The sequence below is a fragment of the Triticum aestivum genome, chromosome 2D (assembly GCF_018294505.1).
Source record: "Triticum aestivum cultivar Chinese Spring chromosome 2D, IWGSC CS RefSeq v2.1, whole genome shotgun sequence".
Taxonomy (NCBI): domain Eukaryota; kingdom Viridiplantae; phylum Streptophyta; class Magnoliopsida; order Poales; family Poaceae; genus Triticum; species Triticum aestivum.
In genome coordinates, this window is record NC_057799.1 from 329,269,974 (window position 1) to 329,414,152 (window position 144,179).

At 45.0% G+C, this 144,179-nt stretch overlaps 1 protein-coding gene across 1 annotated transcript; it reads right to left on the reverse strand.

Annotated features, from left to right (window-relative positions):
* Positions 1 to 30,934: 30,934 nt before the first annotated feature.
* LOC123052997 (uncharacterized) lies at positions 30,935 to 32,483 on the reverse strand. The gene has a single exon (XM_044476367.1). The coding sequence runs from the start codon at positions 32,159 to 32,161 to the stop codon at positions 31,190 to 31,192; it is 972 nt and encodes a 323-aa protein (XP_044332302.1). The 5' UTR covers positions 32,162 to 32,483; the 3' UTR covers positions 30,935 to 31,189.
* Between the last annotated feature and the right edge of the window lie 111,696 nt (positions 32,484 to 144,179).

Here is a 144,179-nt window from a genome sequence, read left to right on the forward strand (position 1 = left end):
GGAGAAAGAGTTTCTCTCGAAAGAATTGAGTGGGAGGAAAGTGGAACTTGATGAGGTGATAGTCACCCCTTCCGAACCGGAAAGTAGCGCAGCGCGGGAAGATGTTCCTGTGGTGCCTACACCGACTGGGGAGGAAGTTAATGATGATGATCATGAAGCTTCAGATCAAGTTAGTAAGGGCATATTTATCACTAAGATGTTTTGGTGATTGATGACAATGCTTTTGCGGACTAATCGTGTGCATTGAGTGTTTTTCAGAGATTCATCCTTTTGGCACAAGACGATTCCCTCCCCTCGGAGCTTGAAGCGAAGACGGTGTAGTCCTTTCGGATTAGTTTGGTGGACTAGTTTCATAGGGATCACCGTACTATCAAGAGGGGGTCCGTTGTGGAAAGGCTAGGGCGGAATCATCACGTACACTTCCTTTGCCCCTCCCTCCGAGCCTTTCCGTTTTGATGATGGACTCGTTTCTCTTCTCTGTGTGCCCTCTCTGGTCCCAGCGGTAGTACCGCGGGCTGGAGCGGTAGTACCGCTTGGGTGCTACAAGCGGTAGTACCGCTCTGGAGCGGTAGTACCGCCCAGAGCAGTAGTACCGCTGGTAGCCCCCAACTGTGTGCTCACTCTGGTCCCAGCGGTAGTACCGCGGGACGGAGCGGTAGTACCGCTTGGGTGCCACAAGCGGTAGTACCGCTCTGGGAGCGGTAGTACCGCTTGTAGCCCCCAGCCGTAGTACCGCGGTGGTCTCGTGCTAGTACCGCCTCGATTCGAGGGCTCTTTTTTCGTGTCGGGTTTTACGGTACTGGCCGCGGCTGGGGGGGCCGTAGTACCGCTCGTATGCGGTAGTACCGCCTTCCCACCGCGGTAGTACCGCTGTGGGCCAAGCGGTAGTACCGCGATGAGGAGCGGTAGTACCGCTTATAGTGGCAAGCGGTAGTACCGCTGGCACAACGGTAGTACCACTCTCTGCGGGGCAGAAGTGGGGTAACGGTTGGTTTGTTCCCCCCACTATATAAGGGGGTCTTCTTCCCCAAAGTTGACCTACCTCTTTCCCCTAAAAGCTCCATTGTTGCTCCAAGCTCCATTTTTGCCCGATCTCTCTCCCTAGCCAATCAAACTTGTTGATTTGCTCGGGATTGGTTGAGAAGGCCACGATCTACACTTCCACCAAGAGAAATTTGATTCCCCCCACTTATCCCTAGCGGATCTTGTTACTCTTGGGTGTTTGAGCACCCTAGACGGTGAGGTCACCGCGGAGCCATAGTCCATTGTGGTGAAGCTTTGTGGTGTCGTTGGGAGCCTCCAATTAAGTTGTGGAGATTGCCCCAACCTTGTTTGTAAAGGTCCGGTCGCCGCCGTCAAGGGCACCAATAATGGAATCACGGCATCTCGCATTGTGTGAGGGCGTGAGGAGAATACGGTGGCCCTAGTGGCTTCTTGGGGAGCATTGTGCCTCCACACCGCTCCAACGGAGACGTACTTCCCTTCAAAAGGAAGGAACTTCGGTAACACATCCTCGTCTTCACCGGCTCCACTCTTGGTTATCTCGTTCCTTTACTTTCGCAAGTTTACTCGGGTTATATCTCTTACTTGCTTGCGTGCTTGTTGTCATTGCATCATATAGGTTGTTCACTTAGTTGCATATCTAGACAACCTATTTTGATGCAAACTTTAATTTGGTAAAGAAAAGCTAAAAATTGTTAGTTGCCTATTCACCCCCCCCCCTCTAGTCAACTATATCGATCCTTTCAATTGGTATTAGAGCCTCGTCTCTTTATTAAGGACTTTACCATCCAAAGAGTATGGTTGACGTCGTAGACGGTGTGGAGGAGCACTCCGGTGAGAATCCAGTCTCGCCTACGGGAGATGGGGGAACCGCGGTCTCTCGTGAGGAATTCAATGTGGCGTTGGACACATTGAAAACCTCCATGACGACCAAGGTCGAAAGCATGTTGAATAAATTCTTAGAAGGGCTTAAACTTACCACCGCACCGTTGAAAGTGGGTGATCCCGCTAACAAGGTGACGGATGCTACCTCCGACAAGGGGGAAGCTTCTAGCGAGAAAGCTCCTTGTTCTAGTGATAAAAATGGGACCGGCATCTTTGCCCATGTGGAACCTCCACCTGTCTATGGTGGACCGCTCCCTTCCACTCATTTGAATCATGCCGGCCCGGCCCCTAAGATTGAGAAGAATGTAGATTTTGATTCTTGGGTCTATCGTTTTAAGCGTCATTTAAATCATGTGAACACTAACCTTTGGAGAATCATTGAAGAGGGTTTTTATCCGCATGACCGAAGTATCTTCACTCCTAGAGAAGTTGTGGATCATCAATTCAATGAGAATGCTCTCTTCATCATCCAAGAAGCAATCCCACCCGAAGATCTTCCTCATCTCCGGCCTTACACCGTGGCCAAAGATGCTTGGCTACAAGTTGTTTCCCTCTATCGGGGAAGCGCAAGCATTCAACGCTCCAACTATGAAGTGGTGCAAGATGAAGCCGACGAGTTTGCAATGAAAGAAGATGAAGAACCTCGTGAGCTTTTCCGGAGAGTAACCAAACTCGCGGTCTCTCTCCGAGATCATGGAAGTAAGGACACGGATGACAATTGGATCAAGCGCAAATTCCTCAAGGCAATGATGCCCTACCACAAAGCCATGTCCTCCGTAATTCATCAAAGGCCGGACTTCCACACCTTATCATCAAGTGAAGTGTTGGATGAATTTGTTGCTATGAGCATCTTGGACAAGACCGCCGACAATGCGGTTCTTCGTTCTCAAAGAGTAAAGAAGCCCAACCTTGCTTTAAAGGCCAAGGTTAGTATGGAGGAAGAGGATGAAGAGGAAGAAGAGGAAGAAGAGGAGGGCAACCTTGAAGATACGAAGTATGCCTATCATGAACACATGGCTCTTGCTTCAAGGCAATTTTGGAGCAAGAAGAACACAAGGCCAAACTTCAACAAGAACAATTCAAGTGGCGCAAAGGGCAAGCAACGGATGAGGACTTGCTTCAATTGTGGCAATGTGAGCCACTTTGTTGCGGAGTGCCCTTACGAGAAGAGGGAAGACAATGGTGGCAAGCTCATTAGAAAAGACAAGGCCAAGTCGTTCCCCAACAAGAGCAACTTCACCAAGAAGACTCCTCCCAAGGCGTTGGTGGTACAAGAAGAGTACAATGAGGATGATGACGATGATGAAGATGGTGAGTCGGTTGCCATGGCCTCCGTTGCCATTGCGAAGACTCCACGGGTGTCTCTCTTCGACTCACCCAATGAGAACATCACCGCCAAGTGCCTCATGGCTAAAGCCACCAATAAGGTAACCTCCAACATCAAAACTACCATCATTAATCATCCTTCTTCGACGGATAGCATTGATGAACATGAGGGGACAAATGTGGAGGAAAATGAGTTTGAGATCTTTATGGGTAAACTCAAGGGTAAATCCAAGAAGCACTTCGTTGCTCTCTTGGAACAACTTGGTGAAGCCAATGACATGATCGAGGCTCACGAAGATACCATCTCTAAGATGGAGGGGCATAGTCGTGACTATGCCGATGAGATTTCGGATCTTTCCAATGCTCTTGACGAAGAGCGTGGTCTTCGTTTGGCTCTTGAGGAGTCATACAACGATGATCATGCTAAGTTAAAGAAAGATCTTGATCATGCTCTTGTTGTGTCTCGTGTGCTAAACTCCGAGAAGGCAAAACTTGGGGTTGATCTTGCTAGACTTAAATAGGAGTTTGACATTCTCGACAAGGCTCACAAGGTCTTGAAGGGTGCTCATGCTAGCCTCAAGGAGTCTCATGATCAACTCCAAGTAATGCTAACTAAGGAGAAAGCCACTTTTCCTCATATGGTGTTAATTGATAATGCAAATGCTACTAACCCTTGTTGTGAGCATGTGCATCTTGTTGAGGAGAATGCTAAGTTGAAGGAGCAACTTGAGAAAGGCCTTGTGTCATGCATACAAGGTGAGAAGAACCTCAACGACCTTTTGAGAAACCAAAAGGAAGTTGTAGCCAAGGAGGGGATTGGGTTCGCTCCCAAGCCCAAGAACAAGAAGAAGAATGACAAGACCAAACGACCTCCCCCTCTCAAGCAAACTTTTGTGAAAGAGGGAGAGGGTACTTCCAAGGATAAGAAGAACAATGCGAAGGGTGACGGTGTCAAGAAGGGCAATTCCACCCCATCCAACAAAGCCGGCGACTTTAATCCTTCTTATGTGTTATGTCGTGCTAGTGATGGGCATGTTTATGCCAAATTTGTTGGTTCTCCTCATGAGTATATTGAATGGTCCATTTGGGTTCCTAAGACCCTTGTTACTAACATCAAAGGACCCATTACAAAATGGGTACCTAAAACCAAGCATTGATCTCTTGTAGGTGTTTGCTTCCGGTGGGGGATCATGGTTGCTCGATAGTGGAGCTACAAATCATATGACCGGAAGCAAGGACTTGGTGGTGGACGTGCACAAGATTCCATCTATGCCCACCAATGTCGAGTGGGGTGATGCCTCGTCTTCTAAGGTATTGGGACTCGGCAAAGTTGTCATTTCTCATGATCTCACGATCGAGAAGGTCATGCTAGTTGAGTCCCTTGCATACAATTTACTTTCCGTTCGTCAACTTGCTATCATGGGCTTTGCCACTTTCTTTGATATTGATACCGTGGCCCTCTTGTGGAGCAAGACTCTTAAAGTAGCCTTTGTTGGGCATGTCGAGAACGGTCTCTATGTGATTAACTTTTCAGAGCGACCCACTAAGACCGCGACATGCCTAATGGCTAAAGTTGACGTGGTATGGCTTTGGCATCGCCGTTTAGCCCATGTCAATATGAGATCTTTGCAAAGTCTTCTCAAGGGGGACCATGTCCGTGGACTAACGAACGTTAGTTTTGCTAAAGATCGTGCTTGCAGTGCTTGTATCGAAGGAAAGCTTCATGAGAAGGCTCACCCTCCCACGACTCTCATTTACTCGAAGAGGCCCTTGGAGCTCCTTCATTTGGATCTCTTTGGGCCTCCATCCTTTGATAGTCTTGGGGGTAGAAAATATTGCTTGGTAATTGTGGTTCTATATACACTTGGGTGTATTTTTTCAAGAGGAAGAGTGAGACCCAACAAACAGTCATTGACTTTGCAAATGAAGCCCAACGTCAACACAATGCAAAGATCTTGACTATAAGAAGTGACAACGGCACCGAGTTCAAGAACTACACCCTGGATGAGTTTCTTAGTGATGAGGGGATCAAGCATCAATATTCTGCACCTTACACCCCTCAACAAAATGGTGTTGCGGAGAGGAAGAACCGGACGTTGATGGATGCGGCAAGGACCATGATGGTGGAGTTCAAGTCTCCATACAACTTTTGGGCCGAAGCCATCAACACCGCGTGTCATGCTTCAAATCGGCTCTATCTCCGCAAAGGCTTGAACAAGACTCCATATGAGATACTCACCGGTAACAAGCCCAACCTCAAGTACTTTCGGGTGTTCGGGTGTAAGTGTTTCATTCTCAAGAAAGGTGTTCGTTTGTCTAAATTTGAGACTAGAGCTCATGAGGGCATATTTGTTGGTTATGCTACAAACTCCCATGCTTACCGTGTTCTCAATAAGTCCACGGGACTTATTGAGGACACGTGTAACGTGGAGTTTGATGAGAATAACGGCTCCCAAGTGGAGCAAAGTGGTACTTGTGATGTAGGTGATGAAATTCCTCCCCAAGCCATAAGAAGAATGGGTGTTGGATATATCCTGCCCATTGAGGAACCCCTTGTGGCTGAAGGAGAAGGACAATGCTCCACTCAAGTGGAGCCATCACCAACCCAAGACCCACACGCTTCCGAAGAACAAAGTGAAGGCCCTCAACCTCATGAACAAGATCAACCTCAAGATGGTGGTGATCCACCAAATGATGCCCAAGGTCAAGTTCCTCCCCTTGAGCAAGTTCAAGATCAAGAACAAGCTCAAGACGACACTCAAGATGATCAAGTAACCCCTCCTCACTTCACTTCCGAGGAGGAATTGGAGCGTCGTGCCGCTAAGATCGCTTCCAAGCTCACCACCGAAGGTCATCTCATGGAGAATGTGGTTGGAAGCCTAAGAAAGGGGGTAAGCACTCGTAGACAATTAGCAAACTATTGTGAACATCATGCGTTTGTTTCTTGTGTCGAACCCCAAAAGGTTTATGAAGCGCTCGAGGACCCGGATTGGCTCAACGCCATGCATGAAGAACTCAACAACTTCGAACATAACCAAGTGTGGAAGTTAGTGCCAAGGCCAACCGGAAATCATAATGTCATTGGAACCAAGTGGATATTCAAGAACAAGCAAGACGCTCATGGAATCATTGTTCGCAACAAGGCTCGTTTGGTGGCACAAGGCTACTCCCAAGTCGAGGGTATCGACTACGGTGAAACCTTTGCCCCCGTCGCTCGCCTTGAATCTATTCGTTTGTTGATTGCCTATGCTTCTCATCATAATTTCACATTGCAACAAATGGATGTGAAAAGTGCTTTTCTTAATGGTCCCATAAATGAGTTGGTATATGTCAAACAACCCCCCGGGTTCGAAGATCCCTATTTCCCCGATCATGTGTATCAACTCCACAAGGCGCTCTATGGCCTTAAACAAGCCCCACGTGCGTGGTATGAGCATCTTACGGAGTTGTTACAAGATCGTGGATTCGAAATCGGGAAAATCGACCCCACTCTTTTTACTAAGAAGGTCAAAGGGGACTTGTTTGTGTGCCAACTATATGTTGATGATATTATTTTTGGTTCCCCTAACAAAGCCTTCAATGAAGAATTTGCCGCTCTCATGACCTCAAAGTTTAAGATGTCTATGATGGGAGAGTTGAAGTTCTTTCTCGGATTCGAAATCAAACAAAGAAGAGAAGGAACCTTCATCAACCAAGCCAAATACACTCAAGACATGCTAAAGAGATTCAAGCTAAGTGATGTCAAGCCGGCTTCCACTCCAATGCCCACCAAGTGCCAACTTGACATTGATTCCAATGGTAAAGCGGTGGATCAAAAGGTATATCGCTCCATGATTGGATCCTTGCTTTACCTTTGTGCATCTAGACTGGATATCATGTTGAGTGTGGGAATATGTGCACGGTTTCAAGCCGCACCTAAGGAAAGCCACTTTGTGGCGGTCAAGCGAATCTTTCGATATTTGGCTCATACCCCAAACTTTGGCCTATGGTACCCAAGAGGAGCAAACTTCAAGCTTGTAGGTTATTCGGACTCCGATTGGGCGGGAGACAAAGTGGATAGGAAGTCCACTTCCGGAGGGTGCCAATTTCTTGGTTGCTCTTTGGTAAGTTGGTCTTCTAAAAAGCAAAGTTGTGTGTCTCTCTCGTCCACCGAAGCGGAGTATGTGGCGGCCGGAAGTTGTTGTGCACAACTCTTATGGATGAGGCAAACTTTAAAGGATTACGGTGTCATTTGTGACAAAGTGCCTCTTTGGTGTGACAATGAAAGTGCTATCAAGATTTCTCTCAACCCGGTGCAACACTTCAAGACAAAGCATATTGAGATTCGGTATCACTTCATCCGGGATCATATTAGGTGAGGGGAGATCGAGCTCAACTATGTCAACACTCATGATAACCTTGCAGATATTTTCACGAAGCCATTGGATGAAGCAAGATTTCGCGAGTTAAGGCATGAGCTAAATATCATTGATTCGAGCAATGTGGTTTGAACCTTTGCACACCCCTCACATTCATTGTGCATTCTTGTCTAGGTGTAGGCATGGACGTAGGGGGAGTGTTGTTCTCTCAATGAACTTTCCCTCCCCCCACAATGCATAAACTGATCTCACTCTTTCACATTAGCCATTTTTTATGGTACTTGTGCTTCAAAGACGAGCTTTGGTCATGGGCCCAAGGATAATTCTTCGCGGTGCCATACCAAGTGACTCAAACATAGGTGGCCTCGGCCACCGCCCTCTCGTATAGAGGCGTGTGATTCTTGTTCTCTTGCTAGTGCTCTTGTTGGTCTTCTTGCCGTTGTTTCCCGTCTTTCGTTTTGCACCATATGTGTTGAGTCTGGTTTGAGTTGCGCTGGGCGGTACTACCGTTGTGAAGGCGCGGTACTACCGCTTATGTGGCTAAGCGGTACTACCGCCCATCACCACGGTACTACCGCTGAGGGGCGGGGCCAGAGGGTTAAGTCGTGGGCAGGGTGGTTTCCTCCACCCCATACCCATTTGCTTCGTCCCCTGGTTCCTCTTCCTCTCTCTCTAGCGCCATCTCGCTGCGGGAGGGCTCCGGCGGCCCTCCGTCTCCGGACCGTCCCTCTCCATTCCCTTCGGTGGAGTCGATCCCCACCTCGTCCTCTTGCCATGGATGCTGGTATTGCCCCCGTTCCTTTTCTCTTCTTGTCTAGTTTTCAGATCTCGCGTTTTAGGGGCAGTAGTAGTTGCATCTCTAGATTTTTGGCCAAATCTAGGCTTGAGTAGGTTGGAGAAGGCAACTAGACTCTTTGGATTGATGTTTGGTCGGTTTAATTTTGAATTTGGCATCCCCGGTAGTGTCGGATCTGACCACGGCAGTAGGGATCCTCCGTGCCCCATCTCGGGCGGTACTACCGCCCATATTGCGCGGTACTACCGCTTGGAGGGCACGGTACTGCCGCAGTACAGGCACGGTACTATCGTTGGATGCCCAGTTCCATCGTTTCCTACCACATGTTGATCCATGTGTGTTGTGTTTATTTGGTTTTGATCGTTCCTTCTGGTTGTTTCTTGTGTCCGTGTGTTTGGTTCCAGGTGATGAACATCCTGAGCAGCAAGTCCGCCGTGTCAACCCCGGACGTTCAACGTCAAAGCGGTACCGCTCATCTGAGACTGCAGGTGGTTCTTCCAGTGCTCCACCGCCGGCAGGGGGTGCTTCCTCAAGTGCTAATCCTCCTCGCAAGAAGAAGATTGCTAGCCGACCGAAGCCAAGTGGTAAGAAAGTGACTGAGATGTCTAGCAAGGAATTCTGGGACAGGCGTCGGCGCAACCCCTATGAGGAAGACCAAGAATCCAACCTTGTCAATCGCCCGTTCTGGAACCGGTTTCAGTATGCCACATACTTTGATGTGATCAAGGCTAAGAAGAACCTCTTTGTCAATGTTCATTCCATCAACACGGATGTTATGGAGAAGGACCCTGAGTACTTTGGTGATGCCCTTCAGATGTGCTCTCAGTTGAACATTCTCAAGATCATGCAGTTCAACAAGGACTTTGATGCAGATTTGCTGGCACAGTTCTTTGCCACTGTTCACCTAGGAACTGATGCAGACAGGACTCTGACTTGGATGACTAATGGGAAGGTGCTAGCTGTCAAGTGGCAGGCCTTCATGGGGCTGCTTGAGGTGGAAGATCAAGGGCTCGAGACTCCAGTCGGTTTTCGTCCTCACCAAAATGTTACCTCCACTCACAAGCAAGCCCTCTGGCCCTACTGTACTCGGAAGGTCAACCCTGAGACCAGGAAGGAAACCTATGAGTTGTTTGCCTATCTGGACATCCTTCACCGTATCTTCCGCGAGACTCTCTTCCCTCGTATTGGGAATCTGGACATGGTACACTCTTATCTTGTGGACATGCTTCTCTTCTGCCAGCGTGAGAAGGAAGCAAACCCTGGCGAGTCCCTGGACATCTCTCATGTCATGTGGTCTGAACTTCTGGCGGCTGTTTCTGAGCGCAAGTGCCCTATTTATGGTCCGTTCATTATGTTGCTTATTGAGAGGGCCTGGAGACATACCTATCCTGAGGAGCAGCTGGAAACTGGAGAGTTGGTCTCTCATGAGATCAAGCGTCTGAGGAAGAAGGATAATTGGGGTAGATCTGGAGTTCCATCTTCCGCTGCTGCCATGGAGACCGAGGACGAGGCTGATGCCGGTGATGATGATGGGGATTATGTGCCTTCTGGGACAGAGCCTTCTGCGGCATAGCCCTCTTGGGCAAAGAAGCTCAAACACAAGATGAAGAAGCTGTTCTGCATGGAGTCTCATGGTCAGTACATGACTCATGTGGCTGAGAAGAAGGCAAGGGGACGTCACAAGGAGCTTATGCGTCAGATGGGTGCGACCGTCACCAGCGGCTCTGAGGGTCAGATTACTGAGGAGGAGGAGGAGTGGATCCAGCAGCACTGTCCGTGGACCGATTCAGATGCCGAGCAGTTTCCGGGCGAGGACGGCAGTGCAGATGATCACGCAGAGTCCTGATGTTCGAGATCCTCAGCATGCTCTCACCTGGAGCCGTAGGTTAGCTCTTTGCCCCTTTTGGTGTCTCGATGCCAAAGGGGGAGAGAGTTTAGGGATTTGCGTCGTTGTGTTGCGAGTGTGTATTTGCCTTTGTGCTTTCGTTGTGTGCTACCTTGTGCTTTGCTTGGTTTTGTGTTCAGTGAGACTTTAGTTCAAGTCATATGGTGTGAGACATATGCTACCCTATCCTTATCATATCTTTATCTTTGTCTCTAGTCATTTGATATCTCATGAATTATATGCTTCATTATGTTATATATCCTGCTATCTTGTTTCTCGCTTAGGTTGTTGGTCTCTAAAATACAGGGGGAGTGTTGATCCTAGTATGTGTGTCGTGCAGTCCAAAGCACTTATCTTGATGGCACACATCTAGGGGGAGCCCGTCTATATTTTAGAGATTTGGGGTTTGCTTATGTCCTTTGTCTTTTCCCAGTTGTGCAAATCTCGTATTGTCATCAATCCACCGAAAAGGGGGAGATTGTAAGGGCATATTTATCCCTAAGATGTTTTGGTAATTGATGACAATGCTTTTGCGGACTAATCGTGTGCATTGAGTGTTTTTCAGAGATTCATCCTTTTGGCACGAGACGATTCCCTCCCCTCGGAGCTTGAAGCGAAGACGGTGTAGTCCTTTCGGATTAGTTTGGTGGACTAGTTTCATAGGGATCACCGTACTATCAACAGGGGGTCCGTTGTGGAAAGGCTAGGGCGGAATCATCACGTACACTTCCTTTGCCCCTCCCTCCGAGCCTTTCCGTTTCGATGATGGGCTCGTTTCTCTTCTCTGTGTGCCCTCTCTGGTCCCAGCAGTAGTACCGCGGGCCGGAGCGGTAGTACCGCTTGGGTGCTACAAGCGGTAGTACCGCTCTGGAGAGGTAGTACCGCCCAGAGCAGTAGTACCGCTGGTAGCCCCCAACTGTGTGCTCACTCTGGTCCCAGCGGTAGTACCGCGGGACAGAGTGGTAGTACCGCTTGGGTGCCACAAGCGGTAGTACCGCTCTGGGAGCGGTAGTACCGCTCCAGAGCAGTAGTACCGCTTGTAGCCCCCAGCCGTAGTACCGCGGTGGTCTCGTGCTAGTACCACCTCGATTCGAGGGCTCTTTTTTCGTGTCGGGTTTTACGGTACTGGCCGCGGCTGTGGGGGGCCGTAGTACCGCTCGTATGCGGTAGTACCGCCCTCCCACCACGGTAGTACCGCTGTGGGCCAAGCGGTAGTACCGCGATGAGGAGCGGTAGTACCGCTTATAGTGGCAAGCGGTAGTACCGCTGGCACAGCGGTAGTACCGCTCTCTGCCAGGTAGAAGTGGGGTAACGGTTGGTTTGTTCCCCCCACTATATAAGGGGGTCTTCTTCCCCAAAGTCGACCTACCTCTTTCCCCTAAAAGCTCCATTGTTGCTCCAAGCTCCATTTTCGCCCGATCTCTCTCCCTAGCCAATCAAAGTTGTTGATTTGCTCGGGATTGGTTGAGAAGGCCACGATCTACACTTCCACCAAGAGAAATTTGATTCCCCCCACTTATCCCTAGCGGATCTTGTTACTCTTGGGTGTTTGAGCACCCTAGACGGTTGAGGTCACCGCGGAGCCATAGTCCATTGTGGTGAAGCTTTGTGGTGTCGTTGGGAGCCTCCAATTAAGTTGTGGAGATTGCCCCAACCTTGTTTGTAAAGGTCCGGTCGCCGCCTTCAAGGGCACCAATAGTGGAATCACGGCATCTCGCATTGTGTGAGGGCGTGAGGAGAATAGGGTGGCCCTAGTGGCTTCTTGGGGAGCATTGTGCCTCCACACCGCTCCAACGGAGACGTACTTCCCTTGAAAAGGAAGGAACTTCGGTAACACATCCTTGTCTTCACCGGCTCCACTCTTGGTTATCTCGTTCCTTTACTTTCGCAAGTTTACTCGGGTTATATCTCTTACTTGCTTGCGTGCTTGTTGTCATTGCATCATATAGGTTGTTCACTTAGTTGCATATCTAGACAACCTATTTTGATGCAAACTTTAATTTGGTAAAGAAAAGCTAAAAATTGTTAGTTGCCTATTCACCCCCCCCCCCTCTAGTCAACTATATCGATCCTTTCAAAGTTACTGCTGAACTTCGTAGGTCCACAAGGACACGTTCCGCACCAGAGTGGTACGGCAACCCTGTCCTGGAAATCATGTTGTTAGACAACGGTGAACCTTCAAACTATGAAGAAGCGATGGCGGGCCCGGATTCCGACAAATGGCTAGAAGCCATGAAATCCGAGATAGGATCCATGTATGAAAACGAAGTATGGACTTTGACTGACTTGCCCGATGATCGGCGAGCCATAGAAAATAAATGGATCTTTAAGAAGAAGACAGACGCGGATGGTAATGTGACCATCTATAAGGCTCGACTTGTCGCTAAGGGTTATCGACAAGTTCAAGGGGTTGACTACGATGAGACTTTCTCGCCCGTAGCGAAGCTGAAGTCCGTCCGAATCATGTTGGCAATTGCCGCATTCTATGATTATGAGATATGGCAAATGGACGTCAAAACGGCATTCCTTAACGGCTTTCTTAAGGAAGAATTGTATATGATGCAGCCGGAAGGTTTTGTCGATCCTAAGAATGCTAACAAGGTATGCAAGCTCCAGCGCTCCATCTATGGGCTGGTGCAAGCATCTCGGAGTTGGAACATTTGTTTTGATGAGATGATCAAAGCGTTTGGGTTTACACAGACTTATGGAGAAGCCTGTGTTTACAAGAAAGTGAGTGGGAGCTCTGTAGCATTTCTCTTATTATATGTGGATGACATACTATTGATGGGAAATGATATAGAATTCTTGGAAAGTATAAAGGCCTATTTGAATAAGTGTTTTTCAATGAAGGACCTTGGAGAAGCTGCTTATATATTAGGCATCAAGATCTATAGAGATAGATCAAGACGCCTCATTGGTCTTTCACAGAGTACGTACCTTGACAAGATATTGAAGAAGTTCAATATGGATCAGTCCAAGAAGGGGTTCTTGCCTGTATTGCAAGGTGTGCAATTGAGCACGGCTCAATGCCCGACCACGGCAGAAGATAGAGAAAAGATGAGTGTCATCCCCTATGCCTCGGCCATAGGGTCTATTATGTATGACATGCTGTGTACCAGACCTGATGTAAACCTTGCCGTAAGTTTGGTAGGAAGGTACCAAAGTAATCCCGGCATGGAACACTGGACAGCGGTCAAGAATATCCTGAAGTACCTGAAGAGGACTAAGGATATGTTTCTCGTTTATGGAGGTGACGAAGAGCTTGTTTAAAGGGTTACGTCGACGCTAGCTTCGACACAGATCTGGATGACTCGAAGTCACAAACCGGATACGTGTATATTTTGAATGGAGGAGCAGTAAGCTGGTGCAGTTGCAAGCAAAGCGTCGTGGCGGGATCTACATGTGAAGCGGAGTACATGGCAGCCTCAGAGGCAGCGCAAGAAGCAATCTGGATGAAGGAGTTCATTACCGACCTAGGGGTGATTCCCAATGCGTCGGGCCCGATGACTCTCTTTTGTGACAACACTGGAGCTATTGCCCTTGCCAAGGAGCCCAGGTTTCACAGGAAGACCAGGCATATCAAGCGTCGCTTCAACTCCATTCGTGAAAGTGTTCAGAATGGAGACATAGATATTTGTAAAGTACATACGGACCTGAATGTAGCAGATCCGTTGACTAAACCTCTCCCTAGAGCAAAACATGATCAACACCAGAACGCTATGGGTGTTCGATTCATCACAATGTAACTAGATTATTGACTCTAGTGCAAGTGGGAGACTGGTGGAAATATGCCCTAGAGGCAATAATAAATGGTTATTATTATATTTCTTTGTTCATGATAATTGTCTATTATTCATGCTATAATTGTGTTATCCGGAAATCGTAATACATGTGTGAATACATAGACCACAACGTGTCCCTAGTAAGCCTCTAGTTGACTAGCTCGTTGACCAACAGATAGTCATGGTTTCCTGACTATGGACATTGGATGTCATTGATAACGGGATCACATCATTAGGAGAATGATGTGATGGACAAGACCCAATCCTAAGCATAGCATAAAAGATCGTGTAGTTCGTTTGCTAGAGCTTTTCCAATGTCAAGTATCTTTTCCTTAGACCATGAGATCATGTAACTCCCGGATGCCGTAGGAGTGCTTTGGGTGTACCCAACGTCACAACGTAACTGGGTGACTATAAAGGTACCCTACGGGTATCTCTGAAAGTGTCTGTTGGGTTGACACGGATCGAGACTGGGATTTGTCACTCCGTATGACGGAGAGGTATCTCTGGGCCCACTCGGTAATGCATCATCATAATGAGCTCAATGTGAATAAGGAGTTAGCCACGGCATCATGCATTATGGTACGAGTAAAGTGACTTGCCGGTAACGAGATTGAACAAGGTATTGGGATACCGATGATCGAATCTCGGGCAAGTAACGTACCGATTGTTGCATACGGGATTGATTGAATCCTCGACATCGTGGTTCATCCGATGAGATCATCGTGGAACATGTGGGAGCCAACATGGGTATCCAGATCCCGCTGTTGGTTATTGACCGGAGAGGCGTCTCGGTCATGTCTGCATGTCTCCCGAACCTGTAGGGTCTACACACTTAAGGTTCGGTGACGCTAGGGTTGTAGAGATATTAGTATGCAGAAACCCGAAAGTTGTTCGGAGTCCCGGATGAGATCCCGGACGTCACGAGGAGTTTCGGAATGGTCCGGAGGTGAAGAATTATATATAGGAAGTCCAGTTTCGGCCACCGGGAAAGTTTTGGGGGTTATCGGTATTGTACCGGGACCACCGGAAGGGTCCCGGGGGTCCACCGGGTGGGGCCACCTATCCCGGAGGGCCCCATGGGCTGAAGTGGGAAGGGAACCAGCCCTTAGTGGGCTGGGGCACCCCCCCATGGGCCTCCCCCTGCGCCTAGGGTTGGAAATCCTCGGGGTGGGGGGCGCCCCACTTGACTTGGGGGGAAGTTTCCCCCCTGGCCGCCGCCCCCCTTGTAGATGGGATCCAGGGCCGGCGCCCCCCAGGGGGCCTATATATAGTGGGGGGGAGGGAGGGCAGCAGCACCACAGCCCTTGGCGCCTCCCTCTCCCCCTGCAACACCTCTCCCTCCCGCTTGCGCTTGGCGAAGCCCTGCCGGGATCCCGCTACTTCCACCACCACGCCGTCGTGCTGCTGGATCTCCATCAACCTCTCCTTCCCCCTAGCTGGATCAAGAAGGAGGAGACATCGCTGCTCCGTACGTGTGTTGAACGCGGAGGTGCCGTCCGTTCGGCACTCGGTCATCGGTGATTTGGATCACGGCGAGTACGACTCCATCAACCCCGTTCATTAGAACGCTTCCGCTCGCGATCTACAAGGGTATGTAGATGCACTCCTTTCCCCTCGTTGCTAGTATACTCCATAGATGGATCTTGGTGATGCGTAGGAAATTTTAAAATTCTGCTACGATCCCCAACAGTGTCTTGCTGCCCCTACTGTCACTGGGAAAGGACACCGCAAGATTGAACCCAAAGCTAAGCACTTCTCCTATTGCAAGAAAGATCAATCTAGTAGGCCAAACCAAACTGATAATTCGAAGAGACTTGCAAAGATAACCAAGCATACATAAAAGAATTCAGAGAAGATTCAAATATTGTTCATAGATAAACTTGATCATAAACCCACAATTCATCGGTCTCAACAAACACACCGCAAAAGAAGATTACATCGAATAGATCTCCACGAGAGAGGGGGAGAACATTGTATTGAGATCCAAAAAGAGAGAAGAAGCCATCTAGCTAATAACTACGGACCTGAAGGTCTGAGGTAAACTACTCACACATCATCGGAGAGGCTATGGTGTTGATGTAGAAGACCTCCGTGATCGATGCCCCCTTCGGCGGAGCTCCGGAACAGGCCCCAAGATGGGATCTCACGGGTACAAAAGGTTGCGGCGGTGGAATTAGGTTTTTGGCTCCGTATCTGGTAGTTTGGGGGTACGTAGGTATATATAGGAGGAAGAAGTACGTCGGTGGAGCAACAGGGGGCCCACGAGGGTGGAGGGCGCACCCAGGGGGGTAGGCGCGCCCCCTACCTCCTGGCTTCCTGGTTGATGTCTTGACATAGGGTCCAAGTCCTCTGGATCATGTTCGTTCCGAAAATCACGTTCCCGAAGGTTTCATTCCGTTTGGACTCCGTTTGATATTCTTTTTCTGCAAAACTCTGAAATAGGCAAAAAACAGCAATTCTGGGCTGGGCCTCCGGTTAGTAGGTTAGTCCCAAAAATAATATAAAAGTGTATAATAAAGCCCATTAATGTCCAAAATAGAATATAATATAGCATGGAACAATAAAAAATTATAGATACGTTGGAGACGTATCAAGCATCCCCAAGCTTAATTCCTGCTCGTCCTCGAGTAGGTAAATGATAAAAACAGAATTTTTGATGTGGAATGCTACTTGGCATAATTTCAGTGTAATTCTTACTAATTGTGGTATGAATATTCAGATCCGAAAGATTCAAGATAAAAGTTCAATATTGACATAAAAAATAATAATACTTCAAGCATACTAACTAAGCAATTATGTCCTCTCAAAATAACATGGCCAAAGAAAGTTCATCCCTACAAAATCATATAGTTTAGTCATGCTCCATTTTCGTCACACAAGACTGCTCTCATCATGCACAACCCCGATGACAAGCCAAGCAATTGTTTCATACTTTAGTAATCTCAAACTTTTTCAACCTTCACGCAATACATGAGCGTGAGCCATGGATATAGCACTATGGGTGGAATAGAATATAATGATGGGGGTTATGTGGAGAAGACAAAAAAGGAGAAAGTCTCACATTAACGTGGCTAATCAATGAGCTATGGAGATGCCCATCAATTGATGTTAATGCAAGGAGTAGGGATTGCCATGCAACGGATGCACTAGAGCTATAAATATATGAAAGCTCAATAAAAGAAACTAAGTGGGTGTGCATCCAACTTGCTTGCTCACGAAGACCTAGGGCATTTGAGGAAGCCCATTGTTGGAATATACAAGCCAAGTTCTATAATGAAAGGTTCCCACTAGTATATGAAAGTGACAAAACAAAAGACTCTCTATCATGAAGATTATGGTGCTACTTTGAAGCACAAGTGTGGTAAAAAGGATAGTAACATTGTCCCTTCTCTCTTTTTCTCTCATTTTTTTGCCTTCTCTTTTTTATGGCATTTCTCTTTTTTACCTCACTTGGGACGATGCTCTAGAAAATGATGATCATCACACTTCTATTTATTTACAACTCAATGATTACAACTCGATACTAGAACAAAGTATGACTCTATATGAATGCCTCCGGCGGTGTACCGGGATATGCAATGAACCAAGAGTGACATGTATGAAAGAATTATGAATGGTGGCTTTGCCACAAATACTATGTCAACTACATAATCATGCAAAGCATTATGACAATGATGAATGTGTCATGATAAACGGAACGGTGGAAAGTTGCATGGCAATATATCTCGGAATGGCTATGGAAATGCCATAATAGGTAGGTATGGTGGCTGTTTTGAGGAAGATATAAGGAGGTTTATGTGTGAAAGAGCGTATCATATCACGGGGTTTGGATGCACTGGCGAAGTTTGCACAACTCTCAATGTGAGAAAGGGCAATGCACGGTACCGAAGAGGCTAGCAATGATGGAAAGGTGAGAGTGCGTATAATCCATGGACTCAACATTAGTCATAAAGAACTCACATACTTATTGCAAAAATCTATAAGTCATCAAAAACCAAGCACTACGCGCATGCTCCTAGGGGGATAGATTGGTAGGAAAAGACCATCGCTCGTCCCCGACCGCCACTCATAAGGAGGACAATCAAAGAACACCTCATGTTTCAAATTTGTTACATAACGTTTACCATACGTGCATGCTACGGGACTTGCAAACTTCAACACAAGTATTTCTCAAATTCAAAACTACTCAACTAGCACAACTTTAATATCACTACCTCCATATCTCAAAACAATCATCAAGCATCAAACTTCTCTTAGTATTCAACACACTCATAAGGAAGTTTTTACTAGTATTGAATACCTAGCATATTAGGATTATTTAAGCAAATTACCATGCTATTTAAGACTCTCAAAATAATCTAAGTGAAGCATGAGAGAATAATAGTTTCTATAAAACAAAACCACCACCGTGCTCTAAAAGATATAAGTGAAGTACCAAAGCAAAAACTATATAACTCAAAAGATATAAGTGAAGCACATAGAGTATTCTAATAATTTCCAAATCATGTGTGTCTATCTCAAAAGGTGTGTACAGAAAGGATTATTGTGGTAAACTAAAAAGCAAAGACTCAAATCATACAAGACGCTCCAAGCAAAACACATATCATGTGGTGAATAAAAATATAGCTCCAAGTAAGTTACCGATGGAAGTAGACGAAAGAGGGGATGCCTTCCGAGGCATCCCCAAGCTTTGGCTTTTTGGTGTCCTTAGGTTATCTTGGGATGCCATGGGCATCCACAAGCTTAGGCTCTTTCCACTCCTTGTTCCATAATCCATCAAATCTTTTACCAAAAACTTGAAAAACTTCACAACACAAAACTTAACAGAAAATCTCGTGAGCTCCGTTAGCGAAAGAAAACAAAACACCACTTAAAGGTACTGTAATGAACTCATTCTTTATTTATATTTGTGTTAAACCTACTGTATTCCAACTTCTCTATGGTTTATAAACTATTTTACTAGCCATAGATTCATCAAAATAAGCAAACAACACACGAAAAACAGAATCTGTCAAAAACAGAACAGTCTGTAGTAATCTGTAACTAATGTAAACTTCTGGAACTCCAAAAATTCAGCCAAAATAGGATGACCTAGAAAATTTGTTTATTGATCAGAAGCAATTGGAATCAATATTTTATCACGTTCTGGTGATTTTTAACAATTATTTTCGTGAACAGAAAGTTTCTGGAATTTTCAGCAAGATCAAGTAACTATTATCCAAGAAGATCCTATAGGTTTAACTTTGCACAAACACTAATTAAAACATAAAAACAAATCTAACCAGAGGCTAGAACAAATATTTATTCCTAAACAGAAGCAAAAAGCAAAAAAACTAAAAATAAAATTGGGTTGCCTCCCAACAAGCGCTATCGTTTAATGCCCCTAGCTAGGCATAATAGCAAGGATAGATCTAGGTATTGCCATATTTGGTTTTAGGGAAGAAAAGAGCAAACTTGTTATCTATGGAATTAATCTTTCTATTTTGATAAAGCACGTGGCCATTAATGGTAGAAGAAAGATTAAGTATGTTGCTGAAATTGGTAAAAGATTTGATGGATTATGGAACAAGGAGTGGCAAGAGCCTAAGCTTGTGGATGCCCATGGCATCCCAAGATAACCTAAGGACACCAAAAAGCCAAAGCTTGGGGATGCCCCGGAAGGCATCCCCTCTTTCGTCTACTTGATAGATTCATTTTGGTAAGAGAGCAAAAGAGATGTGGTTTCAACTTTCTCATTAATGGGGTGCCCAAATATAGTTTTCATCTTTTCATAGGTATCTATGGGGTCCCCTTCAAGAAAACCCTCTTCAAAAATAGAATCTAAAATTTGTTTGAATGAAGCGGGCAACCCAACATAAAAGCTCTTTAAGTAAACCTCAATTTGATATTGGGGTACATAGCTAGCCCGGATCCTTAACAGCCTATCCCAAGCATCTTTCAAAGATTCATCGAGTAAATAACGAAAAATTCCAGAATCATCTTCATCAAAATTACTAAGGTTCTCATTGATAACTCCGGCAGGTTTTTCCATAGTATCTCTATTTATGAGTTTAGATAAAATAGCAGGATTGTCTAAAGTGCTAAAACTTGGGAGAGAAACCCCAACTCTTTTTGGTTCCAACATGACGAGGGAAAAGCGAACGAAAAGAGGCAACCGGAAAAGGGAGGGCGAATAAAACGACAAGGGTGAAGTGGGGGGGAGAGGAAAACGAGAGGCAAATGGCGAATAATGTAATGCGGGAGATAAGGGTTTGTGATGGGTACTTGGTATGTTGACTTTTGCGTAGACTCCCCGGCAACGGCGCCAGAAATCCTTCTTGCTACTTCTTGAGCACTGCGTTGGTTTTCCCTTGAAGAGGAAAGGGTGATGCAGCAAAGTAGCGTAAGTATTTCCCTCAGTTTTTGAGAACTAAGGTATCAATCCAGTAGGAGGCCACGCACGAGTCCCTTGCACCTACACAAACAAATAAATCCTCGCAACCAACGCAATAAAGGGGTTGTCAATCCCTTCACGGTCACTTGCGAGAGTGAGATCTGATAGATATGATAAGATAATATTTTTGGTATTTTTATGATAAAGATGCATAGTAAAGAAAGCAAAATAAAAACGGCGCCAGAAATAGCTTGTTGTCGGGAGATTAAATATGATGGAAAATAGACCCGGGGGCCATAGGTTTCACTAGTGGCTTCTCTCAAGAGCATAAGTATTTACGGTGGGTGAACAAATTACTGTTGAGCAATTGACAGAATTGAGCATAGTTATGAGAATATCTAGGTATGATCATGTATATACGCATCACGTCCGAGACAAGTAGACCGACTCCTGCCTGCATCTACTACTATTACTCCACACATCGACCGCTATCCAGCATGCGTCTAGAGTATTAAGTTCATAAGAACAGAGTAACGCTTTAAGCAAGATGACATGATGTAGAGGGATAAACTCACGCAATATGATATAAACCCCATCTTGTTATCCTCGATGGCAACAATACAATACGTGCCTCGCTGCCCCTACTGTCACTGGGAAAGGACACCGCAAGATTGAACCCAAAGCTAAGCACTTCTCCTATTGCAAGAAAGATCAATCTAGTAGGCCAAACCAAACTGATAATTCGAAGAGACTTGCAAAGATAACCAATCATACATAAAAGAATTCAGAGAAGATTCAAATATTGTTCATAGATAAACTTGATCATAAACCCACAATTCATCGGTCTCAACAAACACACCGCAAAAGAAGATTACATCGAATAGATCTCCACGAGAGAGGGGGAGAACATTGTATTGAGATCCAAAAAGAGGGAAGAAGCCATCTAGCTAATAACTATGGACCCGAAAGTCTGAGGTAAACTACTCACACATCATCGGAGAGGCTACGGTGTTGATGTAGAAGCCCTCCATGATCGATGCCCCCTCCGGCGGAGCTCCGGAACAGGCCCCAAGATGGGATCTCACGGGTACAGAAGGTTGCGGCGGTGGAATTAGGTTTTTGGCTCCGTATCTGGTAGTTTGGGGGTACGTAGGTATATATAGGTGGAAGAAGTACGTCGGTGGAGCAACAGGGGGCCCACAAGGGTGGAGGGCGCGCCCAGGGGGGGTAGGCGCGCCCCCTACCTCGTGGCTTCCTGGTTGATGTCTTGACGTAGGGTCCAAGTCCTCTGGATTACGTTCGTTCCGAAAATCACGTTCCCGAAGGTTTCATTCCGTTTGGACTCCGTTTGATATTCTTTTTCTGCGAAACTCTGAAATAGGCAAAAAACAGCAATTCTGGGTCGGGCCTCCGGTTAGTAGGTTAGTCCCAAAAAGAATATAAAAGTGTATAATAAAGCCCATTAATGTCCAAAACAGAATATAATATAGCATGGAACAATCAAAATTATAGATACGTTGGAGACGTATCATTGTCCTAGACGTTCACGACGAAGGCGTCGTCATGCCTTTTCCGCACTTGGTCACCACTTCAATGCCGTCGTCATTGAAGACCATGACCTTTAGTGTGTAGGGAGTCAGCAACTTGAAGGTCGATCACCATGTACCCGATCTTGATGTGATGAACGACGACTGATACGTCTCCAACGTATCTATAATTTTTTTAATGTCATGCTATTATAGTATCAATCTTGGATGTTTATTATGGAATTATATGTCATTTTTTGGGACTAACCTATTAACCTAGTGCCCAGTGCCAGCTGCTTATTTTTGGCTTTTCAAAAAATCAGTACCAAACGAAGTCCAACCGCTATGAAACTTTTTGATAATTTTTCTGGACCAGAAGGGACACTAGAAGCTTCGGGAGAAGACCTGAAGTGCCACGAGGCAACGACAAGCCTGCCAGGCGCGCCCCCAGGCTTGTGGGCCCCTCGTGGCACCTCTTGACCTAATTCCGGCTCTATAAATACCCAAATATTTCTAATACATCAGGGAGCCACCCCCAAATACTTTTTCCACCGCTGCAAGTTTCTGTTCTTTGGAGATCCCATCTGGAGACCTTTTCCGGTACTCTGCCGGAGCGGGAATTGATCACGGAGGGCTTCTACATCAACCTTGTTGCCTTTTTGATGATGTGTGGGTAGTTTACCACAGACCTACTGGTCCATAGCTAGTAGCTAGATGTCTTCTTCTCTCTCTTTGATCTTCAATACAATGTTCTCCTCGATGTTCTTGGAGATCTATTCCATATAATACTTTTTTGCGGTGTGTTTGTTGGGACCGATGAATCGTGGGTTTATGATCAGATTATTCATGGATATTATTTGAGTCTTCTCTGAACTCTTTTATGCATGATTGTTACATTTTTGTATTTCTCTCTGATCTATCTGTTTGGTTTGGCCAACTAGATTGATTTATCTTGCAATGGGAGAGGTGCTTTGTGATGGGTTAGATCTTGCGTTTCTCAATCCCAGTGATAGAAAGGGACATGTCATGTATTTGTATCATTACCATTAAGGATAAAAAGATGGGGTTTATTCATATTAATTGGGTTTACTTTGTCTACATACTCTAGATGCATGCTGGATAGCGGTCAATGTGTGGAGTAATAGTCGTAGATGCAGGTAGGAGTCGGTCTACTTGTCTCGAACATGATGCCATATACATGATGATTTCCTTGAATATCATCATAATAATTCGCTTTTCTATCAATTGCCCAACAGTAATTTCTTTACCCATCATATGCTATGTTCAAGAGAGAAGCCCCTAGTGAAAACTATGTCCCCCAGGTCTATATTTATCATATATTAAAATCCAAAAATACCTTGCTGCAATTTATTTACCATTATTTTATTTTGTGTTTTTGTTTATCTATCTATCACTACGAGATTTGATCCTTGCAATTAACCGCCAAGGGATTGACAACCTCTTGTTTGCGTTTGGTGAAAGTATTTGTTATTTTATGTGTAGGTGTTGTCCACGAGGTATTGTGTGGTTCTCCTACTAGATTGATAACCTTGGTTCTTAACTGAGGGAAATATTTATCTCTATTGTACTACATCATCATCTCCTCTTCGAGGAAATCCCAACGCAGCTCACAAGTAGCAGCGGCGAAGGTGGCCCAACCTTGATCGAGGGTGACCCTCTACCGTTCATCAGCCTCACAGTGACCCTCCATGAGCAGTCGGTGTTCGTCTTCAGGTTGAAATCCGTCGGCATGGCCGGGAAGTGCTTTGTGAAGTCTAGGGGCATTGGTATGCACTTGAGCTTCGGGACAAGGATCACCTTGCAGAAGTGAGTTGGCCCACCCTCCTCATGGTAGTGCCCGTAGTTTCGGCACTTTCTGCTAGGGGGCTCCTCTACCACGACGTCGTGTCCATGGGCGGCACCTCGGCGGTGTGCGACACCACCTCCTTGTCCTTGTTCTCCGTATCTCACTCCTCTTCCACCTATCTGTTGGAAGTGTGCCCTAGAGGCAATAATATTGTATTATTGTATTTCTCTATTCATGATTTAGAGTTTATATTATATGCTATAACTGCTATGATCCCAGAATATGTGATTCAGTGGAATACTCATGTGCACGTGTAGGATGATAAACGGTAAAATAAGATTCTTAGTCTTGCCTCTGAGACTAGCTCAAGTGTTGTTAGTGATCACGTTTTCTGGATCTTGAGATATCATTAAGAGTAACGATAGTATCAGAAATAACATTGAGAGTATGACGTTAGATGAACAGTCATATTGAATCGACCCAAACTTTTTTGTTATACTTTGAGATAATATCGTCATAAGTCAACTGCTATAACACGGAGTGTTAATGTGTGTTTTAGTTCCTTATACCATGAGAGTATCCTAGTCACTTCTTACCGTACAATGAGCTTTGCGGTTGCCCAAATGTTATATGTAACACTGTGATCATAACGACAACTTAGAGGTTCATCAGAAAGTCTGACAAGGGACATGATAGCTCGAGAGTGGAATGTGCTCCCTGGCGATGGAGAGATATTCTTAGGTCCCTCTCAGCATGATGGCATCCATCATCGTCTGGCCAGACACAGGTGACAACGTCACGGAGATACCGAAACATGTCAACGAGAAAGAAGAACAAAATCGGTAATGAGGAGACTGTATAGTGAGCATGCGTATGACTCAAGAGGATCCCAATATATCTCACCTCAGGTTTTGTAAAGTATCGCGAAGCAAAGGGAACATCACATGATAACCAAAGGCTCACTTGAATGTTATACGTGTAATCATAGGGATCGATATGGACATCCACGGTTCCGCTATCGGTCATTGAACAGGGGTTTCATTCATGTCTATGTTTTACCGAACCTACGGGGTCACAAGCTTATGGTAATCATGATATGCTTAGTGTTAGTAAGACGAGAGTATCGAGGATTTATTTGCGAAATAGTTTCGTTAATATTCAGAATAGTTCCGAGAGGAACCAGAAGCATTTCGGGGTCACCGGAAGGGTTTCGTAGATTATCGGGCAATACCGAGTATTCTCGATAAATAATATATAGACGAAAAATGTTTTCGCTGATGTTAAGTTAATAATAAAAGGCTCTAGTAGTTGTTAGAAGGCTTATATAATTAATTAAATATCAAAGGGCCATAAAGGCCTAGAGGTGGAAGGCAACTTGGGCCACAAGGGCCCAAGAAGGGAGGCGCCCCCCCTTGCCTATAGGGAGTACGAATTGGGAAAGGGGAACGACTCCTCCTTCCCCCCTGGCCGACGCAAGGGGAGGGGAGATCTTCCCCTCCTCTTGGCAGACGCTCCTCCCCTCTAACCTATATATACTTGAGGCATTGGCCCTTTTGAGAACACAAGTTTTGGAGCCTCCTCTAGTTCATTTAGTTCTCTTGTTCATCTAGTTCTAGTTGACCCTACTTGATCTAATTAGAGCTAGACCTATTTCCTCTAATCCTCAGAATCAGAAGCCCGGTGTAGTTATAACCTCCTCCCTCTAATTCTCCAACGACTATTAGTTCTGGACGGCGAAGCGCTGCCGGATCGTGAAGACCATATGCTTGCAACTGATACGTCCATTTTGCATCATGCTTTTATATCAATATTTATTGCATTATGGGCTGTTATTACACATTATGTCACAATACTGATGCCTATTCTCTCTTATTTCACAAGGTTTACATAAGGAGGGAGAATGCCGGCAGTTGGAATTCTGGGCTTGAAAATGAGCAAATATTAGAGATCGATTCTGCACAACTCCAAAAGTCCTGAAACTCCACGAAAGTTATTTTTGGAAATAATAAAAAATACCGAGCGGAAGAAATACGTCAGGGGGGCCTCCACCTGTCCACGAGGGTGGGGGCGCGCCCTACCCCCTGGGCGCGCCCCCCTGCCTCGTGGCCCCCCTGTTGGCCCTCCGGTGCCCATCTTCTGCTATATGAAGTCTTTCGTCCGAAGAAAAATAAGCAAGCTTTCGGGACGAGACTCCGCCGCCATGAGGCGGAACCTTGGCGGAACCAATCTAGGGCTCCGGCAGAGCTGTTCTGCTGGGGACACTTCCCTCCGGGAGGGGAAATCATCGCCATCGTCATCACCAACGCTCCTCTCATCGGGAGAGGGCAATCTCCATCAACATCTTCACCAGCACCATCTCCTCTCAAACCCTAGTTCATTTCTTGTATCCAATTCTTGTCTCATAGTCTGGGATTGGTACCTGTAGGTTGCTAGTAGTGTCGATTACTCCTTGTAGTTGATGCTAGTTGGTTTATTTGGTGGAAGATCATATGTTCAGATCCTTTATGCATATTAATACTCCTCTGATTATGAACATGAATATGCTTTGTGAGTAGTTACGTTTGTTCCCGAGGACATGGGAGAAGTCTTGCTATTAGTAGTCATGTGAATTTGGTATTCGTTCGATATTTTGATGAGATGTATGTTGTCTATCCTCTAGTAGTGTTATGTGAACGTCGACTACATGACACTTCACCATTATTTGGGCCTAGAGGAAGGCATTGGGAAGTAATAAGTAGATGATGGGTTGCTAGAGTGACAGAAGCTTAAACCCTAGTTTATTTTGTTACTTGTTGCTCGTTACCAATTATCTTATCACAAAACTATCTGTTACCTATAATTTCAGTGTTTGCAGAGAATACCTTGCTGAAAACCGCTTATTATTTCCTTCTGCTCCTCGTTGGGTTCGACACTCTTACTTATCGAAAGGACTACGATAGACCCCCTATACTTGTGGGTCATCAGCAACCATGCAGAGAGGTCGTGCTTGCGGTCTTCCGTTCGAGGGCGGTTCGGGGGATCGTCATCAACAGTTCGAGGGACTTCAAGTACGATCTACACCGACTTGTCTACTTCCGCTGCACTCCGGAGTCGGTAACGATCGTGATCTAAACCGTTTATGCATCTTCATCTTCATATTGTTTATGGGTGTTCGTATGGCATTTTTTTTTGTTTTCTACTGTGTTTCCCAACACTATCCATCGCCACGAACTCCAACTCCAACCCCAACCCCTTCCCTTGGGGCATTGGATGGAGGGCTTCCTTCCTCGGGTGTTCGCTCGGTGACCGCACCAAGTTCGAGAACACCATGGAAGTGTGCTCGAACTTCAAAAATATTGAAGACAAGCATAAGAAGGAAGACGCTGTGGTCAAGAAGGTGACGGCGGAGAAGTTGAAGATGCTGATTCCTGAGTCAACGAAGGGCGCTATGTCAGTTGACATCCTTCGCCGGGCCATGAATTAGGCTGACTTCGGCAATGCTGGACAGAGGACAAGGTGGGCCAAGTACAGGGAGTACAAGGCTCCTCAAGACCAGCGTGCCGCGGCTTTCTGGAATAGGACTCTGGTGGCGCCGGAGGTCATCACTTTGGAACCGGAGGAGGAAGAAGAAGCGATGGAGGTGGTGGTCAGGGCGCCAGAGCCAGGCCGCCGTACTTTGCCAATCAATCTGGACGACGGTGAGGACGACGAGAACGATGCATGCTATGGACCAGCTGGAGGACAACAACAAGGCCAAGGGTCCCCGCCGCTCCAAGCGCCTCCAGGGTCATCGGGGCTAAGATTTGAAGCTACTGTGTAAGATTAACCCCCAATCCCCATTCCCCTTGTACTCAATCCAGAACGGAACCCTAAAATCCATCACTACTTAGTACTCGTTGTGAAGTTATCATCAATCCTATGGCTATTTACCCTGATTCCCCATTCCCCTAGAATGCGGATGGATCATGCGGATCGATCTAAACGCGGATCGAATGCGAAATAGTAAGCTAGGAGGTGAAAATAGGGCGTACTGCCATTGCCAAAGTGCTACGGGTGATGTTGCTACCGCCAATGATGGAGGCCGATGGTCACCTTGCTATTCTCCGATCCGCTGATCGCCGCCGCCACCGGTGTGAGAGTGGGAGAGTGAAGAGAGAGCGGTGAGGGTAATTATTGTCGGCGCTTCAGGAAACAACACGACTTCTCGAGCGTGGCTCCTCGCATGCAGCCGCCGCCGCCCACGCGCATCCTGCGGGCCTGGCTCTGAAAAAACTGTCGATTTAAACGTTCCTAGTGGCCTAGCTGAAAGCTGCTCTAATAAGTTCCATACGATGCAGGCCCAAAAGTGAACATAGACAACCAAACAACTCAGTTTCTTTCCGCACGGCCTGATTGGCCTCTATACGACCTACCAAGCACGCCCTAAAAATCCCCTCCCGTCCGGATGCGATAAAATCCCACTGATTGATCAACAGTTTTTTATTATTTCCCTGTGGCCATAATTATAATGGCGTGCACGGCAACATAATACTGTTGCCTTTTGTGCTGACCAAACAAATGAAAAAAGCTTTAACTATGCAAGATTCAGCTGACGACTCCTAAAAGCATCAGCAACATCCTTTTCTCGTGTCTCTCGTTCCAATCAGCGACACGAGCACCGCAATGCAAATATCTCTCTTGTTCGATTCTGCCCCTAATCATCTACAGTACGTAGCTAAGCTAAGTTTGTCCACTTGACACTCTCACAACCAATCACCCAATGTACAAATCTCCTCATGAAATGATGAGTCTTTGTTAGTGCAGCAAGCAGCATCATATACCCTGTCTGCCTGTCCGCAGCCAACGTGGTGGAGAAGAGGACCAGCGGAAGCACTACCATGAGTACTCCACGGTATTATTTCAGATATCTCTTCCGCTCTACAACGACAAGAATTTGTTCATGCCAACTCTAAAATGCAAGCTTAAAAGGCCCCATTGCTGAAACCAAACTCTAAAAGGCACCCGTCACAGAGAACAAATCCCAGAATCTGCCCAAACCCATTGCCTTGGACATAATCATATTCAGTAGGTTGTTGGCATATATGGGCTCAAAGAAACGGGGAAAAACGTCAGAAGAGAAGTTCAAAATAAAAGCACTTGGAAATTCATGCTCAAGCAAGATCTTGCACTTCGTGAATACACGATCAAGCAGAAAAATTTGACAGTTTTAAAGGACTAGATTTGGTCTCACCTAGGGTCATGACACCAGACGATTAAGAACTTTTTATATCAACTGATGGGTCCCCAAAGCCGGAGTCGGATAAGTTTTTGTTGCTTTCTTTTTTCTTTCTTTTGCATGTACATATTATTTTGATTATGTCTATAAAAATACTGTAGAGCAATTGTTCTACGGTTTGCGGCTCAAAAGAAAAACAAAGCCCTACGACGACATGTTTTGTGTCGTCAAAAAAAGGAAATCAAGACACTCATATACAGCAGTGAATATGTATATCAAAAATGCAATGTTGACCAAACTCTAAAACGCACCCATCACAAATAAATAACAATGCCGGCATCTTTTGTCTGGTCATAAAAACATGACGCTCATATACAGCAGTGAGTAAGGAGTATATATGCTATCAAATGAATGATAAACCCAGTAAGTTTTACGAGGACAAAGCAGGTTACAGCTTCTATATCATTCTACGGAGAGAGATATCAAAACACACGACACTTTTAACTTACTTCCAGCAACAAATCATCAGTTACAGCTATTTTCCTCCAGAAAAAAAAAACTACCGCAGTACTACCAATTACTAAGGCAGTCCAGACGTTTACAATACAAAATCACAAATCAGATGCCAATGAATTCTTACTTCTTGCAGGTTTCGTCCATCATATGCACCCTAAACTGATTAATAGCACATCTGATAGCCTTTTTTTAGTGGAGCACATCTGATATCTGAATTATAGTACTACAGAAGACTCATAGCATCACAGCGTGTTAACCATATTATAGTCACTCACAAAGAAAAACCTATATTATAGTCATTTTCCAATGTAGGACATCTTCTATATACTCTTCCTAAGAGTACGTGCTTCCACCTGTTCAGTATACCTCTTAAACAAACCTGCTTATATATGAAAATTATCAAGATGAACATTGGAAGCACGTACTCTTAGGAGGAGTATATAAAAACTAGATGATATAAGCAGGTTTGTTTAAGCAGGTAGATATGAAAATTATCTAAAAACTAGATGATACGCCCCGCGTTACTACAGGAATTAGTTGTGATATATTTCGGTAAGAGATAGTGGGATAAACTATTTAGGTGGGATAATGAGGTGGCATGTGTGCATTTTGCGAGAATTAGAGATAGTGGGATAAACTATTTAGGTACTAGTATATAGGATGTAGACTCCAATGATATTTACCATAGTACTACTAATAAAGTATATTAAAATGATAGATAGAATTCATCCGTGGTGAAGTGCGTTTGAAAAGCTGTTGCTAACTAATGAATGTATTACTAAAAATGATCGTATATTTCATAATAACTTGTCGTCTTTACATCTTTCAATATGCAACTGGTCAGCCAAAAACAGCATCAGGTTCCAGGATACAAGTAACCTAAAAGTAAAGCAAACCCTGGAATCCTGGATGCCATAATACAGCTAGTGGTTCCTAACTGAAAGTAGCAATGGGCATATAGCATGCACCTAGATCTCCCATAATGATTTCAGCACTCTCGTGCACATCTCCAATATTAATGCAAAGTGGCTTTGGCCAACTGAACTGCACCTAGCAGCATCTTGTTAAGCAACTTGGCACAGAACCATGCCACCAAACTGCAACAAGAGTCTCCCGCAAGTTGAAGCTGCCGAAGAAGAAACTCCGAATCTACTAATGCAGGAGTAAATTAAACAGCAGTGGTGAAGTGCGTTTGAAAAGCACAGGTGCATTATTGAGGGGGAGCAATCACCAAAGCTAGCAACTCTGCAAAGCACAAGCGCATAAATTGAGGAGGAGCAGTCACTAAAGAACTCGGTGGATGCATTCAGTATCTGGGGATTGAGCAGAAATCGGGCGGAGTTGTGAAATTTTACCTATATTTTGGAACAAACCGCGATACAGATACTCATATATCATGCCTCAATTTGTCATCAGCTATATTATGTGCATTCGCCGAAAAAACAAACATCATGTTACTCTGTCCATTAGAGATGATAAGATGAGCTCTTGAATAGTACTAGGACATGACTAATAAGCATACAAAGAAGAAGTGGTAGCAGTGGTGGATGACATGACAATTGACAAGTTACAATTTAGAAAGAGCAATCGAATCCTAATCCCGGTGGGAAGTGCAGAATTTGCTTTGTTCGCTTTGCCGGCAAAATCTGCATTTTCCACCGCGCTTACTAGCAACAATTTCCTACTTACAGTTACAGGAGCACACTTGCAGTAGAATCTAGAGGAGAGGATAGCGGCTACTTGTGAGCAGCTGCGGTGACATCGGCAGGGAGGTCCTTGACTCCGACCAGCACAATCTTCTCGTAGATGATGTCGTCGGAGGACGGGTGCATGGGGTACTCCACCGGCGCGACCGGGCGGCGCTTCCCCATGGAGTACCAGACGAAGAGCAGGACGAATGTGAAGACGGCGCCGCACGCGGCAGCTAACAGCAGCGAAACCCAGGGGTGGCGGTTGCCCGGGGGAGCGCGGGGGAGGCGGTCTGGCGGCGGCGTGGTGAGCGATAAGCCGGTGGGATTGAGTGGCTGGGAGTGCATGAGGTAGGGAGGCCCGTGGTTGGCCCTGAAGGCCCAGCTGAAGAGGCTGCAGTTGGCGTGGGAGGAGGCGAATCCGGCGAGCATGGGCTTGCTGCGGAGGAGGAGGAGGGCGGAGTGGAGATGGAGCGGGTGGGAGAGCAGCGCGCGCGGCGGCTTGGGGAGGCGCGAGGCGGAGAGACGGACCTGGAGCGTGGCGGATGTGGCGTTGTAGTCTATCCAGGAATGCAGCTTTTTGGGGATACCGCGGGGGGCGGTCTGGGCGGCCGTTTCACCGGCGAGGTCGATTTGGACTCGGATGTGGCTGGAGTCCGCGGCGGCGAAGACGACGGCGAGGGCGTTAACGGCGGGCGAGGGCGCGGCGGGCGTTAGGAAGAAGGCGATGGAGGCGGCGTGAGATTTGGGGCTAGGGTGGAGAGAGAAGGAGAAGTAGGTTGAGAAGCCGGCGGCGGCGGGGGCCAAGTGGATGGGTTTGTGGTACTGTACCCGGGCCCGCGGGGAGCGCATGGAGATGTCGCCGGCGGAGGTGGCGTTGGCGCCGGTGAGAGCGAGCTGCGCGATGGCGCCGTCGCCAGGGAAGAAATCGAGGGCGAAGGAGGAGGACTGGTGGGCCTTGCCGGCCACGGCGGCGGACGGCAGGAGCAGCAGGAGGAGGAGCAGCAGGTGGAGCGGCATCCTCCCTCCTAGTCCTAGCACGGGGAGAGTGGTGATGGTGAGAGCCGTCGATCTTGCGTCGCCTGCTTGCTTGGCTTCTCACTCTCACCCTAGCTCATGTCGACTTCAAATTCCTTGCTTCCCCCAGGCCCAGATAGATAGATTTACAGTGGAGTGAAGTGGAGTAGATTGGCGAAAGGGGGCGTAGTGGGTGCTGCCGGAGCTAGCTGGTCGCTTTTGTTTGCTCGCTCGCTCGCTCGCTCGCTAGCTTTTTCCCTGTCGTCCCGTTGCTTTCCCCTCAGCTCTCTCTCTCTCATCACTCGGGAGGCTCACCCATTCATTCATTCATTAATGGGGAGGGGTGTGGGGCGCGTGTTCCACTAGTGCAGAAGCAGCAGCGTGTCATTAATTAAGCTGCAGGGGAGGAGAGGGCTCTCAAGCCCTATAGACGAAATCAAATCACAGAATGAACTGTCCGTGAAACTATTTCACACGGCTGCCCCGTGGCGCCTAGCTCTCAGGCGCTGCACCTGCACTAGTGCAGCACCTGAGAGCTAGGCGCTGCACTAGTGCAACGCCTGGGAGCTAGGCGCTACACTGTATAGTGTGGCGCCTAGCTTTTAGGCGCTGCACACTGACTTAGTAATTTTCTGATCACACGGATGCGACGCTGGCAGTGTAGCGCATATCTGTGAGGCGTTGCACAGTGTAGTGTGGCGCCTTCGTGTCGGGCGTCACACAAAAAGGTCAGCCGCGTGAAATACGGATAGTTCATTCTGTGATTTGATTTCGTCTATAAATCAAATTTGTCCAATCACAGACGCAAGAAACACAACAAGAGTCAGTCAGTGGCAGCAATTCCAGCGCTAGTTACGACTCCACCTCCACCGGGAGTAAAATACACGCATCCGGCCTTCCCAAATACTGTTCGCGTGCGTGGGTGCACTACTCCTTTTTTCGGTGGTCACCACCTCGTTTAATCACCCCTTAGCTCCTCAAAAGAAAGAAAAGTGCGCCACACCACCCAGCACCATGGAGCCAAAAGCGGTGCCATCACCAGCCTGCCGGCCTGCTACCATCACTCTCCCTAGTCTCTACTCAGAGCGTTTACGATCGGACTTGGCAAATTCAGTCCCTCAAACACCTGCGAATACGCTCGCGGCACTGACCAGGCATTTCTTAAATATTACGCCGCACATCCGCATACCGTAAATTTCGATCATCAAATCCATGCACGTCGATCATACAGTACATACTGTCTGAAGGCAAAATTTCGGCACTGACCGGGCATTTCTTAAATATTACGCCGCACATCTGCATACCGTAAATTTCGATCATCAAATCCATGCACGTCGATCATACAGTACATACTGTCTGAAGGCAAAATTTCGGCACTGACCGGGCATTTCTTAAATATTACGTCGCACATCCGCATACCGCAAATTTTGATCATCAAATCCATGCACGTCGATCATACAGTACATACTGTCTGAAGGCAAAATTTCAAAACAAAGCAAAGCAACATAGTTCAACAAACTGGACATAACAAAATGAAATCAACATACGAGCGTGACGGATGGCCTCGGATCACTGGCTGAGCGCCTGCTCCGAGCAGAATTCGTCCTCCTGCTCCAGGCGGAATACGTCCTGCTCTGCCTGCATCCAAGCTGCCTCCTCCGCCTGCATCCGGGCGCGGCGGAGGAGACAGCTGCTCCACCACGTCCGTACCTCCCTGCGCCGCCGCCGCCTCCCTCTCTCGCTGCCGGCGTCGCCGCAACTTGCAGGCGACATTCTCCGCCTTGTAAGTCGCTGACGACGACATCACGCCTCCGACGGACGAGGCGGACCGTGTCTCCGTCGCGGCGGTGTGGGTAGGGCTGGACGACATCTCGGGCAGTGGATCAGGGCCGGAGGTGAGGATTGGGAGCAAGGGTGGAGGCTGGCGAGGGTCCGGGCGCGGGAACGGTTGGAGGGCGGCGGGAGGAGGAGGAAGGATTTGGTGCAATTTGAGGTCGGGTCGGTTTTCGGGTCCGACGTGGCGGGCGTGCCCGGGTGCCCCATATCCGCCCCATATTTGGGCTGAATATGGGGGTGCCGGTCAGCCCGGGCGTTTGAGGGCCGTTTGAGAGGCCCGCGTAGGTCAAAAGATCGTGACCGGACATTAACCGAGCGGCCTGCCCGGGCGATTGAGACGGGTTTGAGGGGTCCGGGTTGTAAATGCTTTTAGAGCATGGTTAATAGTATAGCCAGCTGCTGGCTATATGGACATGCCATGTCATCAAGAGTTAGTATTATTAATTGGTCATATAATAGAGTAGGCTATAAGGTTGGTTATAAGCTTATATTTTTTTTCAGTTTCTCTCTACTCTTTCCACTCATTAAATTCTTTTACCTAGGAGCATGCATAGAGTCTGACTCTTACATCAGAGCTCACTCCTCTATTTTTTTTCTTGTCTTTCTTCTTCACGCAGGCAAAAGTGCCATGTGCGTATACATCCCTTCTTTGGCGTGAAAATCCGTCGGATGAATCCGCTAACATGGACTAGGGACCTGCTGGATCCCGAGCTTATAAGCAGGGACGATGCGGCTGTAATTATTTCAGTCATGTGGACGGTTTGAGGCAGCAGGAAGAAATATACACATGGTGAGTTGCAATACCAACAGATAAATCTATGAAAATCATACAAGAGCTGATTAGGGCTTTAGATATGCCTCCGAAGACACCTGTGTCACAACAACAGCAAGTGTTATGTAAACCACCTACGCTGGAGTAAAGATAAATAGTACAGATGCCGATTTGGATGTGATAAATAGGAATGCAGGAGCGCCCTTGGTGGTGGGAGGTCATGATGGGCCCTTTGTGGCCGCAAGATTCACTAATCACAAGGGATAACCAGCCCTTTTGTTGGTGAAGCATTAGCTTGCCGAGATGCAATGATTTTAGCTATGGAACAAAGGTGAAGCAAGATCGAAATTGAAACACTGTCAAAACTTTGCGGAAGATTGGAAGGAACGGAGGGACCGGTCTGAGAGCATCTACAGCCGTGCGCACCAAATCACTTTCAAATGCTTGGACGGGCTGACCGATCACAAAAGATAGACCCAGTTGGACGTCTTAAACGGGCCTCAAACGTTCGAACTGACCGGCACCCTTCATATCCAGCTCAACTCTAAGACGGATATGGGGCGACCCACACAGGCCCGGGCACGTCCGCCTGACAAGCCGGGTCCACCATCGACCCCATGGCTGTCCCACAAAAAAATCATCTGGCTTCGAGCTTCGCATTGCCTTGGAGCGGTCCAATGAACACCGGGGCAGCTCCAGATCTGAAGTGTCGCTGCAGCTCCCGCGCCGGCGCAGCGCGAACGCCGGAGCTGGACCCTCCCGGCCCGCGCTTAGCTCCGAGAGGACAATGCAGTCCGCACCGCCCATGCGTCGTCCCCTTCCCCCGCCGGCCGCTCCTCTGCGTGAGCAGCAGTGGGTGCTAGTCCCTGTGCCACCGGCCCACACGTGCACTCCGAAATCGGAGGCGCACGCCGTCCACCGCGAGAGGCAGCGGGCAAGGGAGAGGGAAGCGCTGGAACGGTCTGTTCGCCGTCACCGCGGGATGCTGACAGAGCCCAACGAGGACTAGCGGCTCCTCGCATGGGTCTGCCATCGGTCGCTCACGACGGCGGAGACAGACGCTCGCTGCCTCCGCCGGAAGAACGCAATGGCCCTCCAGCTAGCCATAGAGCAGTCGGAGCGGGAGGCGAAGGAGGCGGCGACGGAGGCGGCTCGTGAAGGAAATATGCCCTAGAGGCAATAACAAAGTTGTTATTTATATTTCCTTATATCATGATAAATGTTTATTATTCATGCTAGAATTGTATTAACCGGAAACTTAGTACATATGTGAATACATAGACAAACAGTGTGTCCCTAGTATGCCTCTACTAGACTAGCTCGTTAATCAAAGATGGTAAGTTTCCTGACCATAGACATGTGTTGTCATTTGATCAACGGGATCACATCATTAGAGAATGATGTGATGGAAAAGACTCATTCGTTAGCTTAGCATAATGATCGTTTAGTTTTATTGCTATTGCTTTCTTCATGACTTATACATGTTCCTCTGACTATGAGATTATGCAACACCCGAATACCGGAGGAACACCTTGTGTGCTATCAAACGTCACAACATAACTGGATGATTATAAAGATGCTCTACAGGTGTCTCCGATGGTATTTGTTGAGTTGGCATAGATCGAGATTAGGATTTGTCACTCCGTGTATCGGAGAGGTATCTCTCGGCCCTCTCAGTAATGCTCATCACTATAAGCCTTCCAAGCAATGTGACTAATGAGTTAGTTGCGGGATGATGCATTACGGAACGAGTAAAGAGACTTGCCGTTAACGAGATTGAACTAGGTATGATGATACCGACGATCGAATCTCGAGCAAGTAACATACCGATGACAAAGGGAACAACGTATGTTGTTATGCGGTTTGACCGATAAAGATCTTCATAGAATATGTAGGAACCAATATGAGCATCCAGGTTCCGCTATTGGTTATTGACCGAAGATGTGTCTCGGTCATGTCTACATAGTTCTCGAACCCGTATGGTCCGCACGCTTAACGTTTGATGATGATTTGTATTATGAGTTATGTGATTTGATGACCGAAGTTTGTTCGGAGTCCCGGATGAGGTCACGGACACGACGAGGAGTCTCGAAATGGCCGAGAGGTAAAGATTGATATATTGGAAGGTAGTATTCGGACACCGAAAGGGCCCTGGAGTGTATCGGGTACATACGGGAGTACCGGAGGGGTTACCGGAACCCCCCGGGGAAAGATATGGGTCTTATGGGCCATAGGAGGGAGGCTAACCAGCCCACAAGGGGCTGGTGCGCCCCCCACAAGGGAGGAGGCCGAATTGTACTTGGGAAGGGGGCGCCACCCCCTTTCCTTCTCCTACTCCCTCTCCCTCTCCTTCCCCTTTTCCCCCTCCGATAGAAGTAAAAAAGGGTGGGGCCGAATCCTACTAGGACTGGAGTCCTAGTAGGACTCCCCTCTCCCTGGCGCGCCCCTTGTTGGCCGGCCTCCTCCTCCCCTCCTTTATATACGGGGGCAGGGGCACCCCAAAGGCACAACAGACAATCTCTTAGCCGTGTGCGGTGCCCCCTCCACAGTTCAACACCTCGGTCATATCGTCGTAGTCACTACTAGGGAAAGCCTTATACACAGGAGCTTACTAGTAGCGCTTTCTAAAAGGCAACACTGCTACTAATTATTAGTAGCGCACTGCTACTATGCACTTACCGGTAGCGCTGTAGCTACAAAACACGCTACTACTATAATTGCCAAACCGTTGCCAGCAGGCCAGGCATACTAGCAGCGCTGGTGTGCAAAAAGCGCTACTGCTATTGTACGTAGCAATAGCGCTTTCCTCTGACCAGCGCTACTGCTAAATTTAGCCCCCTCCTATGAACAAAGTTTAGTCCCACCTCGCTCCGTGAACAGAATTTTTACCACCTTAAATATGGTGCTTCCCAAACTATCACAACCAGTTGGTCTTCATTGAACTCTATGTGTAGGATTGGTGGCAATATGAATCTTCGCCTGTACCTATACATGCGAAGATTCATACTGACAATTTAGATTCTACACAAAAAGATCGATGATGACCAATGCATTTTTTAATTTGATGCCTTTTTTGCATGCTAACGATTATAGCCTTAGTAGTAGCGTTGGTTAAGAAAAAACGCTACTGCTAATTATCGTAGCAGTAGCGCTGTTTACGAACAAGCACTACTACTACGGGTATCTTATCCATGCCACGCGCGTCCCTCACTCTCCCTCACACACTCTCATCTCCACTCGCCGCACGTCGTCGCCGCCGTCGCCCGCCGTCGCCCCCAAGGTGCTGCCTCCCTCCCTCCCTCCTCCTCTCGCCGCCCACCCTCCCTCCCTCCCTCCTCCTCCTCTCGCCGCCCTCATCTCTCCCTCCTCCCGTGGCCATCCTCTCTCCTCCCTCTCCGCCGGCGGCCCCCTCCCATCCTCCTCCCCCCTCTCCGGCGGCCCCCTCCTCCTCCTCCTACCTTCTCCCTCTCCCGCTCTCTCCTCCTCCTCCCTCCTCCTTTCTCCTCCTCCCCCTCCTCCTTCCCTCCTCCTCCTGGCCTCCTCCCACCACCTCCTCCCCCTTTCTGTTTTAGTTTTTGTTTTTAGTAAATGTAGGTTTTTAGTATATTTTCTTTTTAGAAAATTTTAATAAGTAATTTGAATAGAATAAGTAAATGTAGGTTTTTTGAATAGAATAGGAAATTTTTAGAATTTTTGAATAATTAATTTGAATAGAATAAATTATGAAATTGAAAAAAAAATAAGTAAATGCAGGTCTTTTGAATAGAATAGGAAATTTTTAGAAAATTTGAAAATAATAGGAAGTAAATTTGAATAGAATAATTCAATGTAGCTTATGGAGTTTCACTAAGTCCTAAGATGACGATAATAATGTTTTTTATATTTTGTTTTTGCAGAGATCAAGGCGCCCCTGCATCATCCCCGCCGCCGTCCCCGTCACCGACCCCCTCCGACCTCGATCGAGGTGAGACCAGCCACCCCATGTTGTTGATTTAATTTAGGTATTTTAGGTGTTTAATCTTAGAATAACATAGTATGAACCATAGTTATGATCGAAGCATGTTTAAAATGTAGGTTTTCAATTAGGTGTAGTTAATAGAATTTAGGTGTTTTAGGTGTCACATTTGTTGTTATTTTTTTAGTTAAAACAAGTATTCCCGCATCGACATCGATGATGCCTATCCCGCATCCTCATCGTCGACTCGGCAGAGGAGGCCAGCTTGATCAGAGGGGCCATGTCGGGGACTGGGCTCCGCCAGGCTGGTACTGGGAGGTGCTACCTTCCGGGGGGCGCATCTTGGTGAGGAGCCAGCCCGTCGTTGACCCGAACCTTCTTTGGTGGCGGTTGCGTGGGCCAATGACGGTGCCGAGGCTTTCGGACACCGCGGAGGTGGTACGTTACTGTGTCAGCGAGGAGGACGAGCACGTCCGTCGCTACATGGTTGCGTTGGAGGGCAGGTTTGACAATACCTGGCAGGTTCTTCAGGGATCTCACTGGAGCTATGATCCTGTGATGGTTCCTTCTCTTTGGGTGTCCATCGCCCGCGCCGATACCCGTCGGGCGCTACGGTTCTAGCTGTATTAGCGATGCTATATATATGATACTATTCGAGGTGTATTAGTGATAATATTCGACGATGTACGGACGCAAGAGATGATGTAGTTTTGCTTATTGAATGCATGCTAATTTGAATAATAATTTATTTTACGATTTGGTTTTTCTTATTGAATGCTCATATGATGTAGATATAAAGATGTACATCTTGTGTTGCTCAAATAGGATATGTGCTTGCCCAAGTGGCTGGCCATGTTTACAGGTTACACCTCCTATAGTGGCCTATGTTTTGCCGGAGTGTTGATTAATTTCCTTTCCGGCAAATTTCAGGTGCTCGATATGTCCTTTTTTACCAAAGGGCATGCCGGATTTTTCCGTGAATTCTGGCATGACTTGTGCTAGAATATGTAGGAAATATCGAGTGGCATGGATTTTCTAGAAAAATAATTAAACGACATTTCGGGTTGACTTTAAGTCTGTCGAGGCTCGATCACCGAAGGTCAAAAATCAGTGAGGGAGTGTATCCACCATATATGAGAGAGGAGGAAGAAGTGATAATCCCCAAGTGCAGGGAATCATCGTAGCAATTTCCAAAGGTGGAAGTGATAAGTATGGAGTGTCGAACCCACAAGGAGCTAAAGGTAAGATCAATATTCTCTCAAGCCCTATCTGCCACTGATACGACTCTACGTACACCAAGCGTTTGCTTCCAACTAGAAACGAGAAATAAAACTATGTTGTGGGTATGAAGGGGATAACTTTGTATGATATCGGAGAGCTAAAATATAAAAGTAGGTGCTGTTATCATAAAGTTAGAATATATTACTAAGTATTATAAATAGCGAGTGTGGAATAATGGTGCATCGGTGTGCGGAATTGTCCTAGGCAATTGTTAACAAGACCGGTAATCACTATTGCAGTTTCATATGAGGGAGAGGCATAAGCTAACATACTTTCTCTACTTGGATCATATGCACTTATGATTGGAGCTCTAGCAAGCATCCGCAACTACTAAAGATCATTAAGGTAAAACCCAACCATAGCATTAAAGCATCAAGTCCTCTTTATTCCCATACGCAACAATCCCTCTTACTCGGGTTTGTGTTTTAGTCACTCACCAACCCACTATAAGCGAATCATGAACGTATTGCAACACCCTACAGCGGAACCCCTCACGCTTGCGCGACACGGAGGGCACCATAGGACAACATCAAAGTAAAACATACAACTCATACCAATCTAGATCATCAATCAACCCATAGACAAAAGATATCTACTCAAAACATCATAGGATGGCAACACATCATTGGATCATAATATGTGGCATAAAGCACCATGTTCAAGTAGGGATTACAGCGGGGTGCGGGAGAGTGGACCGCGTAAAAGAGATGAGGATGGTGATGCTGATGGTGATGTTGATGAAGACGATCACCGCGGCGATGATTCCCCTCCCGATGGCACTCTGATGCCACCAAGAGAGAGGAGGAGAGGTTCTCCCCCTTGTGCTTCCTCCTCCATGGCCTCCACCCTCTGGTCCTTGGCCTTCATGATGATGATGGCCCCTTCGGGATACTCCTCCATGGCCACCGGTGATGATGGCCCCCTCCAGAAGGGTGCTAGAGAGGGCCTAGATTGATTTCTCGTGGCTACAGAGGCTTGCGGCGGCGGAACTTCCGATCTAGGTTAATTTTCCGAGTTTTCTGTATTTATAGGAATTTTTGGCGTCGGTCTCACGTCAAGGAGATGCCCGAGGTGTCCACGAGGCAGACCCATGCGCCTGGGGGGGGGGGGGGTGGGCGCGCCCCCACCCTCGTGGGCACCCTGGGACTCTCCTGGCCCAACTCTTTTACTCCGGGGTCTTCTTTTGGTCCATAAAAAATCATCAAAAATTGGCTCGTCAATTGGACTCCGTTTGATATTCCTTTTCTGTAAAACTCAAAAACAAGGAGAAAACAGAAACTGGCACTGGGCTCTAGGTTAATAGGCTAGTCCCAAAAATCATATAAAAGCCCATTAAACATCCAAGATAGATAATATAACAGCATGAATACTTCATAAATTATAGATACATTGGAGACGTATCAGCATCCCCAAGCTTAATTCCTGCTCATCCTCGAGTAGGTAAATGATAAAAGAAATAATTTATGAAGTGTGAATGCTAGCAGGTGCGCAAGTTTGATCGATGATAATTTCAATCACCTTTTCTAGCATCATTATATGTCATAACAGTAGCTCATCTCATAAAACTTTTCATAATAAAGTAACAAGCTATTCACATGTTAAAGTATAGATCATAAACTTTCTTGAAAACTAACAAACCATGTTATCAGTCATCAAACAATTACAATTCATCTTATTTTCAGGAAGAGTCTATGTTAGAGCTTTGATTTAGCAAACTCCACATACTCAACTATCATTTAGTCTTTCACAATTGCTAACACCCACGCGATATTTATGGGTTCAAAGTTTTAATCAGACACAGAGAAAGATAGGGGCTTATAGATTCGCCTCCCAACCTTTTACCTCAAGGGTAATGTCAACAATAATAGTTCATGATGCCTTACATCCAATTGGATATATAAATCAGAATCTTTCCAACACAATGTGCTTGCCAAAGGATAAAATGTAAAAAGGAAAGGTGAAAGATCACCATGACTCTTGCATAAGGGTAAGAGATAAAAGTAAAAGATAGGCCCTTCGCAGAGGGAAGCAGAGGTTGCCATGCGCTTTCAGGGTTGGATGCACAAAATCTTAATGCAAAAGAAAGTCACTTTATATTGCCACTTGTGATATGGACCTTTATTATGTAGTCCGTCGCTTTTATTTCTTCCACATCACAAGATCGTATAAAGCTTATTTCCTCCACACTAATCAATCATACATATTTAGAGAGCAATTTTTATTGCTTGCACCGATGACAACTTACTTGAAGGATCTTACTCAATCCATAGGTAGGTATGGTGGACTCTCATGGCAAAACCGGGTTTAAGGGTATTTGGAAGCACAAGTAGTATCTCTACTTAGTGCAAAGAATTTGGCTAGCATGAGAGGGAAAGGCAAGCTCAACGTGTTGGGCGATCCATGACAATATACTTTATTTCAGATATAAGAAAACATAACCCATTACGTTGTCTTCCTTGTCCAACATCAACCTTTTAGCATGTCATATTTTAATGAGTGCTCACAATTACAAAAGATGTCCAAGATAGTATATTTATATGTGAAATCTCTCTTCCTTCAATATTCTTTCATTGACTAATTCTACGTTTGCTAACTTTCAATAAGTTTACTACCTATACTTATTATGTGTGAAGTCATTACTCCCCATGTTATAAGCATATGAAACATATATAAATTTAGGTTTATGACATTCAATTTATTCAACCATTTACTCATAGGATATACGTGAAGCACATCAGTAAATGACAAACTACTCCAAAAGATATGAGTGAAGAACACTGAGTAGTCAAATAATTAACTAGCCATGGGAGGATTCTTTTTCATTCAATATTTAAGATCCAATGATTTTATTCAAACAGCAAGTAAAATTGAAAATACGCTCCAAGCAAAACACATATCATGTGACGAATAAAAATATAGCTCCGAGTAAGGTATACCGATAGTTTTGAAGACGAAAGAGGGGATGCCTTCCGGGGCATCCCCAAGCTTAGGTACTTGAGTCTTCCTTGAATATTACCTTGGGATGCCTTGGGAATCCCCAAGCTTAGGGTCTTTCCACTCCTTATTCTCCTCATATCGATATCTCACCCAAAGCTTGAAAACTTCAATCACACAAAACTTAACCAAACTTCGTGAGATAGGTTAGTATGATAAAGAGTAAACCATTCACTTTGGTACTGTTAAGGACAAGTTTCATAATTTTTCTCACACAATGCCTACTGTACCACATCATTTCTATAATTTATATTGAGAAATATAAGTCATAGAAACTAGAAACAAGCAAACTATGCAATGAAAACAGAATCTGTCAGAAACAGAACAATCTGTAATGATCTGAACATAAACCATACTTATGATACTACAAAAATTATGAAATAAATTGGTGGACGTGAGGAATTTGTCTATTAATCTTCTGAAAAAATAATCAACCCAAAAGCACTCTTCTATAAAAAATTACAGCTAATCTCGTGAGCGCAAAGTTTCTATTTTTTACAGCAAGATCACATTAACTTTCTCCTAAGTCTTCCCAAAGGTCTTACTTGGCACTTTTTTGAAACAAAAGCTATAAAACATGATTACTACAGTAGCTTAATCATGTAAACACAAAAAAACAGTAAGGGTAAATATTGGGTTGTCTCCCAACAAGCGCTTTTCTTTAATGCCTTTTAGCTAGGCATGATGATTTCAATGATGCTCACATAAAAGGTAGGAATTGAAGCACAAGGAGAGCATCTTGAAGAATATGACTAGCACAATTGATTCTAACCAACTTCCTATGCCTAGGTATTTTGTGAGCACACAACTTATGGGAACAAGAATCAACTAGCATAGGAAGGCAAAACAGGTATAACTTCAAAACTTTAAGCACATAGAGAGGAAACTTGATATTATTGCAACTCCTACAAGCATGTATTCCTCCCTCATAATAATTTTCAGTAGCAACATGGATAGCAACTTTGTTCTCATACTCAATTGGAACCTCTTCCGAAATAGTGGAATCATTACTAGCTAAAGTTGACACTCTTCCAAATCCACTTTCATAAATATCACATGAAGATTCAACGCCCTCCAAAATAGTGGGATCACTAATTCCTAAAGTTGACACTCTTCCAAACCCACTTTAAATGATAGTATTATTCATACTCCAAAAACTATAAGTGAAGTTCAGGGAGCATTCTACAATTAATATAGGCTAACCAATATCCAAGCTCAAAATGTATAAGTGAAGCACATGAAGCATTCTATAAAACCGTACTCAAGAGATTTAAGTGAAGCACAAAGAGCAATTCTATAAGATCATACTTAAAAGATATAAGTGAAGCACATGAATTATTCTATAAATTTATGGAGGGACATCTCATAATAGCATGGTTCTTAAAGAAAAAAAAGGAAAACACAAGGGACACAAATCATGTGAACAAAACAAAAACCGAGGTGTACTGATATTTGTTGAAGAAGAAAGATGGGATGCCAACCGGAGCATCCCCAAGCTTAGATGCTTGAGTATCCTTTGAAATATTTACTTGGGTTTCCTTGGGTATCCCCAAGCTTTAACTCTTGCCTCTCTTTATTCTTCTCATATTGATAGCTCCTCGACCTTCGGACACTTCATCCACACAAAACTTTAACAAAAACTTGTGAGATCCGTTAGTGTAATAAAGCAAATCACTACCTTTAGGTACTGTAATGAACTCATTCTTTATTTATATTTGTGTTAAACCTACTGTATTCCAACTTCTCTATGGTTCATACCCTCCGATACTAGCCATAGATTCATCGAAATAAGCAAACAACACACGCAAAACAGAATCTGTTAAAAACAGAACAGTCTGTAGTAATCTGGAAGTTTGGTAAACTTCTGTAACTCCTAAAATTATGAAATAAATATGAAAATTTGAAACATTTGTACAGAAGTAATGTGCAAAAAGTTTCAGACCCATTTGACACTCCAGTAAAAAATGTAAATTCGCGCACTACAGCCAAAGTTTCTGTTTTTGTTCTGCACAAAGTAAACAAGCAATCTAATCATCCTAAAACCAAAGCTTGGCACATTATTCTTATAATACAATGAATATATACAAGGGGATAATTATTTACAGAGAAAATTCCATGAAAAATTCTACATTGTTTCCGTGAGCATGAACACAAGTGCTCAAGGTCGACCCTCACTTCTTCAATGCATAACTTTCCAATCACTTCTCTTTTTGAAAAACTTTTTAGGCATGAAAGGCAAGTAAATTTTTTTGTATTTTCATTTTTAATTTTTTTTGCATGTTTCACCCACAACTAAACAGAAACAAAAAGGAAAAACAAAATCTACTTAGTGAAGAAAGCAAACAAGCACACACGAGAATATCAACCCCACGCTATTGTTCCCCGGCAACGGCGCCAGAAAAGAGCTTGATAATCCCCAAGTGCAGGGAATCATCGTAGCAATTTCAGAAGGTGGAAGTGATAAGTATGGAGTGTCGAACCCACAAGGAGCTAAAGGTAAGATCAATATTCTCTCAAGCCCTATCTGCCACTGATATGACTCTACGTACACCAAGCGTTTGCTTCCAACTAGAAACGAGAAATAAAACTATGTTGTGGGTATGAAGGGGATAACTTTGTATGATATCGGAGAGCTAAAATATAAAAGTAGGTGCTGTTATCATAAAGTTAGAATATATTACTAAGTATTATAAATAGCGAGTGTGGAATAATGGTGGATCGGTGTGCGGATTGTCCTAGGCAATTGTTAACAAGACCGGTAATCACTATTGCAGTTTCATATGATGGAGAGGCATAAGCTAACATACTTTCTCTACTTGGATCATATGCACTTATGATTGGAGCTCTAGCAAGCATCCGCAACTACTAAAGATCATTAAGGTAAAACACAACCATAGCATTAAAGCATCAAGTCCTCTTTATTCCCATACGCAACAATCCCTCTTACTCGGGTTTGTGTTTCAGTCACTCACCAACCCACTATAAGCGAATCATGAACGTATTGCAACACCCTACAGCGGAACCCCTCACGCTTGCGCGACACAGAGGGCACCATAGGACAGCATCAATGTAAAACATACAACTCATACCAATCTAGATCATCAATCAACCCATAGACAAAAGATATCTACTCAAAACATCATAGGATGGCAACACATCATTGGATCATAATATGTGGCATAAAGCACCATGTTCAAGTAGGGATTACAGCGGGGTGCGGGAGAGTGGGCCGCGTAAAAGAATGAGGATGGTGATGTTGATGAAGACGATCACCGCGGCGATGAGTCCCCTCCCGATGGCACTCTGATGCCACCAAGAGAGAGGAGGAGAGGTTCTCCCCCTTGTGCTTCCTCCTCCATGGCCTCCACCCTCTGGTCCTTGGCCTTCATGATGATGATGGCCCCTCCGGGATACTCCTCCATGGCCACCGGTGATGATGGCCCCCTCCAGAAGGGTGCTAGAGAGGGCCTAGATTGATTTCTCGTGGCTACAGAGGCTTGCGGTGGCGGAACTTCCGATCTAGGTTAATTTTCCGAGGTTTCTATATTTATAGGAATTTTTGGCGTCGGTCTCACGTCAAGGAGATGCCCGAGGTGTCCACGAGGCAGGCCCACGCGCTTGGGGGGGCACCCTCGTGGGCACCCCGGGACTCTCCTGGCCCAACTCTTTTACTCCGGGGTCTTCTTTTGGTCCATAAAAAATCATCAAAAATTGGCTCGTCAATTGGACTTCGTATGATATTCCTTTTCTGTAAAACTCAAAAACAAGGAGAAAACAGAAACTGGCACGGGGCTCTAGGTTAATAGGTTAGTCCCAAAAATCATATAAAAGCCCATTGAACATCCAAGATAGATAATATAACAGCATGAATACTTCATAAATTATAGATACGTTGGAGACGTATCAAGAAGCCCGACTATTGTCGTGGGGGGCGTTTCTCCTTCTTCTTCGGGTGCTAGACCTTTGTTACGCACTAGGGGAAGGAGGAGTAACGACCATCACCGACGGTCGCAAATGTTAGAGAGGAATCAGTGTGTGAGAGTCTCCACCACATATGAGAGGACGAAAAATCCCGACTGTTGTCGTGGGGGTCGCTTCTCCTTCGTTTCCGTGTGCTAGACATTTTGGTGTAATGCACTCGAGAACGAAAGGAGGAGCTACCATCACCAACGGTCGAATGTATACACCACGCGAGCTGAGAGTTTTCAAGAAAAAGACTCGACAGACCGATAGTCAACCCGTGATGAATAATAATGATCTAATTTAATTTTTGTAGTACATATATTGAATTGTACAAGTTTAATCTTTGAATTATGAACGTAGAAAATATCGTCATCGGATGACAAAAGTCTCCCGGGGGAGTGCAGCTGGTGTAACGACGACCGAGGTCTGTGCGACAGGCCTCACCTGGACGAAGATCGGCGCTTGAGCATTAAGCTCCAGGAGACCTTCGATGTTGAAACGATACACAACGACAACAAGTGTTTTTTCGTAATTAAGCATGACTTCAACTATTTCAACGTGCAACTTTCATATTTTACAATTTGAGTAGCTTATCCCATGCCATGCAAGATGCTATGTCTTGGAGAGGATGGATTTTGAAGACCATGAAAATTTCAAAACAAAGAAAATTCACCTAAGGACTCATCATGGTACGGATTTTGAAGCAAATCTGTATAATTCTGAGAGTGTAACCCATTTTGGTTGCAAAAATTGGGAAGCACTTTGCAAGATGTATGATTTTTATGAGGGTATGCTTGTCACCATGGATCTTGGTGATCCTGACATCGACCAAGACAATATGGACATTTGGGTCCTTGTTGATACGCTTCCAGTTCTACCGCTATGTGAGTTTCTCAAACATAGTTATGAACTAATTTATATTGTTCATTTCAAAATAGTTGACAGCTTATTTCCATTGACGGCTTATTTTTGAAGGAAATATGCCCTAGAGGCAATAATAAAGTTATTATTTATTTCCTTATATCATGATAAATGTTTATTATTCATGCTAGAATTGTATTAACCGGAAACATAATACTTGTGTGAATACATAGACAAACAGAGTGTCACTAATATGCCTCTACTTGACTAGCTCGTTGATCAAAGATGGTTATGTTTCCTAGCCATTGACATGAGTTGTCATTTGATTAACGGGATCACATCATTAGGAGAATGATGTGATTGACATGACCCATTCCGTTAGCTTAGCACTTGATCGTTTAGTATTCTGTTATTGCTTTCTTCATGACTTACACATGTTCCTATGACTATGAGATTATGCAACTCCCGTTTACCGGAGGAACACTTTGTGTGCTACCAAACGTCACAACGTAACTAGGTGATTATAAAGGTGCTCTACAGGTGTCTCCGAAGGTACTTGTTGGGTTGGCGTATTTCGAGATTAGGATTTGTCACTCCGATTGTCGGAGAGGTATCTCTGGGCCCACTCGGTAATGCACGTCACTATAAGCCTTGCAAGCATTGTAACTAATGAGTCAGTTGCGGGATGATGTATTACGGAATGAGTAAAGAGACTTGCCGGTAACGAGATTGAACTAGGTATTGAGATACCGACGATCGAATCTCGGGCAAGTAACATACCAATGACAAAGGGAACAACGTATGTTGTTATGCGGTTTGACCGATAAAGATCTTCGTAGAATATGTGGGAGCCAATATGAGCATCCAGGTTCTGTTATTGGTTATTGACCGGAGACGTGTCTCGGTCATGTCTACATAGTTCTCGAACCCGTAGGGTCCGCACGCTTAAAGTTCGATGACAGTTATATTATGAGTTTATATGTTTTGATGTACCGAAGGTAGTTCGGAGTCCCGGATGTGATCACGGACATGACGAGGAGTCTCGAAATGGTCGAGACGTTAAGATTGATATATTGGAATGTTATATTCGGACACCGGATGAGTTCCGGGGGTTATCGGATATATATCGGAGAAACCGGGAGGTTACCGGAATCCCCTGGGGGGTTATTGGGCCTCATGGGCCCAAGTGGTGGAAGAGGAGAGGCGGCGAGCTAGGGGCGCGCGGCCCCCTAGCCCAAACCGAATTGGACTAGGGGGCCGGCCCCCCTTTCCTTCTTCTTCTCCTCCCCTTCCTTCCCCTCTCCTACTTGGACTAGGAAAGAGGGGGGAATCCTACTTGGAGTAGGATTGCCCCCCTTGGGCGCGCCTCCTCCCCTTGGCCGGCCCTCTCCTCCTCCCCCCCTTTATATACGGAGGAGGGGGGCACCCCATAGACACAAAAATTGATCTCTTGGATCTCTTAGCCGTGTGCGGTGCCCCCCTCCACCATAATCCACCTCGATAATATCGTAGCGGTGCTTAGGCGAAGCCCTGCGTCGGTAGAACATCATCATCGTCACCACGCCGTCGTGCTGACGGAACTCTCCCTCAAAGCTCGGCTGGATTGGAGTTCGAGGGACGTCATCGAGTTGAACGTGTGCAGAACTCAGAGGTGTTGTGCGTTCGGTACTTGATCGGTCGGATCGTGAAGACGTACGACTACATCAACCGCGTTGTGCTAACGCTTCCGCTTTCGGTCTACAAGGGTACGTGGACACACTCTCCCCGCTTGTTGCTATGCATCACCATGATCTTGCGTGTGCGTAGGAATTTTTTTTAAAATTACTACGTTCCCCAACAGTGGTATCAGAGCCAGGTTTTATGCGTAGATGTTATATGCACGAGTAGAACACAAGTGAGTTGTGGACGATACAAGTCATACTGCTTACCAGCATGTCATACTTTGGTTCGGCGGTATTGTTGGATGAAGCGGCCCAGACCGACATTATGTGTACGCTTACGCGAGACTGGTTCTACCGACGTGCTTTGCACACAGGTGGCTGACGGGTGTCAGTTTCTCCAACTTTAGTTGAACCGAGTGTGGCTACGCCCGGTCCTTGAGAAGGTTAAAACAGCACTAACTTGACGAACTATCGTTGTGGTTTTGATGCGTAGGTAAGAACGGTTCTTGCTCAGCCCGTAGCAGCCACGTAAAACTTGCAACAACAAAGTAGAGGACGTCTAACTTGTTTTTGCAGGGCATGTTGTGATGTGATATGGTCAAGGCATGATGCTAAATTTTTATTGTATGAGATGATCATGTTTTGTAATCGAGTTATCGGCAACTTGCAGGAGCCATATGGTTGTCGCTTTATTGTATGCAATGCAATCGCCCTGTAATGCTTTACTTTATCACTAAGCGGTAGCGATAGTTGTAGAAGCATAAGTAGGCGAGACGACAATGATGCTATGATGGAGATCAAGGTGTCGCGCCGGTGACGATGGTGATCATGACGGTGCTTCGGAGATGGAGATCACAAGCACAATATGATGATGGCCATATCATATCACTTATATTGATTGCATGTGATGTTTATCTTTTATGCATCTAATCTTACTTTGATTGACGGTAGCATTATAAGATGATCTCTCACTAAATTTCAAGGTATAAGTGTTCTCCCTGAGTATGCACCGTTGCGAAAGTTCTTCGTGCTGAGACACCACGTGATGATCGAGTGTGATAGGCTCTACGTTCAAATACAACGGGTGCAAAATAGTTGCACACGCGGAATACTCAGGTTAAACTTCACGAGCCTAGCATATGCAGATATGGCCTCGGAACACTGAGACCGAAAGGTCGAGCGTGAATCATATAGTAGATATGATCAACATAGTGATGTTCACCATTGAAACTACTCCATCTCACGTGATGATCGGACATGGTTTAGTTGATTTGGATCACGTGATCACTTAGAGGATTAGAGGGATGTCTATCTAAGTGGGAGTTCTTAAGTAATATGATTAATTGAACTTAAATTTATCATGAACTTAGTACCTGATAGTATTTTGCTGTCTATGTTGATTGTAGATAGATGGCCCGTGCTGTTGTTCCGTTGAATTTTAATGCGTTCCTTGAGAAAGCAAAGTTGAAAGATGATGGTAGCAATTACACGGACTGGGTCCGTAACTTGAGTATTATCCTCATTGCTGCATAGAAGAATTACGTCCTGGAAGCACCGCTAGGTGCCAGACCTGCTGCAGGAGCAACATCAGATGTTATGAACGTCTGGCAGAGCAAATCTGATGACTACTCGATAGTTCAGTGTGCCATGCTTTACGGCTTAGAACCGGGACTTCAACAACGTTTTGAACATCATGGAGCATATGAGATGTTCCAGGAGTTGAAGTTAATATTTCAAGCAAATGCCCGGATTGAGAGATATGAAGTCTCCAATAAGTTCTACAGCTGCAAGATGGAGGAGAATAGTTCTGTCAGTGAGCATATACTCAGAATTTCTGGGTATAACAATCACTTGATTCAACTGGGAGTTAATCTTCCGCATGATAGCGTCATTGACTGAATTCTTCAATCACTGCCACCAAGCTACAAGAGCTTCGTGATGAACTATAACATGCAAGGAATGGATAAGACGATTCCCGAGCTCTTCGCAATGCTAAAGGCTGCGGAGGTAGAAATCAAGAAGGAGCATCAAGTGTTGATGGTCAATAAGACCACCAGTTTCAAGAAAAGGGCAAAGGGAAGAAGAAGGGGAACTTCAAGAAGAACAACAAACAAGTTGCTGCTCAGGAGAAGAAACCCAAGTCTGGACCTAAGCCTGAGACTGAGTGCTTCTACTGCAAACAGACTGGTCACTGGAAGCGGAACTGCCCAAGTATTTGGCGGATAAGAAGGATGGCAAGGTGAACAAAGGTATATGTGATATACATGTTATTGATGTGTACCTTACTAATGCTCGCAGTAGCACCTCGGTATTTGATACTGGTTCTGTTGCTAATATTTGCAACTCGAAACAGGGACTACGGATTAAGCGAAGATTGGCTAAGGACGAGGTGACGATGCGTGTGGGAAATGGTTCCAAAGTCGATGTGATCGCGGTCGGCACGCTACCTCTACATCTACCTTCGGGATTAGTTTTAGACCTGAATAATTGTTATTTGGTGCCAGCGTTGAGCATGAACATTATATCTGGATCTTTTTTGATGCGAGACGGTTATTCATTTAAATCAGAGAATAATGTTTGTTCTATTTATATGAGTAATATCTTTTATGGTCATGCACCCTTGAAGAGTGGTCTATTTTTGTTGAATCTCGATAGTAGTGATACACATATTCATAATATTGAAACCAAAAGATGCAGAGTTGATAATGATAGTGCAACTTATTTGTGGCACTGCCGTTTAGGTCATATTGGTGTAAAGCGGATGAAGAAACTCCATACTGATGGACTTTTGGAACCACTTGATTATGAATCACTTGGTACTTGCGAACCGTGCCTCATGGGCAAGATGACTAAAACGCCGTTCTCCAGAACTATGGAGCGAGCAACAGATTTGTTGGAAATCATACATACAGATGTATGTGGTCCGATGAATGTTGAGGCTTGCGGCGGGTATCGTTATTTTCTCACCTTCACAGATGATTTAAGCAGATATGGGTATATCTACTTAATGAAACATAAGTCTGAAACATTTGAAAAGTTCAAAGAATTTCAGAGTGAAGTGGAAAATCATCGTAACAAGAAAATAAAGTTTCTACGATCTGATCATGGAGGAGAGTATTTGAGTTACGAGTTTGGTCTACATTTAAAACAATGCGGAATAGTTTCGCAACTCACGCCACCCGGAACACCACAGCGTAATGGTGTGTCCGAACGTCGTAATCGTACTTTACTAGATATGGTGCGATCTATGATGTCTCTTACTGATTTACCGCTATCATTTTGGGGTTATGCTTTAGAGACGGCTGCATTCATGTTAAATAGGGCACCATCAAAATCCGTTGAGACGACGCCTTATGAACTGTGGTTTGGCAAGAAACCAAAGTTGTCGTTTCTTAAAGTTTGGGGCTGCGATGCTTATGTGAAAAAGCTTCAACCTGATAAGCTCGAACCCAAATCGGAGAAATGTGTCTTCATAGGATACCCAAAGGAAACTGTTGGGTACACCTTCTATCATAGATCTGAAGGCAAGACTTTTGTTGCTAAATTTGGATCCTTTCTTGAGAAGGAGTTTCTCTCGAAAGAAGTGAGTGGGAGGAAAGTAGAACTTGATGAGGTAACTGTACCTACTCCCTTATTGGAAAGTAGTTCATCACAGAAACCGGTTCCTGTGACACCTACGCCAATTAGTGAGGAAGCTGATGATGTTGATCATGAAACTTCAGATCAAGTTACTACTGAACCTCGTAGGTCAACCAGAGTAAGATCCGCACCAGAGTGGTACGGTAATCCTATTCTGGAGGTTATGTTACTAGACCATGACGAACCTACGAACTATGAAGAAGCGATGGTGAGCCCAGATTCCGCAAAATGGCGTGAGGCCATGAAATCTGAGATGGGATCCATGTATGAGAAGAAAGTGTGGACTTTGGTTGACTTGCCCGATGATTGGCAAGCCATTGAGAATAAATGGATCTTCAAGAAGAAGACTGACGCTGACGGTAATGTTACTGTCTATAAATCTCGACTTGTTGCAAAAGGTTTTCGACAAGTTCAAGGGATTTACTACGATGAGACTTTCTCACCCGTAGCGATGCTTAAGTCTGTCCGAATCATGTTAGCAATTGCCGCATTTTATGATTATGAAATTTGGCAAATGGATGTCAAAACTGCATTCCTGAATGGATTTCTGGAAGAAGAGTTGTATATGATGCAACCGGAAGGTTTTGTCGATCCAAAGGGAGCTAACAAAGTGTGCAAGCTCCAGCGATCCATTTATGGACTGGTGTAAGCCTCTCGGAGTTGGAATAAACGCTTTGATAGTGTGATCAAAGCATATGGTTTTATACAGACTTTTGGAGAAGCCTGTATTTACAAGAAAGTGAGTGGGAGCTCTGTAGCATTTCTGATATTATATGTGGATGACATATTGCTGATTGGAAATGATATAGAATTTCTGGATAGCATAAAAGGATACTTGAATAAGAGTTTTTCAATGAAAGACCTCGGTGAAGCTGCTTACATATTGGGCATCAAGATCTATAGAGATAGATCAAGACGCTTAATTGGACTTTCACAAAGCACATACCTTGACAAAGTTTTGAAGAAGTTCAAAATGGATCAAGCAAAGAAATGTTTCTTGCCTGTGTTACAAGGTGTGAAGTTGAGTAAGACTCAATGCCCGACCAATGCAGAAGATAGAGAGAAGATGAAAGATGTTCCCTATGCTTCAGCCATAGGCTCTATCATGTATGCAATGCTGTGTACCAGACCTGATGTGTGCCTTGCTATAAGTTTAGCAGGGAGGTACCAAAGTAATCCAGGAGTGGATCACTGGACAGCGGTCAAGAACATCCTGAAATACCTGAAAAGGACTAAGGATATGTTTCTCATTTATGGAGGTGACAAAGAGCTAGTCGTAAATGGTTACGTCGATGCAAGCTTTGACACTGATCCAGACGATTCTAAATCGTAAACCGGATACATGTTTACATTGAACGGTGGAGCTGTCAGTTGGTGCAGTTCTAAACAAAGCGTTGTGGCGGGATCTACGTGTGAAGCGGAGTACATAGCTGCTTCGGAAGCAGCAAATGAAGGAGTCTGGATGAAGGAGTTCATATCCGATCTAGGTGTCATACCTAGTGCATCGGGTCCAATGAAAATCTTTTGTGACAATACTGGTGCAATTGCCTTGGCAAAGGAATCCAGATTTCACAAGAGAACCAAGCACACCAAGAGACGCTTCAACTCCATCCGGGATCAAGTCCAGGTGGGAGACATAGAAATTTGCAAGATACATACGGATCTGAATGTTGCAGACCCGTTGACTAAGCCTCTTCCACGAGCAAAACATGATCAACACCAAGGCTCCATGGGTGTTAGAATCATTACTGTGTAATCTAGATTATTGACTCTAGTGGAAGTGGGAGACTGAAGGAAATATGCCCTAGAGGCAATAATAAAGTTATTATTTATTTCCTTATATCATGATAAATGTTTATTATTCATGCTAGAATTGTATTAACCGGAAACATAATACTTGTGTGAATACATAGACAAACAGAGTGTCACTAGTATGCCTCTACTTGACTAGCTCGTTGATCAAAGATGGTTATGTTTCCTAGCCATTGACATGAGTTGTCATTTGATTAACGGGATCACATCATTAGGAGAATGATGTGATTGACATGACCCATTCCGTTAGCTTAGCACTTGATCGTTTAGTATTCTGCTATTGCTTTCTTCATGACTTATACATGTTCCTATGACTATGAGATTATGCAACTCCCGTTTACCGGAGGAACACTTTGTGTGCTACCAAACATCACAACGTAACTGGGTGATTATAAAGGTGCTCTACAGGTGTCTCCGAAGGTACTTGTTGGGTTGGCGTATTTTGAGATTAGGATTTGTCACTCCGATTGTCGGAGAGGTATCTCTGGGCCCACTCGGTAATGCACATCACTATAAGCCTTGCAACCATTGTAACTAATGAGTTAGTTGCGGGATGATGTATTACGGAACGAGTAAAGAGACTTGCCTGTAATGAGATTGAACTAGGTATTGAGATACCGACGATCGAATCTCGGGCAAGTAACATACCGATGACAAAGGGAACAACGTATGTTGTTATGCGGTTTGACTGATAAAGATCTTCGTAGAATATGTGGGAGCCAATATGAGCATCCAGGTTCCGCTATTGGTTATTGACTGGAGACGTGTCTCAGTCATGTCTACATAGTTCTCGAACCCGTAGGGTCCGCATGCTTAAAGTTCGATGACGGTTATATTATGAGTTTATATGTTTTGATGTACCGAAGGTAGTTCGGAGTCCCGGATGTGATCACCGACATGACGAGGAGTCTCGAAATGGTCGAGACGTTAAGATTGATATATTGGAATGTTATATTCGGACACCAGATGAGTTACGGGGGTTATCGGATATATATCGGAGAAACCGGGAGGTTACCGGAACCCCCCGGGGGGTTATTGGGCCTCATGGGCCCAAGTGGTGGAAGAGGAGAGGCGGCCAGCTAGGGGCGCGCGGCCCCCCTAGCCCAAACCGAATTGGGCTAGGGGGGCGGCCCCCCTTTCCTTCTTCTTCTCCTCCCCTTCCTTCCCCTCTCCTACTTGGACTAGGAAAGAGGGGGGAATCCTACTTGGAGTAGGATTGCCCCCCTTGGGCGCACCTCCTCCCCTTGGCCGGCCCTCTCCTCCTCCCCCCTTTATATACGGAGGAGGGGGCACCCATAGACACAAAAATTGATCTCTTGGATCTCTTAGCCGTGTGCGGTGCCCCCCTCCACCATAATCCACCTCCATAATATCGTAGTGGTGCTTAGGCGAAGTCCTGCGTCGGTAGAACATCATCATCGTCACCACGCCGTCGTGCTGACGGAACTCTCCCTCAAAGCTCAGCTGGATCGGAGTTCGAGGAATGTCATCGAGTTGAACGTGTGCAGAACTCGGAGGTGCCGTGCGTTCGGTACTTGATCGGTCGGATCGTGAAGACGTACGACTACATCAACCGCGTTGTGCTAACGCTTCCGCTTTCGGTCTACGAGGGTACGTGGACACACTCTCCCCGCTCGTTGCTATGCATCACCATGATCTTGCTTGTGCGTAGGATTTTTTTTGAAATTACTATGTTCCCCAACAATTTTCATTGTTCAAACAATGTGCGGAACATGGTAGACAGAACGTACTACACCGATGGCTCTGAGTTAACTTATCAGGAGAAAAATCATCTGGTCGCATTTTGTACTGATCTTGAGAATTACAATATCTATTATAAAACTCCTCCACATTATGGTCAATACGTGCCACTAGTGCACGTGTTGAACTACGGTAACATCCATGGAGATGCCATGGTAAGATTTTTTAGTATTACTACATCCGTGCATATTTTGCATAAATTCTTTTAAAACTTAACTACATTGCTAACTACAAAGTTATTACTATGTTTTTCAACAGAAAATCCCGAATGGTTGTGTGCCTCATCTGATGTATCAGAATGGTCACCTTGATGTTTTGAACATACGACCAGGTCATCCTACGAATCTCACCTGTCCATATCGGATTTCTAAAAGAAGTGGAGACATGAAAATCAAAGAATGGAAAAAATGTATGGACAGTCGTAAGGAGGTACTTGGAAGCAACATTGCGCGAAAGGCAAGAATTGAAGACAGGATAATCTCCATTCTCCATAATGTAGAGTCAGGGCCTATCTTGTTTTATGCTATTTTACCTAAGAGAAGGTAGTAGGTCCTAGTTAATAATACTCATGATCATGTGCTAAGAACAACTAAGTAGGATTGGTTAGATGACTATGATGATGATGTGGCATCGAGTAGAAGTTGTAAGATCGATGATGATGAGTATGACTTGTTATTATGATACAATGATGAGTTATTTATTATTATGATCGATGATGCATGATGCTAAGTTGTTATATGAGCATGATTACTTATTATATATAACAGTGGCTGAAATGAACCTGGATTAGATTCAAGTGATGCCAACATGTGGTGCACATCGAAAGTACTACTAATCCAAACTAGATCAAGTTTGGATTAGAGTAGTACTTTCGACATGCACCACATGTTGCCTCCACTTGAATCTACTCCACGTTCATTTCACCCACTGTTATATATAATAAGTAATCATGGTCATAAAATCATATGATGAAAGTACTATATATAAAACCACACAATGAAAATAAGCTGTATTTTTTAAAATACAGGAAAATTTAGCCGCAGCGCTTTTTTAGAACAAGTGCTACGGCTACTTACAAGTAACAGTAGCGCTTTTTAGAACAAGCGCTACTGCTACTTGTAAGTAGCAGTAGCGCTCCCTTTCCAACACTACTGCTACTAGTTAGCTGTAGCACCTTAGTGGTAACGCTGGACCCAGCGCTACTGCTATGCATATTTCAAGCGCTACTCCTAGGGTTTCCCTAGTAGTGAGTGCTTAGGAGAAGCCCTGCGCCGTTAACTTCATCATCACCGTCGCCACGCCGTCGTGCTGATGGAACTCTTCCTTGTCCTCAACTGGATCAAGAGCTCGAGGGACGTCATCGAGCTGAACGTGTGCTGAACACGGAAGTGCCGTACGTTCGGTACTTGGATCGGTTGGATCCTGAAGACGTTCGACTACATCAACCGCATTACTAAACGCTTCCGCTTTCGGTCTACGAGGGTACGTGGACACACTCTCCCGTCTCGTTGCTATGCATCTCCTAGATAGATCTTGCGTGATCGCAGGATTTTTTTTGAAATACTGCGTTCCCCAACAGTGGTATTAGAGCCAGGTCTATGCGTAGATGTTATATGCACGAGTAGAACACAAAGAGTTGTGGGCGATAATAGTCATACTGCTTACCAACAACGTCTTACTTTGATTTGGCGGTATTGTTGGATGAATCGGCCCGGACCGACATTACATGACCACGTTCATGAGACTGGTTCTACCGACGTACTTTGCACACAGGTGGCTGGCGGGTGTCTGTTTCTCCAACTTTAGTTGAATCGAGAAGGTTAAAACAGCACACTTGACGAAAAATCGTTGTGGTTTTGATGCGTAGGTAAGAACGGTTCTTGGTAGAAGCCCGTAGCAGCCACGTAAAACTTGCAACAACAAAGTAGAGGACATCTAACTTGTTTTTGTAGGGCATGTTGTGATGTGATATTGTCAAGACGTGATGAGATATAAATTATTGGGATGATCATGTTTGTTAAAGTTATCAGCAACTGGCAGGAGCCTTATGGTTGTCTCTTTATTGCATAAGATGCAAGCGCCATATAATTGCTTTACTTTATCGCTATGCGATAGCAATAGTTGCAAAAGCAATAGTTGGCGAGACGGCCATGTGACGACACGTTGATAAAGATCAAGATGATGGAGATCATGGTGTCATGCCGGTGACGATGGAGATCATGACGGTACTTTGGAGATGGAGATCAAAGGCACAAGATGATGATGGCCATATCATGTCACATATTTTGATTGCATGTGATGTTTATCTTTTATGCATCTTATTTTGCTTAGTACGACAGTAGCATTATGAGATGATCCGTTACTAAAATTTCAAGGTATAAGTGTTCTCCCTGAGTATGCACCGTTGCGACAGTTCTTCGTGCTGAGACACCACGTGATGATCGGGTGTGATAAGCTCTACGTTCACATACAACGGGTGCTAGCCAGTTTTGCACATGCAGAATACTCGGGTTAAACTTGACGAGCCTGGCATATGCAGATATGGCCTTGGAACACTGAGACCGAAAGGTCGAATGTGAATCATATAGTAGATATGATCAACATAGTGATGTTCACCATTGAAAGCTACTCCATCTCACGTGATGATCGGACATGGTTTAGTTGATATGGATCACGTGATCATTTAGATGACTAGAGGGATGTCTATCTAAGTGGGAGTTCTTAAGTAATATGATTAATTGAACTTAAATTTATCATGAACTCAGTCCTGATAGTATTTGCATATCTATCACTGGTGCGCGTCGGTCCTAAACAAACGGTTTTTAACCCCTTTCCGCGACGACATTTGGAACTGTCGCGAAGTGAGTGTGTGCGATAGGGTGTCCTTCCCACATGACCCAGAAATCGTCAGGGATAGGCCCTCCTGGGACCCAGGCTGGGGCCGTGTGCGATCAGGCGAGGCATCGAAACCCAATCATTTCCGTAGGTATGTACTTCCCACACGGTAATCCGAGAAAATCATTTCCGTAAGTATGTACATCCCGCACGGTAATACGAGAAAATGATTTCCGCAAGTATGTACATCCCAAACGGTGAATCCCAGAAAAACATTTCCGTTCGTATGTATATCACACACACATTCAATCCAAGGAATACGTTTCCGTTCTTATGTACATCCCACATAGTCAATCCAGGGAAAACGTTTCTGTTCGGACATACATCCCACACAGTTTTATGTGTAGGCTCGTGTCTGAAAGGTGTAACTATCACACACGGTCTTCCTTGGTTAACTGTTTGCTTTTATCTATTATATCACACACGATTTGATGAAGAAAACTGTGTGGCATTGGGCTATCCATCGCAAGCGCTTTTACTGGTAGAATCGTTTGCAAAGATCCATGACACATTTAGCAAGTTTATTAGTTTACAATTAATAATTCCAGTATTACGCAAATTCATATTTCATATCGAACAACTGTTTGCCAATTTCATATTAGGCACATAAATATATTATAACATCACAGTACGGTAGCTACATGAAAATAGCACGGTACAACATATAGCTAGTTCAACTTCATAAGAACAATATATTCATTTCCCTAATCGAGATCATCGAGGCTCGTCTTATCCACCTCTGCTTTCAGTTCAGTAAGAACCCGTTTTGCACGGGCCAACTGGGAAAGTGCCTCCTCCTTCGCCAACACCATCTTAGCAAAGTCTGATTTAAAAAATCTGAGCTCATTCTCCACCTTCAACTTTTTATCCCGCATCTTGAAATATGCTTCAGCGTTGACAAGACTTTCTCTAAGCCTACGTGTGTTCTCTTCCTCATACATGCTCCAGAGCTTCGTTAGGCACATCTTCAAAGACTGTGGCCACTCTTGATCAACCCACTCCAAGTAAGAACACTTCCGTTCATCCTATAATATTTAAAACTAGATCAGTAACAATTGTAGGGGAAATGGGTTTATAGCAACATAGAAAATCACCAATGCTTATTTTGAAAAACTGAAGAAACATGTTAATTATGACATATCTTCTCAAAAAGATCAATGTGCAAATGAAATAATTGGTACTGAGACAACAACCAAATTCTGGAACATCAGAAGCTATAATTAACTACAACGACGCTACAAGTTCTTACTCATGTACAATAAATAACAAATTGAACATTTTATGAGGAAGGTAAATATAACTGCAACAGCATAGCGACAGTGTTTGGATGACAGCAAATTGATACTAACAGGTGTGTACATGCACAAATTTAGTAACATAGAACTAATAGCACTAAGGCCGTCCACTATGTATGCCAAAACTGGGGTAAAGACAACTGTTGCTACATCTCGCACCGGTGCCCTGCACTGGCGAGCCGATGCAGCGGAAAAAAATCAGGGACCCGGACTCCGGAGCACGTAGTTGCTCCGATGCCCAGTTCCTTCGTGCCATAAAGATTTAGTATTTTACTGCTTGGCTGCTCGGATGTGTGGACCAAAGTTGGCTGCACAAACTGCTGAAGCGGTGCCAAATAATTTTCTAATGGCACCGCTGATGAGATGGCAACAATTTAAGATACTAGGTACAAACTGTGACACTGTCTTAGGATGCGTTTGGTTGAAGGTGTGGTATGAATGGGTTGGGACCGTGACAGTGTCTGAATCACATCTAACAAATGATTTGTAACAACGAAAGAGGGTCTAACCTTCTCTGCACATGCCAGAAACTTCCTCCCACTGTCCACAGAATCAAACGCAACTAGCTTCACGCATGGAGATTGATGGTGACAACGAGCAGATAGATCTTCAGCCACCCCGCTCCATTCGTTGCCACTGATGGTCTTAGGGAGCTACAAGAGGAAGAAACGACTCAAATCGACCTCTGGGTAAAAATCCTTCATTCCAAGTCATAGCCCGAGAGAGAGAAGAGAGGCATACCCGGGTGGTGAAGGAGTAGTCGCCGGAGGAGGAACCGCTGGAGATGTCTTTGAACAAGACCATGGCGACCCCGGCGGTAGGATGCGAGACGGCGAGAGCGAGGAAGCGGCTATAGCTTAGCAAGGAAGGAAGGAAGGAGGAAACCGGGGAAATGTGACTTGTGGTCGGGGAGAAAAGGGGGGGGGGAAGGGGGGCGGGGGTAGATATTTTGGCGGTAGGCCAAAATTTTGGAAATGTGGAGGGAAACTTTGCGCGCGGTGCCGCCGGACATTCACTTTGAACGATTGTGTGCATCGCAAATGATTCTTATGCTTTACGCGCATGGGATGAGTTTGATAATTCAAATTTTGGTCTCAAGGCATGGGCACATTCACTTTGAACGCGCGCGGTGCCGCCGGACCATTCACTTTGAATGATTGTGTGCATCGCAAACGATTCTTCTGCTTTACGCGCATGGGATGAGTTTGATAATTCAAATTTTGGTGGAAATTTCCCCGGGTACATCATTGCATAATTTAACATAGCTTGCTAATTTTGGCACACAAAAGAGTGTACAACAGACAGACCACACTTACTGAATCGAGCAACTTTAGTAATTACACAGAGCCAGTTGACCTAAACATTGCTCTAACAAAAGACCAGCATTAAAAACAAAGCCTAAGTACGCATAATTAAAAATCCGCCGCCGCGCCGGCCTATGCATCGCCGGTGTGAGATGAGACGTCGATGACTTGTCCTGGCAACATGCCGCCGTTGGTGGACTCCGCGTCCCCCCTGCTGAAGTCGACCGCGTCCTCGTCCTCGTCCTCGGCGCTGCCCTCAAGGTTGTAGTACTCGTAGTAGTGGCTACGCCAGAGCTCGCGTTGGTACTCCACCGGCGATTCCTCGACGGACAGACTCTTCTCTACCTCGACCTCGGCCACGCGCAACTCTTCCTCCCGGTGCTCCTCGATCTCCGCCACCTCCTGCATCTCCAGCTCCCGCTCAGCGACCTCATGAGGAAGCAGGTGCTCCATGGCCACCACCGCCTTTTCAGACATGGGTTGCATGCTGGAGTCTGAGGTGGCCTGGAATATCTTGGCGTGTGCATCCTCGATCTTGCCGTGGATGGCCTCGACCCGGGCCAGGGCGACATCAGCGGCACGGACGGCAGCTCGAGCGCTCTCGGCGTTTGCAGCCGCCATCGCAGCAGCAGCTGCAGTCGTCTCGGCTGCTGCCCTGTCGGCTGCCGCAGACGCCCTCTCGGTGGAAGCGGCCGCACTCAATGCGGATGCGGCGGCACTCTCGGCGTAGGCGACCGCGCTCTCGGCGGCGCTCGGGGGGGACGCGGCCATCGTACAGACCTTCACGAAGCGTTTCCACAGCATCATCTTTGCAAGAAGGGGGTGCGGGAATGGGGATCGGGATTCGTGGATTCGGGGGTTGCCGGCACTAGAGTAGACGAGCCGGCGAAGCTTAAGGAGGGAGACTTAAATAGAACCAGATATTTTCATCGCAAACAGTTCCTAGAAAACAAGTGTGTGTGATGTTGTAGATATTTGTTATTAGCTGTGAAAGACGAATTTGGAATAAAGTGCCAACGGATGGTGTTTTAAATGAACGAGAAATTTTGTAGTACTAATACAACTGTCATGTCAAATTTTGGAAAATTTCAGGGGTCATTTGACCTTCTAAGACATTTAAGTGATTTTCTAGCCATTTAATGACCGTAATTGAAATTTGAACTACATGTACATGCAACAGCTAACCATAACGGTTTGAAAACTCATATTTCGTGTACTTGTGTGCGACTTAATTCCATGTGCAGTAAATTGGAAGGAATTTTCAAACATATTGGTCTAACGGCTATGACACAATTAAGCATGGAGTGACATGGCATTTTAATTCCAAAAATAAAAAAATCAGAAACACATGAAACCTTGGTTGATGTAATGTCATGCCACCAAGATGATGTGGTAAAAAATTGGCATGTTTGACCAAAGTTTGGACACACACCCCTCACAAACCGGAGCAACTCACTAGAAGGCTCGTGGTTCCGAGAGGGAACAATGCATGTTTGATGACGAACGGGAGATAGCTTCCTCTTACGGCCTTCAAATTTTTTCTACGTCTAACGTGCACTACTACAACTGTAATGTGAAATTTTTGAAAATTCTAGGGGTCATTTGACCTTTTAAAGACATTTAAGTGATTTTCTAGCCATTTAATGACCGTAATTCAAATTTGAACTACATCTACATGCAACGCCTAACCAAAACGGTTTGAAAAATCATATTTGTGTACTTGTGTGCGAGTTAATTCCATGTGCAGTAAACTAGAAGGAATTTTCAAACATATTTGTATCACGACATGGACACATATGCATGAATACGTATGCATGGAGTGGCATGGCATTTTAATTCCAAAAAAAAATCAGAAACACATGAAACCTTGGTTGATGTAATGTCATGCCACCAAGATGATGTGGTAAAGAAATTGGCATGTTTGACGAAAGTTTGGACACACACCCCTCACAAACCGGAGCAACTCGCTAGAAGGTTCGTGGTTCCGAGAGGGAACAATGCATGTTTGATGACGAACGGGAGATAGCTTCCTCTTACGGCCTTCAAATTTTTTCTACGTCTAACGTGCACTACTACAACTGTAATGTGAAATTTTGGAAAATTCTAGGGGTCATTTGACCTTTTAAAGACATTTAAGTGATTTTCTAACCATTTAATGACCGTAATTCAAATTTGAACTACATCTACATGCAACGCCTAACCAAAACGGTTTGAAAAATCATATATGTGTACTTGTGTGCGAGTTAATTCCATGTGCAGTAAATTAGAAGGAATTTTCAAACATATTGGTCTCACGACATGGACACATGCATACGTATGCATGGAGTGACATGGCATTTTAATTCAAAAAATAGAAAAATGATCAGAAACACATGAAACCTTGGTTGATGTAATGTCATGCCACCAAGATGATGTGGTAAAGAAATTGGCATGTTTGACGAACGTTTGGACACACACCCCTCACAAACCGGAGCAACTCGCTAGAAGGTTCGTGGTTCCGAGAGGGAACAATGCATGTTTGATGACGAACGGGAGATAGCTTCCTCTTACGGCCTTCAATTTTTTTACTATGTTTAACATGCACTAATACAACTGTCATATGAAATTTTGGTAAATTTTACGGGTCATTTGACCTTTTAAAGACATTTAAGTGATTTTCTAACCATTTAATGACCGTAATTCAAATTTGAACTACATCTACATGCAACGCCTAACCATAACGGTTCAAAAAATCATATTTCCGTGTACTTGTGCGCGAGTTAATTCCATGTGCAGTAAATTAGAAGGAATTTTCAAACATATTGGTGTCAAGGCATGGGCACATGCATGTAGTGCATTCCATGGTGTTTTAATTCCAAAAAATTAAAAAATGATCAGAAAAACATGAAACCTTGCTTGATTTAATGTCATCCACCAAGATGATGTGGTAAAGAAATTGGCATGTTTGACGAAAGTTTGGACACACCCCTCACAAAGCGGAGCAACTCGCTAGAAGGTTCGTGGTTCCGAGAGGGAACAATGCATGTTTGATGACGAACGGGAGATAGCTTCCTCTTACGGCCTTCAAATTTTTTCTACGTCTAACGTGCACTACTACAACTGTAATGTGAAATTTTGGAAAATTCTAGGGGTCATTTGGCCTTTTAAAGACATTTAAGTGGTTTCCTAACCATTTAATGACCGTAATTCAAATTTGAACTACATCTACATGCAACGCCTAACCAAAATGGTTTAAAAAATCATATTTGTGTACTTCTGTGCGAGTTAATTCCATGTGCAGTAAATTAGCAGGAATTTTCAAACATATTGGTCGCACGACATGGACACATGCATATGTATGCATGGAGTGACATGGCATTTTAATTCAAAAAATAGAAAAATTATTAGAAACACATGAAACCTTGGTTGATGTAATGTCATGCCACCAACATGATGTGGTAAAGAAATTGGCATGTTTGACGAACATTTGGACACACGCCCCTCACAAACCGGAGCAACTCGCTAGAAGGTTCGTTGTTCCGAGAGGGAACAATGCATGTTTGATGACGAACAGGAGATAGCTTCCTCTTACGGCCTTCATTTTTTTCCTACGTTTAACGTGCAACTGTCATGTGAAAATTTGGTAAATTTCAGGGGTCATTTGATCTTCTAAAGACATTTAAGTGATTTTCTAACCATTTAATGACCATAATTCAAATTTGAACTACATCTACATGCAACGCCTAACCAAAACGGTTTGAAAAATCATATTTTTATGTACTTGTGTGCGAATTAATTCCATGTGCAGTAAATTATAAGGAAATTTCAAATATATTGGTGTCAAGGCATGGGCACATGCATGGATTGCATGCCATGGCATTTTAATTCCAAAAAATTAAAAAATGATCAGAAAAACATGAAACCTTGCTTGATTTAATGTCATGCCACCATGATGATGTGGTAAAAAATGGCTTGTTTGACGAAAGTTTGGACACACACCCCTCACAAACCGGAGCAACTCACTAGAAGGTTCGTGGTTCCGGGAGGGAACAATGCATGTTTGCTGACGGACGGGAGATAGCTTCCTCTTATGCCCTTCAAATTTTTTTCCTATGTTTAACGTGCACTAATACAACTGTCCTGTGAAAATTTGGAAATTTTCAGGGGTCATTTGACCTTTTAAAGACATTTAAATGATTTTCTAACCATTTAATGACCATAATTCAAATTTTAACTACATCTACATGCAATGCCTAACCAAAACGGTTTGAAAAATCATATTTTTGTGTACTTGTGTGCGAGTTAAAAAATCATTATACGATGTAAATATCTGGTGTTCAAAAAAGAAAATGTAAAGATCTGGTAAGACAACTGCCCCCCACACGATTGGCACTCTATCTCGTGGCTCGAGGTTTGGTAGGTGATTGGCGGGGATCATTAATCAGACACGGTTCTGTATTGGAAACCGTCAGCTATTATGTTCACACATGGATTTGCTGCGGGAATTGTGTGTAATTCAAACTACAGTACTCGTAAATTCCGGCGACCGGCGTGTGTACTGTCCCCGTCGATCTAGATTCCGGCCGCCAATAAATACTACCTTGCTCACGTCGTCCCGCCTGCATTCACATCTACATCCTCCCCTCGCTCGCCCTCTCTCTCTGTGTCTCAAATCTCTGCCATGGCACCGCCGATCTGCCCACGCGCCGACGAGGAGTCACCGCTGCCCCGAGGACGCTCATTCGATTAGCAGCGACGAGGACCCCTACACGCAGCCTGATGAGGTTGTGCCGGACCCCCCAACTTTGTATTGGTTTTGGAGCCAGTAGAATCTTTGTTTGTGGAAGTCGTTGCCGTCGGCTGAGAAAGCCAGGCAAGTGGCGTTCAAGAAGGAGATGGCGGAGGAGGAACCCAGGTACCAGGCGGCCTGTGAAGCCCGTGATGCCGCCTGGAAAAAGAGGTGGCGGAGCTTTGGGGGCGGGTGCGTCGTCGTGCCGAGGAGGTGTACGAAGATGGGTACTTCACGAGGAAGGTCATAGGCGCTGGGCGCCTCGTCGCTGCGTGGAGGTGGGATGATAAGCTCCAGCGTGCCACCGACAAGGAGCTCCGGTGGGCGCCCAACGAAATGGCAAGATCGGTCGCGCGCGTCCGCCAGCAAGAGGCAGATCGGTACGTCAAGTGCTACGAGGCGGAGGAGTCGGAGTACTGCCTCCGCACTGGGAAGACGCCGCGCATCAGGAAGCTGCTGGCGAGGGGCTGCTGGAATACTGGCCCCAGAAGGGATTATTAGTTTTAGTATTGTTCATTTTCAATTTTATGCATTGTACCTAGTAGGTAAGTATCATCACGTATATGTGATGATATTATATATATATATATATATATATATATTCTGTGATGATCTAATGAACAATTAATATATATATTATGAATTCCATTTTCTATCTGTTTTTGTATACTAATTTGAATCTAGCTGTTATCATCCACTTATACAGAATGGAAAGCGTATATACACACATTGAAACAGAACATATAGGAATGGAAAACAGAGTAGACACACTGAAACAGAGCAATAAATGGAGCAATACTATGATTGCTGTGAATACATAGCTATCCACGTCGAAACGACTTTTCAAAATAAAACGAGTCCATGAGACCATGACCAGCAGCCCTTGCCTAGGGTAGCTCTTGGCTCTGCCTGAACTCGTGCATGCGTTCATGCAAGCGGTCAACACGCTCGCGGTACATCTGGAGCACAATCTCGAGCTCCAAGTTGGCTATTTCATCGGAGATCACCAGCTCGAGGATGCGATGGCCATGTTCCTCTACTGTGCCCAGGTGGACACCTGGGCCAAGGAGGCGGTCGAGCCTACGTACAAGCACGTTGGCATCCAGCGGACCGCGGACAAGGCGAACGGTGGCACCCATGCGAACGGTGCGGCGGGCGTCCGGTGCAAGTACGGCGCGGCTGGCCTCTGGTGCAAGTATGGCGCCGAGGGCCTCTTCCCACTCCTGGCGAGGTATGGGGGTACCGACGGGACGTGTACCCAGCTGCGACGCTGTGTTGACAGCAGGCAAGCGCCGCTTGATCCACTCTTGCTGTGCGGCGCGCCATGCCTCTCGCTCTGCGGCGCTCTGATGACCCACAAGTATAGGGTATCTATTGTAGTCCTTTCGATAAGTAAGAGTGCCGAACCCAACGAGGAGCAGAAGGAAATGATAAGCGGTTTTCAGCAAGGTATTTTCTGCAAGCACTGAAATAATAGGTAACAGATAGTTTTGTGATAAGATAATTTGTAACGAGCAACAAGTAACAAAAGTAAATAAAGTGCAGCAAGGTGGCCCAATCCTTTTTGTAGCAAAGGATAAGCCTGGACAAACTCTTATATAGATAAAAGCGCTCCCGAGGACACATGGGAATTATCGTCAAGCTAGTTTTGATCACGTTCATATGATTCGCGTTCGGTACTTTGATAATTTGATATGTGGGTGGACCGGTGCTTGGGTGATGTCCTTACTTGGACAAGCATCCCAGTTATGATTAACCTCTATTGCAATCATCCGCAACTACAACAAAAGTATTAAGGTAAACCTAACCATAGCATGAAACATATGGATCCAAATCAGCCCCTTACGAAGCAACGCATAAACTAGGGTTTAAGCTTCTGTCACTCTAGCAACCCATCATCTACTTATTACTTCCCAATGCCTTCCTCTAGGCCCAAATAATGGTGAAGTGTCATGTAGTCGACGTTCACATAACACCACTAGAGGATAGACAACATACATCTCATCAAAATATCGAACGAATACCGAATTCACATGTCCTCAGGAACAAATGTAACTACTCACAAAGCATATTCATGTTCATAATCAGAGGAGTATTAATATGCATATAGGATCTGAACATATGATCTTCCACCAAATAAACCATCTAGCATCAACTACAAGGAGTAATCAACACTACTGGCAACCTACAGGTACCAATCCCAGACTTAGAGACAAGAATTGGATACAAGAGATGAACTAGGGTTTGAGAGGAGATGGTGCTGGTGAAGATGTTGATGGAGATTGCCCTCTCCCGATGAGAGGAGCGTTGGTGATGACGATGGCAATGATTTCCCCCTCCCGGAGGGAAGTGTCCCCGGCAGAACAGCTCCGCCAGAGCCCTAGATTGGTTCCGCCAAGGTTCCGCCTCGTGGCGGCGGAGTCTCGTCCCGAAAGCTTGCTTATGATTTTTCTTCGGATGAAAGACTTCATATAGCAGAATATGGGCATCGGAGGGCCAACAGGGGGCCCACGAGGCAGGGGGCGCGCCCCCACCCTCATGGACAGGTGGAGGCCCCCCTGACGTATTTCTTCTGCTCAATATTTTTTATTATTTCCAAAAATAACTTTCGTGGAGTTTCAGGACTTTTGGAGATGTGCAGAATAGGTCTCTAATATTTGCTCCTTTTCCAGCCTAGAATTCCAGCTGCCGGCATTCTCCCTCCTTATGTAAACCTTGTAAAATAAGAGAGAATAGGCCTAAGTACTGTGACATAATGTGTAATAACAGCCCATAATGCAATAAATATCAATATAAAAGCATGATGCAAAATGGACGTATCAACTCCCCCAAGCTTAGACCCCGCTTGTCCTCAAGCGAAAGCCGAGAACGATAAATATGTCCACATGTTTAGAGGTAGAGGTGTCGATAAAATAAAATACGTACATGAGGGCATCATGATTATTCTCATAACTGCAACATATATTAATATTGTCATATGATTTCTTATGCTCAAGTAATAATCTATTCACAATGCAAAGTACAAATCAGAAACTTTATTGAGAGCTAACAAACTATAATCTCAGTCATTGAGGCAATCGCAATTTATCATAACATCAGAAAGAGTCTATGTCAGAGCTTTCTAGCAAGTCCACATACTCAACTATCATTTAGTCTTTCATAATTGCTAACACTCACGCAATACTTGTGGTTACGGAGTTTTAATCGGACACAGAGAAAGATAGGGGCTTATAGTTTCGCCTCCCAACCTTTTACCTCAAGGGTAATGTCAACAATAATAGTTCATGCTAACTTATACCCAATTATATATATATATATATATATATATATATATATATATATATATATATCAGGATCTTTCCAACACCCTGTGCTTGCCAAAGGATAAAATGTAAAAAGGAAAGGTGAAGATCACCATGACTCTTGCATAAGGTAGCAGAGGGAAGCATAGGTTGCCATGCCTTTCAAAGTTGGATGCACAAAATCTTAATGCGAAAGAACGTCACTTTATATTGCCACTTGTGATATGAACCTTTATTATGCAGTCCGTCGCTTTTATTTCTTCCACATCACAAGATCGTATAAAGCTTATTTCCTCCACACCAATCAATCATACATATTTAGAGAGCCATTTTTATTGCTTGCACCGATGACAACTTACTTGAAGGATCTTACTCAATCCATAGGTAGATATGGTGGACTCTCATGGCAAAACTGGTTTAAGGGTATTCAGAAGCACAAGTAGTATCCCTACTTGGTGCAAAGAATTTGGATAGCATGAGGGGGAAAGGCAAGCTCAACATGTTGGATGATCCATGACAATATACTTTATCTCAGATATAAGAAAACATAACCCATTACGTTGTCTTCCTTGTCCAACATCAACTCTTTAGCATGTCATATTTTAATGAGTGCTCCCAATCATAAAAGATGTCCAAGATAGTATATTTATATGTGAAACCTCTCTTTCTTTATTACTTCCTATTAATTGCAACGATGACCAAAGCTATGTTTGTCAACTCTCAACAATTTTTAATCATCATACTCGTTCTATGTGAAGTCATTACTTTCCCTGAGATCAATATGATCTCTTTATTTCTTTTTATTCTTTTCTATTCTCTTTTATTCACTCAAGATCATAGCAAGATAATCAAGCCCTTGACTCAACACTAATCTTTATTATATATAGCTCACGGACTTGATTACAAAGAGGGATCATAAAGCAAAACTCAAAACTAGATCATACCAAAACTTTATTTTACTAGATCAAGATAGTACTTAATAGGATCGAACCAAGAAAAACGGTAAAGAAAGGAGATGTGGTTGTGATACGATACCGGGGCATCTCCCCCAAGCTTGGCAGTTGCCAAGGGGAGTGCCCATATCCATGTGAGTATGTCTCCTTTGCTGGTGAAGAGGATGGTGGTGATGATGGGTAGTCGCACATCGAGCGCAAGAGATCCTCCAACTTGCGGATAATGCCCTTGAGTGCAACGATATGCTCCTTCAACAAAATATTTTCACGTGTGAGGTACTTGTTTTGTATACGAGCTAACTCAATCATCTTGAAAGCTTCGGTTTCAGTTGGGGTAAGAAGATTGTGATCAAGTTGAAGGATGCCTTCTGTTGCCGGAACTTTGTCCTCCGTGGCCTTCTTGGTCCCTTCATCCTTGTTGATCTGCATGGGTTCTTCCCTCTTCAGCTCTATCTTCATTAGCCAAGCATCATTGTCACCATTGTTGGAGGAGGGGGACGACATGATGCCTGGCCTTGACAACCCTGACAGGAAACAACTCGAAACAAGAACAGAGGATATTTGCGTGATACAATAGTCAAAACCTTCGGGAGATTATATAATGAAGTTTTACCGACCAAAATACGTAACATGCAAGAAAACGGAGTCCGGAGAGCGCACGAGGTGCCCACGAGGCAGGGGGCGTGCTCAGGGGGGTAGGGCGCGCCCTCCACCCTCGTGAAGCCCTCGTGTCCTTCCCGGACTGCTTCTTATTTTTCTAAATATTCCAAAATGGAGAGAAATTGCCTTTGTAACTGTTTTGGAGTCTGTTTACTTACCGTACCACATACCTATTCCTTTTCGGAGTCTGAAATGTTCTGGAGGGTGTCCCTTATGTATTCCTCCGGGGTTACGGTTTCAACATTTATAGGGTTACCTGAGATATAATGTTTAATCCTTTGACCGTTCACCACCTTCGGATTTGTACCTTCGAAGTTGTTGATTTTTACGGCACCGGAACGATAGACCTTCTCGATAACGTAAGGGCCTTCCCATTTAGAGAGAAGTTTTCCTGCAAAAAATCTTAAACGAGAGTTGTATAGTAATACATAATCACCTACATTAAACTCACGCTTTTGTATTCTTTTGTCATGCCATCTTTTAACTTTTTCTTTAAACAATTTGGCATTCTCATAAGCTTGGGTTCTCCATTCATCAAGTGAGCTAATGTCAAATAACCTCTTCTCACCGGCAAGTTTGAAATCATAGTTGAGTTCTTTAATGGCCCAATATGCCTTATGTTCTAGTTCGAGAGGTAAGTGACATGCTTTTCCATAAACCATTTTATACGGAGACATACCCATAGGATTTTTATATGCAGTTCTATAGGCCCATAATGCATCATCAAGTTTCTTGGACCAATTCTTTCCAAATCTATTAACAGTCTTTTGCAAAATTAATTGAGCTCTCTATTACTCAATTCTACTTGACCACTAGACTGTGGGTGATAAGGAGATGCAATTCTATGATTAACATCATACTTAGCAAGCATTTTACGAAAAGCACCATGAATAAAATGTGAACCACCATCAGTCATTAAATATCTAGGGACTCCAAACCTCGGAAAAATAACTTCCTTAAGCATCTTAATAGAGGTGTTATGATCGGCACTACTAGTTGGAATAACTTCTACCCACTTAGTAACGTAATCAACAGCAACTAAAATATGTGTGTATCCATTGGAGGCAGGAAAAGGTCCCATATAATCGAAGCCCCAAACATCAAATGGTTCAATAACAAGTGAATAATTCATAGTCATTTCTTGACGTCTACTAATGTTACCAATTCTTTGACATTCATCACAAGATAAGACAATCTTACGGGCATCCTTGAAGAGAGTAGGCCAATAAAAACCGGATTGCAATACCTTATGTGCAGTTCTATCTCCAGCGTGGTGTCCTCCATAAGCCTCAGAGTGACACTTGCGTAGGATCTGTTCCTGTTCATGCTCAGGTACACAATGTCTAATAACACCATCTACTCCTTCTTTATAAAGATGTGGGTCATCCCAAAAGTAATGTCTCAAATCATAGAAAAACTTTTTCTTTTGCTGGTATGTGAAACTAGGTGGTATAAATTTAGCAACAATGTAATTAGCATAATCAAAATACCATGGAGCAGTATGAGAAGCATTTATGACATTTAATTGTTCATCAGGAAAGCTATCATCAATAGGTAGTGGGTCATCAAGAACATTTTCTAACCTAGACAAGTTGTCTGCAACGGGGTTCTCAGCTCCCTTCCTATCAATAATATGCAAATCAAATTCTTGTAGCAAGAGAACCCATCTAATAAGTCTAGGTTTAGCATATTTCTTTTCCATAAGATATTTAATAGCAGCATGATCAATGTGAATAGTTACTTTAGAATCAACAATATAAGGTCTGAACTTATCACAAGCAAATACAACTGCCAAGAATTCTTTTTCAGTAGTAGCATAATTTCTCTGAGCATTGTCTAGAGTTTTACTAGCATATTGAATAACATTCAATTTCTTATCAACTCTTTGCCCTAGAACAGCACCTACAACATAATCACTGGCATCACACATAATTTCAAAAGGTAAATTCCAATCAGGTGGCTGAACAATAGGTGCAGAGATCAATGCTTTCTTAAGTATTTCAAATGCTTCTACACAATCATCATCGAAGACAAATGGTATATCTTTTTGTAACAAATTAGTCAGAGGCCGAGAAATTTTTGAGAAGTCCTTAATGAACCTCCTATAAAAACCGGCGTGACCAAGGAAACTTCTTATACCTTTGATGTCCTTGGGACATGGCATTTTTTCAATAGCATCAACCTTGGCTTTATCAACCTCAATGCATCTTTCAGAAACTTTATGCCCCAAGACAATACTTTCATTAACCATAAAGTGGCACTTTTCCCAATTCAATACAAGATTAGTTTCTTCACATCTCTGCAAAACTCGATCAAGGTTGCTCAAGCAATCATCAAAAGAGGATCCATAAACGGAGAAATCGTCCATGAAAACCTCACAAATCTTTTCACAAAAGTCAGAGAATATATACATCATGCATATTTGAAAGGTAGCAGGTGCATTACATAAACCAAAAGGCATACGACTATAAGCAAAAGTACCAAAAGGGCAAGTAAATGTGGTCTTTGATTGATCATCGGCTGGCACAGGTATTTGAGAGAATCCAGAATAACCATCTAGAAAGCAAAAATGTGTTTGGATAATCTTTCTAGCATTTGATCGATAAAAGATAAGGGGTAATGATCCTTTTTAGTAGCCTTATTTAATTTGCGGAAATCAATTACCATCCTATAACCGGTAATAATTCTTTGTGGGATCAGTTCATCTTTATCATTAGGAACGACAGTAATACCTCCCTTCTTAGGGACACAATGGACAGGACATACCCACTGACTATCAGCAACGGGATAAATAATACCTGCTTTAAGAAGCTTTAGTATTTCCTTTCTGACCACTTCTTTCATCTTAGAATTCAGCCGTCGTTGGTGATCACGAACTGGTTTGGCATCTTTCTCCAAATTTATTTTGTGTTGACATTGAAAGAACATGCGGTGCCCCCATGTTTGGTTTTGGTAATTGATGACAATCTCTATGGACTAATGGTTGCCTTGAGTTATATTTGAAGGATTTGTCCATAGGCATTTCTTGAAGTCCATGTGTTGGTTTCAAGGAGTTTATGTGGTGACCAAGGTGTTATTAAGGAATTATCCAAAGATTGGTCATGTGAGAGTAGAGCTTATTGCAAGCATGTCTTGAAGAAGAAGATGGTGTGATTATTCATGTTTACCTTCAAGACATCATCCAAATGAAGAGAGTTGGAAAGAGTCAAGGTTGATCAAGACTAAGTCAAGAGTGAATCAAGTTGATCAACACACAAAGCGCACAAGATGTACCGAGAGGGATCAAGCGATCCCATGGTGTGGTAAGCATTGTCGATTACGCTTTGTGTACTAACCCATGATCTTCGTGAGAGTTCTTTGTGGGGTTAGGTTGCGGTGTGCAAGTTCAAGTGAAGCATCATGAAGAGATCAAATGCTTGAAGCTTGCCGTCCATTGTGGCGACAATGGACTTGTGAAGATGTTGCGGTGCGCAAGTTCAAGTGAAGCATCATGACGAGATCAAATGCTTGAAGCTTGCCGTCCATTGTGGTGACTATGGACTGGTGAAGATGTGCGGAAGAGTGGCTCACCCATAGTGGAGTATGGGGGAGCAATCAACTAGTCTTCATCGAGCCAACACAACCAAGAAAGGTGGTCCAACTTGAGGGAGTCAAGATCGTCATCATCTAGCTCAAGTGGACCATGTGCAAGGCAAAGGTTTGCTCTTGATAGGTTTTCTATTTTACCGGTCTCATGATGGTAGTTGGGAGACCGGGTTATAGGATCGATTGCCGTACTATCAAGGGGGGCTCTCGATGAGTAGCTTGATCGTATCGTTCATAGAGAGCTCAAACCATTGCATCCTTGCATCATCTTTATTGGTTCTTGTTTGGTTCTTCTCTTTGTGAGTTTTGGAGCTTATGGTCATCTTGATGATAAGCTCGAGTTCATCGAAAACAGAGTTCACTCGCATCTTCTATGATGTTTTCGATGTTGGAGCTATGCCGGTTCTTCTCGGTTGGAGGTTTCACTCCTCTATTTATTAGGCATACCTCCCCTGCCTCTTCTCGCTGTTTTGATGCTACTCGTCTTTCTCAATCCAACAAGCTTGAGTTTGCTCAATTCGGAGCTCATATGCAGAAGTTATGGCAGTTTTGGTTTCCTAGCGGTAGTACCGCGGCCAGAGCGGCAGTACCGCTTGTCGCCCCAAGCGGTAGTACCGCTGTCCAAAGCGGTAGTACCGCCTATGGCCATAAGCGGTAGTACGGCTACGGTTCCGCGCTGGTACCGCTTCGATTTTGGGTCTTGCATTTTTCGTGTCGAGTTTTGCAGTAGTTGCACGGCAGTAAGGCACGGAAGTTCCACCTATAAGCGGTAGTACTGCCCTGATGGGCGGTAGTACCGCCTATAAGCGGTAGTACCGCTCCGGCCGGGCGGTAGTACCGCTACTGCATTTTTGGTCGCGTGTTCTGCTCCTCCAGCGGTAGTACCGCTGGGGTGCGCGGTAGTACCGCTTATAAGCGGTACTACCGCCCCAAGGTTCATGTTTGGTTGCTCCTTTTCCCTGCTTCTTCCGCCAGAGCGGTAGTACCGCTCGTGGAGCGGTAGTACCGCTCGTGTGCGGGCTGAGCACATAACGGTTGGATTTTTTCCCCTTCTATAAAAGGGGGTCTTCTTCCCCAATGAACCTTATCTCTTGAGCTCGTGTTCTTCCCCCATTGTTGACCTTCTTCGAGCTTGCTAACTCTCAATCCCTCCATGGATTCTTGCTAGTTTTTGAGGGAAAAGAGAGAGGAGATCTAGATCCACATTTCCACCAATCACTTTCTCCTCTTTGTGAGGGGAACCCCTTGGATCTAGATCTTGGAGTTCTTGGTGTTCTCCTTCTTGTTCTTCCTCTCATTTTCCTCCCTAGCATTAGTTGCTTCGGTGGGATTTGAGAGAGAAGGACTTGGGCACTCCGTGTGCCCTTGCCATTGCATTTGGTGCATCGGTTTGAGTTCTCCATGGTGATACGTGGAAGTTACAAGTTGAGAAGCTTATTACTCTTGGGTGCTTGGTGCCCTTGAGCTTGTTCCTCTTGGGTGCTTGGGCGCCCTAGACGGTTGGTGGTGTTCGGAGCTCAATCATTGTGGTGTAATGCTCCGGGCAAGCGTCGGGGTCTCCAATTAGGTTGTGGAGATCGCCCCGAGCAATTTGACGGGTACCGGTGACCGCCCCCAAGGGTTGCCAAAGTGTACGGGTTCGGTGACCGCCCCCAAGGGTTGCCATTTGTACGGGTTCGGTGACCGCCCTCAAGGGTCCCTTAGTGGAATCACGGCATCTTGCATTGTGCGAGGGCGTGAGGAGATTACGGTGGCCCTAGTGGCTTCTTGGGGAGCATTGTGCCTCCACACCGCTCCAAACGGAGATTAGCATCCGCAAGGGTGTGAACTTCGGGATACATCATCGTCTCCGCGTGTCTCGGTTATCTCTTACCCGAGCCCTTTACTTATGCACTTTACTTTGTGATAGCCATATTGTTTCTTGTTGTATATCTTGCTATCACTTAGTTGTTTATCTTGCTTAGCATAAGTTGTTGGTGCACATAGGTGAGCCTAGTTGTTGTAGGTTTTGTGCTTGTCAAATTAACCGCTAGGTTTATTCTGCATTTGTTCAAGCCTAAACCGTAATTATTTTAAAGCGCCTATTCACCCCCCTCTAGGCGACATCCACGATCTTTCAGACATAGTGTGGGACTAATGCCCTTAAGATCATCGAAAGTATATCCAAGTGCTTCTTCAGAGTTTTCAATAATCTCTCTTCTTCATGCTCTGAAAGGTTAGCACTAATAATAACAGGATATATCTTTTTCTCATCAAGATAAGCATATTTAAGAGTATCAGGTAACGGTTTGAGCTCAAACACGGGTCACCCTTGGGTGGAGGAGGATCCCCTAGGATTTCAACAAGCAAATTGTGTTTCAGGATGGGTTCCTGTTTAAAGAATACTTCATCTATTTACCTTCTTTCATTCATAAACATATCATTTTCATGGTCTAGCAAATATTGTTCTAAAGGATCACTAGGAGGTACGACAATAGAAGCAAGACCAATAATTTCATCTTTACTAGGCACTTCTTCTTCACGGTGTTGTCTAGGAAATTCAGAAAAGTTGAACTCATGAGACATATCACCTAGACCAATAGTAACAACATCCTTTTCGCAGCCTATCCTAGCATTAACTATGTTCAAGAAGGGTCTACCAAATATATTGGGACAAAAGCTATCTTGTGGGGAACCAAGAACAAGAAAATCAGCAGGATATTTAGTTTTCCCACACAAGACTTCAACATCTCTAACAATTCCCATTGGTGAAATAGTATCTCTATTGGCAAGTTTAATTGTGACATCAATATCTTCTAACTCAGTAGGTGCAATATCATGCTTAATTTCTTTGTATAAGTCAATAGGTATTGCACTAGCACCCATATCACATAAGCCATGATAACAATGATCTCCTATTTTAACAGAAATAACAGGCATGCCTACCACAGGTCTATGTTTATCTTTAGCACAAGGTTTGGCAATTCTAGCAGTTTCATCACAGAAACGAATAACATGCCCATCAATATTATCAGACAAGAGATGTTTAACAATAGCAATATTAGGTTCAACTTTAATTTTCTCAGGAGGTGTATAAGTTCTAATATTGCTTTTACGTACCACAGTTGAAGCTTTAGCATGATCCTTTATCTTAACAGGAAAAGGTGGTTTCTCAACATAAGAAGTAGGAACAATAGGATCATTATAAGTGATAGTATTTTCTTCAACTTTAATAGGTGCAGCTAGTTTTACTTCTATGGGAGGATGATATTTAAACCACTTCTCCTTAGGGAGATCAATATGAGCAGCAAAAGATTCACAGAAAGAGGCTACTATCTCAGAGTCAAGTCCATATTTAGTGCTAAATTTACGGAAAACATCGGTATCCATAAAATATTTAACACAATCAAACTTAGGTGTCATACCTGACTCCTTACCTTCATCGAGGTCCCAATCTTCAGAGTTGCGTTTAATTCTTTCCAATAAATCCCATTTGAATTCAATAGTCTTCATCATAAAATAGCCATCACAAGAAGTATCGAGCATGGTGCGATTGTTATCAGAAAGCCGAGCATAAAAACTTTGAATAATTATTTCTCTTGGGAGCTCATGATTGGGGCATGAATATAACATTGATTTAAGCCTCCCCCAAGCTTGAGTGATGCTTTCTCCTTCGTGAGGCCAAAAATTATATATATAATTGCGATCACGATGAACAAGATGCATAGGATAAAACTTTTGATGAAATTCCAATTTCAATCGTTTGTAGTTCCATGACCCAGTATCATCACATAGCCTATACCATGTCAATGCATATCCCTTCACAGATAAAGGGAAGACCTTCTTCTTGATAACATCATCGGGTATACCTGCAAGCTTAAATAATCCACAAACTTCATCCACATATATTTGGTGCTCATCAGGATGCTTTGTTCCATCTCCTGCAAAAGGATTAGCTAGCAGTTTTTCTAACATACCCGAAGGAATCTCAAAGTAGACATTTTCAGTTTCAGTAGGTTCAGTAGGTTGAGGAGCAACTCTTTGCTCTACTGGTCGGGGTGAAGATACCCCGAACAAGCCCCTCAGAGGATTACTTTCCATAGTAACAAGTGACAGTAAATTTCAGCACACTATATAAATTTTTCCTTACCAAATTCCACCTACCAAAGGCGCTTCACTCCCCGGCAACGGCGCCAGAAAAGAGTCTTGATGACCCACAAGTATAGGGGATCTATCGTAGTCCTTTCGATAAGTAAGAGTGTCGAACCCAACGAGGAGCAGAAGGAAATGATAAGCGGTTTTTAGCAAGGTATTTTCTGCAAGCACTGAAATAATAGGTAACAGATAGTTTTGTGATAAGATAATTTGTAACGAGCAACAAGTAACAAAAGTAAATAAAGTGCAGCAAGGTGGCCCAATACTTTTTGTAGCAAAGGACAAGCCTGGACAAACTCTTATATAGAGAAAAGCGCTCCCGAGGACACATGGGAATTATCGTCAAGCTAGTTTTGATCACGTTCATATGATTCGCGTTCGGTACTTTGATAATTTGATATGTGGGTGGACCGGTGCTTGGGTGCTGTCCTTACTTGGACAAGCATCCCAGTTATGATTAACCTCTATTGCAAGCATCCACAATTACAACAAAAGTATTAAGGTAAACCTAACCATAGCATGAAACATATGGATCCAAATCAGCCCCTTACGAAGCAACACATAAACTAGGGTTTAAGCTTCTGTCACTCTAGGAACCCATCATCTACTTATTGCTTCCCAATGCCTTCCTCTAGGCCGAAATAATGGTGAAGTGTCATGTAGTCGACGTTCACATAACACCACTAGAGGATAGACAACATACATCTCATCAAAATATCGAACGAATACCAAATTCACATGTCCTCAGGAACAAACGTAACTACTCACAAAGCATATTCATGTTCATAATCAGAGGAGTATTAATATGCATATAGGATCTGAACATATGATCTTCCACCAAATAAACCAACTAGCATCAACTACAAGGAGTAATCAACACTACTAGCAACCTACATGTACCAATCCCAGACTTAGAGACAAGAATTGGATACAAGAGATGAACTAGGGTTTGAGAGGAGATGGTGCTGGTGAAGATGTTGATGGAGATTGCCCTCTCCCGATGAGAGGAGCGTTGGTGATGACGATGACGATGATTTCCCCCTCCCGGAGGGAAGTGTCCCCGGCAGAACAACTCCGCCAGAGCCCTAGATTGGTTCCGCCAAGGTTCCGCCTCGTGGCGGCGGAGTCTCATCCCGAAAGCTTGCTTATGATTTTTCTTCGGACGAAAGACTTCATATAGCAGAAGATGGGCATCGGAGGGCCAACAGGGGGCCCACGAGGCAGGGGGGCGCGCCCAGGGGGTAGGGCGTGCCCTCCACCCTCGTGGACAGGTGGAGGCCCCCCTGACGTATTTCTTCTGCTCAATATTTTTTATTATTTCCAAAAATAACTTTCGTGGAGTTTCAGGACTTTTGGAGATGTGCAGAATAGGTCTCTAGTATTTGCTCCTTTTCCAGCCCAGAATTCCAGCTGCCGGCATTCTCCCTCCTTATGTAAACCTTGTAAAATAAGAGAGAATAGACATAAGTATTGTGACATAATGTGTAATAACAGCCCATAATGCAATAAATATCAATATAAAAGCATGATGCAAAATGGACGTATCACGCTCCAACAATCTCGCCATGCGGCGAGCCGCAGCCTATCAGCGCGGACGCGCCTAGCTTGCTCTGCGGCGCGCCATCGATTTTGTTGTGCGACGAGCTGCAGCCTGTCGGCGCTGACATGCCTATCTTGATCCGCGGCGCTCAAGCGCCATGCCACAAAGGTCTTCTCAACCCTGGTGATGACGCGCATCATGACATCATCCATCGCGTTGCCGAGGAGCGCCTCGGCCTCAACGGGCCATGGCGCCTGCTCGTTTTCCTTGTCGAGGAGGTTGATGGCAAAGGCGACGCTTCTATGGGTTGGCATGCTTGGAAAAGGTGGATGTGCTACAGGCTACGCTTGTAGCCTCCATTTTTCATGTGCCCCCTATGCACTATATAGCAGGGTGGCGGGAAACAGGTGAGGAAATGGCGGGAAACGGTGGCGTGTTCATAAAACGCCATCAATTAATGGAAACTTAGCATCGAGGTAGCACAAGAAGTAGATGATGATCAGATGAACATGGACCACACTAGGGAACCCGTCGGTGATGAATTCATCAATCCCAAACGGTTGAATACTAGCAAGCGTTTGCCCACAACACACACGGCCTATTCCATCACAAATAGGTCAGATGGATCAACTGTATGCCACGTATCGCACATTGTCAAAAAGTAATTCGGTAGACCTTCTTTAACATGTGTTAAAAAATAAAAAATAAAATAAAAAACAAAGACCTCGAGGTTAAATTAGCTGAGGAACTGGGGCATTTCGGTCATCTGACCAAAATGACCCATCCCATCACCTAATTTAACATCGACACAACTTCCCATCCAGTCACCCATCCGATGGCTGCTCCAGCCTGAGCACACTTAACTTGATAGTTTTCTTACATGAGCTACTGGTGGAACAGCTTGTTCTTGCTGATAGGAATGCCTCTTCATATCCTTATGGCATATCCGGATGACTGCCCGTCCCACAATGGCCAATAGATGTTGTGTAGACAGAGCATATCACATACGTCTTATTAGAAGCAATCGTCTGCATTATTATCGGTCTTCGCACACATTTCTGATTACAGACCTGTTTGCCGCGTATCACACACATCTTGTTATATTGAACCGTTTCTGTTCTCTTGCCTAATCATAAACAGTTCATCCGAGTGAACCGTATGCTGTACATCGCACACACCTTGATCGGGCTGACTATTTATTTTGTGTTGCCTAATCACACACAGTTCATCCCAGTGAACCGCATGCTGTATATCGCACACGCCTTCATCTGGCTGCCCGTTTCTTTTGTTCCTCCTCATCGCAAACAGCTAATTGAGCTGAACCGTATGCCCTGCATCGCACACGCAACTAAAATCTGAACCGTGTTTGATGCATCCTCCATCGCAAACGTTTTGCACCTTTTTTGACGGTTATTTTACACCACCGTTTGCGATTATGGCATCGCACACAGTTTCGTCGAAGGGTCTCTAATCATAGTATCGCATTAGCAGCATCCTGCAGTAGTGTATGTTGTAGATCAATTGCTCGCATATAGCTTCCCCGTTTTATTTATGATATGTTCCTAGAGAAAACTAAGTTGAAAGTTGATAGTAGCAATGATGCGGACTAGGTCCGTGATCTGAGGACTATCCTCATTGCTGCACATAAGAATAATGTCCTTGATGCACCGCTAGGTGACAGAACTATTGCAGGAGCATATGCAGACGTTATGAATGTTTGACAAGCTCGGTATGATGACTACTTGATAGTTTAGTGCACCATGATTTACGGCTTAGAACCGGGACTTCAAAAATGTTTTGAAACGCCATGGAGCATATGAGATGTTCCAAGAGTTGAAATTGGTATTTCAGACTCATGCCCGTGTCGAGAGGTGTGAGACCTCTGACAAGTACTTTGCCTATAAGATGGAGGAGAATTGCTCAGCTAGTGAGCATGTGCTCATAATGTCTGGGCGCTACAATCGCTTGAATCAAGTGGGAGTTAATCTTCTAGATAATATAGTGATTGATAGTGTTCTCTAGTCACTATCACCAAGTTACTAGAACTTCATGATGAACTATAAATATGCAAGGGATGACGAAAACGATTCCCGAGCTCTTCGCGATGCTGAAATCGGCGAAGGTAGAAATCAAGAAAAAGCATCAAGTGTTGATGGTTGACAAGACCACTAGTTTCAAGTAAAGGGGCAAAGGAAAAGAAAGGGAACTTCAAAGAAGAATGGCAAGCAAGTTGCCACTCCCATGAAGAAGCCCAAAGCTAGACCCAAGCCTGAAACTGAGTGCTTCTACTGCAAAGGAAATGGTCACTGGAAGCGGAACTGCCCCAAATACTTGGCGGATAAGAAGGATGGCAAAGTGAAAAAAAGTATATATGATATACATGTTATTGATATGTACTTTACTAGTATTCATAGTAGCCCCTGGGTATTTGATACTGATTCAGTTGCTATGATTAGTAACTTGAAACAAGAGTTATAAAATGAACAGAGACTAGTTGAGGGCAAGGTGATGATGTTGTTGGAAGTTATTCCAAGGTTGATAAGATCACCATCGCACACTCCCTTTACCTTCGGGATTAGTGTTGAACCTAAAATAAATGTTATTTGGTGTTTGTGTTGACCATAAGATGATTGGATCATGTTTATTGCAATATGGTTATTCATTTAAGTCAAAGAATAATTGTTATTCTGTTTACATGAATAAAACCTTCTATGGTCATACACCCAAGGTGAATGGTTTATTGAATCTCGATTGTAGTGATACACATATTCATAATATTGAAGCAAAAAGATGCAAGGTTAATAATGATAGTGCAACTTATTTGTGGCACTGCCGTTTAGGTCATATTGGTGTAAAGTGCATGAAGAAACTCCATACAAATGGACTTTTGGAATCACTTGATTATGAATCATTTGATGCTTGGGAACCATGCCTCATTGGCAAGATGAACAAGACTCCGTTCTCCGGAACAATGGAGCGAGCCACTAACTTATTGGAAATAATACATATCGATGTATACAGTCCGATGAGTGTTGAAGCTCGCGGTGGGTATCGTTATTTTCTAAACCTTCACAGATGATTTGAGCATATATGGGTATATCTACTTAATGAAACACACGTCAGAAACATTTGAAAAAGTTCAAAGAATTTCAGAGTGATAAGAATGAAACACACGCCACCTGGAACACCACATCGTAATGGTGTGTCCGAACGTCGTAACCGTACTTTATTGGATATGGTGTGATCTATGATGTCTCTTACCGATTTACCACTATCGTTTTGGGGTTATGCATTAGAGACAGCTGCATTCACGTTAAATACGGCACCATCTAAATTCGTTGAGACGACACCATATGAACTATGGTTTGGCAAGAAACCTAAGTTGTCATTTCTTAGAGTTTGGGGCTATGATGCTTATGTGAAAAAATCTTCAACCTGATAAGCTCGAACCCAAATCAGAGAAATGTGTCTTCATAGGATACCCAAAGGAAACTGTTGGGTACACCTTCTATCACAGATCCGAAGGCAAGATTTTTGTTGCTAAGAATGGATCCTTTCTAGAGAAGGAGTTTCTCTCAAAAGAAATGAGTGGGGGAAAGTAGAACTTGATGAGGTAATTGTACCTGCTCCCTTATTGGAAAGTAGTTCATCATAGAAATCAGTTCCAGTGATTCCTACATCAATTAGTGAGGAAGCCAATGATGATGATCATGAAACTTCTGATGAAGTTACTACCGAACCTCGTAGGTCAACCAGAGTAAGATCTGCACCAAAGTGGTACGGTAATCCTGTTCTGGAAGTCATGTTACATGACCATGAAGAACCTATGAACTATGAGGAAGCGATGATGAGCCCAGATCCCGCGAAATGGTTTGAGGCCATGAAATCTGAGATAGAATCCATGTATGAGAACAAAGTGTGGACTTTGGTGGACTTGCCCGACGATCGGCAAGCCATTGAGAATAAATGGATCTTCAAGAGGAAGACGAACGTTGATAGTAGTGTTACTATCTACAAAGCTTGACTTGAAAGGGTTCTTGACAAGTTCAAGGTATTGACTACAATGAGATTTTCTCACTCGTATCGATGCTTAAAGTCTGTCCGAATCATGATAGCAATTGCCACATTTTATGAAATCTGACAAATGGATGTCAAAACTGCATTCCTTAATAGATTTATTAAAGAAGAGTCGTATATGAAGGTTTTGTCAATCCTAAAGGTGCTAACAAAATGTGCAAGCTCCAGCGATCCATCTATGGACTGGTGCAAGCATCTCGGAGTTGGAATATACACTTTGATGAGTTGATCAAAGCATATAGTTTTATACATACTTGCGGTGAAGCCTATATTTACAAGAAAGTGAGTGGGAGCACTACAACCTTTCTGATAAGTATATGTGAATGACATATTGTTGCTCGGAAATGATGTAGAATTTTCTGGAAAGCATAAAGGAGTGTTTGAAAGGAGTTTTTCAAAGAAATACCTCGGTGAAGCTGCTTACATATTGGGCATCAAGATCTATAGAGATAGATCAAGACGCTTGATAAGATTTTTCAATGAGTACATGCCTTGAAAATATTTTGAAGTAGTTCAAAATGGAACAGTCAAAGAAGGAGTTCTTGCCTGTATTGCAAGGTGTAAAGTTGAGTAAGACTCAAAACACGACCACGGCAGAAAATAGAAAGAGAATGAAAGTCATTCCCTATGCCTCACCCATAGGTTCTATAAAGTATGTTATGCTGTGTACCAAACCTATTGTGTACCTTGCCATGAATTTGGCAAGGGGGTACAATATTGATCCAAGAGTGGATCACTGGACAGCGGTCAAAATTATCCTTAAGAAGACTAAGGAGATATTTCTCGGTTATGGAGGTGATAAAGAGTTCATCGTAAAGAGTTGCGTCGATGCAACCTTTTACACCGATCCGGATGGCCCTAAGTCTCAATCTGGATACATATTGAAAGTGGGAGCAATTAGCTAGAGTAGCTCCATACAGAGCATTGTAGACGTAGAAAATTTGCAAAATACATACGGCTCTGAATGTGACATGCCCATTGACTAAACTTCTCTCACAAGCAAAATATGATCACACCTTAGTACTCTTTGGGTGTTAATCACATAGCAATGCGAACTAGATTATTGACTCTAGTAAAACCCTTTGGGTATTAGTCACATGGCGACGTGAACTAATCACATAAAGATGTGAACTATTGGTATTAAATCACATGACGATGTGGACTAGATTATTGGCTCTAGTGCAAGTGGGAGACTGAAGGAAATATGCCCTAGAGGCAATAATAAAGTTGTTATTTATATTTCCTTATATCATGATAAATGTTTATTATTCATGCTAGAATTGTATTAACCGGAAACATAATACATGTGCGAATACATAGACAAACAGAGTGTCACTAGTATGCCTCTACTTGACTAGCTCGTTGATCAAAGATGGTTATGTTTCCTAGCCATAGACATGAGTTGTCATTTGATTAACGGGATCACATCATTAGGAGAATGATGTGATTGACTTGACCCATTCCGTTAGCTTAGCACTCGATCGTTTAGTATGTTGCTATTGCTTTCTTCATGACTTATACATGTTCCTATGACTATGAGATTATGCAACTCCCGTTTACCAGAGGAACACTTTGTGTGCTACCAAACGTCACAACGTAACTGGGTGATTATAAAGGTGCTCTACAGGTGTCTCCAAAGGTACTTGTTGGGTTGGCGTATTTCGAGATTAGGATTTGTCACTCCGATTGTCGGAGAGGTATCTCTGGGCCCACTCAGTAATACACATCACTATAAGCCTTGCAAGCATTGTGACTAATGAGTTAGTTGCGGGATGATGTATTACAGAACGAGTAAAGAGACTTGCCGATAACGAGATTGAACTAGGTATGGTGATACCGACGATCGAATCTTGGGCAAGTAACATACCGATGACAAAGGGAACAACATATGTTGTTATGCGGTTTGACCGATAAAGATCTTCGTAGAATATGTAGGAACCAATATGAGCATCCAGGTTCCGCTATTGGTTATTGACCGGATATGTGTCTCGGTCATATATACATAGTTCCCGAACCCGTAGGGTCTGCACGCTTAACGTTCGATGACGATTTGTATTATGAGTTATGTTATTTGATGACTGAAGTTTGTTCGGAGTCCCGGATGAGATCACGGACATGACGAGGAGTCTCGAAATGGTCGAGAGGTAAAGACTGATATATTGGAAGGTAGTATTCGGACATCGGAAGGGTTCTGGAGTGTATCGGGTACATACCGGAGGGGTTACCAGAACCCCCCGGGAAAAGATATGGGCCTTATGGGCCATAGGAGGGAGGCTAACCAGCCCACAAGGGGCTGGTGCGCCCCCCACAAGGGAGGAGGCCGAATTGGACTTGGGAAGTGGGCGCCACCCCCCTTTCCTTCTCCTACTCCCTCTCCTTCCCCTTTTCCCCCTCCGGTAGCAGGAAAAAAGGGTGGGGCCGAATCCTACTAGGACTGGAGTCCTAGTAGGACTCCCCTCTCCCTGGCGCGCCCCTTGTTGGCCGGCCTCCTCCTCCCCTCCTTTATATACGGGGGCAGGGGGCACCCCAAAGGCACAACAGACAATCTCTTAGCCGTGTGCGGTGCCCCCCTCCATAGTTAAACACCTCGGTCATATCGTCGTAGTGCTTAGGAGAAGCCCTGCCCCGGTAACTTCATCATCACCATTGCCACGCCGTCGTGCTGACGGAACTCTCCCTCGTCCTCAACTGGATCGAGAGCTCGAGGGACATCATCGAGCTGAACGTGTGCTGAACACGGAGGTGCCATACATTCGGTAATCGGATCGGTTGGATCGTGAAGACGTTTGACTACATCAACCGCGTTAGTAGATGCTTACGCTTTCGGTCTACGAGGGTACGTGGACACACTCTCCCGTCTCGTTGCTATGCATCTCCTAGATAGATCTTGCATGATCGTAGGAATTTTTTTGAAATACTGCGTTCCCCAACAGCTCGACACGCCAAGCTGAAGCGGAAGCAGGACAAGGCCATCCGCCGGATGAAGGGTGAAAGGATCGATATAGTTGACTAGAGGTGGGGGGGTGAATAGGCAACTAATTTTTTTTAGTTTTTCTTTACCAATTTAAACTTTGCATCAAAGTAGGTTGTCTAGATATGCAACTAGGTGAGCAACCTATATGATGCAACAACAATAAGCACACAAGCAAGCAAGAGATATAGCACAAATAAGCTTGCACAAGTAAAGGCACGAGATAACCAAGAGTGGAGCCGGTGAAGACGAGGATGTGTTACAGAAGTTCCTTCCCTTTGAGGATAAACAGAGGATGCTCCAAAGCGCAGGGGAAAGGAGGAGACAAGGAAGAAAACGTGTACGTGACGATTCCACCCAAACATTTCCGAGGCGGACCCCCTCTTGATTGTACGGATTTCCTACGACTCAATTCCACCAAAAAGAAACGTAAAAAGAACGCCGTCTTCAATAGTCTTCGAGGGGCACCAAACCGTCTTGTGCCTAGCGATGAAACGTCTGAGAAACTCAAGGCACACGATTAGTCCGCAAAAGCATTGTCATCAATCACCAAAACACCTTAGGGATAAATATGCCCTTACAATCTCCCCCTTTTTGGTGGATTGATGACAATACGGGATTTGCACAAGGAAAATAATAATGAGCGAACGCAAACCCCTCCTCTCTAAAATATAGACGGGCTCCCCCTAGATGTGTGCAATCTAGATGGGTGCTTTGGACTGCACGACACACATACTAGGATCAACACTCCCCCTATATTTTATAGACAAGGCATATCTTGCAACAGAAGGCTAACACTAAGTAGGATAGCAAACGAGAGCATAACAAAAGTAGCACCATATATCATAAGCTCACTAAGATAAGATAGAGTGCATATGTCTTACACCATATGAAGGATAAGTCTCACAAGCGCAAACCAAAGCAAACGAGGTTCAAACGAGATGGCAGACAAACCAAACACGACACACAACACGCAAGCAAATAGCAAATCGCTACACTCTCTCCCCCTTTGGCATCGAGACGCCAAAAAGGCAGAGAGGAATCCTACACACAAGGGGTGGCTCAGGCAGAGAAATCATCCCAACGCTCCTCGTCAGACTCAGCGGCGGGGACGGTCTCCTCGATGTCCTCCTCAGAATCAGTCCACTTGTAGCCTTGCTTCGCCATCCATTCGGCCTCCGGTGTGATGTGCTTCTCTGACCCGCTGGATTCTGCCTCACCAAAGACCTTCATGATCCTCTTGTCACGGCGGCGACTCTCCTTGGAGGCAACGTGAGTCCGGTACTGCCCCTTTGCTTGCATGCAGAACAGAGTCTTCATCTTGTCCTTCAGCTTCTTGGCCCAAGAGGGCTCAAAGGAGGAAGAGGCATGTCCAGTAGGACGGTCCTCAGCAGCAATCTCCTCCTCAGTTTCCTCTCCATCCACAGCCATCTTAGCAGCCGCTGCCTCAGCACGAGTGGTAGTGTTAGCCCACTGGGGCTTGATGCGAAGTCTGATGGACGGATCTAGTTAGGTGCCATAAACTCATCCTGAGGGAAGCGCTGCTCCCAAGTCTTCGAGATCAGCAGAAACAGGTAAGGTCCATAGATGGGAACCTTACGGTTGAACACCGCAAAGCGAAGCTCGCACCACATGATGTGGGAGACATCCAAGGGTTGAGTCTGAGAGATCCGCACCTCCTCACAGATAAGCAACATGTCCACAAGATAAGCATGCACCTTGTCCTTGTCCCCAATGCGTGGGAAGAGAGTGTTGCGGAAGATCCGGTGCATGATGTCAAGGAAGGAGTTCAGCACCCATGCCTTCTTACCACTTGGAAGGACCTTTTCAACATAGTAGGGCATAAGCCTATTCTTGTTGGCAGACTTGGGGTTGGCATGAGGGCGTACACCAACTGGCGTGTTGAGCCCCTCATCAGGAACACTGAGCAACGACATGAATTCCTGCCACATAGCAGTCAGCTGACGTCCATTTGTCATCCAGGTGATCCTTCGATCCTCCTCAGTGTGAAAGTGAACAGAAGCAAAGAACTGGGCCACAAGCTCGGGATCATAGTCCAGGTGAAAGGAGATCACATCCTCAATGGCAAACTGCTCCACGAGATCCAAGGCCTCACCAAAGTAAGCATGGTGCTTCTCCTCCCTCATGTGATGCATATCAATCTAGTGCACGTCCACATAGATGTTCCGCTTGCCCTTGATCACATCCAGGTAGATGAGGTTCTGCTGCTTGGTCCAGAACAGATCATTGCCTCTGATGTTGGCACGAGGATTCACATAAGGGTTGATCCTCCTACGAGCGAGAAACTCTGCCTGTGGAATCTCATCCATGCCCGTGGTGGGCTCCTTCTGCTTGGTGGCGGTGGTCTTGGTCCTGCATTGGGGGGCATTGGAGCCCTCAGGAGCTTCGTCTTGATTGCACAGACGCTTGGAGCTTGTGGCACGACTGGGATTGGAACGACGAGCAGGAGCACCGGAGCCACCACCTAAGACACCAAACACCAAACACACACAAGGAGCGAGAAGAATCAATGCAACGACCTTAGCAAAACAAGGGAAACAGGTAGGAAGCATACGTGGTAATTGCCAAGAAGAAGATTGGACAACAATGGTAGTACGGCCAGTTCGCGCGGCACTAAAATTTTAGTACCGCTCCTAGCCGCGGTAGTACCACGTGAAGACACGGTAGTACCGGGGCTCGGAGCGGTAGTAGGATCTTAGTACCGTGAGGCCTTGCGGTAGTACCGCACCGGACGGGCGGCAGTACCGGACAAGCGGTAGTACCGCACGACGTCAGATCCGAACCACTTTGAATCTGAGAAGAACCGCGAAACAACGGCGGTACTACGGTTGATCAAATCTACCACAGGACAACATATCAAGTATAATTTCTACGCAACACTACTCTCCTACATCCTACTCTTGCATAGATTTGCCTAAAATCTCAAGAACACATGCATCTCCCCAAAACCTAGAGGCAAAAGAACAGCCAAGAGAGAGAGAGGGATTTGGGGAGAAACCTTGTTCCATGGCATGAGGAAGTGGTGGGGAACGATCCCACCGGTCGGAATCCGAGGAGAGTGGCCGGAGACGGAGATCCGGTGAGGTTCTCCGGCGCCGTTCTTGAGCAGGAGAGAGAGAGGCGGCGGGGACAGAGACGAACGAATGGGTATGGGGGAGTTGGAACTCCCCCTGCCCGGGTCTTAATCCCACGCGCACTCGTTAGCACGGTAGTACTGCGCCTCATCGCGGTAGTACCGCTCGGGCGGAAGTACCGCGCCGGAGCGGTAGTACCGCTCTCCCAGGCGGCAGTAAAAAATTACTGCCGCGCTAGGTGCGGTAGTACCGTGCACTCCACACGCGGTAGTACCGTGGCTAGCCGCGGTAGTACCGCGAGCTCAAGAAGATGCATGTCTCAAACAAGAAAAAGTGGTCTTCGCACGGAATCTTCAAGCCAACAAGACACCATAAGAACACGCTCAACACGAAGAAGGAGAGGCAAAAGACAACAAGAAACAACCTCGAGACACAACCTCTCCAAAGAGAGGGCGGTGGCCGGAGCCACCTATGTTTGAGTCAATTGGTATGGCACCGCAAAGAATTATCCTTGGGCCCATGACCAAAACTCGTCTTTGAAGCACAAGTACCATAAAAAATGGCTAATGTGAAAGAGTTGATCAATTTATGCATAATGGGGGGAGGGAGAGTTCATTGAGAGAACAACACTCCCCCTATATCCATGCCTACATCTAAATAAGACAACAAGTTGAGTATGGTGGGGTGTGCAAGGGTTCAAGAAACATTGCTCGAATCAATGATATTTAGCTCATGCCTTAACTCGCGAAATCTTGCTTCATCCAACGGCTTCGTGAAAATATCTGCAAGGTGCAGACTGAGGCATAGCCTAGTGGTGGGAAGGGGCTGATGCCTTCCCACCCACCCAGGTTCAAGGCATGGTACTTGCAATTTGGGTTTGTTGCACCAATTATACTGTAAGGGGTTCCCTTACAGTCTTTCTATCAAAAAAATATCTGCAAGGTTATCATGAGTGTTGACGTAGTTGAGCTCGATCTCTCCTCGCCTAATGTGATCCCGGATGAAGTGATACCGAATCTCAATATGCTTCGTCTTGAAGTGTTGCACTGGGTTGAGAGAAATCTTGATAGCACTTTCATTTTCACACCAAAGAGGCACTTTGTCACAAATGACACCGTAATCCTTTAAAGTTTGCCTCATCCATAAGAGTTGTGCACGACAACTACCGGCCGCCACATACTCCGCTTCGGTGGACGAGAGAGACACACAACTTTGCTTTTTGGAAGACCAACTTACCAAAGAGCAACCAAGGAATTGGCACCCTCCGGAAGTGGACTTCCTATCCACTTTGTCTCCCGCCCAATCGGAGTCCGAATACCCTACAAGCTTGAAGTTTGCTCCTCTTGGGTACCATAAGCCAAAGTTTGGGGTATGAGCCAAGTATCGAAAGATTCGCTTGACCGCCACAAAGTGGCTTTCCTTAGGCGCGGCTTGAAACCGTGCACAAATTCCCACACTCAACATGATATCCGGTCTAGATGCACAAAGGTAAAGCAAGGATCCAATCATGGAACGATATACCTTTTGATCCACCGCTTTACCATTGGGATCAATGTCAAGTTGGCACTTGGTGGGCATTGGAGTGGAAGCCGGCTTGACATCACTTAGCTTGAATCTCTTGAGCATGTCTTGAGTGTATTTGGCTTGGTTGATGAAGGTTCCTTCTCTTCTTTGCTTCACTTCGAAACCGAGAAAGAACTTCAACTCTCCCATAGAAGACATCTTGAACTTTGAGGTCATGAGTGCGACAAATTACTCATTGAAAGCTTTGTTAGGGGAACCAAAGATAATGTCATCAACATATAGTTGGCACACAAACAACTCCCCTTTGACCTTCTTAGTAAAAAGAGTGGGATTGATTAGCCCAATTTCAAACCCACGATCTTGTAACAACTCGGTAAGGTGGTCATACCACGCACGTGGGGCTTGTTTAAGGCCATAGAGTGCCTTATCAAGTTGATACACATGATCGGGAAAGTAGGGATCCTCGAACCCGGGGGTTTGCTTGACGTAAACCAACTCATTAATAGGACCATTAAGAAAAGCACTCTTGACATCCATTTGTTGCAACTTAAAGTTGTGATGAGAGGCATAAGCAATCAACAAACGAATGGATTCAAGGCGAGCAACGGGAGCAAAGGTTTCACCGTAGTCGATACCCTCGACTTGGGAGTAGCCTTGTGCCACCAATCTTGCCTTGTTGCGAATGATGGTCCCATGAGCATCTTGCTTGTTCTTGAATATCCACTTGGTTCCAATGACATTGTGGTTCCCCGTTGGCACCAAACTCCACACCTTGTTATACTCGAAGTTGTTGAGTTCTTCATGCATGGCATAAAGCCAATCCGGATCTTCGAGTGCTTCATATACCTTTTGGGGTTCAACACAAGAGACAAACGCATGATGTTCACAATAGTTTGCCAATTGTCTACGAGTGCTTACCCCCTTTTGAATGCTTCCAAGCACATTCTTCATGAGATGACCCTTGGTGGAGAGCTTGGATGCAATCTTGGCGGCACGACGCTCTAATTCCTCCTCGGTGGTGAGTTGAGGAGCGGTCACTTGATCATCATGAGCGCCGTCTTGAGCTTGTTCTTGATCTTGAACTTGCTCGGAGGAGAGAACTTGACCTTGGGAATCACTTGGTGTGCCAACACCGTCTTGAGCATGATCTTGCCCTTGGTCTTGTTCATGAGGTTGAGAGCTTTCTCTTTGTTCTTCGGAAGCGAGTGGGCCTTGGGTTGGTGATGGCTCCACTTGAGTGGAGCATTGTCCTTCTCCTTCGGCCACAAGGGGTTCCTCAATGGGTAGGATAAAACCAACACCCATTCTTCTTATGGCTTGAGGAGGAATTTCATCACCTACATCACAAGTGCAACTTTGCTCCACTTGGGAGCCATTATTCTCATCAAACTCCACGTTACACGTCTCCTCAATAAGTCTTGTGGATTTATTGAGGACACGGTAAGCATGAGAGTTTGTAGCATAACCAACAAATATGCCCTCATAAGCTCTAGCCTCAAATTTAGACAACCGAACACCTTTCTTGAGAATGAAATACTTACACCTGAACACCCGAAAGTACTTGAGGTTGGGCTTGTTACCGGTGAGTATCTCATATGGAGTCTTGTTCAAGCCCTTGCGGAGGTAGAGCCGATTGGATGCATGACACGCGGTGTTGATGGCTTCGGCCCAAAAGTTGTATGGAGACTTGAACTCCGCCATCATGGTCCTTGCCGCATCCATCAACGTCTGATTCTTCCTCTCCGCAATACCATTTTGTTGAGGGGTGTAAGGTGCGGAATATTGATGCTTGATCCCCTCATCACTAAGTAACTCATCCAAGGTGTAGTTCTTGAACTCGGTGCCGTTGTCCCTTCTTATTGTCAAGATCTTTGCATTGTGTTGACATTGGGCTTCATTTGCAAAGTCAATGACGGTTTGTTGGGTCTCGCTCTTCCTCTTGAAGAAATACACCCAAGTGTATCTTGAATAGTCATCCATAATCACCAAGCACTACTTCCTACCCCAAGACTATCAAAGGATGGAGGCCCAAAGAGATCCAAGTGAAGGAGCTCCAAAGGCCTCTTTGAGTAGATGATAGTCGTGGGAGGGTGAGCCTTCTCATGTAGCTTTCCTTCGATACAAACACTGCAAGCACGATCTTTGGCAAAACTAACATTTGTTAGTCCACGAACATGGCCCCCCTTGAGAAGACTTTGCAAAGATCTCATATTGACATGGGCTAAACGGCGATGCCAAAGCCATCCACATCAACTTTAGCCATTAGGCATGTCGCGGTCTTAGTGGGTCGCTCCGAAAAGTTAATCACATAGAGACCGTTCTCGACATGCCCAACAAAGGCTACTTTAAGAGTCTTGCTCCACAAGAGGGCCACGGTATCAATATCAAAGAAAGTGGCAAAGCCCATGATTGCAAGTTGACGAACGGAAAGTAAATTGTATGCAAGGGACTCAACAAGCATGACCTTCTCGATCGTGAGATCATGAGAAATGACAACCTTGCCAAGTCCCAATACCTTAGAGGACGAGGCATCACCCCACTCGACATTGGTGGGCATAGATGGAATCTTGTGCACGTCCACCACCAAGTCCTTGCTTCCGGTCATATGATTAGTGGCTCCACTATTGAGCAACCATGATTCCCCACCAGAAGCAAACACCTACAAGAGATCAATGCTTGGTTTTAGGTACCCATTTTGTAATGGGTCCTTTGATGTTAGTAACAAGGGTCTTAGGAACCCAAATAGACCATTCAATGTACTCATAAAGAGAACCAACAAATTTAGCATAAACATGTCCATCACTAGCACGGCATAACACATAAGATGGGTTAAAGTCGCCGGCTTTGTTGGGAGGGGTGGCATTGCCCTTCTTGACACCGCCACCCTTCGCATTGTTCTATTCTCCTTGGAAGCACCCTCTCCCTCCTTCACAAAAGTTTGCTTGAGAGGAGGAGGTCGTTTGGTCTTGTCATTCTTCTTCTTGTTCTTAGGCTTGGGTGCGAACCCAATCCCCTCCTTGGCCACAACCTCCTTTTGATTGCTCAAAAGGCCGTTGAGGTTCTTCTCACCTTGTATGCATGACACAAGGCCTTTCTCAAGTTGCTCCTTCAACTTAGCATTCTCCTCAACAAGATGCACATGCTCACAACAAGGGTTAGTAGCATTTGCATTATCAATTAACACCATATGAGGAAAGGTGGCTTTCTCCTTGGTTAGCTTCACTTGGAGTTGATCACGAGACTCGTTGAGGCTAGCATGAACACCCTTCAAGACTTTGTGAGCCTTGTCGAGAATGTCAAACTCCTCTTTGAGTCTAGCAAGATCAACCCCAAGCTTTGCCTTCTCGGAGTTTAGCACATGAGAAACAACAAGAGCATGATCAAGGTCTTTCATTAACTTAGCATGATCATCATTGTGTGACTCCTCAAGAGCCAAACGAAGACCACGCTCTTCGTCAAGATCATTGGAAAGATCCGAAATCTCATCGGCATAGTCACGACTATGCCCCTCCATCTTAGAGATGGTATCTTCGTGAGCCTCGATCATGTCATTGGCTTCACCAAGTTGTTCCAAGAGAGCAACAAAGTGCTTCTTGGATTTACCCTTGAGTTTGCCCATAAAGGTCTCAAACTCATTCTCCTCCACATTTGTCCCCTCATGTTCATCAATGCTATCCGAAGAAGAATGATTAATGATGGTAGTTTTGATGTTGGGGGTTACCTTGTTGGTGGCTTTAGCCATGAGGCACTTGGCGGTGATGTTCTCATTGGGTGAGTCAAAGAGAGACACCCGTGGAGTCGTCGCAATGACAACGGAGGCCATGGCAACCGACTCACCATCTTCATCATCGTCATCATCCTCATTGTACTCTTCTTGTACCACCAATGCCTTGGGAGGAGTCTTCTTGGTGAAGTTGCTCTTGTTGGGGAACGACTTGGCCTTGTCCTTTCGGATGAGCTTGCCACCATTGTCTTCCCTCTTCTCATAAGGGCACTCCGCAACAAAGTGGCTCACATTGCCACAATTGAAGCAAGTCCTCACTCGTTGCTTGCCCTTTGTGCCACTTGAATTGTTCTTGTTGAAGTTGGGCCTTGAGTTCTTCTTGCTCCAAAATTGCCTTGAAGCAAGCGCCATGTGTTCATGATAGGCATACTTCGTATCTTCGAGGTTGCTCTCCTCTTCTTCCTCCTCATCCTCTTCCTCCATACTAACCTTGGCCTTTAGAGCAAGGTTGGGCTTCTTAACTCTTTGAGAGCGAAGTACTGCATTGTCGGCGGTCTTGTCCAAGATGCTCATAGCAACGAACTCATCCAACACTTCACTTGAGGACAAGGTGTGGAAGTCCGGACTTTGACGAATGACGGAGGACATGGCTTTGTGGTAGGGCATCATTGCTTTGAGGAATTTGCACTTGATCCAATTGTCATCTGTATCCTTACTTCCATGATCTCGGAGAGAGACCGCGAGTTTGGTTACCCTCCCATAAAGCTCACGATGTTCTTCATCTTCTTTCATTGCAAACTCATCGGCCTCATCTTGCACCACTTCATAGTTGGAGCGTTGAATGCTTGCGCTTCCCCGATAGAGGGAAACCACTTGGTGCCAAGCATCTTTGGCCATGGAGTAGGGCCGAAGATGAGGAAGATCTTCGGGTGGGATTGCTTCTTGGATGATGAAGAGAGCATTCTCATTAAGTTGATTATCCACGGCTTCTCTAGGAGTGAAGTTACTTCGATCATGCGGATAGAAACCTTCTTCAATGATTCTCCAAAGGTTAGTGTTCACATGATTTAAATGACGCTTAAAACGATAGACCCAAGAATCAAATTCTACATTCTTCTCAATCTTAGGGGCCGGGCCGGCATGATTGAAATGAGTGGAAGGAAGCGGTCCACCATAGACAAGTGGAGGTTCCACATGGGCAAAGATGCCGGTGCCATTTTTACCACTAGAAGAAGGGGCTTTCTCGCTAGTAGCTTCCCCCTTGTCGGAGGTAGCATCCGTCACCTTGTTGGTGGGATCACCCACTTTCAACGGTGCGGTGGAAAGTTTAAGCCCTTCTAAGAATTTATTAAACATGCTTTCGACCTCGGTCCTCATGGAGGTTTTCAATGTGTCCAACGCCACATTGAATTCCTCACGAGAGACCGCGGTTCCCCCATCTCCCATAGAAGAGACCGGATTCGCACCGGAGTGCTCCTACACACCTTCTACGACGTCAACCATACTCTTCGGACGTAAAGTCCTTAATAAAGAGACGAGGCTCTGATACCAATTGAAAGGATCGATATAGTTGACTAGAGGGGGGGGGGTTGAATAGGCAACTAATTTTTTTAGCTTTTCTTTACCAATTTAAACTTTGCATCAAAGTAGGTTGTCTAGATATGCAACTAGGTGAGCAACCTATATGATGCAACAACAATAAGCACACAAGCAAGCAAGAGATATAGCACAAATAAGCTTGCACGAGTAAAGGCACGAGATAACCAAGAGTGGAGCCGGTGAAGACGAGGATGTGTTACCGAAGTTCCTTCCCTTTGAGGGGAAGTACGTCTCCGTTGGAGCGATGTGGAGGCACAATGCTCCCCAAGAAGCCACTAGGGCCACCGTGTTCTCCTCACGCCCTCACACAATGCGAGATGCCGTGATTCCAGTATTGGTGCCCTTGGAGGCGGCGACCGAACCTTTACAAACAAGGTTGGGGCAATCTCCACAACTTAATTGGAGGCTCCCAACGACACCACGAAGCTTCACCACAATGGACTATGGCTCCGCGGTGACCTCAACCATCTAGGGTGCTCAAACACCCAAGAGTAACAAGATCCGCAAGGGATTAGTGGGGGAATCAAATTTCTCTTGGTGGAAGTGTAGATCGGGGCCTTCTCAACCACTCCCGAGCAAATCAACAAGTTTGATTGGCTAGGGAGTGAGATCGGGCAAAAATGGAGTTTGGAGCAACAATGGAGCTTAGGGTTGGAAGAGGTAGTCAACTCGGGGAAGAAGACACCCCTTATATAGTGGAGAGACAAATCCAACCGTTACCCACCAACCCATTCTATGCAGCACGGTACTACCGCGCCGGGGCAGCGGTACTACCGCAGCCAGACACGGTACTACCGCGGGGCCCTACGGTACTACCGCCTTAACAGCACAGCTCTGGACAGCCCAACCACACTGAAGCGGAGAGCGGTAGAACCGCACAAGTGGTACTACCGCATCACCTTGCGGTACTACCGCAAGGCAGGGAAGGTCCAGAGAACGGGGAGGCACAGACATAAAAAATTACATCCGTAGCAACTTCCGCTGAGTTGGAGTCGATGCAAAAAATCTGACACGGTAGTACAGCTGGAGGAGCGGTACTACCGCGTGGCACCTGAGCCAGCCAGGGCACGCGGTACTACCGCGCACAGGGTGCGGTACTACCGCGGGGGCGCGGATGTAAAAAATTACATCCGCCCCTACTGCCGCAGCGTAGCGGCACTAGGCTGCGGTACTACCGCACCTGGGTGCGGTACTACCGCGGAGGGCGCGGATGTAAAAAATTACATCCGCCCCTACTACCGCAGCGCAGCGGCACTTGGCCTGGGGGCCACGGTACTACAGCTCCAGAGGAGCGGTACTACTGTGGGCTCCTGCGGTACTACCGTGCCGAGGTCTGGTACTACCGCATGTGCCTACGGTACTACCGCTCCAGGGAGCAGTACTACCGCAAGCCCAATATCAGCAACCAAGACAAAAAGCATAGAGGATAAATGGAGGATGCTCCAAAGCACGGGGGAAAGGAGGAGACAAGGAAGAAAACGTTTACGTGACGATTCCACCCAAACCTTTCCGAGGCGGACCCCCTCTTGATAGTACGGCTTTCCTACTACTCAATTCCACCGAAAAGAAACGTAAAAAGAACGCCGTCTTCAATAGTCTTCGAGGGGCACCGAACCGTCTTGTGCCTAGCGATGAAACGTCTGAGAAACTCAAGGCACACGATTAGTCCGCAAAAGCATTATCATCAATCACAAAAACACCTTAGGGATAAATATGCCCTTACAAAGGGGTTGATCATTTTTTCCTCCTCCGACTCCGACAACGGCAGCGACGACAACTCCACCTCCTTCGACAGTGACCAAGATCCTCCACTAGCCGCGGATGCCTACGGCTGCGCCGGCGACCGAAAGGGCGAAGGCCCACTGCGGAAGTGGTGATCCCGCACCTCCTCTTATGTTTATATCGTTTTTAGTTGTTGATGTTTAAGAACTTGTCCGACGACGAACTCAGATGATCTTTTGGATGATGTCAAGCTAGTTTAATGTCCGTATGTAGCCAATTTTGTTGCCTGGTCTTTGATCACGTAGAGTAGCTCACGTTGCATGGATAGTATGGATAGGGTGCTAGATACGAGATATGCGGATGTGAATAGAAAAATATGAGGCGTGCCTGGTCAGTGCCCGCGGGCGCACTCGGGCATGTTCGCTGGTGTTTGAGGGGCCGAATCTGCCCATCGCGGTTGTAGATGCTCTGAGGGAGGTCCAATTCTAAGAGAGATCCAGACTTGTCTCTCATTTTTCTAGGATGTTGAACTAAAGTTCAAAGGAAGAGAAGCAAATGAGGTAGACCACAAGCTAGCTAGACATGCTATGAGTTTTGGCATGCAAGATGCACTGGTACAGCGAGCTGCTATACAAACGATTTTTAACCCCTTTTCATGACGACATTTTAAACCGTCGCCTAGTGACTGTGGGCAATAGGGGGTCCTTCCCACACGACACAAAAACCGTCAGGGATAGGGAGTAACATACATTTTGCATAACTAAGCATATGTGTTCCTGGCATGTATCCCAAACGCGAGTCTTCAGTCAACTGTTTGTGATATCTCGCATATCCCAAAACGCTCCATCCTTGCTACTCGTCTGTGCTTGCATTACCATCGCAATCGGTCTTCCGTGGTAATACATTTACGATGCGCACCCCATCACAAACAGATCACCATTATAGAACGGGTATGATAAGCAGACAATCACACACATTTACTTTTCCTCAACTGTATGCGATTCGATGTAAGAGTAATACAATTATCCCTATAAAACTGTATGCGAAGGTTGAATATATCCCACACGATTCATTCATCATATCCGCATTGGATGAAGGCCTATCGCACGCGTTCTTCTCTGAGCAAATGTTTACGATGCGCACGGCATCATAAGTAGTCCATAATTGCCAAGCGCGTGTGATAAGGTGACTTTAGAAAATATTTAATAATGAGGAACTGTGTGTGCTATTGTTGTTGTTAATTTCACACGTTTTTTCTTGGCTGATCGTGTGTGCAGTAGAGATTCATCGCACACGTAATGGATCAGAGAAACGTGCCTGATTTCCATGTTTGTAGCAACGTTTTGCTTTCGCAAACCGTGTGCACTGTACTAGCCCGCAGAACCTAATTTATCCCTAATTTAATCCCCTAATTTAATCCCTGCATTTAAAAATCACAGGTTTTGAATTTGAAAGTAGGCAATCACTTATTTCATATCGAACCATGTTTATTACAAATATAGGTTCAAACACGAATGCATAATTTGATGCATAGGTACATATACTAAAGAACAACAGAAGCACCAACTAAAGAATGATGAACCACAGTTGTACTAAAGACTGTAAAGAGAGAGGCAAAATATATTCTGGTTGCTGGAGAAGGTGAAGTGGAATGCCCATATTGTGCCCTCCTCCATGCGTAACGCGCGCATGACTCTAGGCCAACCCCTTGTGATGGCTGCCCGCCCATCATGTACTTTGCGAGGAAATTTTGAGTAAAGTGCTTTGGGAACTGTCGGGGTTATGATCCTGACAAAGAGTACTAGGGGTACGAATAAGGGTCAGAGACTAGCTACGGCGTAGGTGACGGTGACATGTACCTAGGGTAGGGTCATAGGCCTGACCTAGATGCCCTACCCAAGGACACTGCCCTAGAGGCAAGAACATTCAAAGTACAACAGAAGATACTGACTGAAATCACCTTAGAGTGCAATCCACTCGACCAACTATCCCACTCGGATACCCCAATTCCACTCGACCAAGATAGAGTCACTCGACCACTCAAAGAATCACTCGGAGTACAGAAGATCTAAAGCCACCCCAGGATGGCAATGGTCAGGCGTTCACTCCGTAGTCTTAAAGATCATTTATAGTCATTGATAGCTAGCATTACCAGTAACGCCCCTGCCTTAACGTACATTGAACCCTGTGTAACTGAGGGCTGGAGGGGTCTGGCGCACTCTATATAAGCCACCCCCTCCTCTGGCACAAGGGTTCGCACCCCCTATAACTTTCACGCATAATCCAGTCGACAAGCCTCCGGGCACCGAGACGTAGGGCTATTACTTCCTCCGAGAAGGACCTGAACTCATAAACCTTGCGTGCACAATCTCGCCGTAGCTAGGGCCTTGCCTCCTCGTACGTACCCCCTATTCTTACTGTCAGACTTGCTCCCACGACAGTTGGCGCCCACCGTGGGGCAGGCGTCTTAGCGACTTCCGGTGAGGTTGCAGTTTTTTCGATCTTCATCAACATGGTTTCCGGCGGTGGTTTGGCTTTGGGCCGCAAGATCCGTCTTGGCGTTCTCGTTTTCGTTGCTGACGACTCCGCCTGGCTCCAAGAGGCCCCCCCTCGACGTCGAGGCCCTTCCCATCCACGGGGCGGCGCACTTCTGCGCGAGTGCCTGCGGCGTCCTCCTGCGGTAGTCGTCGACCCAGTATCAGTCGGCTCCCGCGTCATCCACTCTCCCCGCTATACGCCGCTGCAAGCGATCCGGTCGGTCGCGGCTTCAATGGTGGGTGAGGCATGCGGTGGCTCGATAGTCGGCCACCCCTCAAGTCGTGGCAATCGAGCCCGACAAATCTCTCTACGGACCATTCGACTGGTTCCGCAGATACTCTATCCGAGTGCGGAAGCAGCGATCCTGCAGCGGAAGTCCTCATGGCCGACTCCCATTGCAGCCCGCCTGGTTTCCGTCGCAACGGCAGTGGCAGCGACAGAGATGGCCCGTCGTACATTCATGATGAGTATGAACCCCAAGCCCTCACTTCAGAGCAGAGGGAAGAGTTGCATCGCCACAACATGGAGGCACTTCAGACCCCCATCGCGGGGAGACCTCCGAGGCTCGGGCCTTGGAGGCTACGCGCCTGGCCACCTTGGCTGAGCGCACGCATTTGGAGAATCTTCAACATTCACTCGACGAACTCGCCCGCCGGCAGATCCCCGAATCCAGTCGACGTCCTCGACAATTGTTTCCTCCTGAACCTCAGGTATACCGTACTCCAGTCCAGAATCTTGCAGCTGCAACCCATATAGCAGAGTCGATTCAGCCATCTCGTTCAGAAGCGGTAGAGGTTTGCTGCAGATCCGAGCGCTGCTCCGAGCGGCGGCTGAACAAAACTCAGCTGTTTCTCAGTCGCGCTACAGGATCCATAGCAGATTTGTGGTTGCGGACACAGTTCATCCGGCTCGTAGTCCGAGATCGCCTCCGCGGCGTGACGATCGTGGGCACCGCCAGGATTAGTACCTGGATCAGGGCCACAGACAGTATGATCATTGATACGCCCGTGATGACCACCGTCACGTGCCTATGCCCCCTCCGAGGGGCGGATCGTATGCGCCCCGACGGTATGATGACAGGCCCCCGTATGGTGATGAGCGGACAGCTCCAGTCGACCCAAGAGAGCCTGGGTTTGATGCAAGATCACTTCTCATACAAGGTTTGGTCAACAGGGGCCGGGCACATAGAGAAGGACAAGACATAAACCGTCCGAGTGGAAGCAGAGTACATGTTTCTGGACCTGAATGTTTTAGCAGAGCCATCCGAGCTGCTGAGATCCCTCCCAACTTCAGGTTGGCGACGGGCGTGAGTAAGTTCACCATTTAGTCGAAGCCCGACACTTGGTTAGAAGATTACCGAGTGGAAGTACAGATTGGTGGAGGCAACGATGATGTAGCCATGAAGCACCTCCCCCTGATGCTCGAGGGGTCAGCAAGAGCTTGGTTGAATCAGTTGGCCCCTGGAAGTATTTTCAGTTGGGAAGAGTTGGCTCGAGTGTTTATTAAAACATTCGAGGGCACCTGCAAGCGACCTGCTAGACTGACTGAGTTGCAGCACTGCGTTCAGAAACAGAACGAGACTTTGAGAGACTTCATCCACAGGTGGACTACTCTTCATCATACTGTAGAAAATGTGTGAGAGCACTAGGCAGTTTGTGCCTTCAAAGAGGGCATTCGATACAGAGAGCTCAACCTGAAATTCGGTCGGTCAGGAGACATGTCCCTGGCCCGAATGATGGAAATAGCCAGTCGGTACACTAACGGCAAAGAGGAAGACCGACTCCGTAGTGGCAAGAATAAACCAGTCGCTCAAGACACCGGAGGAGGAAATTTCAGTCGGAAGCAGAAGTGCAAGGCTGAACCTGCAGGTCCTACTGAGGCCGCAGTTTTGAATCAAGGGAAGTTCAAGGGAAAGCCTAAAGGGCCATGGATCCCCAAAAAAGTGAAAGATTAAGCGGGAAACGATGTTCTTGATTTGCCGCATCACATACACACCAAAAAGGATGAAGAGAGTAACTTGATTCTACCAAATCATACCACTCGACAGTGTCGACTCCTGATTCAGAGTTTCCGAGAGGGTCAGCGCAGTGAAAAGGAGAAGGAATCTGATAAGGAAGAGGATAAAGAGGAAGATGATGGTTACCCCAATGTCAATGCTACTTTGGTGATTTTTGCTGACATCGAGAGCAAAAGTCGATTGAAAGTTATCAATAGAGAAGTGAACATGGTTGCTCCAGCAACTACGACGTATTTGAAGTGGTCAAAAATTCCCATTACATTCGACCAGTCTGATCACCCAGCACATGTTGCTACCCCCGGGTGGCAAGCGTTGGTGGTCGACCGAGTCGTTGGGGGCACCTGACTGACCAAGGTCCTGATGGATGGTGGTAGTGGTTTGAACAATCTGTATGCTGAGACCCTTCGAGGGATGGGCATCCCGATGTCCAAGCTCAGTGAGAGCAGCATGCGATTCCACAGAGTCATCCCAGGAAAGAAAGCAGATTCACTCGGTCAGATCACTCTTGATGTGGTTTCCGATGATTCAAAGAATTACTGCAAGGAAAAGTTGACGTTTGAGGTGGTGGATTTTCACAGTGCCTACCATGTTATTCTGGGCAGGCCCGCATATGCTCGTTTCATGGCTCGACCATGTTATGTATACCTCAAGTTGAAGATGCCTGGTCCCAGAGGTGTGGTCACGGTCACATGGAATCGGCAAAGAGCAGAAGAGTGCCTCCAGAAGGGTTCAAAGATTGTCGATGAATAGATGGCGGCAGTTGAGATGGAAGAATACAACAAGAATGCAGATCCGAGTGATTTGTTGCGAGCCAAGAAGCCTACTTCAGAGTCTGCATTTTAGTCGGCTGGTGAGACAAGGCCTGTTCATATTCACCCGACTGATCCCAATGCTGCTCCGACCGACATCTCAACAACACTCGACAGCAAATAGGAAGAAGCACTCATCTAGTTCCTCCGTGAGAACTGGGACATCTTCGCATGGAAACCATCTGACATGCCGGGTGTACCCAGGGGACTGGCTAAGCACTGTTTGCGCGTCGACCCAAAGGTAAAACCTGTCAAAGAACATCTCCGTCGGTCCGCCATGGAGAAGAGGAAGGCAATTGGTGAAGAAGTAGCTCGGCTTGTGGCACCTGAGTTCATCCGTGAGATATACCACTCTGAGTGGCTCGCCAATGTTGTCATGGTCCCCAAGAAAGATGATTCACTTCGTATGTGTATGGATTTCAAGCACATCAATCGGGCCTGCCCGAAAGATCACTTCCCTCTCCCCCGCATGGACCAGATTGTCGACTCAACTGCGGGAAGTGAGCATTTGTCCTTTTTGGATGCGTATTCTGGGTACCATCAGATCCGACTGTATGGACCAGATGAAATAAAAACAGCCTTCATCACGCCGTTCGGGTGCTTTTGCTATGTTACCATGCCCTTTGGTCTTAAGAATGTTGGCGCCACGTTCGTGCACATGATTCAGAAGTGCCTGCTCACTCAAATAAGTCGGAACATGGAAGCATACATGGAGGATATCATGGTCAAGTCACGCAAAGGTTCCGACCTACTGACTAACCTCGATGAAACATTTGCCAACTTAAGGAGATATGATATCAAGCTCAATCCGTCAAAGTGCACATTCAGAGTCCCAGGCGGAAAATTACTCGGTTTTCTCGTTTTTGAACGAGGAATCGACACAAACCCAGAAAAGATTGGAGAAATACTTTGAATGAAACGCCTTGTGCGTGTGCATGATGTTCAGAAGCTTACTGGTTGTCTGGCTGCATTGAATCGATTCATCTCTCGTCTCGGTGAAAAAGGCATTGCCTCTTTATCGACTGATGAAGAAGTCTGACAAGTTCGAGTGGACTCCAGAAGCCGAAGCAGCATTTGTAGAGCTCAAAGCCCTGCTTTCCACCCAGCCGGTGCTTGCTGCCCCAGTCAGCAAAGAGCCTCTATTGTTATATACCACAGCCACTAGACAAGTTGTGAGCACAGTGCTCACAGTCGAGCGGGAAGAAGAAGGCAAAGCCTACAAAGTTCAATGCCCAGTGTATTATATTTCTGAAATCTTGACTCCGTCCAAGCAAAGGTATCCGCATTAACAGAAGCTTGTCTACGGGATTTATTTGACCACGAAGAAAGTTGCACATTACTTCGCAGAGCACTCGATTTCAGTCGTCAGTGATGCTCCATTATCATAAATTCTGAACAATCGAGATGCAACCGGTCGAGTGGCCAAGTGGGCGATTGAACTCCTTCCTTTGGATATCAAATTCGAGGCAGAGAAAGCAATCAATTCTTAGGCAATAACAAATTTTCTAGCCGAGTGGATTGAGCAGCAGCAGCCGACTCAAGTTCACTCAGAACATTGGACTATGTTCTTTGATGGGTCCATGATGTTGAACGGATCTGGTGCTGGAGTAGTCCTGGTGTCCCCAAGAGGTGACAAGCTCAGTTATGTCCTCCAGATTCACTTTGACTCCTCAAACAATGAAGGTGAGTATGAAGCACTTCTATATGGGGTGCACATGGCCATCTCACTCGGCGTCCGTCGCCTGATGGTCTACGGCGATTCAGATTTGGCGGTCAATCAAGTAATGAAGGAGTAGGAGATTAGGAGCCCTGCTATGACCGGTTATTGCAATGCAGTGAGGAAACTAGAGAAGAAGTTTGAAGGGTTGGAACTCCATCACATATAGGGCCTCAAGAATCAGGCGGCTGATGATCTGGCAAAGTTAGGTTCCACTCGGAAACCAATTCCCAGGAATGTGTTCTTGGAGCATCTCCACACCCTGTCAATTCAAGAAGATCCCTTTACAGAGGAGCCCCTGCAACCGATAAGTTCGACCAATCCGACTGAGATTGAAGTTCCAGCAGTAGTCGACTTGATCATGGAGGTTTTAGTGATCACTCCTGACTGGACGGTGCCATATATTGCATATCTTCTCAGGCAGGAGCTACCAGAGGATGAATATGAGGCCCGCCAGATCGTCCGCAGGTCCAAAGCCTTCACAGTGATAAGTGGACAGCTTTATAGAGAAAGTGTTACCGGAGTGGCTGAGCATTGCATCTCTCCAGAAGAAGGTCGGTTGATTTTGAATGAGATTCACTCGGGGACCTGTGGTCACCACGCGTCCTCTCGGACCATCGTGGCCAAAGCATACCGAGCGGGATTTTACTGGCCGCGTGCGAATGAGATGGCTAAAGATATAGTCAATAAGTGCGAAGGCTGCCAGTTTTACTCAAACATGTCTCACAAGCCTGCATCCGCCTTGAAGACTATTCCACTCATCTGGCCATTTGCAGTTTCAGGGTTGGACATGGTTGGACCTTTCAAGACCGGCAGAAGTGGTTTCACTCATTTGCTCGTGGCAGTCAACAAGTTCACCAAATGGATCGAGGTCAAGTCTATCAAGAATCTTGACTCAAGCACTGCCATTAGTTTCATCAGGGAGCTGATATTCCTATATGGAGTCCCTCACAGCATCATCACAGATAACGTCTCCAACTTTGATTCTGATGAGTTTACAGCATTCTGCGCGTCCCAAGGCACTCGGGTCGATTATGCATCCGTTGCGCACCCGCAATCGAATGGGCAGGCGGAAAGAGCGAATGGCCTGATCCTACAAGGGCTGAAACCCCGATTGATGCGCAACCTCAAGCACGCAGCCAGAGCTTGGGTGAACGAGCTGCCATCTGTCTTGTGGGGATTGAGAATGACTCCCAATCGGTCAACTAATCGAACCCCTTTCTTCATGGTATATGGTGCTGAAGCTGTACTTCCGAGTGATTTGCTGCACAATCCCCCTCGAGTGGAACTCTTCTCAGAAGCTGAAGCAGAACAGGCATGCCAGGACGCAGTCGACCTCCTAGAAGAGGAATGAGATATGGCTCTGATCCGGTTGACCATCTATCAACAAGACCTACGTCAATTCCATGCGTGAAATGTCAGAGGCCGAGCATTTCAGGAAGGAGACCTTGTGCTTCGAGTGCACCAGAAATGACCTCACAAGCTTGCTCCGGCCTGGGAAAGACCCTTCATCATCACTAAGGTGCTTCACAATGGGGCGTATCACCTCTATAACATAGCCAAGAAAGAAGACGAGCCGCGCTCGTGGAATGCGGATCTGCTCCGCCGTTTTTATACCTAAACACTCGGATCGACGAGTTGTAATAAGAATCCTTCAGTTTGCTTATCAAAGACATGATTTCCGCAGTATCTTAACGATCGTTTTCATGTAAGCATGTGTGTTCAAATCCCCTAGTGGGTGGCTTAGCCGCAAACCCAATTCGCCTAAGTTTCAAAAACACTCCAAGTGAAGAGCAACCCTCTCACTCGGGGGCTTAGCCACGAACCCGATTCGCCTAAGTTAAAAAAAAACACTCCAAGTGGAGAGCAACCCTCTCACTCGTGGGCTTAGCCACAAACCCGATTCACCTAAGTTTCAAAAAAACACTCCGAGTGAAGAGCAACCCTCTCACTCGTGGGCTTAGCTGCGACCCCGTACTCGCCTAAGTTTCAAAAACACTCCGAGTGAAGAGCAGTCCTCTCACTCGGGGGCTTAGCTGCGACCCCGTATTCGCCTAAGTTTCAAAAACACTCCGAGTGAAGAGCAACCCTCTCACTCGGGGACTTAGCCGCGACCCCGTACTCGCCTAAGTTTCAAAAACCCTCCGAGTGAAGAGCAGTCCTCTCACTCGGGGGCTTAGCTGCGACCCCCTGCTCGCCTAAGTTACAAAAACACTCCGAATGAAGAGCAACCCTCTCACTCGGGGGCTTGGCCACGAACCCGATTCGCCTAAGTTACAGAAAAACACTCCGAGTAAAGAGCAATCCTCTCACTCGGGGGCTTAGCTGCGACCCCGTACTCGCCTAAGTTTCAAAAACACTCTAAGTGAAGAGGAATCCTCTTATTCGGGGGCTTATGTGCGACCCCGTACTCGCCTAAGTTTCAAAAACACTCCAAGTGAAGAGCAACCCTCTCACTCGGGGGCTTAGCTGCGACTCCGTACTCGCCTAAGCTTCAAAAATACTCCGAGTGAAGAGCAGCCCTCTCACACAGAGTCTTGGCCACGCACTCTGAGCTGCGCCACAAGTACAACGTATGGTTGCACTATGAGTTGTGTCACAAGTACAACGTTTGATTGCACTCTGAGCTGCGCCACAAGTGCAATGTATGGTTGCACTCCGAGCTGCACCATAAGTACAACGTCTGGTCGCACTGTGAGCTGTACCACAAGTACAACGTATAGTCGCACTCGGAGCTACGCCACAAGTACAACGTCTATACCGAGTGAAGAGCGATCCTATCACTCGGGGATTCAGCTGTGATTCCCAATTCGCCCGAGTCAAGAAATCTGAAGATCATATAGACAAAGCAACTACATTCAAAAGAAATAGCCAAGGTTCGGATAAATCCAGCAAGGTTCAGAATCACCAGCAGGAGTACTCGAGCACCAGGCCTGAAAGAGTTTTAAAGATACAGGATCACTCGGCATTCCGAGGCAAATAAAATCAAGTTATCAAGTTTTCACTCGGCGGGAGATGGACTTGCTGGCTCGATGAAGCTATCCAGGTCGATGCCGTCTGCAATGCGAGTAGCTGCATCGATGAAGGTCTCCATGAAGGATTGGAATTGAAGCTTCTTGGTGTTGGCAACTTTAAGAGCCGCCAGCTTCTCTTCTTTGATTTCCTTGCAATGAACACGGACCAGAGACAGAGCCACATCAGCGCCGCAGCGAGCAGATGACTTATTCCACGCCTGCACTTGGTCAGGGATGTCATTGAGTCGAGTCACCAGAGACTCGAGATCATTCTGGAACTTCGCACCTGGCCAGAGCTCCATGTCGTTCCGCGACACGGCCAGTTTCAGTCGAGCAAGATAGTCCAAAACACTGGCGAGGCAGGATTCCAGTCGCAACACATTCATGGCAGCTTCGTCCTTGACGGGAGAATTGATAGGGTCCAAACTTGTCTCGATACGCCTGGTTTCTTCCTCGAAGTTCTGGCAGAATTCTGCACACACACAAAAAGGTGTTGAAGTGATAGTAACATAATGGAAAAGTTTTTTGCTGTCATTCGGATAAAGAAAAGTACCTTCAAGCATCAGGAGCATCTTCTTGCCAAGACCTCCCAGATAAGTTTCTAGTTTGTCTCTCTTCCGAGTGAGAACATCAACTCCGTCTGCCAAGGCCACCTTCTCCTCCTTCAGCTGCACGACTTCCTTCTTCGCTTTGTCAACAACGATTTTCAACTTGGCGTTCTCTTCTTCCAACTTGCCGACTGAAGCCAGCTTCTTGTCGGCAAGTTCAGTCTTCTCCAGCGCCGTCTTTTGTGCCGCTGCGAGGTCAAGAGTCTTCCGTTCCAGAGCCTGCTTCATTTTGTATAAAGAAATAATATTCTTCAGATGAGCTTGGAGTTGACGGTTTTCACTACGCACATATGTTCAAGTGGAATCACTCGATTTAAAGGTTGAAAGGAAAAGATGGTAAGGCGAGCAGTCGACAAATAGTTACCTCCCATGACAACTGCTTAATCTTGGGCTTTCTTCAGGTTTTCCTTAGCCAATTCCTGGTCGACATTGAGTTGAATCTGCTTACTCTCCAAATCAGCAAACTTGGATCCAAGCTCACAGGATTTCTGCAATCAATAAACAAGATATGCCAGTCGACAGAAACAAGGATTGGTCACTTCCGAGTGATAAGATGCAAAGTCAGATTGTTATGACAAAAAGAGTTCTAAGACTACTGCCAAATCAAACATTCAATAGTAGTCTTGGGGACTACACCCAGCGGGTGCACTTGGCGTGCCCCCACTGATTTGATTTCCCACTAGCCATGGTCCGCTCAGCGTTAGTGGAAGGAATATAAAAAGAAAAACAACAACAACAACATCTGTTCTCAGACCACCGCCGACTGCCCGCAGTCAACCGCGATCTCGGGGACTACACCCAGTGGGTGCACTTAGCATGCCCCCACTAGTTCAGTTCCCACTCGGCAAGACCTATCTAGACCAAGTGGAAGTACTACAAACAAACACTTCGCAAAAGACCCCCGCCGAATCAAACATTCGACGGCGGTCTCGGTGACTACACCCAGTGGGTGCACTCAGCGTGCCCCCACTAGTTCAAGAGTTCACTCGCCACGTCCTGGTCGACTCAAGTGAAAGAGCTACAAAGCAAAAGAGAAACACACAGTGGGTGTACAGATACAAGGTGCAAACTCATGATAGATGCACGCAAAGTTCCAAAACGCTCATCCACGGACATCTTACGAGTAATAAAGCAGCAGTTTTCAAGTAGCATATCCTAACAAAGCAAAGATCAAGCTGAAAGCCAGTCGGAAATCAACTTACAATCCCACTTACTTAGACGTTGGCTTGAAGGCACAGCTGGCATCATAGGTGGCCTTGCTGGTTTTGTACACCACCTTCAATCGGTCCATCATTAGGCCTGCTTGGATCATGGCTTCCTTGGCAGCGCCTACCTGCTCCTTCGGGACATGATGAGTAACAAAAGGTGGAGTTGGTGGAATAGACGAGGCAGACGGAGGAGCTGAAGCCTGGAGTTGCATAGTCGGAGCAGGGGCTTGAGCAGTCGACGCCGAAGACTGATCAGTCGACACAGGATCAGCAAAACAAACAGAAGTCCGAACTGGATCACCAAGTTGCTGAACGACTGGTTGTGATGCTGATGTCGAGTGAGACACTTTGCTGGCAGGCACCTTCTTGCTCAGAGTCCTGCCCCTTCTCCCTGTGTTCCTTTGTGGCACTTCTTCATGGTCATCATCGTCTGGAGGTTCAATAACATTTGGTGGCACTACAAAGCACTCGACCATAAGAATTCAGTCGACCATCAGAACAGTTGGCAAAGTAAGAGCATGGTTGTGAAGCTGTACCTGCCCAGGAAGTGGCCGCGTCTGCGGTTTCCACGTCATCCTGCTCCTTGTCAATGTCCATGGACGTCCTAGAAGTAGCAGCACTAAAAGTTTCCAATTCCACTCGGTTAAACAAGAAAAGAAGTTCCTGATCAAAATGAAAACAGAGAGGAGAAACACTTACGCAGAAGCAACATGAACAACCACCTTGATCTTGGGCAGGGCCTTCCGAGGCTTCAGTGGCACAACCTTGGGCTGCTTTGCGGCCTTATCTGACAGCTCAGGAGTGGATGTCCGAGTATGCTTTGGAACTTGCGTACTTGGCGGAGCTGCTTTACCACGCCCACCCGCAGGATCCTACGATTGCTTGGAACACCGTTCAGAGCGGGGCGGCGAGTCGACCTATTCACTGCTACCAGAATCCTCACTACCTCCTTCACTATCGTCACCAGATTGCCAGTCGGCGCTTCTGTCTTCACTCTCCTCTCCCTCCTGGAGTTGTTCTCCGTTCGGCATCGAGTACATCTTGGTATAAATCTGCAAAACGTGAGTTAACAAGTATCAGTCAGATTCAAGAGCAATTGCAAATCGCAAGGAGAAAACACTCGGTATTTTGAGCCTGACCTCTTCTGGCTCGTGGTTGGCGTCGAATGGCAGAACCCTCCTAGACCCCCTGGGGTTATCTTTGTTCCCAGTGATGCTTCACATCCACTTAGCCACCGTCTCCTCGGCGACCTCCTGTGGGTGGACCCGAGTGGTGTCGTCAGTGCCCGAATACATCCACATCGGATGGTCGCGGGCTTGGAGAGGCTGGATCCGTCGACTGAGGAATACCTCCAACAGATCCATGTTAGTCACACCCTCCCGGACTAAGTTAACAACCTGGTCGACTAAAAGGGACACCTCGCCTTTCTCCCCTGGGGTCACAGTCAGTGAAGCGGGTTGGCGGAGTCGCTCCATAGTGAAAGGGGAAGACCGGTCGACTGACCAGGAGTCGGGACTCATTGCAATAGAACCAGGTCGACTGCCATCCTTGGACCGACTTAGGAAGAGTCATAGAAGGAAAAGTGCTTCTACCCCTAGTTTGAATCCCAAATCCCCGCACATTTGTATCACATGCGTCTTTTCGTCAGTCGTATTTGCTTTCTTAACCATTTGAGAACAGCAAGTGAAGATGTGTTTGAAGAGACCCCAGTGCAGTTGGAAAACCAAGAAGTTTTCGCACAATGGGAGGTACGCAGCAAGATATGTGATTGTCTTGGGGGGGGGATGGTGAATCTGAGCACCGAAGAAGTTTAAGAAACCCCAAAAAACGGATGCGGGGAAGGGAAAAACCTCGATCGACGTGGGTGGTGAGGAGGACACGCTCGCCCTCGCGTGGCTGGGGCTCGGATTCCCCCTCCGGCAGCCTCCAAGATCCATCAACAATCCAGTCCCCCTAGATCCAATCAGGGGGCAGACCGGACCGCGATGACATCCCCCTCGCCGTCTTCTTGCCTTTCACCGCCGCCGTCACCTTCTTTGCACGCTCCAAGGGCGCCGTCTTGTCCTTCACCATGGCGGCGGAATGCACACGGTCTGAGCGGAGGCGTCGAAAGCAGAGGAAGGCGAAGTGGAGAAGCAGTGGAAGAGGAGATTGAATGCTTATTGTACATTGCATCGGCCTCGATGCCTTTTATGGGCCTACTTCCGAGTGGCTGGCCCATGGGCCCAAGCAATCCTATCATATCCCGCAACAGTCGCTCACTTGATATGTGGCAAAAAAGGCGGCACGGGGATCGAGGCGCCCCTGTCTACTCGCTCCGATTACTGCGGCACGCTCCGTCCCACGCGCTTCTCCAAAATTTCAAATCCCGTGAGATCCCGGAACCGCAGAGCAATCAATCACGCCGAAGATTTCACGCTATAACCCACTCGAAGATTATCTAGTATAATTCACTCGACGACCTCGGAATTGATCAAGGCGACTAAAACGAGGTTGAAGCTTCAACATGATTTCCGAACTCCTGTGAAATGCTTCCGAAGCATGGAATCGAGTCGGAACCAACTTCAACCCTTCTTCACTCGGACCTCAATCCATTCGGGGGCTAATGATGATGACATGTACCTAGGGTAGGGTCATAGGCCTGACCTAGATGCCCTACCCAAGGACACTGCCCTAGAGTCAAGAACATTCAAAGCACAATAGAAGATACCGATTGAAATCACCTTAGAGTGCAATCCACTCGACCAGCTATCCCACTCGGATACCCCAATTTCACTCGACCAAGATAGAGTCACTCGACCGCACAAAGAATCAATCAGGGTACAGAAGATCTAAAGCCACCCCAGGATGGCAACAGTCAGGCGTTCACTCCGTAGTCTTAAAGATCATTTATAATCATTGATAGCTAGCATTACCATTAATGCCCCTGGCTTAACGTACATTGAACCCTGTGTAACTGAGGGCTGGAGGGGTCTGGCGCACTCTATATAAGCCACCCCCTCCTCTGGCACAAGGGCCGCACCCCCAGTAACTTTCACGCATAATCCAGTCGACAAGCCTCCGGGCACCGAGACGTAGGGCTATTACTTCCTCCGAGAAGGGCCTGAACTCGTAAACCTTGCGTGGACAACCTCGCCTTAGCTAGGCCTTGCCTCCTCCTACGTACTCCCTATTCTTATTGTCAGACTTGCTCCCACGACAGTAGGTGTAACACTTGGTGTTTAACGAGTTCAGGCCCCTCACTCGACGGAGGTAAACACCCTACGTCTCGTGCCCTGCGACTTGCTTTGATTTCATGGATATGGTTACAGAGGTTGAACGTGCCCAACTATGGAGAGGGGAGCGGCTTATATAGTGTGCACTACAACCCCATGTCTCCCATGCTGTCGAGGCAATTAATGTCATTGAATGAGATAGTTACTAGTGTAATGCGCCTCTACTACAGCAGTTACAGGTAACGGTAGCTATAACTCTATTTAGTGGATGACTTAGGATTCTTCAACCGTTGCAGCCTCCACGACACCTTCTTGTCCAGTACGTCCGGGTGGTAGTTCGCCCGCCGAGTGATGTGTGGTTGTCCGAGTGCTGCAGAGTCGTCCGAGTGAACCACCTAGTGTATGCATCCGAATGTTGGCACGGTCCAGGGACCTACCTATGAAGGTGATGGGCCCCATGTGGGTCCGAAATGATGGGTCCTTGACCCTACCTGTAATAGGTGACCATACTATTAGCCCCCAAATCGGTTGGAATTTCGTAGGACAAACAAATTGATCCTTCGGTTGAGTCCGAGTGCTACAGGGATGCTCGGGATATGTTTTCGAACCATGATTTGTTATTCCTCGGACGAAAACATAACAGATTCTGGACTTTAGTTTTACCTAGATAACCAGGTGCTGTCGTTCGTCGAGAAAAAAATGGTGGCATTCATTTTGTCTCTGGGAAGAGATATACAAGGGGCCCAAGTGAGGGCATGCCATTACAACTCGAGTGGCAACGCCGGCGCGCGGTCTGACTCTCCAGAGAGACGCCACTCCTTACCCCAGGGGAACACAAGTGCAAGCCTCCTACAAGTTCAGGTATACAAGTCACGTGCCTTGGAGCCTACTGAGAGGGCCAAGTGAACCCGCAGAGGGGCGTCAAGCTCGTCAGATAACGATACTGAAGAGGACTTTAGTCGGGTATTTAACGCGGCCGAGTGCATGGGTCCCCGCGGAGGGTGGTTAGTCGGACTGACGTGCATCCTTTAGGAAAGGAATTGCTAGTAATCAATCAGATTGATCTATCCCGGAAATCTCGGGATTTGAATTCGCGTGTTCGCGTGCTGAAGCGGTATTGTTGCGCGCTAGCAGGAAAGTGGGGGCCGTGGCTCCTTGATTTGTGTGCATGATCCCTGCCATGTGTCGCGCCTGCTCTGTGGAAAGCCTCTTTGTGCGGGCCGTCGATCCAGGGATTCATGGTGAGAGATCTGGTTGGGGATTTTGTTCGGTGATATAAAAGGTTCGGGGGGAACGGTCCGGCCCTCAGATCCCCTTTTTGCCCACTCCGACTCCTCCACTACTCTCCTCCACCCGAATGCGCGGCGACGGCGAGGGACTCCACAGCCAAGGTGGAGAAGGCGGGGATGGCCACTTCCTTCGGCTCTGGCATGGTAGCCGCCGGCACGGCGGGGGACTAGATCCAGTCGCGCGTCACCGCTTGGCGGTTGCAGGAGCTGGTGGAAGAAGGGCTAATCCCACGCGAGGGATGGCGTCGTTCGGGTGCGGGAGAGGTTGAGCCGGTGCCTCAGGAGGACGAGCGCGTCCTACTCGTCACCAATGTTGAGCTGGGCTTCTTGATGTCGGCCCACCCCTTTTTCCGGGCATTCCTCGACTATTTCGGTGCTCAACTCCATCACCTTACCCCAAACGCCATTATCTATCTTTCGGCCTTCATCTCTCTCTGTGAAAACTTCTTGGGTTGTCACCCCCACTGGGCCTCTTCAAATACATCTTCACGTGTTGATCGATGGCTGTGAAGTAAGGCTCGTTGAGTGGAGAGAAAAACCATGTCACCCAGCTATGCGGAGGTATGGGGATCCAGGTATGCCGGGGGGGTCCTTTCCCAAAATGAGCTTTCCTGACTCTATCAAGGGGTGGCAGGGGACTTGGTTGTACTGCAGGGACATCCCCAACACTGACAATCGGCCGGGCCTCCCACCGTACTCATCTGAATGAGTGTGAGCTCCGCCGACCCTCACCGTGGCGAAAGAGGAGAAGGTGGGCGTCGACATCTTGTCCAGCACGTTGATTGGAGTCGTGAATGCTGGGGTGAACGGTATGGACTTGTTGGAGACTTTCTTCAGTCGGCACATCCAACCACTCCAGGCCAGGGCCCACCCTATGTGGCTGTACGAGGGGCCGGGTGACTCCACTCGGGTGCATCCTAAAGATCTCACCGAGAAGGAGGTGGGTGCCAAGTTCAAGGCCATCATCTGTGCTCGAGACAATCCGCGGGGGGCTCGGCTGGTGCCAGCCTTTCACAAGGACCTGCCTCCCATCAACGTATTTGTTTGTAGTTCAGTCGACTCGACTGTATGTTGTCTTTTGTACAGCCGGTCCTCACAATAACATGTGTTTGCTTCTCAGGACTTCTAGAACCTGATTTCCAGGATCCCAGTGGTGGACCGCTCGCCTGAAGATGTGTCGAGTGACACCGAGTAGCAGTACTCGAAGAGGTCCGATGATGATGAGAGTGACGATGACGATGATGAAGATGATGATGAGAGTTCATAGGAGGGAGAGGAGGTAGAATCTTCTCCGTCTTATGAGGCCCCCCAAAACTCTGTTCCAAGGTGCTGCACAACCCAAAGGCAAAAGCGGGAGAAGCTCAACATCCAACTGCCTCAGGTCGGGCAACTCGAAGCTCCAAGCGTGCCCGTGCCGAGACTGATAGTTCGGAGGAGAAGCAGTCCAAACTGCCCAAGCAGATCTCCTCCAAGCCTCGGAAGGTTGCAGTGCCGAGGATCAAGGTGGTAGTGCCTGTGGCCTCGAAGTGAGTGTTCTCGCTGACTCCTTGTTCGTTTTTGAATTCATTCAGTTGCTGATGGAATGCTGTTTGATCCTTGCACCAACGACACCTCAACAACTTCAGCAGAACCGAATGCCCGCAAGCCAGGCCCGGGTGATGCTGACGCGGCGGATACCACCACCTCCAAAGGTATATATGTTGTATTGATTGACTCACATGGTTATGCCTTCTTCGACTAAACTTTGATGATTTCCTTGATTTATGCAGCCCCACCCGAGATTATCCAGCTAGACGACGAAGTGGGTGTTGACCCGCCGAATCCAGGCGCCACCAAGGAGGGAGTGCCGAGTGCTGACACGCCAATGTCGGATGCCTGTCCTCGCCAGATGACCCACATTTCTCCGGCGAAGTTCACCGCCAAGACCGCGAGGCCGTGTCCTCTGGCTCAAGGTGGTTCAACATCTTCATCAGCGGTGGTGCCTCCTGAAGGGTCTACCCAGGACCCTCCGAGTGGAACGGCGGTGATTCCAGCCTTGAGGCCAACTCCTGCACCTCCGTTGGCTCCAGCTACTTCTTTCCCCCTGTACCATGTCCTAGAGGATCAGGTGGAGGCAGGTAAGGAGGCTCTGATCCAGGTGGGTTTGATGTGCAGCCGACTGAAGGAGGCCTATGATGCCATGCTACTTCTTGAGCTTTCTTTGATTTTTTTCCTTGAAGAGGAAAGGGTGATGCAGCAGAGCAGAGATAAGTATTTCCCTCAGTTAAGAGCCAAGTTATCAATCCAGTAGGAGGCACAAGCAAGTCTCCAATCTATGCACCTGCACAAACTAACAAACACTTGCACACAATGCGAAAAAGGGGTTGTCAATCCCTTCACGATCATGAACAAGAGTGATATCTAGTAGAGATAGGTATAAAAGATAAATAAAAGAGAAAACTAAAGTAAATCTAAATAAATTGCAGGAAGGTATTTTTGGGTTTTTTGGTTTATAGATCTAAAAATATATGATGGAAAATAGACCCGGGGGCCATAGGTTTCACTAGAGGCTTCTCTCTTGAAAGAAAACATACGGTGGGTAAACAAACTGCTGTCGAGCAATTGATAGAAAACGCAAAGTTATGATGATATCCAAGGCAATGATCATGAATATAGACATCACGTCCGTGTCAAGTAGACCGACTCCTGCCTGCATCTACTATGATTACTCCACACATTGACTGCTATCCAGCATGCATCTAGAGTATTAAGTTCAGAAGAACGGAGTAATGCCTTAAGTAAGATGACATGATGTAGAGGGATAAACTCAAGCAGATGAAAACCCCATATTTTTACCCTTATACAGTACATGCCTCGCTACCCCTACTATGTCACTGGGTGAGGACACAACAAGATTGAACCCAAAACTAAGCACCTCTCCCATTGCAAGAAAAACTAATCTAGTTGGCCAAACCAAACCGACGATTCGAAGAGAAATACAAAGATATTTGATCATGCATAAAAGAGTTCAAAAAATACTCAAATAATATTCATAGATAATTTGATCATAAATCCACAATTCATCGGATCTCGACAAACACAACGCAAAAGAATATTACATCAGATAGAACTCCAAGAACATTGAGGAGAACATGGTATTGAAGATCATAGAGAGAAAAGAAGCCATCTAGCTACTAGCTACGGACCCTTAGGTCCATGGTAAACTACTCACGCTTCATCGGAAGGGCAACAAGGTTGATGTAGATGCCCTCCGTGATCGAATCCCCCTCTGGCAGGGTGCCGGAAAAGGCCCCAAGATGGGATCTCACGGGAACAGAGGCTTGTGGAGGCGGAAAAGTATATTGGTGGATGCCTTTGATGGTTTGGGAATATTTGGGAATTTATACTCCAAGAATTAGGGTTAGGGGACCTCCAAGGGGCCCACAAGCCCTTAGGGCACCCCCTAGGGGCGTGCCTAGCAGGCTTGTGGCATCCTCGGGACTCCTCTGGCCCCCTCTAAGTCCTCTGGATGTCTTCTGGTCCAAGAAAAATCATCGTGAACGTTTTATTCCGTTTTGACTCCGTTTGATATTCCTTTTCTGTAAAACTCAAAAACAAGGAAAAAACAGAAACTGGCATTGGGCTCTAGGTTAATAGGTTAGACCCAAAAATAATGTAGAATAGCATATTAATGCATATAAAACATAAAAAACAGATAATATAATAGCATGGAACAATCAAAAAATTATAGATACATTGGAGACGTATCAAGCATCCCCAAGCTTAATTCCTGCTCGTCCTCGAGTAGGTAAATGATAAAACAAATTTTTTGATGTGGAATTCTACCTAACATATTTATCCATGTAATCTTCTGTATTGTGGCATGAATATTCAGATCCATAAGATTCAAAACAAAATTTTAATATTGACATAAAAACAATAATACTTCAAGCATACTAATAAAGCAATCATGTCTTCTCAAAATAACATGGCCAAAGAAAGTTATCCCTAAAAAAGCATATAGTCTGGCTATGCTCCATCTTCATCACACAAAGTATTTCATCATGCACAGCCCCGATGATAAGCCAAGCAATTGTTTCATACTTTTAGTGTTCTCAAACTTTTTCAACTTTCACGCAATACATGAGCGTGAGCCATGGATATAACACTATAGGTGGAATAGAATATGGTGGTTGTGGAGAAGACAAAGAAGAAGGAGAAATTCTCACATCAACTAGGCATATTAACGAGCTATGGAGATTCCCATCAATAGATATCAATGTGAGTAAGTAGGGATTGCGATGCAACGGATGCACTAGAGCTATAGTGTATGAAAGCTCAAAAAGAAACTAAGTGGGTGTGCATCCAACTTGCTTGCTCACGAAGACCTAGGGCATTTTGAGGAAGCCCATCATTGGAATATACAAGCCAAGTTCTATAATGAAAAATTCCCACTAGTATACGAAAGTGACAAAATAGGAGACTCTCTATCATGAAGAACATGGTGCTACTTTGAAGCACAAGTGTGTAAAAAGGATAGTAACATTGTCCCTTCTCTCTTTTCTCTCATTTTTTGGGCTTCTTTGCCCTCTTTTTCTATTTGGGCTTCTTTGGCCTCTTTTATTTTTTTATAAAGTCCGGAGACTCATCCCAACTTGTGAGGGAATCATAGCTTCCATCATCCTTTCCTCATTTGGGACAATGCTCTAATAATTGATGATCGTCACACTTTTATTTACTTACAACTCAAGAATTACAACTCGATACTAGAACAAAATATGAATCTATATGAATGCCTCCGGCGGTGTACCGGGATGTGCAATGATCTAGAGTGACATGTATAAAAAATATGAACAGTGGCGTTGCCACAAATACTATGCCAACTACATGATCATGCAAAGCAATATGACAATGATGGTATGTGTCATAATAAACGGAACGGTGGAAGTTGCATGGCCATATATCTCGGAATGGCTATGGAAATGCCATAATAGGTAGGTATGGTGGCTGTTCTGAGTAAGAGTATATGGTGGGTTTAATGCAGCAGCGAAAGTTGCCCGGTACTAGAGAGGCTAGCAATGGTGGAAGGGTGAGAGTGCGTATAATCCATGGACTCAACATTAGTCATAAATAACTCACATACTTATCGCTAAAATTTAATAGCCATTGAAACAGAGTACTATAGGCATGCTTCTAGGGGGATAGATTGGTAGGAAAAGACCATCGCTCGTCCCCGACCGCCACTCATAAGGAAGACAATCAAAAAATAAATCATGCTTTGACTTCATCACATAACGGTTCACCATAAGTGCATGCTACGGGAATCACAAACTTTAACACAAGTATTTCTACCAATCCACAATTACTCACTAGCATGACTCTAATATCACCATCTTCATATCTCAAAACAATATGCAAGGAATCAAACTTCTCATAGTAATCAATGCTCTTTATATGAAAGTTTTTATCGTATCCCTCTTGGATGCCCATCATATTAGGACTAAATTCATAACCTAAGCAAATTACCATGCTGTTTAAGGACTCTCAAAATAATATAAGTGAAGCATGAGAGTTCAACAATTTCTATAAAATAAAGCCACCGCCGTGCTCTAAAAACATATAAGTGAAGCACTAGAGCAAACTGCCTAGCTCAAAGGATATAAGTGAAGCATAAAGAGTATTCTAATAAATTCACGATTAATGTGTGTCCCTATCAAAAGGTGTGTACAACAAGGATGATTGTGGTAAACTAAAAAAGCAAATACCCATATCATACAAGACGCTCCAACCAAAACCCATATCATGTGGCGAATAAAAATGTAGCCTCAACTAAAGTTACTGATGGATTGAAGACAAAAGAGGGGATGCAAATAACACATAGAAAACAGAATCTGTCAAAAACAGAACTGTCTGTAGCAATCTGGAAACTTCATATACTTCTGTAACTCCAAAAATTATAAAAAATTAGGACAATCTGTTCAATTTGTATATCAATATTGTGTAAAAAAGTTACATCAAAAGCACGTTTTTGTGATATTTTTAAATTCTGGCAATGAGCACAAAAGTTTCTGTTTTCAGCAAGATCAAATCAACTATCACCATAGAACAGCCCAAAGGTCTTACTTGGCTATACACTAATTAAAACACCAAAACACAATTACTATAGAATTAATAATGTGTATTCTCATAAAAATAGAAAAGAAAAATATTGGTTGTCTCCCAACAAGTGCTCTTCTTTAAAGCCTTTTAGCTAGGCGTTGATAATTTTAATGATGCTCACATGAAAGATGACAATTGAAACACGAAGAGAGAATCATATAGCATGTGAAAAACAAGTTAAGTCTAACATACTTCCTATGCATAGGCATTTTATAAGCAAACAAATTATCAAGACAAGCAAAAACTAGCATATGCAAAGAAGAAGAAAGAAACAATAGCAAACTCAACATAACGAGAGGTAACTTAGTGGCATGAATATTTCTACAACCATATTTTCCCCTCTCATAATAATTACATGTATGATCATAATAAAATTCGACAATATAGCTATCACATAAAATTTTCTCTTCATGATCCACATGCATGCAAAGTTGACAGTCTTCCAAAATAGTGGGATAATCATCAAATAAAGTCATGACCTCTCCAAGCCCACTTTTATCGAAAAACTCATAAGCTATCAATTTCCAAATTAGTGGGATCATTATTTCCTAATATTGACACTCTTCCAAACCCACTTTCAATATTATAGCAAACATATTCATCATGAGGCTAAAATAAAATTTCAAGATCATAAGAAGCATCATCACCCCAATCATGATCATTGCAATAAGTAGCGGACATAGCAAAACTAGCATCCCCAAGCTTGGGGTTTTGCATATTATTAGCACAATTGACATTAATATAATTTATAATAACATCATTGTAATCATGCTTTCTAACCGATAAAGATCTTCGTAGAATATGTGGAAGCCAATATGGGCATCCAGGTCCGCTATTGGTTATTGACCGGAGAGGTGTCTCGGTCATGTCTACATAGTTCTCGAACCTGTAGGGTCCGCACGCTTAACGTTACGATGACAGTTTTATTGAGTTTTGATGTACCGAAGGAGTTCGGAGTCCCGGATGAGATCGGGGACATGACGAGGAGTCTCGAAATGGCCGAGACGTAAAGATCGATATATTGGACGACTATATTCGGACTTCGGAAAGGTTCCGAGTGACTCGGGTATTTTTCGGAGTAACGGAGAGTTACGGGAATTCGTATTGGGCCTTAATGGGCCATACGGGAAAGGAGAGAAAGGCCTCAAAAGGTGGCCACGCCCCTCCCCATGATCTGGTCCGAATTGGACTAGGGAAGGGGGGGCGCCCCCTTCCTTCTTTCTCCTTCTCCCTTCCCTTCTCCTATTCCAACAAGGAAAGGAGGAGTCCTACTCCCGGTGGGAGTAGGACTCCCCCTTCTGGCGCGCCTCTCCTCCCTAGGCCGGCGGCCTCCCCCTTGCTCCTTTATATACGGGGGCAGGGGGGCACCCCATGGACACACTTGATATACGATATTTTAGCCGTGTGCGATGCCCCCCTCCACCATATTACACCTCGATAATACCGTTGCGGAGCTTAGGCGAAGCCCTGCGTCGGTGGAACATCATCATCGTCACCACGCCGTCGTGCTGACGAAACTCTCCCTCAACACTCGGCTGGATCGGAGTTCGAGGGACGTCATCGAGCTGAACGTGTGTAGAACTCGGAGGTGCCGTGCGTTCGGTACTTGATCGGTCGGATCGTGAAGACGTACGACTACATCAACCGCGTTGTGATAACGCTTCCGCTGTCGGTCTACGAGGGTACATGGACAACACTCTCCCCTCTCGTTGCTATGCATCACCATGATCTTGCGTGTGTGTAGGAATTTTTTTGAAATTACTACGTTCCCCAACAGTGGCATCCGAGCCTGGTTTTATGCGTTGCACGAGTAGAACACAAGTGAGTTGTGGGCGATATAAGTCATACTGCTTACCAGCATGTCATACTTTGGTTCAGCGGTATTGTGAGATGAAGCGGCCCGGACCGACATTACGCGTACGCTTACGCGAGACTGGTTTCACTGTTGTGAGCACTCGTTGCTTAAAGGTGACCGGCGGGTGTCTGTCTCTCTCACTTTAGTTGAGCCGAGTGTGGCTACGCCCGGTCCTTGCGAAGGTTAAAACAGCACCAACTTGACAAACTATCGTTGTGGTTTTGATGCGTAGGTAAGAACGGTTCTTGCTAAGCCCGTAGCAGCCACGTAAAACTTGCAACAACAAAGTAGAGGACGTCTAACTTGTTTTTGCAGGGCATGTTGTGATGTGATATGGTCAAGACATGATGTGATATAATTTGTTGTATGAGATGATCATGTTTTGTAACCGAGTTATCGGCAACTGGCAGGAGCCATATGGTTGTCGCTTTATTGTATGAAATGCAATCGCCATGTAATTGTTTTACTTTATCACTAAGCGGTAGCGATAGTCGTAAAAGCAATAAGTTGGCGAGACGACAACGATACTACGATGGAGATCAAGGTGTCACGTCGGTGACGATGGTGATCATGACGGTGCTTCGGAGATGGAGATCACGAGCACGGTGCTTCGGAGATGGAGATCACAAGCACAAGATGATGATGGCCATATCATATCACTTATATTGATTGCATGTGATGTTAATCCTTTATGCATCTTATCTTGCTTTGATTGACGGTAGCATTATAAGATGATCTCTCACTAAAATTTCAAGATAAAGTTTTCTCCCTGAGTATGCACCGTTGCGAAAGTTCTTCGTGCTGAGACACCACGTGTTAATCGGGTGTGATGGGCTCTACGTTCAAATACAACGGGTGCAAAACAGTTGCACACGCGGAATACTCAGGTTAAACTTGACGAGCCTAGCATATACAGATATGGCCTCGGAACACAGAGACCGAAGGGTCGAGCGTGAATCATATAGTAGATATGATCAACATAGTGATGTTCACCATTGAAACTACTCCATCTCACGTGTTAATCGGACATGGTTTAGTTGATTTGGATCACGTAATCACTTAGATGATTAGAGGGATGTCTATCTAAGTGGGAGTTCTTAAGTAATATGATTAATTGAACTTAAATTTATCATGAACTTAGTCCTGATAGTATTTTGCAAATTATGTTGTAGATCAATAGCTCGCGTTGTTGCTTCCCTGTGTTTATTTTTGATATGTTCCTAGAGAAAAGATTATGTTGAAAGATGTTAGTAGCAAAGATGCGGATTGGATCCGTGATCTGAGGATTATCCTCATTGCTGCACAGAAAAATTATGTCCTTGATGCACCGCTAGGTGACAGACCTATTGCAGGAGCAGACGCAGACGTTATGAACGTTTGGCTAGCTCAATATGATGACTACTTGATAGTTTAGTGCACCATGCTTAACGGCTTAGAATCGGGACTTCAAAGACGTTTTGAACGTCATGGACCATATGAGATGTTCCAGGAGTTGAAGTTAATATTTCAAGCAAATACCCGAGTTGAGAGATATGAAGTCTCCAACAAGTTCTATAGCTAAAAGATGGAGGAGAATCGCTCAACTAGTGAGCATGTGCTCAGATTGTCTGGGTAGTACAATCGCTTGAATCAAGTGGGAGTTTATCTTCCAGATAAAATAGTGATTGACAGAATTCTCTAGTCACCATCACCAAGTTAGTAGAACTTCGTGATGAACTATAGTTTGCAAGGGATGACGAAAGTAATTCCCGAGCTCTTCGTGATGCTGAAATCGACGAAGGTAGAAATCAAGAAAAACATCAAGTGTTGATGGTTGACGAGACCACTAGTTTCAAGAAAAGGGCAAAGGGAAGAAGGGGAACTTCAAAAAGAACGGCAAGCAAGTTTCTACTCAAGTGAAGAAGCCCAAGTCTGTACCTAAGCCTGAGACTTAGTGCTTCTACTGCAAAGGGACTGGTCACTGGAGGCGGAACTGCCCCAAGTATTTGGTGGATAAGAAGGATGGCAAAGTGAACAAAGGTATATTGGATATACATGTTATTGATGTGTACTTACTAGTGTTTATAGCAACCCCTCAGTATTTGATACTGGTTCAGTTGCTAAAGAGTAGAAACTCGAAAACAGGAGTTGCAAAATAAACAGAGATTAATAAAAGGCGAGGTGACGATGTGTGTTGGAAGTAGTTCCAAGATTGATATGATCATCATCGCACACTCCCTATACTTTCGGGATTAGTGTTGAAACTAAATAAGTGTTATTTGGTGTTTGCATTGAGAATGAATATGATTTGATCATGTTTATTGCAATACGGTTATTCATTTAAGTTAGAGAACAATTGTTGTTCTGTTTACATGAATAAAAACCTTCTATGGTCATACACACCAACGAAAATGGTTTGTTGGATCTCAATCGTAGTGATACACATATTCATAATAATGAAACCAAAAGATGCAAAGTTAATAATGATAGTGCAACATATTTGTGGCACTGCCGTTTAGGTCATATTGGTGTAAAGCGCATGAAGAAACTCCATACTGATGGGATTTTGGAATCACTTGATTATGAATCACTTGATGCTTGCGAACCGTGCCTCATGGGCAAGATGACTAAAAACGCAGTTCTCCGGAACTATGGAGAGAGCAACAGATTTGTTGGAAATCATACATACAGATGTATGTGGTCCGATGAATATTGAGGCTCGTAGCAGGTATCATTATTTTCTTACCTTCACAGATGATTTGAGCAGATATGGGTATATCTACTTGATGAAACACAAAGTCTGAAACATTTGAAAAGTTCAAAGAATTTCAGAGTGAAGTGGAGAATCATCGTAACAAGAAAATAAAAGTTTCTACGATATGATCGCAGAGGTAAAATATTTGAGTTACGAATTTTGCCTTCAGTTAAAACAATGTGAAATAGTTTCACTACTCACGCCACCTGGAACACCACAGTGTAATGGTGTGTCCGAACATCGTAACCCTACTTTATTAGATATGGTGCGATATATGATGTCTCTTACCGATCTACCACTATCGTTTTTGGGGTTATGCATTAGAGACAGCTGCATTCACGTTAAATAGGGCACCATCAAAATCGGTTGAGACGACGCCTTATGAACTGTGGTTTGGCAAGAAACCAAAGTTGTCGTTTCTTAAAGTTTGGGGTTGCGATGCTTATGTGAAAAAGTTTCATCCTGATAAGCTCAAACCCAAATCAAAGAAATGTGTCTTCATAGGATACCCAAAGGAGACAGTTGGGTACACCTTCTATCACAGATCCGAAGGCAAGACATTCGTTGCTTAGTATGGATCCTTTCTAGAGAAGGAGTTTCTCTCGAAAGAAGTGAGTGGGAGGAAAGTAGAACTTGATGAGGTAAATGTACCTGCTCCCTTATTGGAAAGTAGTTCATCACAGAAATCTGTTCCTGTGACTTCTACACCAATTAGTGAGGAAGTTAATGATGATGATCATGTAACTTCAGATCAAGTTACTACCAAACCTCGTAGGTAAACCAGAGTAAGATCCGCACCAGAGTGGTACGGTAATCCTGTTCTGGAGGTTATGTTACTAGACCATGACGAACCTACGAACTATGAAGAAGCGATGGTGAGCCCAGATTCCGCAAAATGGCTTGAGGCCATGAAATCTGAGATGAGATCCATGTATGAGAACAAAGTGTGGACTTTGGTTGACTTGCCCGATGATCGGCAAGCAATTGAGTATAAATGGATCGTCAAGAGGAAGACGGACGCTGATAGTAGTGTTACTATCTACAAAGCTAGAATTGTCGCAAAAAGGTTTTTCGACAAGTTCAAGGTGTTGACTACGATGAGAGTTTCTCACTCGTATCTATGCTTAAGTCTGTCTGAATCATATTAGCAATTGCCGCATTTTATGAAATCTGGCAAATGGATAAACAAAACTACATTCCTTAATGGATTTATTAAAGAAGAGTTGTATATGATGCAACCAGGAGGTTTTGTCAATCCTAAAAGTGCTAACAAAATATGCAAGCTCCAGCGATCCATCTATGGACTGGTGCAAGCATCTCGGAGTTGGAATATACGCTTTGATAAGTTGATCAAAGGATATAGTTTTATACAGACTTGCGGTGAAGCCTGTATTTACAAGAAAGTGAGTGGGAGCACTACAGCATTTCTGATAAGTATATGTGAATGACATATTGTTAATCAGAAATAATGTAGAATTATTCTGCAAAGCATAAAGGAGTGTTTGAAAGGAATTTTTCAAAGAATAGACCTCGGTGAAGCTGCTTACATATTGAGCATCAAGATCTATAGAGATAGATGAAGACGCTTGATAAGTTTTTCAATGAGTACATACCTTAACAAGATTTTGAAGTAGTTCAAAATAGAAGAGTCAAAGAAAGAGTTCTTGCCTGTGTTACAAGGTGTGAAATTGAGTAAAGACTCAAAGCCCAACCACGGCAAAAGATAGAAAGAGAATGAAAGTCATTCCCTATGCCTTGGCCATAGGTTCTATAAAGTATGCCATGCTGTGTACCAGATCAATTGTATACCCTACACTGATTTTTGAAAGGGAGTACAATAGTGATCTAGGAGTAGATCACTGGACAACGGTCAAAATTATCCTTAGTGGAATAAGGATATGTTTCTCGATTATGGAAGTGACAAAAGGTTCGTCGTAAAGGGTTACGTCGATGCAAGTTTTGACACTAAATCTAGATGACTCTAAGTCTCGGTCTAGATACATATTGAAAGTGGGAGCAATTAGCTAGAGTAGCTCCGTGCAGAGCATTGCAGACATAGAAATTTGCAAAATACTTACGGATCTGAATGTGACAGACCCGTTGACTAAAATTATCTCACAATCAAAACATGATCACACCTTAGTACTCTTTGGGTGTTAATCACATAGCGATGTGAACTAGATTATTGACTCTAGTAAACCCTTTGAGTGTTGGTCACATAGAGATGTGAACTATGGGTGTTAATCACATGGTGATGTGAATTATTAATGTTAAATCACATGGCGATGTGAACTAGATTATTGACTCTAGTGCAAGTGGGAGACTGAAGGAAATATGCCCTAGAGGCAATAATAAAGTATTATTTATTTCCTTATATCATGATAAATGTTTATTATTCATGCTAGAATTGTATTAACCGGAAACATGATACATGTGTGAATACATAAACAAACAGAGTGTCACTAGTATGCCTCTACTTGACTAGCTCGTTAATCAAAGATGGTTATGTTTCCTAGCCATAGACATGAGTTGTCATTTGATTAACGGGATCACCTCATTAGGAGAATGACGTGATTGACTTGACCCATTCCATTAGCTTAGCACCCGATCGTTTAGTATGTTGCTATTGCTTTCTTCATGACTTATACATGTTCCTATGACTATGAGATTATGCAACTCCTGTTTACCGGAGGAACACTTTGTGTGCTACCAAACGTCACAACGTAAATGGGTGATTATAAAGGTGCTCTACAGGTGTCTCCAAAGATACTTGTTGGGTTGGCGTATTTTGAGATTAGGATTTGTCACTCCGATTGTCGGAGAGGTATCTCTGGGCCCAGTCGGTAATGCACATCACTATAAGCCTTGCAAGCATTGTGACTAATGAGTTAGTTGCGGGATGATGTATTACGGAACGAGTAAAGAGACTTGCCGGTAACGAGATTGAACTAGGTATCGAGATACCGACGATCGAATCTCGGGCAAGTAACATACCGGTGACAAAAAATGGAACAACGTATGTTGTTATGCGGTCTGACCGATAAAGATCTTCGTAGAATATGTGGGAGCCAATATGGGCATCCAGGTCCCGCTATTGGTTATTGACCGGAGAGGTGTCTCGGTCATGTCTACATAGTTCTCGAACCTGTAGGGTCCACACGCTTAACGTTACGATGACAGTTTTATTGAGTTTTGATGTACCGAAGGAGTTCGGAGTCCCGGATGAGATCGGGGACATGACGAGGAGTCTCGAAATGGCCGAGACGTAAAGATCGATATATTGGACGGCTATATTCGGACTTCGGAAAGGTTCCGAGTGATTCGGGTATTTTTCGGAGTACCGGAGAGTTACGGGAATTCGTATTGGGCCTTAATGGGCCATACGGGAAAGGAGAGAAAGGCCTCAAAAGGTGGCCGCGCCCCTCCCCATGATCTGGTCCGAATTGGACTAGGGAAGGGGGGCGCCCCCTTCCTTCTTTCTCCTTCTCCCTTCCCTTCTCCTATTCCAACAAGGAAAGGAGGAGTCCTACTCCCGGTGGGAGTAGGACTCCCCCTTCTGGCGCGCCTCTCCTCCCTAGGCCGGCAGCCTCCCCCTTGCTCCTTTATATACGGGGCAGGGGGGCACCCCATGGACACACTTGATATACGATATTTTAGCCGTGTGCGGTGCCCCCCTCCACCATATTACACCTCGATAATACCGTTGCGGAGCTTAGGCGAAGCCCTGCGTCGGTGGAACATCATCATCGTCACCACACCGTCGTGCTGACGAAACTCTCCCTCAACACTCGGCTGGATCGGAGTTCGAGGGACGTCATCGAGCTGAACGTGTGTAGAACCCGGAGGTGCCGTGCGTTCGGTACTTGATCGGTTGGATCTTGAAGACGTACGACTACATCAACCGCGTTGTGATAACGCTTCCGCTGTCGGTCTACGAGGGTACATGGACAACACTCTCCCCTCTCGTTGCTATGCATCACCGTGATCTTGCGTGTGCGTAGGAATTTTTTTGAAATTACTACGTTCCCCAACAATAATTTCATGTTTAACATAAGGAACTATAGCAAGTTCATCTCCATAAGCATAATTAATATTGGCATCATGGCCATAAAAATAGCAAGCATCATGTTCATCAAGGGAGGATATCTCATTCAAATCAACGGAATCATAATTATCTATAGATTCATGCATATCATTATTTTCTTCCAAAGCAACAGTCATTCTCTCAATAAATTCCTTAACATAGGCATTATGAGCATAGTTTTCATAGCAATATTAAAGTATGTCAAAATTTCATATTTGTAGATTAATATCATACTTTTCAATCAAAGAAGCAACTTCATAAGCACCCTTAAAAGCAACAAATTCTTCAATTTGTTCGATATCATAGTAACTATAAACACCCTTTTCATAAGAAGATAATATTTCATTATCATTAAACTCACATAGGTAGGGAAGATGTTTTCTAGGGTTCTTAGAGCCACAAGTATAATCACAAAGTTCACAAAGATTCAAAGGATAACATAGCAAATAATTTATTTGATTTCCATAAGAGTCTCCCTTTTTGAGACAAACGGTGACGCACAAAATGAGCATGCTCATCTAAAGATTTTCCCTCAACTAAACTAGTTGGGGTTTCAGCACGAGCACATATGGATCAAAAATGATCCAAGTAGAAAACTTTAAGTGGATCCATAAACCTTTTTGTTTCTGATTTTCAATAAACACACAATTATACCAAGTAAACAAGCAAACGAGCCAAGTAAGACATAAAGGAAAACGGAAAGAAGGCAAATAAAAAGGCAAATATTTTTGTGTTTTTCTGAAAACGTTTAGAAGTGGGGGAGAGGAAAACAAGAGGCAAATGGCAAATAATGTAAGTGCAAGAGATGAGAGTTTATGATGGGTACTTGGTAGACTTGATGTAGAACCTCCCCGGCAACGGCGCCAGAAATTCTTCCTGCTACTTCTTGAGCTTGCGTTGATTTTTATCTTGAAGAGGAAAGGGTGATGCAAAAAGTAGAGATAACATTCCCCTCAGTTAAGAACCAAGATATCAATCCAGTAGGAGGCACAAGCAAGTTTCCAATCTATGCACCTGCACAAACTAACAAACACTTGCACACAACGCAAAAAAGGGGTTGTCAATCCCTTCACGGTCACGAACAAGAGTGAGATCTAATAGAGATAGGTATAAAAGATCAATAAAATAGCAAACTAAAGTAAATCTAAATAAATTGCAGCAAGGTATTTTTGGGTTTTTTCTATAGATCAAAAAATATATGATGGAAAATAGACCTGGGGGCATAGGTTTCACTAGAGGCTTCTCTCTTGAAAGACAACGGTGGGCAAACAAATTACTGTCGAGCAATTGATAGAAAGTTGTGACGATATCCAAGTCAATGACCATGAATATAGGCATCACATCCGTGTCAAGTAGACCGACTCCTGCCTGCATCTACTACTATTACTCCACACATCGACCGCTATCCAGCATGCATCTAGAGTATTAAGTATTAAGTTCATAAGAACGGAGTAACGCCTTAAGTAAGATGACATGATGTAGAGGGATAAACTCAAGCAGTATGATGAAAATCCCATCTTTTTACCATTATACAATACGTGCCTCGCTACCCCTACAATGTCACTGGGTGAGGACACCTCAAGATTGAACCCCAAATTAAGCACCTCTCCTATTGCAAGAAAAACCAATCTAGTTGGCCAAACCAAACCGATAATTCGAAGAGAACTACAAAGATATTTGATCATGCATAAAAGAGTTCAGAAAATACTCAAATAATATTCATAGATAATCTGATCATAAATCCACAATTCATCAGATCTCGACAAACATACCGCAAAAGAATATTACATCGGATAGAACTCCAAGAACATCGAGGAGAACATGGTATTGAAGATCATAGAGAGAAAAGAAGCCATCTTAGGTCCATGGTAAACTACTCACGCTTCATCGGAAGGGCTGCAAGGTTGACGTGGATGCCTTCCGTGATCGAATCCCCCTCCGTCAGGGTGCCGGAAAAGGCCCCAAGATGGGATCTCACGGGAACAGAGGCTTGCAGTGGAGAAAAAATATTTTGGTGGATGCCTCTGATGGTTTGGGAATATTTGGGAATTTATGGTGCAAGAATTAGGGTTAGGGGACCTCCGAGGGGCCCACAAGCCCTCAGGGCGCCCCCATGGGCGCGCCTAGCAGGCTTGTGGCATCCTCGGGACTCCTCTGCCCCCCTCTCCAAGTCCTGTGGATGTCTTCTGGTCCAAGAAAAATCATCGCGAAAGTTTTATTCCGTTTGGACTCCGTTTGATATTCTTTTTCTGTATACTCAAATACAAGGAAAAACATAAACTGACACTGAGCTCTAGGTTAATAGGTTAGTCCCAAAAATAAGATAAAATAGCATATTAATGCATTTAAAACATCCAAAATAGATAATATAATAGCATGGAATGATAAAAAAATATAGATATGTTGGAGACGTATCACGCCAGCACGGCGCTGGAGACCAATGTCCGAGTAAGTACCATTGTGATTATGATTTCCAGTCGAAGTTTGTTCTTTTCTTCTAGTACGATTTCTGTCAGTGGGTTTGCGCAGGGCACACCCACTGGGTGTACACGATCCAGTGGGGGCACGCTGAGTGCACCCACTGGGTGCAGTCCCCGAGGCTCTTGTCGACTGGAATCAGTCGGCAAGAGTCTTTGAAGTTTTTGTTTAATATCTTTGCGTTCACTCGGTCTAGCCGGAGCGTAATCGAGTGATCACTTTCCAGTGGGGGCACGCTGAGTGCACCCACTGGGTGTAGTCCCCGAGGCTACCGTTGACTGGAACAGTCGACGGTAGGCTTAGAACTTGTGGTTGTTTCGCTCTGAGGCTGTTTGTAGTTTTTTAGCTCCATCAACGAGTCACTTTCCAGTGGGGGCACGCGGAGTGCACCCACTGGGTGTAGTCCCCGAGACTGCCATCAATTGTGGGCAATTGATGGCAGTCTTTAGAACTGTCATTAGGCGTTCGGGACGCCCGGCGACACTCCTGTTTTGATGAGGTAATAGGTAGAACTTTCCTTGTTACTAACTCAGAAGTCACCTGAGTGAAGCAGGTCATCTTGTGTTGTTGTCCTCTATCTTCTCCATTGCCGACTCAGGGGCTAGCCGAGTGGGGGTAGATTAGAGGGTACTTCAAGATCTGGTATTGATCGATCTTGTTCCACTCGGTAGTGCACGATCGACTCGGTAACTGATAACCCACAAGTATAGGGGATCATTTGTAGCCTTCTTCGATAAATAAGAGTGTCGAACCCAACGAGGAGCTAAAGGTAGAACAAATATTCCCTCAAGCCATATCGACCACTGATAACCCACAAGTATAGGGGACGCAACAGTTTTCGAGGGTAGAGTATTCAACCCAAATTTATAGATTCGACACAAGGGGAGCCAAAGAATATTTGAAGGTATTAGCAGCCGAGTTGTCAATTCAACCACGTATTCAACCCAAATTTATAGATTCGACACAAGGGGAGACAAAGAATATTTGAAGGTATTAGCAGCTGAGTTGTCAATTCAACCATACTTGGAGATTAATTATCTACAGCAAAGTGATCAGTAGCAAAGTAGTTTGATAGTTTTGATAGTAGTGACAGCAGCAATAGTAACAGTAATAGTGATAGCAGTAATTTTGTAGCAAGCGTAACAGTGATGATAGCAGTTGTAACTTAGTAGAACAATATAAGATAAATTCGTAGGCATTGGATCGGTGACTTGTTGGATGACATTCATCATGAGACAGTTATAACCTAGGGCGATATGGCACTAGCTCCAGTTCGTCAATATAATGTAGACATGTATTCCATAAATAGTCATACGTGCTTTATTAAAAGAATTTGCATGACATCTTTTGTCCTACCCTCCCGTGGCAGTGGGGTCCATATTGGAAACTAAGGGATATTAAGGCCTCCTTTTAATAGAGAACGGGAACAAAGCATTAACACATAGTGAATACATGAATTCCTCAAACTACGGTCATCACCGGGGGTGGTCTCGGTTGTTCTCACTCCGGGGTTGCCGGATCATAACACATAGTAGGTGACTATAACTTGCAAGATCGGATCTAGAACATGGATATAATGATGATAACATAAACGGTTCAGATCTGAGTTCATGGCACCCGGGCCCAAAGTGACAAGCATTAAGCATGGCAAAGTCATAACACCATCAATCTTAGAACATAGTGGATACTAGGGATCAAGCACTAACAAAACTAACTCGATTACATGATGAATCTCATCCAACTCCTCACCGACCAGCGAGCCTACGAAGGAATTACTCACTCCCGGTGGGGAGCATCATGGAATTAGCGATGGAGAAGGGTTGGTGATGACGAAGAACGAAGATCCCCCTCTCCAGAGCCCCAAACGGACTCCAGATCTGCACTCCCAAGGAAGAACAGGCCTTGGCGGCGGCTCTGTCTTGTGGATTGCGATAATTCTTTCTCCCTTATTTTTTCTGGAAAAATAGGATTTTATAGCGTTGGTTTCAGGGTCTGCGGGGCCACCAGGTGCGGACAACCCACCTGGGCGCGCCTGGTGAGGGGGGCGTGCCCTGGTGGGTTGTGCCCACCTAGGTGCCCCCTTCCGTAGGTCTTGGCTCCAGAAATTCTCTTATTTGATATAAAAAATCCTCGCAAAGTTTCGTTCCATTCCGAGAACTTCTATTTCTGCACAAAAACAACACCATGGTAGTTCTGCTGAAAACAGCGTTAGTCCGGGGTTAGTTTCATTCAAATCATGCAAATTAGAGTCCAAAACAAGAGGAAAAGTGTTAGGAAAAGTAGATACGTTGGAGACGTATCAACTCCCCCAAGCTTAAACCTTTGCTTGTCTTCAAGCAATTCAGTTGATAAACTGAAAGTGAAAGAGAAAAACTTTTACAAACTCTTTTGCTCTTGTTTGCATAAATAAGCTTAAACAACACCCAGGTTTTCAGCCAACATTATAACTAACCATGCGGACAATAACTCTTAAAGATTATAATGATTCATATCAATGACATAATCAGCTAGCGAGCAATAATAAGATATCTCAAACGGCAATACGTTGTCAAAACAACCATGATATAATATGACAATAGTGGTATCTCGCTAGCCCTTTCCGAGACCACAAAACATAAATGCAGAGCACCTCCAAAGTTCAAGCAGCGACTAAACATTGTAATTCATGGTAGAAAAGATCCAGTCATGATGCACCCAACATTAGCTACACACAATGCATAAGTGATGACAGCTGTGCTCTCAGGTTCTAGCACTTGTTTTAGAAGGTGATGACACAACATAAAAGTAAATAGATAGTCCCTTCGCAGAGGGAAGTAGTGATTTGCAGAGGTGCCAGAGCTCAGTTTTTAATATAGAGGTAAATGATATTTTGAGACATGCACCCTTCTCATTTACTTCACGACCATCGGTTATCAATATCTTCCATGCTAAGCATGCTAGTGGCGGTTCCCAAGCGATAAAAGTAAAGGTTTTGACTCCATTGGGAGTTTTTGTTTGATTATTTAAGAGATTAACTCTTTTTCAGTTTGCAGTTTGGGACTGGGCATCCCTATTACCGCCCCTTTCTCGTGCGATGGCGAGTGAATAGACACTCGACCTGAGAATAACCCGCTTAGCATGGAAGATACCGACCACCTCCTATCGTTCCATGAACGATCCAGGCACACAAAACGGATATTTATTTAGAAGTTTTTAGAGGTGGCACATGCAAATTTACTTAGGATGGCAGGGTAATACTGCATATAGGTAGGTATGGTGGACTCATTTGGAATAACTTTGGGTTCAAGGTTTTTGATGTACAAGCAGAATTCCCACTTAGTACAGGCGAAGGCTAGCAATTAAATTGAGAAGCGGCTTGCTAGAGAGCAACAACGATCATAACCATGCATTATGCATAAGTAACATTGGACACTAGCATGAGTAGGATATGAACACCATGAACATAAATATCATATAGGCTATGTTGGCTTTGATTCAACTACATGCATGAACATGTGCCAAGTCAAGCCACTCGAACATTTAGAGGAGGATACCATATCATCATACTATATCACAATCATTTTAACGCAATGTTGATATCCAAGATAAATCATTATCCACTCCCGGCTACTTATGCATGGCATGAGAAACTATAATCTTTAATTGTCATTGCAAACATGTTTAATCATAATGGGCTAAATCATGGATATTAGGTTAAACATATTTACACAAACAGAACAAGTTGAGTTCATACCAGTTTCTCTCTGCCATGGCCAGTTCATCGAATGTCGTCATTATTGCCTTTCACTTGCATGACCGAACGATATGAAAATAATAATAGTGCAAGAGTGCTGTGGACTAAGCCGGAATCTGCAAACATTTTATTCAACATGAGAAGACAAGGTAAAATGTGCTCTATATTAGTTCAACAGTTATTCATATGAGAGCCACTCAACATTTTCATCGTGGTCTTCTCCACGGTACAACTCGAATAAAAAGAAAAGAAATTCAGAGAAACACACTGAAATATTTATGGAGTTTTTGGTTTTCTTGAACAAGCAAATAAAAGGGAAAATCAAAAACGAGAAAAACTATTTACACGGGAAAGCTCCCAACAAGCAAAAGAAGAACAAGGAAATCTTTTTGGGTTTTCCTTGCGTGCAAAGATGTAGCTGGTGGGTCCCAGCAGTCAGGGGGAATTTTTTTTCCGCAAAATACGGTGGCCCGTCCGGTGGGCCCCTGCTTTCAGGTGGAGGAATAATTATTTTGCGCGTAATAAGGAGGCACTTCCTTGCTGCGGCCGTGGACCCAGTTGTCAGCCTCTCTGATACGTCTCCAACGTATCTATAATTTCTTATTGTTCCATGCTATATTATATTCTGTTTTGGACATTAATGGGCTTTATTATACACTTTTATATTATTTTTGGGACTAACCTATTAACCGGAGGCCCAGCCCAGAATTGCTGTTTTTTTGCCTATTTCAGAGTTTCGCAGAAAAAGAATATCAAACGGAGTCCAAACGGAATGAAACCTTCGGGAACGTGATTTTCAGAACGAACGTGATCCAGAGGACTTGGACCCTACGTCAAGAAAGCTACCAGGAAGGCACGAGGTAGGGGGGCGCGCCTACCCCCCAGGCGCGCCCTCCACCCTCGTGGGCCCCATGTTGCTCCACCAACGTACTTCTTCCTCCTATATATACCGACGTACCCCCAAACTACCAGATACGGAGCCAAAAACCTAATTCCACCGCCGCAACCTTCTGTACCCGTGAGATCCCATCTTGGGGCCTTTTCCGGAGCTCCGCCGGAGGGGGCATCGATCACGGAGGGCTTCTACATCAACACCATAGCCTCTCCGATGATGTGTGAGTAGTTTACCTCAGACCTTCGGGTCCATAGTTATTAGCTAGATGGCTTCTTCTCTCTTTTTGGATGTCAATACAAAGTTCTCCCCCTCTCTTGTGGAGATCTATTCGATGTAATCTTCTTTTGCGGTGTGTTTGTTGAGATCGATGAATTGTGGGTTTATGATCAAGTTTATCTATGAACAATATTTGAATCTTCTCTGAATTCTTTTATGTATGACTGGTTATCTTTGCAAGTCTCTTTGAATTATTAGTTTGGTTTGGCCTACTAGATTGATCTTTCTTGCAATGGGAGAAGTGCTTAGCTTTGGGTTCAATCTTGCGGTGTCCTTTCCCTGTGACAGTAGGGGCAGCAAGGCACGTATTGTATTGTTGCCATCGAGGATAACAAGATGGGGTTTATATCATATTGCATGAGTTTATCCCTCTACATCATGTCATCTTACTTAAAGTGTTACTCTGTTCTTATGAACTTAATACTCTAGATGCATGCTGGATAGCGGTCGATGTGTGGAGTAATAGTAGTAGATGCAGGCAGGAGTCAGTCTACTTGTCTCGGACGTGATGCCTATATACATGATCATACCTAGATATTCTCATAACTATGCTCAATTCTGTCAATTGCTCCACAGTAATTTGTTCACCCACCGTAATACTTATGCTCATGAGAGAAGCCACTAGTGAAACCTATGGCCCCCGGGTCTATTTTCCATCATATTAATTTCCCGACAACAAGCTATTTCTGCCACCGTTTTTATTTTGCTTTCTTTACTTTGCATCTTTATCATAAGAATAATAAAAATATTATCTTATCATATCTATCAGATCTCACTCTCGTAAGTGACCACGAAGGGATTGACAACCCCTTTATTGCGTTGGTTGCGAGGATTTATTTGTCTGTGTAGGTGTGAGGGACTTGTGCGTGGCCTCCTACTGGATTGATACCTTGGTTCTCAAAAACCGAGGGAAATACTTACGCTACTTTACTGCATCACCCTTTCCTCTTCAAGGGAAAACCAACGCAGTGCTCAAGAGGTAGCAAGAAGGATTTCTGGCGCCGTTGCCGAGGAGTCTACGCAAAAAGTCTACATACCAAGTACCCATCACAAACCCTTATCTCCCGCATTACATTATTTGCCATTTGCCTCTCGTTTTCCTCTCCCCCACTTCACCCTTGCCGTTTTATTTGCCCTCTCTTTTCCGTTCGCCCTTTTGTTTGCTTGTGTTGCCATGTGCCTTCTATATGCTTGCATCTTCGCTTGTTGAAAATCTATGTATATGGATCCACTTAAAGTGTTCTACTTGGATCATCTTCGATCCTTATGCGCTCGTGCTGAAACCCCAACTAGCCTAGTTGATGGGAAATCTTTAGATGAGCATGCTCATTTTGTGCGTCACCGTTTGTCTGAAAAAGGGCATCTCTTACGATATCATATAAATAGTTTGCTATGCTATGCTTGGAATCTTTGTGAAATTTGTGATTTTACTTGTTGCTCTAAGAACCCTAAAAAACATCTTCCCTTCCTATGTGAGTTCAATGATAATGAAATCTTATCTTCTTATGCAAAGGGTGTTTATAGTTACTATGATATAGAACAAATTGAAGAATTTGTCATTTTTAAGGGTGCTCATGAAGTTGCTTCTTTGATTGAAATGTATGATTTTACTCTCAACAAATCTGAAAATTCTGTCATACTTAAATATTGCAATGAAAACTTTGCTCATAATGTCTATGTCCAAGAATTTATTGAAAGAATGACCGTTGCTTTGGAAGAAAATAATGATGTGCATGAATCTATAGATAATGATGATTCCGATGATTTGGTTGAAATATCCCTTGATGAACATGATGCTTACTATTCTTGTGGCCATGAGGCCAATATTTATGAAGATGAATTTGCTATAGTTCCTTACGTTAAACATGAGATCGTTGCTATTGCACCCATACTTGATAGTTCCTTCGATGAAAAGCATGATTGCAATGAGTTTACTATAAATTCTCTTGATGTCAATTGTGCTAATAATATGCAAAACCCTAAGCTTGGGGATGCTAGTTTTGCTATGTCCACTATTTGTTGCAATGATCATGATTGGGGTGATTTTTCTTATGATCTTGAAAATTTATTTAAGCCCCATGATGAATATGAGATTGATAATAATGTTTGCAATAGTATTGAAAGTGGGTTTGGAAGATTGTCAACTTTAGATCCCACATATTTGGATTTTGATCAATCTTATGAAGTTTGTGATAAAAGTGGGTTTGGAGAGGTCATGACTTTAGTTAATGTTAATCCCACTATTTTGGAATAGTGTCAACTTTGCATGCATGTGGGTCATGTTGAAAGTATTTTATGTGATAGCTATTTTGTTGAATTTTCTTATGATTCCACATGTAGTTATTATGAGAGAGGAAAATATGGTTGTAGAAATTTTCATGATAATAAATTACCTCTCGTTATGTTGAGATTGCTATTGTTTCTTTCTTCTTCCTTGCATATGCTAAATCTTGCTTGTCTTGCTAATTTTTTTTCCTATAAAATGCCTATGCATAGGAACTATGTTAGATTTAGATGTGATTTTCATATGTTTTATGATGCTCTCTTTGTGCTTCAATTCTTTTCTTTCATGTGAGCATCATTAAAACTATCAATGCCTAGCTAGGGGCGTTAAACGATAGCGCTTGTTGGGAGGCACCCCAATTTTATTTTTAGTCTTTTTTTTGCTTCTTTTTAGGAATAAATATTTGTTCTAGCCTCTGGTTAAATGTGTTTTTATGTTTTAATTAGTGTTTGTGCCAAGTTAAACCTATAGGATCTTCTTGGATGATAGTTATTTGATCTTGCTGAAAATTCCAGAAACTTTCTGTTCATGAAAATAATTGTTAAAAATCACCAGAACGTGATAAAATATTGATTCCAGTTGATGCTGATCAATAAACAAATTGTCTAGGTTGTCCTATTTTGGATGAATTTTTGGAGTTCCAGAAGTTTGCGTTAGTTACAGATTACTACAGATTGTTCTGTTTTTGACAGATTCTGTTTTTCGTGTGTTGTTTGCTTATTTTGATGAATCTATGGCTAGTAAAACAGTTTATAAACCATAGAGAAGTTGGAATACAGTAGGTTTAACACCAATATAAATAAAGAATGAGTACATTACATTACCTTGAAGTGGTGTTTTTTTTCTTTCGCTAACGGAGCTCACGAGATTTTCTGTTAAGTTTTGTGTTGTGAAGTTTCCAAGTTTTGGGTAAAAGATTTGATGGATTATGAAACAAGGAGTGGCAAGAGCCTAAGCTTGGGGATTCCCATGGCACCCCAAGATAATCTAAGGACACCAAAAAGCCAAAGCTTGGGGATGCCCCGGAAGGCATCCCCTCTTTTGTCTACTTCCATCGGTAACTTACTTGAAGCTATATTTTTATTCACCACATGATATGTGTTTTGCTTGGAGCGTCTTGTATGATTTGAGTCTTTGCTTTTTAGTTTACCACAATCATCTTTGCTGTACACACCTTTTGAGAGAGACACACATGATTCAGAATTTATTAGAATACTCTATGCGCTTCGCTTATATCTTTTGAGCTATATAGTTTTTGCTCTAGTGCTTCACTTATATCTTTTAGAGCACGGTGGTGGATTTGTTTTATAGAAACAATTGTTCTCTCATGCTTCACTTATGTTATTTTGAGAGTCTTAAACAACATGGTAATTTGCTTAATCCTAATATGCTAGGTATTCAAGACTAGTAAAAACTTTCTTATGAGTGTGTTGAATACTAAGAGAAGTTTGATGCTTGATGATTGTTTTGAGATATGGAGGTAGTGATATTAAAGTTGTGCTAGTTGAGTAGTTGTGAATTTTAAAAATACTTGTGTTGAAGTTTGCAAGTCTCGTAGCATGCACGTATGGTAAACGTTATGTAACAAATTTGAAACATGAGGTGTTCTTTGATTGTCCTCCTTATGAGTGGTGGTCGGGGACGAGCGATGGTCTTTTCCTACCAATCTATCCCCCTAGAAGCATGCGCGTAGTGCTTGGTTTTTGATGACTTGTAGATTTTTGCAATAAGTATATGAGTTCTTTATGACTAATGTTGAGTCCATGGATTATACGCACTCTCACCTTTCCATCATTGCTAGCCTCTTCGGTACCGTGCATTGCCCTTTCTCACATTGAGAGTTGGTGCAAACTTTGCCGGTGCATCCAAACCCCGTTGGATGGACATCCAACAGTCACTGCTCGGCGTTGCGTGTGCGTCTTCCTGATTTTTTAGGAAAGCATACGCGTCAACCAATAGTAGGCGCACAAGTCAGCCTCAAATCTATGGAAAACAGCATAGAGCCCATCTGCCATTATTTCTAATAATTTACAGCCCATTTGCCAATTCTTAAGATTTTTTTGGAGCCCATCTTCTTTTTGTTAGCATTACACCCCATATTGTGGCCACGGTTAAAAATTATACAAAATTTTGCATATTTCGATGCGGTCAACTATTTTTAATCCCAAAATATCGAGTCACATTCAAACTATTTTGAAAAATAATTTATATAAATATAAAATCCAAATAATTGCCCACGCATAAAAATCAATTGAATTTAAAATCTTGTAATTAAAAAAAATTGAAACTAATTCCCGGTTTGATGTGTTTTAAAAATGTACAACCCATTTCTGGGAAAACCGAATGAAACTCTCGTCATCTTAAATGATTTGCAGCCCAGCAGGGCTGATAAAGCAAGTAGGCCTCGTTTGGGTATTTCTTTAAAAAATAGAACTGGGCTAGCCATTTTTTGCAAGAAAAAACACAACTGAGCTCATGATGTGGTAAACATAAATAAAACCCTGGCTAGACGGGCCACAGCCCCCGCACAGCCCCATTGTTACCCTGATCCGTCGCTCAAACTAGTATAAATAACAACTGCTTGTTCCTAAAAAAAGTAAATAACAACTGCGCGACCTGCTGGGTCCCTGGCGTCAGCCGCTCATTGTGTAATTCTCTCGTTTATTGACTACGTTGACAATGGCGTGAGCCCCAGATGTCCAACCATTAGGAGGAACCATTTTTTTGGGCTTATAATAATGAGGCACTTGCTTGCGTGCTGCCATGACGCTGGTGGGTCCCTACTGTCATCCTCTCCACGTACAGTCATATACTTGTTCCTCTCGGTTGTTGACGGCGTTGACAACACAAGAGGGCGGCGCACCGCGCACGGCGAGCAAACCAAGGCCGAGGACGACGGCGAGGCCTCAGACGGAACGAACAGGAGTCGTGGAAGATGTGCCGGTCCAGTCGCAGGCGGAGGGGAGTACGTGGGTTGACTGGTTCGGGTGCGGGTGCGTGTTGGGGCTGATGTCGCCAGAGAATAACATGACGTGTGGGGGAATAGAGGGAGGGACTGGCCAATGTTGGAGGGTACGGTAGGGCGGCGGAGGCGCAGCCAGCCATGGGAGGCGGGAGCAGGCGAAGCCGACGGGGTGGTTTAGTTTGGGCGGCTGGAGGAAGAAGACCAGAGATAGAAGATACATGACAGATGTTGAATGTTAATCCAACGGCTGGTAGGCAGAATCATTTGTTGACTAGCTAGTAAGTCGACACCACCTTGGTCCCAAATGTCAGAATCCAAATCTATCACGGTCATGCAGCCTTTCCTATGAAAATTTACAGCCCATTTGGTGTGCTAGCTCGAAATAAGTTTGTGGGTGCTGGTGGGGGCTAATCACTTGGCTTCTGTAATGCATAGTGAGCTCAAGCAGCCGGCGAGAGTGATGTTATTTCCCTTGGTTGGG

Bases quoted from the DNA above. Each gene is read 5' to 3' on its own strand.
- LOC123052997 (XM_044476367.1), bottom strand. From the start codon at position 32,161: ATGCCGCTCCACCTGCTGCTCCTCCTCCTGCTGCTCCTGCCGTCCGCC.